The 143737-nt window shown below is 43.8% G+C and overlaps 6 protein-coding genes across 8 annotated transcripts in view; all 6 read left to right on the top strand.

Moving 5' to 3' along the window:
* The window catches only part of xpc (xeroderma pigmentosum, complementation group C), a 7078-nt gene extending 6573 nt beyond the window's left edge, over positions 1-505 (top strand). Inside the window, exon 14 of the mRNA XM_068748356.1 lies at positions 1-505. This exon is cut by the window's left edge and continues 69 nt beyond it. Within this exon, the coding sequence (XP_068604457.1) occupies positions 1-261 (261 nt within the window). The 3' untranslated portion in view covers positions 262-505.
* A 796-nt stretch (positions 506-1301) lies between these two features.
* Positions 1302-11890, top strand: arih2 (ariadne homolog 2 (Drosophila)). Of its 2 annotated transcripts, none has more exons than XM_068744668.1 (15): positions 1302-1404; positions 2901-3421; positions 4437-4504; positions 4654-4726; positions 5359-5500; positions 6188-6309; positions 7012-7121; positions 8258-8375; positions 8463-8513; positions 9193-9214; positions 9572-9723; positions 9836-9979; positions 10501-10569; positions 10679-10807; positions 11104-11890. In XM_068744668.1, the coding sequence occupies exons 2-15, from the start codon at positions 3161-3163 to the stop codon at positions 11173-11175; spliced, it is 1533 nt and encodes a 510-aa protein (XP_068600769.1). In that variant the 5' UTR covers positions 1302-1404; positions 2901-3160; the 3' UTR covers positions 11176-11890. The 2 variants fall into 2 exon arrangements, with proteins under 2 accessions (XP_068600769.1, XP_068600761.1); XM_068744660.1 differs by having other exon boundaries at positions 9833-9979.
* Positions 11891-14196: 2306 nt separating this feature from the next.
* Positions 14197-22075, top strand: impdh2 (IMP (inosine 5'-monophosphate) dehydrogenase 2). 2 transcript variants are annotated; one of them, XM_068743490.1, is made up of 16 exons: positions 14197-14251; positions 14331-14447; positions 15472-15520; positions 15705-15806; positions 15895-15969; positions 16388-16594; positions 16766-16853; positions 17388-17587; positions 18172-18262; positions 18403-18498; positions 19359-19430; positions 20397-20540; positions 20640-20784; positions 20935-21078; positions 21527-21610; positions 21722-22075. In XM_068743490.1, exons 2-16 carry the CDS (start codon positions 14350-14352, stop codon positions 21741-21743), a joined length of 1617 nt encoding a protein of 538 aa, XP_068599591.1. In that variant the 5' UTR covers positions 14197-14251; positions 14331-14349; the 3' UTR covers positions 21744-22075. The 2 variants fall into 2 exon arrangements, with proteins under 2 accessions (XP_068599591.1, XP_068599597.1); XM_068743496.1 differs by lacking the exon at positions 19359-19430.
* Positions 22076-31313: 9238 nt separating this feature from the next.
* On the top strand, positions 31314-37170 carry dalrd3 (DALR anticodon binding domain containing 3). The gene is made up of 13 exons (XM_068751000.1): positions 31314-31547; positions 32726-33033; positions 33846-34156; positions 34375-34433; positions 34562-34663; positions 34785-34849; positions 35133-35191; positions 35563-35645; positions 35856-35982; positions 36472-36530; positions 36648-36764; positions 36882-36950; positions 37051-37170. Exons 1-13 carry the CDS (start codon positions 31314-31316, stop codon positions 37168-37170), a joined length of 1713 nt encoding a protein of 570 aa, XP_068607101.1.
* Positions 37171-62033: 24863 nt separating this feature from the next.
* On the top strand, positions 62034-123875 carry celsr3 (cadherin, EGF LAG seven-pass G-type receptor 3). Its single transcript, XM_068744235.1, has 37 exons — positions 62034-67512; positions 77798-78141; positions 80232-80520; positions 86795-87017; positions 88707-88822; positions 89359-89447; positions 89739-89753; positions 90132-90289; positions 92094-92257; positions 92867-92992; positions 93540-93709; positions 94470-94655; positions 95811-95921; positions 96070-96238; positions 102346-102487; positions 102833-102953; positions 103601-103784; positions 104381-104482; positions 104573-104667; positions 105084-105293; positions 108144-108342; positions 109623-109805; positions 109889-110075; positions 110538-110705; positions 111435-111561; positions 112548-112754; positions 114288-114462; positions 115773-115885; positions 116058-116137; positions 116282-116408; positions 116501-116620; positions 117896-117993; positions 118467-118558; positions 118729-118902; positions 121611-121805; positions 122354-123407; positions 123848-123875. The coding sequence occupies exons 1-37, from the start codon at positions 62034-62036 to the stop codon at positions 123873-123875; spliced, it is 11820 nt and encodes a 3939-aa protein (XP_068600336.1).
* A 6528-nt stretch (positions 123876-130403) lies between these two features.
* On the top strand, positions 130404-136087 carry wdr6 (WD repeat domain 6). Its single transcript, XM_068750690.1, has 7 exons — positions 130404-130505; positions 130701-130781; positions 130867-131031; positions 131568-134349; positions 134512-134589; positions 134762-134878; positions 134980-136087. The coding sequence occupies exons 2-7, from the start codon at positions 130703-130705 to the stop codon at positions 135992-135994; spliced, it is 4236 nt and encodes a 1411-aa protein (XP_068606791.1). The 5' UTR covers positions 130404-130505; positions 130701-130702; the 3' UTR covers positions 135995-136087.
* The last annotated feature ends 7650 nt before the right edge of the window (positions 136088-143737 follow it).

The raw sequence follows: 143737 nt of genomic DNA, 5'->3' as shown, positions 1-143737 counted from the left end.
AAGCAGCGCTACGGCAAGAAGAACCAGGGACTGAGTAGCCTCGCTATGGGACAAGAGGCCGACATGCTTTCTTCTGATGAGGAGGCAGATGAAGGTGGAAGTCATGGAGCTAAGACTGCTTCTGAAACTCTGGCCATGTCCTGGCCCCAGAACCGACAAGCAGAGGAGGAGGATGGGAGAACCGGTGGACTGAGGAAGAAAAGGGCCAAACAAGAAAAGAGAGGACAAGAGAAGAATTTGTTCCCCTTTGAGAAGGTTTGAGGTCTGCGATCTCAAAGTAGACTCACCTGTAGACGCTGTCCTCAGCTGGTAACTCCTGACATTTTCCAGAGGAGATGTTCGTCACTGCTTAAAAGCAGAAGAGTGTAAACGTCTAGCGGGGTCGAGGGAAAGAGGAGAAGAGTGATTCATCGTGAACTGATCTCAGGTTTTATCTGAGTGGTGACTTTAATCATCAGACCAGCTCTCCCCACACACTCCCCACTCTCTCCCCACACTCTCCCCACACACATAATAAACCTGATAATAGTCTAAATAACATTTGCTTTCTGTGTTCTTCAGTATCATGTCATCAAAGTCTGTGTGTGTGTGTGTGTGCACATTTTGTGTTGGATACTGATGCATCTGCTTCAGACATAATCACCAATGCAGCAGATAGTAATGCATAGTTTATAAAGCCTTCGTCCTGTGCTTGACATGCTAAAAAGCACTTTGGGTTTCCTTCTCGTTGCTGTGGCACCTACAGTTGCAGACCAACTTCTACCCCCTGGGCAAACAATGTAACAGCAAGGAATAGTAATAGTTATTGCATTGTGATGATGTATTCAACCAATAAAGCTTAGGCGAGATTATCTGGTGTGTGAGAAGGTCAAACTATTCACAATCTAAATATTGACATAAATATAGTTAGTTTAAATTCTCATTCATAATCCTTGAAGGCTGAATCTGAGGCAACTAGAATTCTGCAACCGGTGCATCTCTTTCAGTTTAACAACATAGCAACCCTCAAAATGGGGCATTAAAATCTAATATTTTTGTCTGTCCTCTGGATCAAATCCAGAAGACATTTTTCATGATGGTGCATATCGGGCCCCTTTATGACTGTGATTTTTTGAGTGAATTGAATCCATATATTTACAAGATATGATTTTTTGAAAAAACCTCCATTATAAGTTAAATTCGGATCTCGACAAACCCATGAGACACGAGTTCCTGAAGATGCTGCTTCCTTCCCTGAAGAGAGGGAGGAGTCTGAGATGAGAAATACGGACGTGACGTCACAGGTAAGTAGCTTCCGCCTCCCAGCCTAGCGAGTGGAGCGGCGTTAATCGCACTTCGGGTTTCCCCTCATATAAAACTCCCTTCTGGCTTTTAACGTGGGTCGAGCTGACGCTATTCTTACAGGTAATTGTATCCGACTGTAACCAGTGAAAATACGTTTATTGATATTTACTTCTGTGCACCAAACGGCCTTGTTTACATATCAATCCCCGGGCTAAAGTGGATGAGATGAAGGGGCGCAGCGGCGGGTGGGGGGGACGATAAGCGTTTTGGCTATACTGGCTAGCTCTTGTGTTGAAAATTCTTATTATTGCAGAAACACAACTTTTTTTTTTTACTTTTGCAAGTATGCACTTAAAGTGTCCAGCAATTTAACTCGTTAAACTCGTGAGTTTGTCGTGCAGATACTTCCCTACTCAGTTTAACTACCACGATGCTAGCCTGGAAGCTAATCCGGCTAACGGTGAATTAGCAAAACGATCTATAGATTTTAATTAATTGACTTTAGTTTCGTTCACATCGGACGAAAATGTCAGCATCCTCCATCTAGCAAGTCAACATAACGTTGATTGGTGTATTCCAAAACCTTTCACTGCCTGCCCCCCCCCCCCCCCCCAATGTTATCGAACCTGTGCAGATCGCTGTGATACATTAGCCTAGCCAGACGTGTGTCACCCAGTCTGCCTATTTTTAGCCTGGACCAGGCGGAATTCTTACATTTATCTGCTGTCGGGCGGGCACCGGGACTAACTCTGCGATGACGCACTTTGACACGGGGACGGTCTCCTCTTGACCGCAGTCGCATCTCGTCACACGCCGAACAAAGCCGACACAAGGCCGCTGTGGCGTCAACTTGTTGAATCATCATCAGAATATTTAAACCCCGTTATGGAAAACATAAATACAATTGGAACGACAATGGCTCCTCGTGGCGAAGCTAGAAAAGGTTTATTAAATCGAAATGATTGGAATTGTTGGCTGTAAAATGTCAAAACGCAAAACCTTAGGCATGGGAACTTCTGCTCTATGCTGGATTTAATATTTCACAATTTGGGCAAAATTCAAATAATTCCATAAAAAGAGAATCAATATAAAGCTGTTTTCTGTATTTAAAATTCAACACAGTTATGCAAACCATGTTGGGGCAGCTTGCTCCCGTCTCATCCTTGTGTGATAGTCTTTCACTGTCTGTTATCTGCAGCTGTGAGTATCTTCTTCAGTTAATCCTCTAAACCGTGACGTTAAGCTTTAATACATGTCTCGTGTTCTGCACACGTTTAACAGATTTGCATTTCAAAAGGCTGCTTACAGCGTAGGACCGTAGCAAAGATAATGATGAGTAAAAATGTGTGCAGCTGATTGTAGGATGGGAGGAAGGACGCTTTGTCATAATCAATAATTGAGCCCCACGGCTTTTCAGTCGTAGGTCGGTCAGTTCGTCGACAAGTTGCACTGGTTGGTACAGAAACCAGATTCAAGAGACACTCGGGTGAAACTCTGGGCAAGGTGGATGCCTTCCAGTCGAAATAATAGAATTGAAATGTAATAGTTATTTGTAACGGTGATTTTCTTTTTCTCCGTATTCATTCCTCCTCATTGGTCTTGTTCCCTCTCCCCAGATCGGCTTGTAATCAGCTTCCCAAATGAGTGACGGGGAGTGTGACTTCTTCTGCTTCTTCCGCTGCTGCTGAGTGCAGACTCTATGCGCCTCAGACAGACTGGAAGGGAGGGCGTCTCTGAACGGTGTCACGGGCGGGAGGACGGGGGGCGTGGGGAGACTGCTCCAGCTGCAAACGAGCTATTTCAGCCAATCGAAGCGCTCGGATCCGACGGGTAGGCCGACTGTCTACCTGTCCGGGTTATTGATTCAGTCGACTGGATGTCCGTGGACATGAACAGCCAGGCGTCAGACAGCAACGAGGAAGACTTTGGGGCGAACTCTGAAGAGGAGGATGATGATGGAGGAGAAGAGGAGGATCAGGGTGATATCGCCGGTTACTACGAAGGCGTGGCCAGCGATGTCGAGCAGCAAGGCGCCGACTCCTTTGACCCGGAGGAGTACCAGTTCACCTGTCTGACCTACAAAGAGAGTCAGCGGGTGCTGACGGAGGAGGTGAACACTGTGGCTGCTGCGCTGAAGGTGAGCTCCAGCCTGCGTCCAGCTTCCGTTTGTGATGCTGTGTTACCCTGGAAACTAATCAAAGCGTTCCTGTCCAGGACCTGTTTTTGCTGGTTTGTGTATTTACAGACCGATACAGTAGACATCGCTTTCTCTCCTGCTGTATTTTACTCCGCTGCGCCACAAAGGCGTAAACCTAGAAAAGCTTAGAATGACGACTGTTGGACTTACTGATTTGAGACGGGCAGCAAAGGCAGTAGACTCAGGTATTAACCAAATATTCAGGTAGTGACTGTCCTGACTGAATGATTACATTTGTAAAAAAAAAAAAGTGAAGCAGTCTCAGAAAACGTTTTAAATCTGAACCACTCTCCTCTCTAAACGCATAAAAAGTTGGAAGTAAGGTGAAAGAGTACACTGAATGTTTTATTCTAAACCTCCTTGAAAAGATAATGCTTATGACCATTGTTTCTTCCTCTACTACTTCTCGCTTTCACTTTCTCTTCCACTCTCTTTGTTGCAAATACAGTTTAAGTAGATGCTCTTGTTAAATGTGGTTTATATTATTGCCTCTATTATCTTGCAAGTAGCCCGTCAAGAATCTTCATGTTGCTCAATAATAATATGAACTATATGACGTGAGGTTTTAAAAATGGATTATTGCATTGTCAGCCTTAATAAACCAATTAGGAATACAGTGGGGAGCTGCATTTAGGGCTTGATACAAATGTATTATATAATTTCCATTGCTGGAATAATAATTTTTCAGTGCTTTTGGCTTTCCAGTGCTCTCCATTTGTGAGTGTGTACCATTTCTAAGATGGTTCTGCAGCTACAATGGGAATCTTCCATTCATGAAGCATTCCACTTGTTATCCATTAAGACAGACCGACTGGGTTCTGAGTGCTTTGTGTCATTCCAGATTAGCTGACATTCAAGTCTCATCAGGGAAGCCTTTTGCTGCTTTGAGTGGAATGCCATCGATGTAACTTTTTACTCCCTCTCTGTTCTCTCTCTCTCTCTCTCTCTCTCTCAGGTTTTACCAGCAGTGGCAAAACTAATCCTGGTGCATTTTTACTGGCAGGTTACACAGATATTGGACAGGTATTGTGTCCCCTGCTTTTTCATTTTCATTCTTGGACTCTCATTATTTCTTTCTCGGCTCGTTCTTAATTTGGATCCATTTTACACCGCTGCACTGCAGCTTTAACGTTTTCCTGCCTCATCCTCATTCATCTCTTGCTTCCATCTAGGTATAAATCGAACTCCTCTCTCCTGTTGTCAGATGCTCTGGTCCAGCCCAGCACCATCTGCAGATCAGTCACTGTAAGTAACAAACCATATGCAGTAATTGAAGCATTACTTGTGCAGTACAGTTTTTATTAAAGATTCCGGATTATACTCTTTTTTTCCACAAGTTAAAGCAGTTCCCAGACACTTATATGGAATATACGCGACAGCCTTTGGTCAAAATAGCGAACGGATGCTGCAGGACAGCGTCCGTCATTTCTGTATCAAACAGCTCTGCCAGAAAAGCCTCTGAGAATGAAAACAAAGCTAAACGTGCGTGCACGCAATGAATGTGCATGCATGTGCGCACGCATCTTGTGCACGTTTTTGAACTGTGACGCCACAGTAAGAAAGATTTCTTCCCGAAGCGTTTCTGTACTTGATTGCAAACTACGCGGGATTGACTGGCTGGTTTATTTCGCTGTTTTTGGGTTGATAATGACCCAAAGCCACCATGATAGTAGTGTAGAATCATGGGAAAAGTTTTTCATAATATGGGACCTTTAATTCTTCAGTTCACATTTCACAGATTTAATGTCAAGCGTATCCGAGGTAGAAGGAGAAAGATAAGTGCTGTTAGAGCCGGGTCCTCGATTCCGGTCTGACAGTGCTTGGCAGGTCGTTTCCCCATTGGGGAGGGCATGTTCATGTTTGTGTGTCCGTTTCAGGCCATTCAGTCCCTCCAGTGTGGAGTGTGTCTTCAGGTTGTCCGGAGAGACTCCCTGCTGTCGCTGCCCTGCCAGCACTCCTTCTGCAAAGCGTGCTGGGAGCAGCACTGCACTGTACTAGTCAAAGATGGCACGGGAGTGGGTGAGTAGAGGCGCTGTGCGAAGCGTCAGTGCTGCTATGGACGATGCCGGCTCCCGCGTCCTTCCTTATATCTGTCTGTTCAGGCTTTCGTCTCAGTCTTTAGTCTGTGTTCCTGTTAGACCAGCAGGGTCTGTAGACCCCGAGTGAACACGGTGACCGAAACCTGAGATGTCGTTTTGTTTTTGTTCTGTCATCGACACTGAAGCCAAAATGTGTCAAAATGAAATCATTAAAGGTGCAGGCTCCTTGTTTCCAATATTTTCATCAGTCAGAGTGTTGCTAATGAGGGAGGCATATCAGATCAGGTTTATCCACTGAGGCGAGGACTTCTGTTTTATACAGCTCTAAATACGTTTTGTAAAAGAGCCGATTAACTGCCGACTGAGCGCCGGCCATGAAGTCATTTAAATAGCGCCTGGCTCCTTTGTCTGGTGGTTCAGTAGAAGATTCTAATGCACAAACGCAAACCAAGAAATACAAGAAGCAAGTAAAGAATTGAGTAACAAACCAAACACCTCTGCCTCCTCCGCCTTGGATTCCGTCACAATGATGTGATTTTTTTTTTTTCCGTGAACAAAGACGACACTAAACGTACCTGCAGCGTCAGTGACCGGGGACTCCTGACATTCTGTGTGTGGGTCTGTCTGTGTGTGTGTGTGTGTGTGTGTGTGTGTGTGTGTGTTTCAGGAATCTCGTGTATGGCTCAGGACTGTTCCTTGCAGATGCCTGAAGACTTTGTCCTGCCGCTGCTGCCAACAGAGGAGCTAAAGGACAAATATAGACGCTACCTCTTCAGAGACTACGTTGAGGTGTGTGTGTGTGTGTGTGTGTTGTGTGTGTGTGTGTGTGTGTGTGTGTGTGTGTTGAGTCTGTGGAGGTTTGCATCTGTTACGAGTGAGACTTCAGAGGCATTCGATAAGAAGAGAAAATCATGAACATGTTTTAACTCATTAAAGTCCTTCAAACCTCCATGAAATTTGCGTTTCATCACATTTATCCCTCTTTTGGGACGTCAAAATAAGATGGCAACTATTTAAAGATTTTACCTCATTAATTTATCATCAATACTCGATGCTTATTTTATTCCACCCAAATGAAAGCTACGACTCTTCTTCTAGGATCTCCCTACCAACTCTACCATCAAAGCAATGCACTAGCAATGGTGATTGTGTGTGAATGGCTGCTGTATTAGTCCTTGATGTTGTTGTCCATTGAGCCAGTCCTCCCTCACTGTTTTCAATTGGACTAGCTCTATTGACATATCACAGGGCAGCTACTTCAGCTGCTACACTGAACGTGTCTTCTGTGATGTTCAAATGAAATAAAGCAACAGTGAATGCCGTGTTACAGTTCAATAATTTGTTCTTCTGCAATAAGGGTATCTTTTAAAATCATTTTAAAGGTATTAGAAAGGTCATGAAAGTCATTTCAAGTGTGCTCATTGTGCAGATACTGCTGCTCTTTGACGTTGCCCGTGTGTAATTTCTAATCCTTGTGTCTTGCTGCCTCAGAGTCATTTCCAGTTGCAGTTGTGTCCCGGCGCAGACTGTCCCATTGTTATTAAGGTGCAGGAGCCGCGGGCGCGCAGGGTGCAGTGTAGCCGCTGCAGCGAAGTCTTCTGGTAAAAATCACACTAGACACAAGTGTCGCTACTGTTTAACTGTGTTGTAAGATTCAATTGAATCATCTTGCTGATCTCTTAATATACATATACCGTAATTCCCGGTGTACAAGCCGCTACTTTTTTCCAATATTTTGAACCTTGCGGTTTATGCAACGACGCGGCAGATTTACGTATATTTTCCCACTTTCGTTACGAGCCGTGTTTCGTTAAAGCCTATTTATTTTCGTTACGAAATTAACGCCCGCCCGCCCGGAGGGAAAGCCCCGCTTGCGCGTAGCTGGGGAGATCCGCGAGAAGGGCCCGGCGCGCGTCCAGAGTCGCCACCGCCGTACCCGGTCCCCGCCGCCTGCCCGCCATCCGCTACGCGGCGTTGGACGCGCCGCCCCGCGGGGAAGGAACCCGCCCCTCGACCTCCCGGGCGTCCCCACCCCAGCCGCACCACGCTCCCGCGGACGGAGGATGAGGGGCACGGGGGCAAGGGGGACGGGGACACCCCGCCAGGTGGGCGCGCGCGCCGCGCAGCCTCCGACGGGCGAAGAGGGGAGGGCGACGGGGCGACTGCTCCCCCAGCCGCGGCTCGAGCCCAGCCCGACCGACCCAGCCCTTAGAGCCAATCCTTATCCCGAAGTTACGGATCTGATTTGCCGACTTCCCTTGATCTAACATGCCAGAGGCTGTTCACCTTGGAGACCTGCTGCGGATATCGTTACGAGCCGTGTTCCGTTAAATATCATTTGTTTCAATGTACCGGTAGACACCTGCAGTTTACGAATATGTGCGGCTTATTTTTGTACAAAATAAATATTTTTTTAAAATTCAGTGGGTGCGGCTTTTTCACAGGTGCGCATAATAGTTCAGCAATTACGGTAGTAACTTTATTGAGCTCTTTAGTGTATTTAAGCTTGATGTCAGGCGAACAAATCTCCAGCTAGTTGTAGACATTTCATACGGGTGTAAATGTTTAGCTCTTTTATATTGACAATGAATGTTGTCTTGCTGGAAAAAAGAATTTTCACGTCGGACAAATAAGAATGAACTGAGTTACTAAACCCTGATAACGAAGCTCAATGATATGTATTTGTAAAATGTGTGATCTCCTTACTCCTCGCTCGCTCTTTCTTTCTTTCTCTCAGTTTTAAATGCCGTCAGATGTACCACGCGCCCACGGACTGTGCAACAATCCGGAAGTGGCTGATCAAATGTGCAGACGACTCTGAGACGGCTAACTACATTAGTGCACACACTAAAGATGTACGGCCAAATGTGTATACGTAAGGTTGCAGATATGTTATGTGCTCTATCATTTAGCCAAACCTAATTATGCTCATCCTCCACTAGTGTCCGAAGTGCAATATCTGCATTGAGAAGAATGGAGGGTGCAATCACATGGTAAGTCACTGCGTCAGCTCCCTGGCCACCGCAAATGCTGACGAAACATTCCAACTCTAAACATGACATTAGGTAAAATGTCTGCAAAAACAGAATGCAGTGATTTGCAAACATATTTTTAAACCTAAATGTTATCACATACAGGTCAAACTGATGGAATTTACTTTATGCCGTCTGTGTCCTGCTGGGATGTCTGCTCCCAAGTCCCTGTTAACAACTTGAATGGTTGTTTTTCTGTTAGCTCAGAACAACATATTCAAAAGCTAATTGAAATGTGGACTCATCTGACCAAAGGAGGCTTCTACGTTAACTCAGCTGAGTCCATGCCCAGTGACGTCAGCAGCATGTCTGACTCTTCAGATTTATGGCCTCTGCTTGTCTTTGTAGTCTGGACTCGAATTTGTAGATTACACTGTGTGTGTTCAAGCTGTCCATTATCCATATATTGCATTCTGTGTTAGATGTATCAAAGAGTCACAGCTTCTTTAAGATCAGGGTTACGATTTAAGTCCTCAAATCTCTATTGATTAAATGCATCAATGGGGAGCATCTTCATATTTTTCAGCATTTGCCTTGCCCTTCGTGACACAAAGTCCAGTAAATGTTGCCGTTCTGATTTACAGAGATACTTGTTGCGGTTCTAGTTCATGAATTTGACTTTCTCTTGTCTTTGTTTCAGCAATGCTCCAAGTGTAAACACGGTAAGTGCGTTGTCTCCCACCGGCATGAAGCCACTGGGAACTTTGCATCCATCTAGTGGCCTGATCATCCATAACTACAACACGCTATCAAATGAGTGACTGACAGTTTTTTGTGTGTGTTAAAATAACAAAGTAATAATAATAAAGTAAATATAGTTGAGTATGGGACAAAACCTAGAAAACTCTGGATGCTACAATTTGAGAATTGGTTCTCACTTCCGTTAGAATTCCAATGTGTCTGCACGGATGTAAATAAACCACAAAGCTGATCTGAAGGCACAGTTACGCGTTTTGTTGCTGTGTGTGCTGTGTAGGTATGTTGTGGAGTTCATTAATGTGTTTTGCCCTTCTTGAAAGACTTCTGTTGGATGTGTCTTGGTGACTGGAAGACCCACGGCAGTGAATACTACGAGTGCAGTCGCTACAAAGAAAACCCGGATATTGTCAACCAGAGCCAGCAGGCTCAGGCCAGAGAGGCTCTCAAGAAGTACCTCTTCTACTTCGAGAGGGTGAGTGTGTTTTCTTTCTTTTCTTTTTTTTACTGTGGATAAAATTCCACACGTCGACGTTGTGGTTTGTTTAAGCAAAGGCCAAATGAAAAACCGAACATTCTCTAAGCAGTGGGAGAATCACAACAAGTCTCTGCAATTGGAGGCTCAGACTTACCAGAGGATCCAAGAGAAGATCCAGGAGAGAGTGATGAACAACTTGGGAACCTGGATCGACTGGCAGTACCTGCATAATGCTGCGAAGCTGCTGGCTAAGGTACGGATCCAAATTGAACTGCATCTGTGTGTAAGGTCCAGATGTAGATGAGGAAAGGGTTTGATTTTTATTAAATATTCAAATTGATATTAAAAAAAATTATACACTACTATTGTTTTGTCTGAAAAGGGTTTTTGAGAGCCTGGAAGCAATGAACTATTATTGTACAAATATGATGCACTTTAAGAGTCAAGTGGTGGTGTGATGTCCCAGATTAAATGCTACATGCTCAACTTGTTAGCAGCCAGAAAAGACACCAGTCAAGCTCTTCTTATTCGCCAGTGTCAACAAGAGCGTCATGTAGCTATATGCAGTGTCACAGTACACATGTAAGCCATGTTTTAGGTGTTATAAACTGCTGGATCAGCACTTATTCAAGAATAACAATGTTTAGCAGCTTTGTCATGCCTCTGTCTTGTTCTGTAAAAACAGACGTTACCAAACGTCCGTCTCGAGACCTAAGATAAGACCTTTGACTTTCCAGTTAGCACCTCATGAATATGTCGCCTTTGTTTTTACAGTGTCGCTACACACTGCAGTACACGTATCCTTATGCCTATTTCATGGAATCCGGCCCACGCAAGAAACTGGTGAGTCGGGAGTACGTTTGTGGGCCTTGATCGCAGAATACACATTATAAAATGTGTTATAACTGCACCAGGGCTGACCTTCCACCTTTTCATCCCCTGCGCCACGTAGTTTGAGTACCAACAGGCCCAGCTGGAAGCGGAGATAGAAAACCTGTCGTGGAAGGTGGAGCGGGCCGACAGCTACGAGAGAGGAGTGGTGGTGGGAGGGGAGGGGGAGCTGAGCGCCAGCGACAGAGGGGTAAGGACGTTTCATCTGTGCCGTCAAAAGGTCGCTTTTTATATTATTGGTAGGTAGTGGTAAAATATATAATAATATTAATAAATTATTTCAACATGATTTTCTGAAAAAAACAACAAAGGATTAACCTTGTTTGTTGTTGTTTTTAAGAGTTTTAGTTGGTGGTGTGTGAGAGAGAGAGAGAGCTATGAGGTTTATTCTTCTTGAATTGAATTAGAATACAAACAAATGCATGTTTGGTTGTTCATAAAGTGCCTTTAACAGCAGTAACGGATTTTCTTTTTGTCTGTTCTCAGGATCTTGAGAATCAGATGCACATTGCTGAGCAGAAGCGACGCACGCTGCTGAAGGATTTCCACGACACCTGAAGCTCCATCGCGACTGCGAAGCGCCAGCGCCACTCTCCTTCCTTCCTCTTCTTCTTCCTCTTCCTCCTGCTCTTGCTTCCTTCCATGATCGTCCCTCCGTGCTGTCACACTGACCCCTCTCCTTTCCGCTTCTCTACACTTGCTCATGTACATTTCCCTTTGTCTTTCCCCACTTACTGTTTTAATGCTGCAGGTGCACAGAATGGCACGATTGTATCTCCTCTCCCTCCTCTGTGTCATCCTCACCTCATGCTGCAGGGTTTCCGCTTCATAGCATCCTTTTTAAATTTTGGTTACGCCTGTTTCAGTTTCAATCATGAAGGTGGAGCTTTGAGATTCTTGTTAGAAAAGAAAAAATACAGTATCATTTAGACACTGACGGAAGCAGCTAAAAGCAACATGTAGCCTCTGAGAAGCGTGTTAGCGTCTGAGCTGTGATTCTCCAAACATTATCGCTGTGCTGCTGGATTAAACATCAGCAGAAGAATGGAAACGCATTCATCAACAGCCGAGGATGATGTGGAGGAGGAATCGGATTCATTTGGTAGTTTCACACAGACCGGAATGAGTAGCGGGTTCTTGTTGGTGCCTGTACCTGTAGCAATACTCGGGTAAAGATAAGGGATACTTTTCCTACATTGAAATTTCAGTTAAAATCCTGTTAAGAAATGAGCAACAAATAAACGACGGCACAGGTGAGAGAAATGTCTGGTAACGTTTGTGGATTCAGTTTATTTCCAGTAGTCATTACAGAACCTGGGAGTGTTCTGCCCTGGTTCTGTCTGGAACGAGCTTTATCAACCGGAACATGCAAATGGATGAACGGTGGAAAAACTCTCAGCGGCGTTTTATGGAGACCTTTCATTCGGGTTTTTACATAAACATGTATATGGTGTGTTTACTGTGGACGATGTCGACCACGCAGTCCCTCATACTCCTCGAAATACTTTACACAATGCACTATTGTATTACACACTGTGTGATGCATGTTCACGAACACAAAAGACTATAAAACATGTGTCTAGATAATATTTTTAAATTCTGTCACCCCAATAAACACAACCACCTCTGTTTGTTCCTGCCAGCGAGTTGCTATAATCATTACGGTCCCAACTAAAACTGCAGAGTAGCTTAATCCCAGTTTCGTCTCTTTAGATCGTCACGCCAGCATCGTTGCTTGGTTACGTTCAGCTGATTTGGATTTGGACTACGAGCCGGACCTCTTCCATTGGTCAGTTTAGATTGTTTTGAGGCTGCAAGTTTAAGCTCGGCTATTCATGCACACTACAGAAACATGCGTTTACATGGCATTTGCACGCACACATCAAAACACACACAAGCGCAAACACTCCTTCCGAAAATAAGTGTTAATCATTAATTTTCTTCCTCCCCCTATGTTGTGCTCTTCTTTCTTTGCATTCATCCCCTCGCTTTATTTTGGTCTTTATTTCCTCTTAGATCGCTGCTCTCATTGTTCACTATTTGTTTTTGTTTTTTGGCTGGAAAATGGCTGTTGATAGTTCATTTGACGAAAAGGAAAGAAAAGAAAAATGTAATTTTCAACAGTTGTACATTAATACAGAAATAGAGTTGCTGAGTTTTTAAAACCCAGACCGTGTCTCTTGTGTGTTCATTACACAAACCCTGGTGTGGAGGAGGCTGAATATTGAATTGGCCTTTTTATTTTTGGCAAAAGGTTGGGACATACAAAGTGAGGTGAGGACGTGAGGCCAGATCAATACTGCTGTAGCCCTACCCTTGGTACACAGATGTGTATTCTGTTAGGCTGTATTCACACGTCAAATAAGCGATTACATTTAAATATACTTTCTCCATTCTCTCCTCTTTTTGATAGTGTACGGTAGTTATTTTAGGTTTGTACATGTTTCATTCAGTTTTTCATTTGTTCCTCACCATTCGTTCTCATCAGTGACGAGGATACTAAATACTAATGTGATCCAGTTATATCTGACATCTCAAGCTACTTGAGTTAGTTAGTCTAGAACCGACCTTTGCGGCACCACTTTATTTTTTAATTGCCATAATGTAAGTGGGGTGTTGGACCTAAATTACTGCCTTGCATTCAATTCAAGCTTTATACCGGGGACCATGTACAAATACATAAATTATAGCACAACTGCGTTCCTTTGAAACCTTAAAGGAAAAGCACCCAAGAAATGATCATGATGCATCTTGTCGTGCCACAGCCTAATAATGTTCCAAAATAGTCTCGACTCCTCCACTGCTCTGCTGAACCTTATCTGTCATCCTTGGAGCTCTGCAGTAACACGAGTACGGGAAGAATCACACTCGGGTGTTTATTTCAAACTCGACGGATTCATCCTGTTTTGAAACGCGTCTGGTAAAAGGTCTGAGTAGATAATTCTCTATTCACTGTTAGTTAATGTAAGTTGGTTTAAAAGTAATTTACCAGAAGAGCTGGTTATGGAGGGTTGGTACTGGAAAGGCAGAATGACAAAGCTGAGTACATAATAATACACATCAACAGTTTTCTCTAATTAAATCAATCCTCATCCAAAAACGAACTTGTAGCCCTCCCACCATGACTAAAGGAGGTTAATCGGATTGTAATTATAGCAACCAAATGTTTAAGCCTGGGGTATCTGGATTTTATATCATATTGCACACAGAAACAAACCCTGAAAGATGATAGATAGTAAAAGTTAAACATGAAATGGGTCTAAAGGTGAAGTTGCTGTTCAGTCGGTTTTGTGTCACGCAAGCTTTCCATCTGCACCAACATGGACCCAAAAAAATGGGGGTGGCGGGTCGACCGGATGTGACGTCATTTCGGAAACGCCGTCAGATGAGAGTGTCATGCGCGTGTCGGAAGAACAAGCAAGCCTGACAGGCGAAGGGCCTGCAGAAGCAGCGATAAACGTCCACGGCGGCGTTCTGTCGGGGTCGATTCCCTCGTTTTCGGTTTCGGACAGACAGGAAGTCCTCCCGGCTCCTTCTCTGCGCGTGCGTCGCGAAGAAGACGGTCGGAACGTGGAGTGCCGCGCGCACACGCACACGCACACACACACGGCACAGGACGAAAGTTCCCAGGCCTGTGCGTTGGCGGAATCTTGCCTTTTCTTAGTTGGCGTTTTCTTTTGTCGATTTTTAATTTATTTGTTACCCCCTTTCAGGCCGATCGACTGCTTCGTCATGGCGGATTACCTGATCAGCGGTCAGACCGGTTATGTACCGGAGGACGGGCTGACGGGACAGCAGCTGTTCACCGCGGGAGACGGCTTCACCTACAAGTAAGAGACGCGCACGTTCCTTCTTGAGCTCACTGGTCCCACGTTTAGGTGGAGCTACCCGGTCCGGTTGTGTCGGGACTATATTTAGAGCTGCTGCTCGCTGGTTCTCCACACAGCAGAGTACACAGGGTCGTTAACGCCGTAAGAACCACCGGATCTGTCTTTGATCACATCATGACGTCAGTGCTTTTCTGTGTGGTATCAAACAAAGTGACTGGAAAAGGAGTCAGAATCAGAAGGTGTTTGTTGCCATTCTCAGTGAGGGTTCACAGACTAGGATATTTTCTCTGAAGTCGTGCTACATGTAACAGTAATGAGAAAATACAAAAAACATAAAGTACAGAACACATCACAAAACAGCAGCGGGAGTGGATACACAGACGTGTATTAGCAGTAGTAATACTAGTGTAATCACGCAGTGCAAAGAGAACAGAGCAAGTTACCAGTAGTAACGTGTTCATGAGTCCGATTCAGAACGAAAGTGTTCGTGAGTCTTCCAGCCGAGGGGGAGAAGCTGTTCTTGTGGCGGGAGGTTCTGCTCCGGATGGACCGTAGCCTCCGGGTACTGAAGCGTGTCGACATTTAATGGCTGAGACCTCGCCGTGTTCCATCCAGAACGCTGCCCTGCCTTACCTGCCTTAGAGCAGATGACATGGACCGGCATTGAAAGCGTTCTCTGCAGGAATATTTAGCAGCATCAGTCCCGGCAGTGATTTCCTCGCTCAGGAAGTCTCCGTTTTTCCTTCTTCCAAGCTTCCCGTCGCGCTCTGTTAACAGCCACGTGAACTTTTTTCCGGTTCGCGTATGCTCATGCCCGTTTCTCTGTCGACTGGGCCCCGTCGATCAAACGGTTTGTAATGGCGTAACAGGGATCAATCAGTTATCAGAGCGCCATTTGTGGAATGCGATGCTGTGAATGGAAACCTTTTGAGTGTCCGTGCTTGATTGGCTGATGCTGATTCACACCTGTTGGGGATTGATCCGGCCGTTTCACCGCCCTGGACCTAATTGTTCTTTCTTTCAGTGACTTCCTGATCCTGCCGGGCTACATCGACTTCACATCAGAACAAGTGGTGAGAGCCGGCGGACGAATATTAGCAAAGGAATGAAGTCCAAGTGAAACTACTGTAGTTGTAGTTTTAAACGTGGGCAGATCAGATCTTAAAGTTGTCTCCGGTGTTTTCATTTTAAAGTAAGGCTTTGTCTCTCCAGCTGGACGGTGCTTTTTGAAATGTCTTCCTGTTGTCTTTTGTCCAGGACCTGACCTCAGCGCTCACCAAGCAGATCACTATGAAGACCCCCTTCGTCTCCTCTCCCATGGACACCGTCTCAGAGGCCAACATGGCCATCGCTATGGCAGTAAGGACGATGTAGAACACGGTTGTTGTCGATTGTTAGCGGACTATGCTGCTCACTCGCTCACACACACACTGATCTCTCGCCCCAGCTGATGGGAGGCATCGGCTTTATCCACCACAACTGCACGCCGGAGTTCCAGGCCAACGAAGTCCGCAAAGTCAAGGTAGGGATTGTGATGATCTGCACGGATCTCCATCCCTTCTTCTTTTTTCTACTTTTTTAAGATTTATATTCACCCTCTCCGTTATCCAAGTCTTTCATCACCTTTCTGTTTCCCTTGTCTTTCTCATCTTTTTGTTTTCTCCTTCCTGTTGGTTTGGAAGATGAAGCACTGAAACAGCCGGAACACGATATTTATATTTATTAACATTGAAAATTGAACCTTTTCTCATCTTAAAAGATCAAATTCTTCCAGCCCAATTCATCCGCTTCCTTCTCCCGCACACGCACACTTAAACCTGCTTTCACTTTCGCGTCCTCCCGTTTGCTCCCCTGCTACCCTTTATATATCCTTGTCGCTCCTTCCCTTTCCTCCAATATAGTTTATTTTTCTCACCCCTTGACCCCCCCCCCCCCTCCAGCGCTATGAGCAAGGCTTTATCACAGACCCGGTCGTGATGAGTCCCAACGAGCGGGTGCGTGACGTATTCCAGGCCAAGGCACGCCACGGATTTTGTGGCATCCCCATCACAGACAACGGCAAAATGGGCGGGAAGCTGGTGGGAATCATCTCGTCCAGAGACATTGACTTCCTGAAGCCGGAGGACCATGACCTGCCGCTGAGTGAGGTGGGTCGATGTTAAACCGGTAGCCAGAGGTAACTAAAACCCGGTTTTAGTATGACGAAAGCCACCAACACGAGCGATTAAGTCAAGTCGTGCTCTACATCCTACGGACCGGAATCCGTTGCGTTGTCTTTAGATACTCGCTTCACGTCGATCCCGTTTGCATCTTCCCAGGTGATGACAAAGCGAGAGGATCTCGTAGTCGCTCCTGCTGGAGTGACACTAAAAGAGGCCAATGAAATCCTCCAGAGGAGTAAGAAAGGTGAGGACGTTAATTTCCCCTGAATTTCACGACTCTCACCGGATCAACCCCCACCCCCTTTTGTCCACCTACGTTGTACATACTAAGTGTCTTTGTAATTTATTGTAATTTATGTAATCTATTGCCATTCGTTGTCATTTTGCATCAGTGGTGTAATTTATTTTAGATTTATTGTTAGTTTGCATCGGTGGTGTAAAATCATTTTATTTTTCTAATGTTACTTTGCATCAATTGAGTTATTGAATATTGGTTTTATTTTTATTTGTATTGTTACATTTGTACTGTTAATTTTGGATGATTTATGTACTAAGGACTTTCAACGGAAACAAGACCGCAAAGGCTTTTTTGAAATGCTCCTCTTAGACAGGATGTTTGACTTTATTCGTACTGTAATACATACTACTGCTTAACTGTACTTGTACTCTAACATTCTATTTAATAAATATATTCATCATTCATTCACGCGCTCGGTCGGACATGACTCGTCCTGTCTTGTCCTGTATCTGTAAGCTTTTAACCCTTTTCTTTCTGCAGGTAAACTGCCCATAGTGAACGAAGAGGGCTTCCTGGTGTCCATCATCGCCCGCACGGACCTGAAGAAGAACAGAGACTTTCCTCTGGCTTCCAAAGACTCGCGCAAACAGCTGCTGTGCGGAGCCGCCATAGGAACCCACAATGATGACAAGTACCGGCTGGACCTGCTGGTGCAGAGCGGCGTGGATGCGGTTGTGCTGGTAAGAACGCGTGAGGACCATGTGAATGGATGAACTCACCGTTGCAAGTATTTTCAGGTTATTTGGTGGCGATCGGGTTCTGAAGTTGACGACGGAGCTCTTTCAGAGTTTTGTGACGTTTAACTCGGGTGGCGCTGAGGCGGTCGGCGACGGCCTGGCTCAAATCAAACGTTAAAGTTAAAGTTGGGCCTGTCTTAAAACACACACCTATCGTGTTGTCAGAATGCAAAAAGGTACAAGGATCCCAAGTTTCCTTTATTTGAGGGTGTTTTATGGCGCAAAAGTAAAATGGAATAAATGGTGTTTGAGCTAATTTTCTGATTTCACAATCTGGTCGACAACCTGATCCGTTGGCCTGTGGGTCAAAGTTCAACAGTGCTGGTCTCGGTCCCAAAATCAATGAAGCATGGGCTGCACTCTGCTGACTCTCTGTTTCTGCTCTGTGTCCGTGAAAGAGCTTTTAGTGGACGATGACTTCTTCCAGCCGAACGCAATGATCGCCATGCTTTCGTCGGCGGAGCCGAAAACGTGCGCATTCAGACTGACAATCGCTAAATAATGTCGTGCTTCTTCTATACTTCCAGGATTCTTCTCAGGGAAACTCAATCTTCCAGATCAACATGATCCGATATGTCAAAGAAAAGTATCCGAACCTGCAGGTGATCGGCGGCAACGGTAAACTCCGCTTGTCCTCGCTGTCGCATCTAACGCGTGCATTAATGACCGTTTACCCTTTGTCCACCTGCTTCGGTGAAAGTTGTACGCAGAGAACTGAGACGTTGATTTCAGCGTCTCTGTTTCCGTCTCTGCTGCAGTGGTGACGGCAGCTCAGGCCAAGAACCTGATCGACGCCGGAGTGGACGGGCTCAGGGTCGGGATGGGCAGCGGCTCCATCTGCATCACGCAGGAAGGTGAGGGAAGGGGGGCGACGTTCCGTTCAAGGATTCAGACACCGCTTCTCTTCTGATCTGGCGACCGTGGCTCGCTCTGTGCCTCAGGCATGTTGACTCTGTGGTGACTCGTGGCTGATCGTTACATGTTGACGCTCCAGGGTTCAGGGTTCCATCAGACGCTGCAGGAAGCTACAATTGAGCGCCTGACCTGACATTGTGGCCACGTGCTGCTGGTTCGATTCCTCTTTTTTGGGGGGGGGAGTTTTGAGATGCATCTGCCCGTTAAACGAGCTCCGCCTTGACTTCAGAGCTGCGCTTGATCTCCAGATGTGATTCTTCCTCCACCACTGGCGCTAACGTGTTTGAGTCACACACATTTTTTTCGGTAAAGATCCTTTCCCTTTTTTCTTTTCACACTGATCTGCAGATTTCCTAAACAACCCTTCACCTTATGGCTGCTAATGACTCCTCAGGAGTACTAATACACAGACATTTCCTAAATACTTCATCTATTTGAAAGTGAGATAAATACGTGTTCATGGTTTAAACATGTCCTCCGTCTCTGCGCCGCTGTGATGGGAACAGTGGGAATAATGAAAGGTGCGGTGACGCATCCGGCCCAGCGCTCTGCTTTCACTGGATGTTATCTGTCTCTCCTTCTTGTCTCTGACTCTTCATCTCTTCATCTTGTTTAATGATTCTGTGTTCTGGTTACGTTCTTCTGCCTACAGTCTTCTCTCTCTCATCAGAATCAGAATACTTTTATTGGTCCCAGAGGGACATTTTCTATATATTCTGACTTCCTCCTCACCCCATCTTTCTCTTTTTCATTTAAACCCTTCCCCCTGCTGTGTGTGTGTGCGTGTGTGTGTGTCCAGCCCCCCTCACTATACCGCCAGCATTAAAGCTCCACAGCCCCAAAACCCCAACCACTGTTACAGGATACTGCAGTAAGTTTCCCCGCTCCCTCTGGCCTCCAGGAGGCCCCGCCTTCAGGGTGCTTGCCCCTCCTCCTTACTTGACATCCTGCTGCACTGATTGGTTAACAGCCTGGCATCGGTAGACGTAGCAGAGGAGGTTTGTTTGAAAAGCTTTTGGGGCTTTGGGGTTTCGCTCGTCACTGTGTTCTCACTAATCTGCCGGTACTCCTGAGCAAGTGTCGGAACACGCGCGCACACACACACTCGCACACACACACACACACACACACACACACACACACACACAAGGCATTGGAACGAGTAGAGAATGGCTCAGTAGTAGCGGGCGGTCACTCTTTAGCAGGGGGCGGTGACCCCGGTGACCTCAGCAGGACCCGGCAGGTCGTGTCGCGTTTGCTTGTATTCACTGTTTCATGATGTTGTTTGCACGTCTCACTTTTCCACGGTCAGCGTGCAGCTGCAGGCTTGGAGGCTGACTTTGCGTTTCACCTTTTAAGTGACGTGGTTTTTGATGTCTATCCTAAAACAACAAACACAATGGTGTGCTTGAAAACGGCGTTCTGACAGCAGCGTGAAATACGGAGGGTTGGGGGGGGGTGCGTCGACTTACGACGAACTGCTCTGTTTATTTGTTTGTTTACGATGCGTTGATACGAGTTGAGCGAGCGAATCGAGTGTATGACAGTTTCTGCGGTTTCACCCGCGAAGTCTACCGAGAGGAAATTGTCTCTTTCTACTCCTCATTTACAGAATCATGACGCAGCATAATATACTCGCGGTAATTTAACACGGGGCGACTTACGACCGAGTCGGTTTACGACAAAACCCTCGGAACCAATTGTGATCGTAAGTCGGCGACCTGCCCCGCCCCGTCCAACCGCCTCGTCTTCAGACGCCCGGTTCAGTGACGAGACCCCGTCGGGCCTTCATGGTGGTTCTACAGGACGGTTGAAGGTCTCTTCTTCCTCCCTGCAGTGCTGGCGTGCGGCCGGCCCCAGGCCACCGCCGTCTACAAGGTGTCGGAGTACGCCCGCCGCTTCGGGGTTCCAGTCATCGCTGATGGAGGCATCCAGAATGTTGGACACATTGCCAAAGCTCTGGCTCTGGGAGCGTCCACGGGTATGGCAGGAATATCGATGCGTCAAATACAGGAAATAAAAGCGTGCGAGTTACCGACACTGTCTTCCACTGCCCCGCCTCCTGCCTCTGCCTGTCCAGTGATGATGGGCTCTCTGCTGGCTGCCACCACCGAAGCTCCCGGGGAGTATTTCTTCTCTGACGGCATCCGGCTAAAGAAATACCGGGGCATGGGCTCCCTAGACGCCATGGATAAAAACCTGGGCTCCCAGACCAGATACTTCAGGTAAAGGAACCCGGAGAACGACCGTCAGAACGTACTCTCTCACCTGGAACCTCAACAGGATGAGAAGGCGGAGCTGTTCCCCTTCCCGGACGACGACTGGCGTTCACTGGCCTCCTCTCTCTCTCTCTCCCTCTCTCTCTCTCCTCACAGCGAAAGCGACCAGATCAAGGTTGCTCAGGGTGTTTCTGGAGCGGTGCAGGACAAAGGCTCCATCCACAAGTTCATTCCCTACCTGCTGGCTGGCATTCAGCACTCCTGTCAGGATATCGGAGGCAAGAGTCTCACGCAGATCAGGTAGGAACCCGACAACGATGCGCTTCAGGATTCAGTCGGGCCACACGGAACCAGTGTGGTAGAAACATGGAAGTCACACACACACACACACACCTGCAGGGTTTTCACGCCACCTTTTAGTTCCAATTCAACCTTTTTTAGAACCTCAATTGAGGTACTGCCAAAAGGTATCAGGTACTTTAACGTAATGGACTTGAGGCAGTACTACACAGTTGAAATATAACCCTCAAAACTCTATTAAATGTCCTGTCCAGGCTGTGTGTGTGCGTGTGTGTGTGCTCCTCTCAACGTGATTGCTCCATGTTGTTCTTTCTTGGTTAATATAAAGCAGGGAAATAAACCGAATCCTTTTCGTTCCAAGCATTAAAGCACATCTTTAATATCATTCTGGGTGTTCAGCCTGTTGCTTTGAACCTCGCTCCCAACATCATTGCTTTTGTTCCTGCAGAGCCATGATGTACTCTGGAGATCTGAAATTTGAAAGGAGAACGGTGTCCGCTCAAACGGAGGGCGGCGTCCACGGCATGCACAGGTACACACATTCCGATGCATGAACTTCGCCTTCCCGTTGGGTGGCGGCCATTGGATGTTTTTTAATGGTGTTTTCTTTTCCACGCTGACTGGCTTCTTTTTCCTCCCACAGTTATGAGAAGCGTCTTTTTTAAGAAGAATCGCACCGATCAACCGGCAGATGGAGAATCCTACCGACAGGAACATTATGCAAACACCCTTTTTATTTTAAACATTAAACACATGCACAAGTTCTCGTACAGACTAAAAGATAAGTGCACATACACACATGCAGTCCGCTTCCAAGGATCCATCAGTCTTCCTGCCAGTGTCATCTATGCATTGCCTGTTTGTGTGTGGAGGAAAACGAGCTCTGATCAATCAGAGCTCTTGTGATTGAATCCTCCGATGCCTTCACGGATTCAAAAAGAGCCGTCCATTTTAATACAATAAATGTAGTCCAATAATAAAAAGTGTTTTTCCACAAGCTGCTGCTTTCTGCTCTGTTTAGTTTTAGACAACGTCTGGTTCCTAGTAAACAGATGCGTCAGTGGTTTACATTTTTACATGACTCCATTTATTTCTACAACAGCGGATATTGGATCTTTCTTTGCAGCAGCTCTGGATGGGAAAGAAAAAGAGCTTCTGATCATTCAGAACTTAAACTCCTAAAAAAAAGAACGTAAATGCTAATACCAACACTAATGTTATCATCAGTCGATGGATAAATCTGGGTCTTTGATAGGGAAACGCCCGGCATAAACGCAAGACCCTGTCTATAAGCAACATGAACAGCGGCTTAGAGCCCCCTGACTATGAGGGGGCCCCCGACCTGGCAACCCTGTTTCTCATTATGCAAGGAGTGATGTAAAAACTGCACCGCCTTACGGTAATCGTGGCAGTTATCCTGTTTGGGTGATTATTGTTATTGTTTTAAACAATGATGCGTGACACAAACAGCGGTCTGCGTCCATCACTCATCGTCATGTCTCAGAGGATTTATCTCTCCGGTGCCGAAAAACGGAAGAAGAAAAGCAACAACAGATGCAAGGTAAATATTTAATGTTGCTTTGTTGCTGTGACGAGGCTGATGGACGGTTATTCGTGCGCATGCACTGAGACCGAGTTGGTTTTTCTGTTTTCTGTTAACCGGACAGCTCTAGTGTAAATCCTTATTGAAGAAAAGCTTCAATAAGAGCTGCATCAACTGACTTCACTGGGTTGTGCAGTGCACTGTCATCCAATGCAACTTTACTTTGTGCGCCCCAGTGCAATTTCAATTGTAACCGGATGGTTATTTATGTTGCACGTGTTTTCTTTGTTTGTGTTTGTTTTGTTGGGTGATTGGAGCAGGTGTGGTCAGCACCTGGGGGGCGTTGACCGCTGATGGGGCGGGTTTCTACACTCTTCCTCTGTCTCTCTCTCTTTCCGGCTGGGCTGGAGTGTAGGAAAAAGAATCGATCTTAAAGATCAAGCAGAGCAGAGGCCCAACCCACGAGCTTTGATCGAACAGACCAAGTCATTCTGCTGAAAAACGACATGAAATAAAAATTGACTTTGTCAAAACGTTTTTTTTATGTTATAGAATCTTGGAAAATAAATAAAGTCATTATTTTGAAAGGTATGACATTGTTAAAATAATCATGACTCCTGCCCTCAAAACATTGCACCTCTTTGGCCTCATTCAAAGCAGCCCTGAAAATTAACCTGTCAGGCAGGCAGAAACGGAGATAGTTATCACGACTCTCTCAAGGTCAACCCCCCTTTTCCCCGCAGAAGTTACATTGTGTCTTTTTAATTTATTGTTATTTGGCATCAATTGAGTAATTTATTTTTATTTTTATTGGTATAGTTACATGTCGGTGAATTATGTATAAAGGATTTTCCATTTAGTGTAATTTGCATAATATATTTATACAAGAGAGGTCCACACGTTAAGAATAATGTGGGGGCCGTAACATAAAGAATAATAAAAATATATTTCATAATAATATTGCCTTATTTTACAATTTAATGGCCATATTATATATTTGTCTGTCACTTATCAAAATTGTGTTTTTATTTATTTAATTTTAAATCTTTTGGGCTTCCATAGATAAGTGGGCAAACATTTTCTCCAGAAAATTCTATTCTGCATTATTGAGGCATTTTTTTTATGTCATCCAGGAAATCTGTCACAAAGATATTCTTCCTCATAGCTTCCATTCACTGAGAAGATATATTTAAAAAAAAAGGCTTCCTGTCCATGTTAAGCAGAATGCCACCAAACCACATCCCAAACATCCATTTTGCAATTCAAGATTGCAAGATTGTGTCTTTTTTTTTTTAAGCATGCTCCCAATACTGTATCATAAAAAACACGTGCTGCCATTTTTTCTGCACCACCGTTCCTGTGTATTTGTGTATAGTTGAGTCGCTTAGCCTGATTTCCATGTCCGAGGTAAATAAATCAATAGACAATTACATTTTATATATATATATTTTAATCTCTCTTATTTATGTACACCTGCTTAAAAGCTCTGCACAGTACGAGAGGGGGTGATATATATTAATCACAGCATCGGACAGGAGACGCGACTCCAATACGTAGCTGAGATAATCCAGATTCAATCGTTTGATACGTATGAGAGGTTATATCTGGATTAAAAACAGATCTGAATCTGATATAGTTTTGTTGATCAACCCTAGCGAATGATGATGAAAACATTAGCAGATTTTCAGGGTGAGTGGGTTCTATGACATCACTTATTTTGACATAGCAAGGTCATCATGATGACATCATTCTGCGTCCACAAGCGTGGACGACCTGCTGATGTATTTGATCGCACCATGAGTACTTTTGCTTTGACATAGTCAGGGAGACGATTTTCTGATTGTCAGGATTTACTGACAGTTGTTGGTGGAGGGAAAGATATCGTTAAGATGGTATGTAAATTATGTACGGTTTACTCTAGATTAAAAATAATTATGGACAGAAACATCCCGACAACTATATCTCCTGTTATATTTATGCCAGAGGAATAAAGCTTGAAGCTCAAGACAGAAAGTGGAGCAATTTACTCATGTAGTGAAGTTTTCCATGGCTGGACCCTCATGTTACCTGCGGAAGTGTGTTCCGACGGAACGTGCTGCAGCATGCAGTGTTTAATGCAAAACGGGCCCATTAGCAACCAGAGGTTCTGGTTTCTCTTCATCTGATGAAGGGCAGCAAATCCTCAGATTTAACTTCCATCTTGATGATATGATATGATTATATCCATGTCATTAATTATTATTCAACAATAATTTCATTAAATCAAATATATACCTTTGAAGCCAAACAACAAATTACACACAGGCTTAATTCCAGAATAACTAACAAAATCCAAAGTACAAATATTACTTTATAGGCCATTAAGAGGAAAATATGTTAAATATTTGCCAAATAACTGCAAAGTGCGCTTTCCTTTAATCCTGAATCAAAGCTAAATTCATAATATTAATGCAGATTTTATTCTTCAGATTTGTAAATAGTTTGACTTTCGATTTTATTACGTTTTGTCTTTGACGTGATCGTTTGATCCACAGCGCCTCAGATTCTCTGTTACACCAGTAATTTCTTCTTGATGAAACCGTTCAAAGGGGGGCTCCTTCAAAATAAAATAAAAACACTTTATGATTTGTTAACAGTTTGTTTCCCACAGAAAATAAATGTATTTGTAGCAGAACTAAAAATCTGCAATGAGGAAATGAATCTAGTATTCAGCACCTCACCCTCCTTCTGGCCGCTGCAGGCCTCCAGGGAGGATCGGGTACTGGGCTAAATCCACCGGACTTTCCAGACTGGAATACTGATGGGACTTTTCCTCACGCTCCGTTGGTCACACCTGTCTCATGGCACAGGTGTGATGAACATGAGAGAAAGGTCCGTTACAGGCCTCGATCAGCACCTCCAAGTCGACTTAACATCCAGATTGTCCGTACCTCGTTAATGTAATCGTTTTACTTCAACTTTAAGCCTCAACCAACCACGGAAATATCAAATGTAAAAGCAGTTAAAGAGAGAGAGAGCGCAGACCTCTGCCAAGCAGCTCATTCCCATCCTAATTAGATTTACACCGTCCACATGGTGATCTGGATCATCTTCAAAAGGTTGTTCTTGGTATCTTTATACACCAACCATGAAAAGTAAAAGTATTTTTAACAGATTTTTGAATTTGTAAATGGGGTTTTTAATGTTAACATTTTATATTTGTTCCTGACCCCATTCTGGATCAGATCTGGAAGAAATTCAGTGGTGAGATAGAGGCCCCAACCCTAAATGTGTGTGTCAAATTCTGTACACATCAGTCAATAATCAACCGAGAAATTGAGGAACACATTTTGAAGGTCCATTGACTGCAATGTTAATGAACATTTCAAAGTGATCCAGAATCCAGAATCTCTTCTTGATCATCAGCGAAATGTAATCATCTGTTTCTGGTAACATCCCCAAACTTTCTCGAATATTTCATCCAGATCCATCAGTAACTTTCTGAGATATGTTGCTAACGGACGGGCACCAACGCCGGTGAAAACATAACGCACCCACACACGCACGTTCTTGTTATTTCTTACCTGTTTTATATTTTTTGGAATTGTTGGAGGGACCCAGAGAACTTTCATTCCCAGTGACGGCTTCATTCTAAATATCATGTTTCAGCTAAATAAAGGACTTTCACCAAAAAAAAATCTATTTCCAAACTGAGACAGTGAAGACGGGTACCAAGTAAATTTAGAGCCCTAAATACTCGAGACACACCGATTTGTTAAAAAGATTAAGTGTAATAAAGTCGGGAAACTTTGACATATTGAGGACGCAACAACATGCATTCTTGAGGCATCGCCTCTGCTGTCGCTCGCCGCATCCATCGTGACATAAAGTTACAAACCTCTGTCTGTTTCCAGAAGAGGCGTCCGAGCCGGTCGGGACGATTCAGTGATGTTCCGTTAAAGAGCACACAGCCTGCAGCACGTGATGCATAAAATAACTAATAATAGTCCCACAACCACTGAAACACACATTTGTCAGCCAGTGTCTGAACACTCAGACATCAGAGTGAATTGGTCGAGATGTCTGTAGCAGAACAAAGGAAATCCAACCCACCTGTCGTGGGTCAGACATGATGATCCTGCACGTCTGCATCTTTTACTAAATAAAACAATAATACTGTACAAGTGTCTGATTATGAAAACCTTAAAACAATCCTTTAAACTGCTGTCAAAAGATTGATTCTGATCCAAAAAATAAAATAAAAACCAAGCAGGCAGCTTGAGTCTTTCTGGCAGGGAGAGGAGGGACTGGAGGAAAGGAGGCGTTATTCTGCACTGGAGAAGTGAAAGTGAAATTAATTCATTCACTATTTAAAGAGGAAGTTTGGATTCTGGATCTGTAGGCAAGCGGGGGACATGAGACCGGGGGACTCATGCTGCTCAGGGATGTCGGTGAGAACTTTTAATATTTCTCTCCAAACTTTCTAATAACTGAACACACTCCGGTCGTTTTAGATCTGTTTCCGTTCCACTGACTGCCTGACCTCAGCCGACCTTTGCTTTCCTCCTTGTGTGGCTCCTTCTTTTTGAACTGCCGTTCTTTCCATACAGTCATCGTGAATGAGCTCCATCATTCATCATCAGGCAGCCTTCTGTGTAGATTAAAAGCACCTTCTGTTATTCGATCCACGTAGTTTCTCTATTTGTGACTGCTGCCTTTCTTTCGGGGGATTAGTTCCTATATTTTCCAGCTGCTCTGAAGCATTTGAAGAGAATTGAAGGCAGCTTTAAAAAATAAAATCAGCACAATGTTAGTTCGTCAGTGAAGATAAATATAAAGCGTCTCTTTTATTTGTTCATTCCGCCTTGTCAGGCCGTTTCTGTTTTTTTTCTTTCAGTCGATACACAAGTTTTTCTAGACTCCGAACGTGATTGGACGGCGCCACCTTGAGACCGTCTGAATTGACTTGACGCACATTTTTTTTTAAATGCTAATTTTTACCTTCCGATATAATGTAATACGTGACTTAAGTTTGCTGCATCTCATTCTCATCCATAGTATCGCTGCAGAATATGCTGTTAAACAGCGCTAAAATATATTCAAGTTGAATCTAACCTGTATTTGATTGGTTGATTAGATTATGCCTGTGACCTGCAAACAAAAAGAATGCACATACCTGCCTCCGTTCAAGGTGCACTTCCTACAGGAATTAGACTTTTTATTTGTGACTAATTTGCTTCTATTCCTGCTGTAAAGTCTCAAATATCAAATAGAAAGTAAAACAAAATGCACCGGACTATAAAATGAATCACACTTTTGTATTTTAAAATGTGCTTAGATTCAAAACAAACCCGAATGACACATTGTCCTTCGTCTTATCTCTGGCAAGGAAAAGATCTCTCGGACTAAACGTCTCGTTGCCGTCTGCCTAGGATGGACTTTGAGTTGAGCGGGTGGACGAGTTTTAATGGTGACGATAAATTTTCAGAAAAGGTAATGCAAATGAATCCTAAACTTCTGAAAACCAAAATACATTAAGTAACTCAAAGCCTCATCCTTAGCCAATTTGTTTTGCAGACATCTTACATATAACTGAAGGGCGGATTGTCCGTGTAATTTAAATAAAGGTTTAGCTTTCAGAGCCAGTGTCTCATTTCTCTGTATATCATTAACGTTAAAGAGGACATCAACACGTCTTCTCTCCTAGCCGTCAACCAAACATGGTTTCCTTTTCAACTGTTATCGCTTGTTTATTTCTTATAAAAGCTTAAAGTTTTGATCAGTTCCACTGGTGTGAAGGGAACACACCTCCTCCCTTTGTTTAATAACTGCTTCTCAACCTGACCCGACCCGAGTCCCAATCCCGACGCTTGTTTGGGCGGGTGGGATTGTAACGGAACCCATAATGCAGCTGTGAACCTGAGCTTCAGCTGGTTACGGGGTCCGTTTCCATCCCATGACGCAGAGGACATCCCGACAGGCAGCGGTTCCTCGAGCGTACGGTCGTATAAATCACTTTCAGATTCAGATCACGTTTAGAAATGATGTAATCTGAAAAAGAACAATATCTTTCAAACCGTAAAACGCGTTTAACAGTATAAAAGGAATCGCTGACTGGACCACACGGGCTGCCGGGCCTCGGCCCGCCCGCCGGCGTCAACGCTTTAAGGTAGGACGACACGTTTGTTTTCTCAGAACAGCAGGGAAAGTGAAAAATGGCTGCAGCTCGACACACGAGGTTTTTTTTCCTCAATGACACGTTTTCTCCCGGATTGCTGGCGACATGTAAACGCAACCGGGAATATCGTGTCAGCCAGGAAAGACTCCGAGAACGGCGACTCGAGCGCTGGCTGTTGGGTTTTCAGCAACGCGTGTCTGAATAAATCTCTGAACGATAAACCTTTACGGTCACCGTGTGCTTTTCACCATGCCTCCGTGAGTCAGACTCGATGTTCTCGTTGGTAAATTTAGTGATTTCAAATGTGTTTTTACATTGGGACAGTGTTAAACAGTATTTTCTAAAAAAGAAAAAAGAAGAAGAAATCCTCTTTTTGGATACGCTCAACACAGTAGCCTAAACAAAGGAAGCGCTGCAGCCGAGCTGTCCGTTTCAAATTAACTTTATCCTTTGGCTCACACGTTAAAAAAAACACATTTAAGACAGTGAACAACAACATTATAAAATGCATTAAAGTACTTCTTTTTAGAAAAGGAAGGACGGCGTCTCATTTTGACATCCTAGTGTAGATCAAGTGTTTTTTTTTCCACACAAAGAGTTAACTGAGATGAACCCAGCGGCTCCTCTTCATCACGGAGAATCAAGAGGGAAGGCAGCAGGAATGCCGGTTTCAGGCACGAATCGGCTGGCGAGAGACCGACCGGAGAGTCGTCTACGTCTGGGTGACCCTGATGATGTCACTCGCACAGGAAGCGTCAATCAGGAACCCGACGATGAAGCGGGCGAAGGCAAACCGGAGAGCATCCTGTCCACGACTTCGAGGTGCCTCTCGTGATTTCTCTGGCTGATGCGCTCGTGCATGGCGACCAGCTGATTCATGAGGCTGTTCTGCATCTCCCTCTCGTGCTCCATCAGCCTCTGCAGGCGCGCGTCCTCCTGCGCCTGCACGGAAGCGTCCATCTCTTTGAGCTGGGACACCGTCGCCGACACCAACGCGGACACCTGCTCCATCACCGTCGATTTCCGTCTCTTCTTCTCTGGGGCAGCGAACGCTGGGGAACACGGAGCACACGGCGCGTCAAGGGTCAGCGATGATGCTACCGGGATCTACTGCTAAAGGGGGAGGAGACGAGTGGACAGCGGAGGAGGTGATCACCCATCCATGGGGGGGGGGGTTGTAAAAAATAGACCTGCTGTTTACAGTTTAATAAACACGTTTGATTAAAGCGCATCGTCCTCCTCCTCTGTTCAGACACCGATCCGCCTCGCATGGCGTACTGGTTTTGATGGGATGTAAAGGTTCCGGCGGGCCGTACTGCTCGTCCTCGTCGTCCACGTGCACGTGCACGTCCACGTCCACGGGACCCAGGTGCGCGTTGATCTCCTTGTCGTCCACTACTTCGTCCCAGAGGCTGACGACGACCTCCTGATGCTTCTCGCTGACGGCAGGCGGAGGAGGAGGCGGGGGTGTCGGTGCCGGTTCCGGACTCCGTGTCCGTTTCATCGGCACCATGGGGGGTGAGTTACCGAAAGCCACGTGACACTGCTCATAAAACGGCCAGTCGATGCAGGCGGCCCCGAAGCGGACCTTCTGCTGGTGATACTTGGCGTACTGCTTCCTCAGCGCCTTCAGCTTGCCGATCACCTGCATGTGAGTCCTGAACACCCCCCGCTCCGCCAGCAGGCTGCTCAGCCGGTCGTACACCGCGGAGTCCTTCACCGTGCCCGTGATCTGGTGGCGGATCGACTCCGAGCAGCGGACGCTCAGAAGCTCTTTGATTTCGTTCTCCTGCCAGTTGTGCATCTTCTGCTGCTGCTGGGACCGTCTAAAGTCTAAACCGAATACAAACAGCTAGCTTCTATCAATAGTATGCGCCTCGCGTTCGTTACGTCATATCTCCGCACCGGAAATAACATAACCTTAGGTCTCGCGATATTTGGTGGGTTAGTCTGAGACGGGAACAGAATTTATTAATAGAATTTAGTATTAATTATTGACCATGAAAACCCACCCCTATCTTGAAATATTATAACAACAACAATAATATTATAATAATGATAATTATTCATTCATTAATTTTCTTGTAGACGAGACAATCGTAATATAGTAAAAATAATTGTTATATTTATATATCAATAAGAATAATACAAGTTTTCATTTCCATTCCTGCCTTTCCACCGTAAAGAATTATTAAACATCGTAAACACACGTCAGCGTTTGCCGAACGTTGTAGTTTATCTTCCATACACTGGATGGCGCTGTTTGAATTGATGTGTCGGACCAGGTCCGACACATAAATTCAACTCGGAAGAAACACGACCGCACTTTATTCGTTCCGCCAACATAACCCTTTACGAACCGTTTCGTGTCAGTATCTGGCATCGACCGGTGAATAATCAATCAATAATCAATTCAGGAGTGTTGGTAAACCGTTTACCCAAACGCCACACGGCGTTTTACCCGGAGACATGAGCAGGGTGTGTTTGTATCGATAGTCTGACACCGAGCACGCCTCTCTCGTGTTGTGCTTGGTGATGGAGAATATCGAGGAGCCTTCGCCCCTTCGGATCACCGCTACGGTTCGGGCGCTGAGCTCCGCACTGCGGGGACAGCGCGAGAATGCCCCAGATTCCAGACAGCAGGACGGCAGCAGGATATTCCCGGAACCGGAGAAGCTCTGGTTTAAGGAGAGTAGCACTAAAAATCTGCGTAGCAGGGATTTCTTGTCGCCGACCACGATGCTGAACACGCTGTTTGCGGACGGACAGGTTGGTGTGTCTGTCTGTGACGGCTTTAACTGCCATTTCGTGGCGTTTTATATATTGAATGGAGAAATAGTTCTTGTTTAAACACCCGCCTGAGAACCACGAATCATCGCCGGTCACCCACACTTAACACGTAGAACACACACACCTGTATTTAAAACTTCTTGTGGCAGCAGAATCTGTATTTTATTCTGTACACTGTCGTTTCTGCGCACCTCCAAAAGGTGTATCCTGAGAGACAAATGTTGTTATTCTTGTTTGTTTGTGCGCAGTAATACTGTATTTAAAATGACGGAAGTGTTTACACGGTCATTCGGCCAATCGGAATCGAGGACTCGCTTGCAGCGTAAACAACGTTGCAGCTCCGTCTCTATTTCAGCTGTTTCTATTTTCCTCCGACTGTCATATATATATATACAGTAGTCCCTCATTTTCCGCGGGGGTTACGTTCTAAAAATAACCCGCAATAAGTGAAATCCGCAATGTAGTCATCTTTATTTATTTTTAATTATTATACATGTACATAAATGTTTTAAGGCTGTAAAACCCCTCATACTGTTTCATTACAGTATTATAGAATGAAACCAAAGATCAAAACCTGTTTTCAGAACTAAACATTTGTTTGAGAAATAAAAATACATAGTACGTACAGTAAACGTTTTCCTATTAATAATGTTAAGGAAAGAGCCGCTTGTAGTGCAGAAGAACAAATACTGTATTCTACTCATGCTTACAGTGCGCATAGTGGAACAGCAGCGCGGCTACATATCAACAGGAAGATAAAAGCCAACAGGAGAATAAGAGCGCTATAAAACAAACGCTTAACAAATAAATATGATAGCTTTTAGAAATAACTAATTTAATTTTAATGATCGACCTACGGGGTTGAACACATGAGAAATGATTAATAGCGACTCACGCGTATTTCAGAGTTTCTCCGGCCGTGCCTCTTCGTCAATGCGCGTTCAAGTGCAAAAAAGAAAATCTGAAAAATTGCATTAAAAAACTCCGCGAAGCAGCGAGGTCGCGGAAGATGAACCGCATTATATCGAGGGACTACTGTATATTATTTAGCACAAATCTGTGTTTATGATCTGAAAGTTTTTTACTGTTTCTTTTTAATTTTTAATTGGGAGTGCTCAATGGCATTAGAAGTAGAATGCTATTCTGTCTGATCCCAGGTCCCCCCAGCAGTGATGTCCGGGCTCCGGTCCCTCCGTGGCAGTGGGGTCCTGCCTGTGGCCGGTGGCGAGGTCACGTGTGAGGGGCTGAGGGTGAGGGTGGACCGCGCTGCGGCCTTCCGGGCTGTTCTGGCAGGTGGAAGCGCGGCGTACCTGAAGCCTTCGGGTCAGAAGCAAGGCTTTGCAGTGCTCAACTGCCCGGCGTTGCACTCCAGACCCCGCACGCCCACGCGTGACACGCTGACCCTGGGCCAGCTGAGGACTGTTCTGTTGGCTGACCATATGGGGGCGCTGTTGAGAAGGCAAGGGTGAGTCAGTGAATACTTTTAGAATATGATTGAATGGATTGCTCTGTGGGGCTGATGCAGATGCAGCGTGTTTATAATCAAAGCACATTTAAATCTACATCTACTTAACGTTACTCTCAACCTTAACACGCTTCTTGTGATTTTCCTTTATCTTTTTTTGTTTTTGAATAATGTGGTGCTAAAAGCCAACAAATTTCAGTCGTGTAATTAATTTATAAATTATGCTTGTTGCATTTGTAAAATCCTGTTTTTTTTAAAATATTTTAAATTGAATAGCTACCTCATCTGAGTCGTTGTTAAGCCCTTGTGCAGTGGACCGCTATGAAAAGCCTTCTCTGTGACACTTTTTTAGGTTATTTACCCTGAACAAGACGAGGGCGTTGCAACATCACTCCAGTGTGCGATTGTAAAATCAAACCAGCACACAAAGCACGGCCCGCAACAGCAGCAACAGCGTTTAGTGTGACATGCTAGTTAAGCACCGAGTAATGCTTTGTAAACAATGAATACAGATAAGCGACTTTGAGTGTCTAGAAAAGCGCTATATAAATAAAATGTATTATTATTATTATTATTATTATTATTTACCTTTACTGATACAAGGCTGATCTCGTCCTCTGCTCGGAATGAAAGCACAAAGTGAAGAAAAGATTTCACGTTGGGCTCTGTGAGACTTGAACTGGCATTTTTCAATATTCTCCTAAGTATGAAGGGTAATACATAAATAAACAAATTACTGACAGATAATTAATCTAAAAATGTTTATGAATAGCAATAGCTGTGACTCCCACTAATCTCCTGGCCTGTCTCAGATTTGCAGTGTCCTATTGCCCTTTGCTTCCCGAAGACGGTGACATCGTAACCCTTCTCCAAGATCTTGGTATTAATTGGCCAACTGCACCAGCCGAATGGACCAATGAGGAACGAGAGGAGAAGATTAAGGAGGCCCTGATGACCTCCTCATACAGAGAGAGGGAAACGCAGGGAGGCACGGGGGTCAGCGGAGCAGGACAAAGGAAGGTGGAGGAGACAGATAATGAGGAGACACTCAGGGTCAACTTGAAAAGAGTATTCCAGGAGGAAGGTCTGCTGGGATACGACCCGAGTCTCGGTACCTGCACAGGTGAGACTGCAAAGGGGGCAGGGATAGATTCAGATGCATATTTTGAGTTTGGGCAGCATGTTGGCGCTGCAGGTTGTCTCACAGTGAGAAGGTCCTCGGTTCAATTCCACCTGGGACCTTTCTGTGTGGTTTGTATGTTCTCCAAGTGAGCCGAGGATGAGAGCATTATGCGCTGTAGGTTGGTCCCTGACCGGACGCTGCTGGTGTCTCTGTTTCAGTGCGCGGAGACGGCGTGTCCCAGCTGGCCCAGCTGGACCTCGCTACAGCTGCCTGCGCAGTGAGACACACACACACACACACACACACACACACAGATGTGTGGTATACAAACATGCTGACATACAAACGTTTCATTGTTCTCATTTCAAAGTGCCAGAAAAACAATGTATTTATTTTGGGCAATAGGTAGCCATGGCAACAGTGTTACATGTGACGTCCTGTCAGGACGAGTTCCGCCAGCAGCAGATAGCGGTGCTGTGGAGAGCCAGCGGAACCAAACACACACAGGTAGCAGCACACACGCACGCACACACACGCACACACACGCACACGCACGCACACACACACACACACACACACACACGCACCGTGTCGCTGTTCTCACCTTTCGGGCTGCCTGTGTCTTCAGAGACATCTGGTGTGTGGACCTGTGAAGACTCCTGGTCCTCACCTCTCCGCTGCTCAGTACCTGCAGTAAGACGCTTCCCTTCCTCTCACCATTAGCGCTCTGTCTCAAGCCCCACCCCCCACCCCCCTCTTTCTCCCCACACGTCTTCCCCCCTCTTCTCACCATCTCCACCCAGTTCTTTCCCTCACTAGGATCTTGTCAACACTGTCAAATTGCAGTTCTAATTAAACTACTTGTGAAGAACAGCGGTGGGCGTGGACGCCATTTTACTTCACATTGCATGTTTTGAGAGCAGCTGTCTGTTCAACTAAGGCTTCCGTTGCTTTCTGTCCGTCTCCTCCGCTCCAGTCTGAGAAGAGGTCAGATGAAGGAGGCCTCAGAGATGAAGTACGGAGACCAAGTAGAAGGTGTGTGCACTTATATCGATGCTCATTGCAGTTCACGCTCCTTATTTTGAAAACTGACTGATACTAAATTTATCATCATACATACATTTATTGTTATTTTGCATCATTTGAGTAATTCATTTTTATTTTTTATTGGTATTGTTACATGTTGGTGAATTACGTACGAAGGACTTTCAACGGACACAAGACCGCAAAGGCTTTTTTGAAATGTTCCTCTTAGACCGGGTGTTTGACTGTACTTGTACTGTAATACATACTACTGTTTGACTGTACTTGTACTGCTCTAACATTCTATCTAATAAATATATTCATCATCATCAGCTGCGTGTGAACTGAATCATCTGGATGAAACGTCTTTTATCTTCTTGTAGGTCAGACGTGGGATGACATCATCAGGGCCATGACCTCTGCGACTGTTAGGTTCGAGCTGCTGTCAACGGGCCACACAAGTCCAGTAAGTGTGGCTGCAAAAGAATCGCCTGTTTAAATAACACTTTTTTTTTTATGCCTCTCGGTTTCCTGAATTTGCTTAATTTGACATTTTGAAGCCTATTTCCACTAAGTCTATTTTCTCAGTTTGCTCATTCAATGTTTTCAGAAATGGATGACTCTGTGCTCCTTGAAGTATAAATGAAATCAGAATGATGGATGGGTGTCTATTCAGGTGACACTGGACGTCCTGAGGGAAGCCGGCGTGCCCACCAAAGCGCCGAGAGGAGGAGCGTTTGTGATGTACAACTGTGCCCGGCTGCACACTCTGTTCGACAGCTATGAGAGAGGAGCGGAGCAGGGTGAGGGTTGTTTTATTACTCCAATGACAAAAAAAAGCAATTACTCAGACCACCGCGATCTGCCAGCACTCCCCCCATCTCTGAATGGAAGATGCCGACAAACCTAAAAGACAGAAAATCCATCGTTCCACCCAAAAGTAGGGGCTGCAAATATTGGAGAGAGTCTTTAAAATCCTGCTGCGGGATGTTCCTGTGATCCGTCGACGTACCGTCTCAGATCGGTTACACGTTGACTTCCTTGTGTTCATGTAAACATGTCCCGTTGAGCTCTTTTTAGAGCTCGTAAATATACTTGAATGAGATGGTCTTGTTCAGAAATCACAGTTAATGTCTACAATATCAGCCGGATGGAAGCTTGTTAAATATGTTTGAGGGCCTGCTTTGAGCCCTAGACTGAGGATTAAGGGATAAACCCTGTCTGACTAGAGTATTGATTTGTAATAATAATAGGTTCTGTGATGCACACGGTCACGTTCTGTTTACCTGCAGGCCTCTATCCTGAGATCCCGGAAGGCTCCCAGCTCGACTTCTCTGCCCTGAAAGAAGAGGTACTTCTTCACTATCTCGCGTCGCTCCTTTCATTTCTTGCCTTTGCTGTCATCTTCTTGACTTTCACCGCATTTCCGTGTCCACCCTGTCCCTCTGTCTTTGTTTTTAACCGACAGGGCGAGTGGCTTCTCCTGTTCAACTACCTCATTCCGTTCTCTGAGCTCCTGGACCAATCAGGACAAGTATTGGACTGTGAGGAGAGAGCGGCCAGAGTCAGTATCAAGACCGAACAGGTCAGTGGGGCGGCCTGGCCACTCAATAGTGTGTGTGTAGTACAATATGTACAATATGTTGTGTGTAGATGTGTATAAATCTGCCGACTGACTGCCGATTCGTGTTTGTGTCCTCAGATCTGTAAGTTTCTGGTGTCTCTCAGTAAAGACTTCAGCTCGTACTACAACAGAGTCCACGTTCTCGGGGTGAGGAAGTCATTGCTATGGATGCTCGTATATGAAGCGTGTCATGTACGTTTCTACATGTATGAACTTATTCAGCTGTCTCCTCTCTTGCCTCTTTCAGGAGCCGCTGCCTCATCTCTTCAACCAGATGTTTTGTCGTCTGTACTTGTTAAGAGCTTTGAGGGAGCTCTACCACAACGCTCTGGACATCCTCAACCTCCCTCCCATCAGGCAGCTATAGCGCCACTTAGCGCCTCCACCTTGTGATCTCTACCTCCCCACCCGTCTCGCACTAAAACGCACGTTATCCCCCCCCGTGTGGTCGAATCACGTAGACGTTTGGAAGTTAAAACCTGCCCAGCCTAGATCACCGTTCCCTTGTAATGGCTGCCCACTGTAATAAATCTTATGTATATTGTTAAATACAATTTTACATTTTGAGAAATATGGTTGTTATTTTCAGCGTTGAAGTCTGTTAGCTTAACATTGAGTGTGAGAAGCAGGAGGAAATGTGCCAGCGAGCAAATCGGCCTACCGTCCCCTCAGAGGTTCCCTCATCAACACATTACACATTGATTTGATGAGAAATAGTCCGCCTCCTTAAAAAACACAGCATTATCATAACGGACGGTAAACATGAAGAATCGATGTGGTTGCTGCTGAACTTTGGAGGCGCTCCTGAGAAGATTGTTACATTTGGACTGAACCGGGTCGAGCTTTTCCCGCCTGCTTCCCGTCTTAAAGCTAAGCTAAGCTAATCAGCTGTTACATATATGCACCTGAGACCCCCCAAGCCCACCAGCAGCAGTGGTACCCTAATAACATTAAACTTTTTAAATTAGGTCATTTGACCCCCCCCCACCTCCCCATGTCAGATTGCCAATGGTCTCAGTGCTCTTGAACACATTGGTGTCTTTGTCTCAGCCTGAAGACAATTGTCTTCACTCTCGAAGGCACATTTCATGCATGTTACCATCTGTGTAGTCATCAATGCCACGCAAATGGTTTATTGTGAAAGAGATCACCTGTATAGAATATCTATTCTACATAAGAGTCTTATTTGCTGTGATTAGTCACAATTATGCTGCTTGAAAAATTGCAAACTTTCAGTAGCGAGCAGCCATCAGATGTAACGACTCGAGTGTTACTGAACAAAAAAATGCAGTCGCAGCAGTTCGGGAATTGTGACGCAACTTTAGAAAATGCATGACATGCTGTGAAAATAATAATGTATGAATTTTGTTTTTGCCAGATATGTAATTTATAAATTTAAGCATGTGACTATAACGACCTAAAATGTGTCTTTTACTATCTCTGAAATATGAAATGTGCTGTCAATCCAGTAAAACGCCTGAAAACGTGCCATAGCTGGTTTTATCCTGCTGCTTATGTTCTGTATGTTGATGGTGTATATCTCGTATTCCTAAAAAACCGTGTCAAATATCCTGCAAAGTCACTTCTCACGGCACGACGTACAAATGTTGCTTGTCCCGGAATGGTTCTAAGGATTTTGTTTTGTTTTATTATCACTTTATTTTGTGTAGAAAATGGAATAGAATGTCTGAGATGTTGATTTATTACTGCTGTATTTATCAGAGTATTAAAGCAGGACAGATGCAGAATGTGGGACTTCTCATTTTCACTCATTGTAAAAAAGATGTGCTTCACGGTATCAGTTAAATAAAGGGCATTCACCGACCTGAGCGAACAGAATGCTGTCAAACACTCGATGCGCCGCTTTACGCACGCCGTTTCACGCACGCCGTTTCTGTGTTTCCCTTGTCTGCAGAATGAAAACAATCATGCCGACTGTAGCCGTGTGTTTATCTCTGGCTTCAAGAAGTACTATATTCTGTTACTCTTATTCTAGATAAATCCCCTCAAAGCTCACCACGGTTCACTGTCTTTAGGCTGCATATCCAATAATAACTACAAATAATCTAAAGCATGCCTCCTCTGTAATGCTTTACAATTGTTATTCTCATTTCCTAAAACAAAACTGCCAATATGAGGAAATAAAAATGTGATATTATTTTCAATAAAGTATTACCTGAAGAAATGTCCGGTTATTAACTTTACTGTAGGGCTGTGTCTTCTCCCTCGGAGTCACGAGGGTCGACTTGGTTCAGGACCATGGGCAGAGCCTGCTGAGCGCAGGAGATATTCGGCATCTTCGCTTCTCAGTTGATTGAGTCATTGCACAGTTATGTGCCTTGAGCGAGCTGCTATTTGAAATTTTCACCAGTTTTTTGGTGGAAAAAATGGAACAGTATTTTAAAAATTCAGCTTGTTAAACCTACAATAGTGTGAAATATGTAGAAATAACAAGAAAACATAACTCATTATAAAAGGAGACCAAAAAAACAGTCTGCCCATTGCACTTCAACCAGAGGGTCACCGGTTCAAGTCCTAGCCCAGATAAAAATACGGAGTGTGGACTGGTGGCTGGAGAGGAAACAGTCTACCTCCAGGGCACTGCCGAGGTTCCCTTGAGCAAGGGCCCCTTGTCCTCATTTTGCTTAGGGTCTTCCAAATAGCCTGTCTGCAGATTTATTCACTCTTTCCAGCTGCCTTGTCTCCTGTTCTGGATGTCAGCTTCTGCTTTTTCAAGACTTTCCTGCCAAATAGATATACAGATGAAGATCATTAGTAACATGCCGATCAGTCTGGACGACCCACAGAACCGCCGTGCTGCAGTTTTGACCAGAAAAGTCTTGAAGGCATCATTTTAATGGTCAAACTTCATTAAATCAGGCCATGAATAGCAAATTTTGACATAGTAACTTAAATCCACTTCTTGGACTTGTTTCAAGTCATTTAGAAACACTTCAGATGATGAAAGGCAGCGAGACCACATTTACACTTACGGTAGTAACTTCATGTGGACTGGATAATGAATTATACAGCATGAAGACCCCAAGGATGCTCAGTTTTCCCATTATGTCACTGCACCATGAAAGCGACAGACCCTTTATGACACTCACAATAGCACTCTTTTTTACCATGAAAACCACCGTTAGAATTAGGAATTACACTTGTTTCATTATAATATACTATTTCAAATGGTGAAATGATCCAAGTCATTAATGTTTGCCAGATTTGAGCCTGACTGGTGTTTAAATGTATTAAATCTATTAAAACCATGTAGATAAAAACCTGTGGATTGACACCCAGAGATGACGGCGATGTGTCTGATTTTCTCGGACAAACAAAAATCTAACAGGAGTGCATGCAGAATGAGGATGTGACCAAGTGCACCACGTGCACCACGTTCACCACATGGTGGAGATGTTCACACAGGTTTCACAAACCAAGCTCTGAACACTACAAAAAAAGTCAATTTCAAACCATAATCTATGGCAGCCTTTACAACGTCTGCACAATTCAATCGCCCGGGTTCCATCGGCGTGACCAGATTATGTTTTAAATGCATTTGAAATGGTGTAAACACACACACACAAACACATCCATTCTTTTATTAACAGCCCATTATTAGCATGATAGAGACACAACGAAGAAGCTGCACAGGAACATCAGTAAAATGTTTTCTCGCTCAGTTTTCTGACCGTTCGCCATATTTAACAACAACAATCTCGGATGACGTCACGTTTCTTTATTATGGTGGCAGTTTTCTCCATATTGTGAGTTACGCCACATTTAAGTACACCATAAGAATAAAGGATGAAGCCTCTCAACCACCACTGTGTTTCTACAGTAGCTCTTAATGGACAAACTGTTTCAACATCATGTGTCAAACTACTTTCATAATAATATCATCGTTTTATTATTACTTTCATTACTAAGGTGAAGCACATTTCTTCCAATTCATGTGGTTATATATACTAATAGTATATATATCCATACTTGTATTACTTTTAAGTATTATTATGATGTGCATTAGAAAGCTTAATATTATGTACGCAGGTGTAGTATTACTCTTTGTTACTTTTCCACATCACCTCCAATATCACTCTCAATGTCATTGTCAATCTTTCTCTGTTATCTTTATCAAGGAGGTCAGTGTTTTTACAGGCATTTGGCCGTCTGTCTCTCTGTTCATTTCTGTTCCTGGTATTTCTGTACATTCATTCTTCTCTCTCTCGGCAGTGGGCGTGGCAGAGGACGGATCGGCAGAGCGGAGCAGACACACCGGATATCCATCTTCCCATTATCCAACTGCTTAAAATCATTTGTTCACCTGTAACATGTGCTGAGGGTGAGCTACAATCACCAGATTGCCCAAAATTTTGTCTCCCGTGCCTGCTTCATGTTGTGCTATCGTGTCCTGCTTTTTTGATGCCGTTCCTTTCTCGGGTTATACTTGTTAGTTTTTCCGGTTGGCTGAGTATCTTGAGTTTTTTTTGGACTATTGTATTATTATGTCCAGCCTGTTATTCTTGAACTAACTTTTGGCTGTGATTTTGTGTTTTCTTACTGGACGTCCCAGTCTGTCTCTCCTTACTGCACCTTTTTGACTGAGTGTTTTTTATTTGAGCGTTATTAAAGACTCGTTATCTATTCCCTGTCTCCGTCTCCGCATTCTGGGGTCCCTACGGGACGCAACAATAATGGAGGATTAAAATAAATAAATGATAATATCTTGTAAAATATGTATTCAATTCACTCATCAAATATCCCAGTCATAAAGGGGTCCGATGTGAACTATCATGCAAATTGTCTTCTGGATCCAGAATGAGGTCAGGAAACAATATTACACATTAAGATTGAAAACTCCATTTTCGAGTCTATGAACTTTTCTAGTTCATCCTGTATTGTTGCTGTAATTTGATGCAGTCCCTATCTGAAATATTTCCTTTGGGATGAACAAAGTTCCATCTCATCTAGTACTGGTTTTAGAGAGCTTGCCACAGGGAGGTTCAGATGTTTGCTGTCTGCAGCTACACTGCAAAATTCCACTAGTTTTAGGTTACACTGGAGAGAACCCACACAGACACGGGAAGAACATACAAACTCTGCACAGAAAGGCTCCAAGATGGTTTCGTGTCTGCAACCTCCTTGCTGTGAGGCAACAGCGCCACCGCTGCGCCACTGTGCTGCCCTCAGGAATCTGAAACTGTAGTTCGCAAAATAAAGGAATGGGGGGAATTCATCAAAGGGAAAATTGGAATTGACACTTCTTTATTGATACATCACAAACACAAAACAGCGAGCACAAGCTTTGCTCGTAAAAGATTCTGAGGGACACCTTCTCCTACTTTAATCTGTAATCTGTGAACTGCAGGAAGTGAGAGTGCTGACTTGACAGAGGACATTTCACACATGGTTTGAGGTAAACGTATCTTCAGATGCTGTTTTGCAACGCAGTCAGAGCAGGTCCAGGAGGCTTTATCACTTTCATCTCCCTCACCACCAATCAGGATCTCCTCTTTACAAGACCCCGCTTGGTTGTCAATCACTCCCCTCAGGCCTGTGTTTGGAGAGAGACACAAAAGAGGGAGGAGAGGGCGAGAGGATAAAACAGGAAAGGGGGATGTGGGAGTGGTTAGAAGACACAAAGATGGGATGTTAAAGAGAGTGGATCCGCTGTCTTGAAGCTGGATGAATGAATGGGGTCAGGGACGACATGAGAATAAAGAGACAGACAGAAAAGGAGGTTTGATGGAGAAAAATAAATAACTGAATGGATGGAGTAAGTGCACGGGGTGGAAATATACTGAGGGCAATAGCAGCAAGAAATGGCGAGGAAATGCAGATGACCAAAGAAAGTCTGCAAGTCAGAGCGGAAGACAAGAGTTTGCAGGATAGAAGCAAAAATAATGATAAATGGCAAGAGATGACTGGTACCTGAGAAATTAAAAAAGGTGAGTAGTTAGTCAGGAAAAGCAGGACGAGTTTAGTGAGATACAGAGACAAGGTAGATAACGAAAAACCTTAGATATTACGGAGGAGAGAAATTAATCTGGAACTAGGAAGAGCACTGAGAGAGCGTGCACCTCAGTCCCCCTATATTGTGATTTACACCAAAAATAATGGCCCTACATTTATTTTATCTATATTAACCATGAAAACAGACCTTTAACAATTGGATTCACATTGATATCATTATTAATTTAGAAGTTATTGACTAAAAGCACACTTTCAGTAATGGCGGATTCTTCTGGATCCAGATCCGTATATAGCTTTTGAAGAGACAACAAATCCGTTTGTCCACTACTAATTCCACAGTGTCTTGGTAAAGGCCAGCAGAAACAGAACCTCCTTTGTGGAGAGGAAATGCAGAGAGATATTATTGAACGGGTCCAAAAATAAAATAGTTTTTATTTGTGAAAATGTTCCCCAATTTCCACTGGATCTGTTTCCTCGGGTATTAAAGATAGAACTAGGGAATACAGGACGACACATAGAACGGGAGACCCTGAAATCACTGAGGAAACAGAGAGGATGTTCTGGCAGAGAACTGTCCAGAGAGGCAGGAGCTGATTGGGTGAGATGTATAACAGGTGCGTCTCGTTCAGTTCAACGACAGTTCAGCAGAAATCAACCTGCAGCAAAGTAAGAGAGGAGCAACCCTCACAAACGGGTTTAATGGTAACATTTAATATGGTTTCCTGACCTCATTTTGGATCAGATCCAGAAGACATTTTGCATGATATATTTGTGACTGTGAGTGAATTGAATGCACATTTTACAAGATCTGATTGGTGTTTTTTTTTCTTTTGAATAATCAACTGAGGTATTGAGGAACACATTTTGAAGCTCCATTGACTGCAAATGTTTCTGAAAATGTCAAATGATGGCCAACAAACCCTTAGGAATGATGCAACTGCCGGTCAGCGAGTCAAATGGGTTTCCTCTGTGTATGTGTGTGAGGCAGATAGATCGAGTGTTTGAACCCTCGGAGCTCCCGTTGGGACGAGCATCTGGTGCGGCAGACAGACTCGACAAACGCATCGCTGCCTGACCTGAAATACTAGCGGGATGAAATGGAGTTTGATGCTGGTTTATTCCCTAGGTTACTGAGGTTTGTGAACATGTGTGATTATTTACATGTATTCTTTGTGTGTTTATGAGCCGAAGATGGTGCAACAAGAGATAAAGGAAATAATGTCGGTACAGTACAGCAGGCGAGAGTCATTCTGCAGCAGCAGATTTACCTCCCCTCGCCACACAAGGACAGACAGTGATGTTGGCGTCTGTTTGGTTTGGGCCGCTGATGCTCTCGCAGCAACACATTTAACAACCTGCTTGCTCGCAGCTTGGAAGCTCTGTTTTCATCCTCCACAAGTCAAATAGTTCCTTATCGTCTCAGCGGGAACGCTACGAAAGCCACAGAGAAAGATGGTGAAAAGGCAGGCGGAGGCCTCCACCGTGGTCGGCTGATTTACACCTTTATTCATCCTTTTTTGCAATAATTGACTCTCAAAATATATATGAAGAAGAAAAATGAAAACCAGATTCAGAAAGTCAAACAGTTTCTTTTTTTTACAACTGTCAAAATTCATTATAAATGAAGCTTGAAATCTTTATTTAGTCTAGTGTCACAATACTCAGTGACTTTTAAGAAAGGGAAAATTAATGCAGAAAGCAGTAATCACCCAATAAAAAGTAGTGGAACAGTTATGGACATCACACAACCACGTATTAACTCGTACCGCTGCAGGACCAGAGAGTGTCCAAACCCATCCTGTGGGCTTTCATGTTTATGGACACATGTTTCCTTGTTTCCGTGATTTTCAGCACAACTGTATTTCTGCTGGCGCATCGTGACGCGAGAGGTGTTTGGGGTGTTTGATGAGATCACGAGATCCAGGATTGCGATTTAGGGTTTGATTCCTGACTTGTACGGTTTTAGCAACCTGTTCCAGATCAAACAATCCAGAACTTGGAAATATATCAGAGGTTTTAGCTGAATTCAAAAACCCAATTCCACTCCCAGTGTCTGCCACCTGAGGGGAGTCACATCGCACTTTGTGTAAATTGAATAATCACGCTTTGAAAGTTCTTCTGATGTCATGAAGCATTTTTTATTATATATTGCTGTAATACTGCATCATCAACGTGCCATATAAAACCACTGTACAGTGTTGATGGTTACAGTTTTCCACTTTCCTGCAGGCATTCTCGGCTCGTGGGATCTTCATCTTCTCAAACACACTTGCAGCAACGGCTAACATTTCTACGAAACGAGAATCTGTAGAAAACAAGCCGCTGCACTTGAATTGATTCAGAGCGAGGATGAGTTAGACTGAGGGCGCGCTGTAGACGTCGGCTTGTGTGGCATAATCAGTCTGCAGCAGAGGCTCAGCATTCTGCTGGACTCAACATGTGGTCTTTTTTTTTTTTTTTATTGTACCACTAAAACAGTTGTGGATGAACCTGTCGAGTGCAGCAAGGGTGTAAATGACAGGCAGAAGATTGGTGGGGGGGGGGGGGGTTTGCTCATGACAAGGGTGGAAGAGGGGAGGTGATCCGGTAGACTCGGGGTCTGTGGTAAACAATAACTGAATGTATTGAGAATCGAATTGCATGAATTAAGATTCTGGCTATACCTAATTGCTGTTAGCTGAGGTTGCTAGCCCAAGGCTATGGCTCGTGGTAGATGTGGGGGCTGGGTAGGACTAGGGAGAGGCGGAGGCAGTGATGCGAGACCCTTGGGGAAAATGATTCTGCCATATTCTTTTTATTTTATAGACTTCAAACGGTGAAAAGAACCGCCTGTCATCCATTATTTATGTCCTTAATGAGGGTTAAAGAAAAAGAGACCCACCTCGTCTTCCTGCGTGCATAAAAGATCTCAGCAGTGTGAAATAAATGACACTCTGGAATCAAGGGCGAAGCGCTGCTGTTTAACAGTGATGCTAAACGGTTTACTCTATGCATCAATGTTAACGCTATTTAAACCAGAATTGGCTGCACACACAAGGACAAGGAGGCATCCTGAGTGCAGGTAGAACCTGACTCACGAGTCACGCCCTTCATTAACCCTCATTAATAGAGCGCCATTACAACCTCCTGCGTGATGCATGAACAAAAGCCTAATCTCAATGTTGACCGGCAGACCGTTTAACTGCAGATGAAAAAGCTATTTAGCACTTTAAAGGAAGAGAAAACGCACGTTGAAGCAGAGTTACTGAATATTTGTGTCTGAAAAGCATAAAACTACACGATAATAACAGCCCAACCCAGCCCAGCTGTGCCAGAATCTTTACTGGTGGGGTTTTTGAGATTCCTGGAATCTTCTCAGCAGCTAACCGGGGCTTTGGGAAGCATACGGCCATAATTCTGATCTGATTCCATTCACTGCTGCCGTCGCCAAGATAAAATGCCTCATCTGAAGATCAGCGGTTTGATCCCCAGCCGCTGCCGTCTGCACTGTCACTGGTGTAGATCTGAATGTGTGACTGGTTAGTCGAGCTTCTAATGTACAGGCAATACAGAGCGTGGAATGTTTGAGTGAATGAGTGAATGCTGGTTCGTGTTGTAGACACGAGAGAGGTTGTATATGTGGACGGTACATCTGTCAGAACCTATGCTGAAATTCAGACAGAAGGATATCACTTAATGTCTTGTAACGCGTAACAGTCGATGATCAAAGTCCTGTTTCTGTGGCGCTAATATCAGACACTGATGTGATGCAAAGCTGATCAGCTTGTGGTGTCTGGATGACAATCACTTAATCATTGGATCTGCAGGGACTTCATTCAGTCAGAGGGACTTTGTTCTCTTTTACAACGTGCCTCCTGATTCACTCCATTTAAGTCGATGTGAAATTTGAAAGGAGCTTTCTAAATTCTGTGTGTGTGTGTGTGTGTGTGTGAGAGAGAGAGAGTGAATCTTTGGGGCATCAGTTAACTGGAGCTCTCCCTCCCACGTCGGTGATGGTCAGATTTAATCAGATAAACTCTTGATATAACATCTGTCAACCCAGACCGGCCTCCTCATGACCCAACGCGCATACACACACAGACACACAGACACACACAGCTGAGCTTAGACCGCCATTAGACAGGTTAGTTTTACTCTACTGGTGATGTGTTGTGTACAATGACCTTTGAGTGAACCTTTGACCTTTATATTGCGATATGGAGCATCACTGGGTCGACCTGCCTCTCCATTCTCCCAGTAAGCTTAACGTGTCTCTGCTGTTGGATTATACTAGCATTAAGTCATCCTGGATCGTTATAAGATGTGGAGACTTCTGAACTACGCAATTAATACGTTGCACGTATTAATTGCTTTAGTAATTTATTGTAATTTATGTAAGTTATTTATTGTCATTTTGCATCAGTGGTGTAATTTATTTTAGATTAATTGTTAGTTTGCACTGGCGGTGTAAAATCATTTTATTTTTGTTTTTCTAATGTTACGTTGCATCAATTGTGTAATTTAATATTGGTTTTATTTTTATTTGTATTGTTAATTGTGGATGATTTATGTACAAAGGACTTTCAACGGAAACAAGCCCGCAAGGGCTTTTTTGAAATGCTCCTCTTAGACAGGATGTTTGACGTTATTTGTACTGTAATACATGCTACTGTGTGACTGTACTTGTACTCTAACATTCTATCTAATAAATATATTCATCATCATCATCAACTGTCTGCACCATCAGGACACACAAACCTACAATATGAGCTTTTACTGCGATTTGATATGGGGTGTTTGTCTCTGTACTTTTCTGACAAGCTCTCCATAATTTGAGAAAACTGTTACCTTGAACTGATGACACTGCCGGTGTTGGGTTGCATGCTGAGCCTCAGGTTTCCAGCCCTACACGGGTAATAAATCAGATTGTTTGACATAAAGGTCCACACACAGTGTGTGTGTCCCCAAGATCAAACACAAATCTCCGTGCTCCAGGACCAAGTAACACACTCGGAGGATTTCATGAAATACACTGTATGTTGTCCCCTTGTTTATTAGTCTCAACTTGCTGCTCACATCCAGATGTTGAAACTCAACATTAAACCCCATTCATATCAAAGCTTAAACTTCAGGTCTGATTCCTGGAAATGATAAATAAAAAAAAACATTTAGGAGAACAATGGATATATTGATTAAAAAAGGAAAAAATCTACATCTGAGCCAAATTCTACCAGACAATTAGAAAGAAGAACTGAGAGCAAAACAAATTGCACTAAATAACAGGAGAACTTATTTATTTTCCAAAAGCACTCTAGCCTGAAGTCTACGTCATTAATCTTTGACAAACCATTAAGCTTAATTTTGTTCAGTTTTACTGGCATATTGGAAAATCAGAGAAACCAGCCCATCTTCAAAGTCCTTATGATGCTGTGTTTCCAAATGCACAAGGATGTGTGTGTGTGTGTGTGTGTGTGTGTGTGCATGTGCAAGTCTATGGACAATGCATATCATACTCTAGTAATGAGGAAGGAGCAGCAGGGAGTGGAGGAGTGTCTTGGGGAGTGTAATGAACCCCCACTGAGCTGAAAGACGTCCTCAGTTGGCGTGTGAGAGACTCTCGGGCTGCCGATGCTGGACCAGTCGGGTACAGCGCAGCTCACAGCAAGCTGATGCGCATTCTAAACTCTTACTTTCGGTTGAAGTCATGTCTGTTTCTTTCATGCTGAGGCCAGAAGAACAGACAAAACGGAGCTCTGGTGTCACGAGAGGAAACGGCTCCGCTGTATAAAGCCTGTTGTTCAGGTGGGAATTCTACTGCGAACAAGACGGAGACAAAACAAAAACGGAACAGATTATGAGCAAAGATGTTGCATTAAAGACATTTATTTGGTCTTTAATATGTAATCAAACAGCATATGGCTATCAACAGTTGTGCCATCCCATGTGCTGAGACATCTAAAAACAGGTGCTGGGACACATGGACTCAGAAATGGCTGGAGAGATGAGGGCAGTATGGTTTATTGATTGCAGACAGGTATTGTTTATTGTACCTGTCACAACAAACAATACCTGATAAAGATGCATTTCTGAATGTTAACACTGTACGGTGTATGCTACAGGCAACTTTACAATCTTTTTGGGGTTGATCTAATAGACTTAAATTTAATATTGCCATCCTTTTAAAATAAGAATTATAATGAACAATTATTGCAGCTAGTGTCCATAATGTGTGCAGCTGTAATTTGGTGTTGCACTATATTTGCGTCCTCCGTTGGTGGAGCTCATCTCCTATTTCTTTCTCTGTTCTGTTCAGTTTCTTCGGGTCTTGTTAATTCTGTTTCCATCGATGTACAAGACAGGGTTTGAAGTTGCTACTTCTCTCTTTCTCTCTCTCTCTCTCTCTCTCTCTCTCTATATATATATATATATATATATATATATATATATATATATATATATATAGATAGTAAATAATCTCATTGACTACTTTGTCTATGAGATTTGAGGATAGAGAGTGAGAGGAGAGCGTTCAGGATGGAGGTGAGCTGTACGTAGAGCGCGATGAGTCGCACACTCTTTAATGTACGGGGATGGTACACAGGTTGTGTACATCCGCCTAGTTTCTGTTGTTATTTATAGGCTAGCTGACTGCTGGCTACATGTGTGTGTCCTACATAAAAGCTCCACACATTCAGCAGCCACTGCGGTTAGATTGATTTAATACCAGATACGCTTATCTTAAATGGTTTATTGAAAGTCTCAATGATGGTTTTTCATTTATTGTAAACGCTGAGTGACTGGCATTTCTTTATCCTTAAATTGCCTGCAGCCAAGTGTTTTGAATTTTCAGTCAGGGAAAGCTGCCATTTATTGATTTCTGGACTCACTACTATTCCACATTCTCTTTTCAACGTGTTGCCTTTCTGACACGGCGAGACACAAGAAAAGCACTCGGAGAGCACAGACCTCCGCCAAGCAGCTCGTTCCCCTCCTAATTGGATTTACACCATCCACATGGTGATCTGGATCATCATCACGCCACTATAAATCCATTTAAAACAATCTTTCTGCCTCCCAGCTCCTTCTGAATGCACTTATGGTAAGTGGTTGTGCGGTGTAAATTGTGGAAATGCAAATGCACTCTAACGCCTCAGTCTAGAGATACTTATAAAAGAAGAGGAGATGATCTGTCTGTCTGCTGCTCTGAACGTTCCTTTACTTTAATGCACATCTCAAGGCCTTGACATGTTCACTGGGTAAGAGGTCATGTTGTAAGATAAGTCTATTCCTGCTACAACCCTATAGACTATAGAAGACTGGTTTCAATTTCAATGATTGACGTATGTCAGCAACGAATCTCCTACAATACATATGAACACAGAAAAGTCCAGGTCCAGTGTGTCTACATGTTCAATAATCAGAGAAGCTACATTCACATCTTCTTTCGCCTCTACTGAAGTCTAACTTTTACCAACACAGTTAAGTCATCTGAACTCTTGATTTGGCTTCACCTTTACTAAACAGCCGCCTTAGTATTAAATTAATTATGAAGATCTTTCCTTTCTGTATACTTAATGGTGGCTTGCTTTCATGGCTGTGGACTATAATTCATCCTAAAAATGTATTATAGTATTTTTATTTTTTTTGTAAACAGATTTCCAGTAATCTCATTACACATAATGAGTGACTTCCTATTTCTCCACAGTTCTAAGCAGCATTCATCCTGTTGGATAATCCAAGACGGTGTGATTACCGCCTATGCTCTTTGTGAAGAGATGCATATAAAATAAGAATGTTAAAGTGTGGTTATTTTCTTTCTGCGTTTGTGTAATCCTATCTGGAGCCTAGCCTTCCAGTGCTAGTCTGGAATAAGACACAGCTCGCTCTCCCTCTCTGTCTCCAGGATTCAATATTGATCCAACTTGGCTTGGCTTCCCTCGGAGCTCTGGCTGTGTGCTGACTCGCCTGGTGCCAACACACCCTCCATGACGCCAGAGCAGCACAAAGCCACGCTGATCTGAATATGTATTTAAATCCAGATTACGATCATGATTACGATCATGTTTTAAGAGTCCGTCACCAGTTCGGTCATCTGAGATGTGTTTTTGTTCTAATTGTGTGCTGCAGTGGGCGGGATGTGGAGCAATATTGAATGACATCCAGATTGAGTGATGGAGCAGGAAATGATGCTCTCATTTAAAGCTGGTGTGCAGAGGAAAAGAGAGAGAGCGAGATATTTGCTGCTAATAGAAAAGATGGAGAGAAAACAGTTCGTCTGTAAACACAGTACAAGTATGGCTGCCCGCAATGCATTGTGGGAGATTTAGAAAACGATGCCAGATTACCTCCAAACCCACAGATCATGGGGTGGATTCTTGCTGAGGGGTTCGTCCTTTTCGTAACCGTATCCCACAATGCAACGCCGCCAGCCGTATTGGTCGGCAGCGTTTTGAGAGAAGTACACGATCGGTAATCTTAACGCGTAATATTTCCCCAAGTATTCACTGGACATTAACATTTCGTTGGATTTTGTAACATGAAGAAGTATTATGAGTCACTGAGTATTACGAGCACACTAATATGGAATGTGGGCTTCATTTATTACGATATTACATCAATACCTAACAAATGATGCTTATTATAACTTGCCTGAAATGATCAGCGCAAGCGTGAAGCATTTTGATAGCATTTTATGCAGCTGAATGATTTTTGTTGCTCTCTGTATATTTCGTCTTTTATTACGAGAGCTGTGTGTTTCTGTCTCTCCGCTCTCACCGTTTCTGGAGAGTCGCATGTAAAGGAATGTTCACTACCATTGCAGCAATCCATGCTCTCCTTTGCCGTTCACTCTTCTGTTCTGCCGCTTTCCCTTGCCAAGAAATAACTTTAGGAACGCGATAAAAGCTCTTTTTTTTTCCACACAGTCGGCATTTTGACTGAATGAACAATCAACAGCACTGAGTGTGTATTCTGTTTGTCACAAACATGGATACTGATTGTTGTTGACTATGCACCTAGAAATAAAATGAGCTAAAAGGGAAAATCTAAACTCTTTACTGTTAAACTCTTTGTAAAGTGAAGAGGGGGTTGTATAGAAACAAAAACAGTTAGCCATTTGGGGCACATCAGTGGTAATCAAGGAAACCAAAGCAATTTTATTTATAGAGTGGCTTCCATTTACATCAGACAAAATTCTGCATTTTGTTCTACCTTCAAGCATATGATTATGTACACATGTTGCTGCATGACGTCCGGCATGCCTTAGAATATATTCCTCATTTCCAAAGTCATCCAGTATCAAAGTGCATCACTGTCATCAGCATAATTGTAGTAAAGATTTCCTTGTTGCTGCTCTGTCTAATGATTAAACCTACACCATCAATTACATTTATTAGAAAGATTACAGCAACATAATATACGAGTCAGCTGAGCTCCATATTCATCTGGTGCTGTATTTATTTCCCTTTATTGACTTCATGGGTTTAGCAAGTGTGAACACAAATTATGTGTTTGCAGAATAATCCAATTATTCCTCCAGATTCAATGAATAATTTCCTTGGATATTGCCGTTCTTTGAGTGGATATTTCCTGTAACTCTTTCTGGATATGTTTTGTCCTCCACCAGCTGTCTGTCTGAGACAATCCAGACCCTAAAAAGGACCTGGATTAGGATTGCTGCTGTTGTCCTTGAGCCAGTCAGGATAAAAACATCCTACTGTAACTCCTCTTACAGGTCAAATTTTAAAGTCCATTTCCAACAGGTGATCAAGAACATGTTACCGTAACAGAAACTAATGACATGCAAACAAACAGACATAAAAAGCTCATTAGGATTACCAGCCATTGTTGTGACCTTGAAAACCTTTGGAAGAGAGCTGACATTTATTGAAACTTCGAGGAGGTCTCAGAGATGCAGGAAAAGCTTTCGCTGATCAAGCGTGATTTACTTATTTTTTTTATTTTGTTTTGCAGCCTCTTATCGCTATACAAACACATTTACATCTACCCATTTCCAGCGACCCATACCGTGGAGCAGTCGCTGCACCTTTCCAAACCATTTGAAGTACTAATGAGAGAACCAGCCTGACTTTCTGCTACATCGTCATTTCTCTATTCCAAGATGACTCTACACGTCAGTGGATTTATCTACGACCTGAACTGATAATTGATCAAAAAACAATAATGCAATGTTGTCCTGTGAAAGTCACACAGGAAGTGAAAGGATAAAGGAAGATCTACAAGTGCTGGGTTGCTACCAAAATCAATCCCAGGATTTGCATTTTCTTTTCACAGCCGGCAGGGAGGCAAGCAGATGTGAAGCTTAGAAGCAATGCTAATGGACGATGCCCTTCGTTTCTGATCCCTCTTAACGTTTCCACACTCTGAGTCACATATCCGAATATCTGAGCATGATAACATTAGAAATATGGAACAGACTGTCTTTGTAACTTTTAAATGTTGTTACTGGTACACGTGTCAAATTCACAACAAAACAGCAACAACGATATTTGTCCTTGCATTATGCCAACAGTGTGATACTATATTTAGTGCCCAGACACAGGAGAGAAAAAGGAGGCTGCAAAATGAGGTAGAATATATATATATATATATATATCTTTGCTCTGGAATTGCAAAGCAGGCAAAAAATGAATAACTAGCCCAGATATTTATATCTTCACAAAGTCAGCCTCAAGCATATACATACCAGACACCTTTCACTCAACTCTGCTCTGCTTCCCTGTCAACGCCCCTTTTCTCCTTTACTTTCATCTCTGAAAATGTTTTCCTTTTCCTCGCTGGGTCGTCCACTCATTCGTTCTTATCCTCTTATTTCTTTCCACACACTGCTCTATACTCTAATTTAGGTCACTGACCGAGTAAAAGCACACACAGCTGGTCTTTAAGCCACTCCCCCTCTGCACACACGCATCTGACTGTAGCAATAACACACATACACATACACATACACACACACAAACACGTTTATTTACTCCATCTTGTGCTGGACTTCTCTCATTTTCTCTCCACTTGGTTAATTGTTTCATCTTTGGTCTTCTCAGAAACGAGTGTTAATTCTAATTTCTGATTTATTTGATTGTTTCTTTGTTTGTTATTCTTGGTTCTGTTAGTGGCGGTCACGCCCGTGCATTGAAGTCTCTCCACTCTGGTTTGAATCTAGTAATGTGGCTCTCCTCAGATACAACACGCAATCATAAGGTATGCACACACACTCACTGAGGCATTCACATGCACACAATAGCGCGCTCAGAAAGACCCTTAATCATATAATCTCTCCCCAAATAATTAATGACTTCACAGTTGCAGCGACTCTGCAACACAGCCCAGGAGGCCAGAGGTTACATCGAGGTAGAGAGAGAGAGAGAGACAGCAAACGAACAGCAACAAAGCAAGCATATGAAAAAAGAAGAGGGTTGATGAAAGGTCGCATCTGTTGGGGGGGATGAAAGAAAAAGATGCAGCTTCAAACAGTCTGGTATCGTTCCGATGCATAGCAAAGCTGAAGAATCGGCTGTAACAGAATTCATGCAAGCTTGGTTTGGCTGTGTTGGATTGGACTGTCTTTGTTACCTCCGCCGAGGAGGTAATGTTGTCGCCGGCGTTGGTTTGTTTGTCTCTCTGTCTTTTAGCAACATAACTCAAAAGGTCAAGGACAGATCTTAATAACGTTGTGAATTTGTTGTGACTTTTATCAGGAACATCTGATTTAATTTTGGTGATGATCCAGAAGAGATCCTGAATTCTGTATCACTTTGAAATCTTCATTACCTCTGCCGAGGCAGGGCGGTGAGAACCGTCCTCGGTGGGGGGGGGGGGGGGGGGGGCTGAATCTCTGCTGATGCTGAGGCCCCAGCCATAGACTGGATAGGAGAGAGAGGGGTTCCTATAATTTTCTCCGCTGCCCTCACCACCCTCTGCAGAGACTTCCAGTCAGAAGCACTGCAGGCTCCTGCCCAGACAGAGATGCAGCTGGTCAGGATGCTCTTGATGGTGCCCCTGTAGAAGGTGGTGAGGATGGGAGGGGGGGGGATGTGCTCTCCTCATCCGGCACAGGAAGTGCATGCTCTGGTGCGATGTCCCCAGGACAGAGTGTTGGTTACGTGCACCCCCCAGGAACTTGGTGCTGGTGCTTCCTGAAATCGGCAATGACCTCCTTGGTAAAGAAATGAATGGCCAATTTTTGAATCAACAGTTTTGGAGCACAGAAGAATAAGCAGCTCTCCAGGAGGCTGTCGTCATGTGAAGCACGTCCTGGTGAGAGGTTCATTATTCATGAGCGCACCGCTGCGTCTAAGTCACGCAATCACGACACGCCGAGTGGTTACCACCATATGTCGTCCTGTGTGTGTGTGTGTGTGTGTGTCTAGAGAGCGGCCTTTTACTGAAATGGACTTTTGAATGCCTGTTTGAGTAGCAGAATATACCCCCCTCTCTCGATCTCTGAATCACACACACACACACACACACCTTGGCCCACTTCCGTCACCTATGCCCTGTGTTGAATATGCATTATTGCTACGGCGTGACTTTCACACTGGACAGATGAGCAGCAGACTAAAGACCACCTGCTGGTTTCCTGCTCAGGATTGCTTTTTTTGAGAGGCGTGGCAGCTGGTCCGTTGACTGCCTGCAGCTAGTCCCTCTGCATCCGCACTCTCCTCTACACCCCCCCCCCCCCCCCACCACCACCACCCCCACTCTCTTTTGGACAGATCGTCATAGAGACAGCCGGCAATTAGAGGGGAGTGTTCTGTGAGACAGGGCGAGGCACAAAATGAATTTATCTATAGAGATGTTCTCTCTTTGTGCTTTCTTTGTTTGCCTGTCTCTGTTTGTGTTTGTAAGTGTGTGTGAGTCTGCATGTGTGTTTGTGCGTGTGTGATAATCACACACGTGTTCCCATTATTTTAGCTTTCCCGTAACCTCTGTGTTCACCTCTTCTTATGTTTGTCTCCCTCTCTCTCTCTTGCATGCGTGACCCCCCCCCCCCCCCTCCTCAACCTTAGATGCACATATGCACACAATTTCAGTGACTGTTCCCATGGAAACTCACACCAGCAGAAAGCACCGGGGCCCCAGCCTGGAGGCTCAGAGCAGCGTGGAGACTTCCCATGAGGAGTCAGCCGGTTATTGATTTCAGCACACAGAGGCTGGCCCACTGACCAAGTAAACACTCACACACACACACACACCCACACACACTGCTTCCTCCATAAACAGGAAGACACTAGTCTCTAAGAATCATGATTGTGACGTTGGTGTCATTCATTCATGGTAAAATCCTACCATCAACAGATGTCTCACTTCATTTCTAAAATCTGATGTCAAGTTTTATCACTCACGAATGATTGGGGGGGAAAGCCAAAGCCCTCATCAGGATGATATACAAGTGGTGACATTCTCATGAAATTGAACATGGAAAAAAAAATGGGAATGTTCTTCGGATAAAAATCACGGCTGAGTAATGGAATAAATAATCCCCAGAGGGTTCATACAAAACTAATTCAAAGCACTTCAGATAAACCCAAGATGGAATTACTACAAATATTCCTCCAAGATGAGCAGTTTTAGAAATAATAGATAAAATAGTGTATCTCCTGTGACTTAATGTGACAATAGTCCACACACTGTCAAGTCTGTCTGGTCACATGATCTGGTCAGCGACTCTTTGACTTTCATCATCTCAAGAAAGTCGCTGAAAAAAACCTATTAAATAAATACTAATTTAGATGATTTCAGATATCTTTATTTAAACTGTAGTCGGTAAACCATTGTCATTAAAAACATTTTTATTTCATGGCGACCAATCTGTCAGTAGCAGCTGTATGGAGGTATTCCTGCTTTTCCTGCTCAGAGAACATGATTAGGTTTTCTGTTCGTGTGTGGATAAACACGGCTATTAATGGATTGCAGAGCAGACGGCAGCAGAGTGGATCAGCAGCAGGATCCAGCTGTTCCTGACCCACATTACCTCAGCTAAACGGGGAGGAGGATTCTCTCCTCGATTCTGACTGCACTGCGAGTGGAGTTACAAGCTCCACACAGAGCCCTGACATTATACATCGTCCCAAGTGGGCACGTCTGCTGTCAACATGACTCGCATCCAGCCAGGAGCTGATGTCATGTCTAAGTTTTGAGCGGAGAGCTCTTTCTGCTGTTCTCGTTTAAATATAAATGACTGCTAAATTAAAGTTGAAGTTAAGTTAGTTAAGTCAAGCTAAAGGTACAATATCTTTTACTTTTTCATCTTTTCAAAAGCCACCTCTCAGACGTCTTCGCAGCAGGGAGCTGTCCATGGTACTGGAAGCATCAAACCTGGTTCAGACAACAAAGCAGCCTCTATATACTTTGTTCAGTAGCGGATTTCATTCTTTATTAGGGTTTAGACCGGTTAAATGCAAGTCTATCACCCGCTCTCTGTTTTTGTCCATCTTATCTATCCTTTGTGCTCGCTCTCTTTTTCAACTCGGCCGGTGCAGACAGATGGCCGTCCATTATGAGTCTTAGGTTCTGTTCAAGGTTTCTGCCTGTTACGGGACGTTTTTTCTTGCCTCCATCGCCAAAATGCTTTGGCTTGCTCGCCAAACCTTGAACTACCCTACCCCTATTTAATGAAACAATTAAATACATCAAACAAAATGAACAAACCAGTCAAGAGATAAAGCCAATGAATATATTTCCATTTATAGCTTGGTTCAAAGTAAGAATTGATGTATGGAGCATTCAGTACACAGAAATACTGTCGTGATTTTGCACTTCATAATAATTGGCTTTTCTTTTCTTTTTGTTTCTTTTCTGTGTTCTTTGATAAAGGAGGAAACATTTGCTGCAGCCAGAAAAACAGCAACTTCTTTTTCTAGTTCTATCCTTTGTTTTCACTCCTTCCCCATTTCTCCGTCCTAGTTGCTCTTCACTTTTTTCCTATCCTCTCTCCTCCGTCCTCTAACACTTTCCCCTCTTGCCTCCCCTTCTTCGGCATCAGAGCCCCACTGGGTGCTGCAGTAACTCCCTGCCAGTCAGTTTCAGTTAGTGTTTGCAGTCACCCAGCCTCTCGGATCCATTCTAAATAGCTTTAAGTGGCACAGCTCTTGCTCCACCGCGTCACTCAGCACTCCATCCATTAGACTTCAGTCAGACTAATTAACCTGACCAGTTACTTGGAATAAAAGTGAAGGCGGGCTTGAAACTGTTCCTGGCATTATTGCATGAAAAAAGTTATGATCTTATCTGAAGCAAAATGCTGAATTATTGTCTTTAATTCAGTAACAGACAAATGGTGATCAGATTTTAAAGGCTATTTGTAACCTATTTATAATTCCAAAGTTTTCAAGGATGCATTTGGAATTCTTTGTGGTCTTCAGATCACTCAGGATAAATCTATGCTCACCTTCTTGTCTCTATAGATACATTTGTGCTTTTGTAATTACTGGACATTTCTATTTACTAAATGCACTGTGTATAGCTTTACGTTGTTTTTGCCAGGACATTTATTGTTATTGTCTCCTAACTATTAATAATTAAGTATACAGATTTTCTGGAGCATTAGCATGTTCTCTTTGCTTAAACAATATGACTCTTTTTACATCTTAGCAACTTTCACAGAGATTCTTCTCGCATTTTTATACTATTAAAATTCCCATTCAGCGTAATTGCCTGACATTTTCCACACTTCTGGCTATTAAAATCTCAAAGACTTTCAAGGGCACATGAGGATTAAAGAAGTTTTCATTTTCTGTAATGCGGCATATAAATGTGAAATATGCTGAATAATCCCTCTGTCGCCTGTAAAGTTCTCTGTTGTGTCCGATATTTTTTAACATTAAAGAGGCATTCAATTATAAAAAAAATATTGCAATACTGTATTATAATGTTTTTTTAAAGGTGGAATTTGTCAGCTACCTCATCAGAAAACAACTTTTTAATAACCATAAAATAATAAACAAAAATACATCTAATTAAATAATAACAATAAGGCTGAATAGATGAAACGTGGTCATTTTGGACTGAATTTTATTTCCGACTGAGCGAACAATTGAATTAAATCAGCAATAACAACTATTTTTAATTCAGTTCAGCAGAGAAGAACGATGAAAAATAAAGACTGACCTGGTTGGATTTGTATTATTACACCTAAACCATCACTGCTTGATGAATACACTGAGTAATAACTGTCACTCTGTTTCACACACTGCTGAGTCACATCTTGTCTAGACGTTCTCATCTTCCTCCGACTCGCAACTCGTTCCAAATCCTGTTAAGGCCATCGGCCCGCGCCACGATAACCTACATTCCACAGTAATCGGTGACGGAAGCATCACAGCAAACATAGAAGAACAGCAGCAATTCATGGCAGCAGAGCAGGAGGCTGCAGGGAGGCTGCCAACACACACACACACACACATACATGGGAGGAACAGCCTTTTCTGTACATTCAAATCTTTTTGAAAAAAAGAGCACAAGCACAATATTGCTGTGGCTGCAATCCAAGCATCCACCAGCTGTGAGAATAAATAAATAAAAAAGAGGGATCCAAACAGATTGGGTGTCTCTCTCTCTCTCTCTCTCTCACACACACACATATGGTTATACAGCTGCAGTGTAGAGCAAGACATTACATTCATAGCATTTAGTTTTCAGTTATTTTGATTACAAAGTTTTACTTTCACATCATTTTGTAGTTGGCATGGACAGCTCAGGGAAATCTGCCGTTGCTTTTTGTAGTTTGAGCAACATAAATGTCAGGAGAATATTAGCAAGCTATAAACAACCTTAAACAGTGAAAAGAAGAATGCGAGGTGGCTGTGGAGAAGCTGTGAGATTTGCTAATGCAGCCGAGTGACCCTGAAAGCCGATGAAGGGCGTCCCGGAATGACGAAGTTAGAGTAACTCCTCTGCCCAACACTGCGCCCATCAGAGGCCGACAAGGACAGAGAGAGACTTTTCCCACAAGCTGGACTGTTTGACACTGAATTATCATTTTATGGGTGATTAAATTAATTACTGATTCATGTGTGTTCCAAAAAATGAAACTATAATTAGAAATGATCTTTAATGATAATAGTGTCGATGGGTAATAATGATTATTATAAGTAAACCTGTTAACAAGCTTTAACCCATGATTTAATAATAATAATAATAATACATTTTATTTAAAGGCGCCCTTCTCGGCACTCAAGGACACCGTACAAATACATACCAAAATAACATATATAGAATAAGAATTTAACTGAATAGAAATGAGTAAAACCAAAATAAATTTAACGTAAATAAATTAAATAAAATAATAAAAATAAAATAAAAATAAAAACTACATTTATGTTACTGGTAGTGTTTGTAATGGAAAAATAGTATGTAAGAAATGAAGTCATTATTTTTCTTATTTTCCTTATTTGCACAAAACATATTTTTCATACATCTAACATCACTTTTGCATTGGGATAATTCAGACATATTTTAATCATGGACAATCACCCAACTGTTTGGAATCATATGTTCGTGAATTTCATAATAAATAAATGAAGCAAATGAAACGGAGATGAAGTTGTGGACATTAAAGTGACAGCAAGCTGAATCCATCTGCTGCTGACAATAATTTAGAGGGTTCTGGTTCATTCCAGCCCATTTTAAAATTAAAAGGCCCTTAGTGCTCGCTGTCCGGGCCTTAAAACTCAGAGTCAGGATCATTTCGACGCGGTATCTGGTTCAGGGGTGCTGCATCAGAGGTAGCAGGGAGGACACCTGGGTGGCAGATATAGGCTGCTTGGTGTCTCCGTCCACATTGGGTAATACTCCAGTGATGGGAGTCGACCGGACTCGAGGGATGGCGAGCTGAACCAGAACCTTCTTAACAGAGGTGGTTCCGGCGAAATATAACACCCCCATCAGCCACAGAAAGGAAATGCATTAAATTCCCACCGCGTCGGTACATAAACCATAAACCGCCCTGCCGGCGGTTCAAATTGGTGTTGAATGCGAGGATGATGAACGAATGCTGGAGGAAATCTGTTGATTACATATTTGCATAATGTGATTTGTTTTTTTCAACACGTATCAGGAAATGGATCAACCCATTTTTCCATGAGCAAATTAGTGTTAAATTGGCACGATTTCTGGATTGTGCGCATGCGCCCCAATTAAATGAATCACAGTAATCCTATAATGAATCCGGCTGCTGGCGAATATATGAAGGGATTATTACTTTGGATGAATTCACTCACTTTCACTGAAATTTCAATGGCATGTGTGTGCGTGCGTGTGTGTGTGTGTGTGCGTGTGTTAGTCATCGGTGAGCGGGAGATGACGCCAGGTTTCCGAGAGCTACACTGGCGAGTTTACATCATCACAGTATACAGGAATATAGAATATACAGAGGAGGAATGATAACACAAAATAAAAACAGATCTGGTCCTGAAAGACAAAAGTATTGTTATTATTATTTATTAGAAAATATTTTATTGTTTGTCACAATATATTTATAAATCTAAACACCACGCCTTCACACACGCAGAAACGAGTTGCCTTTCCTCCATTCATACGATCATTACGTCATTGTAAATGTTAGAATACAACTTTAATGGGAGATTTTAAGACTCAGCAACTTTGCTGGGTGTGCGTGTGTTACCCAGTGAACGGTGGCTTCGGATGAAACAGCCGGGACCGTGAGAGTGCGTAAAATAAGTGATATTCTCCATTCTATTCTAGTTGTGGATATGGCTGCCGCCGCGGGCACTCTGTAATAGCCCTGCGCACTGGAACCACCACAATACATGCGTGTGTGTGTGAAAGAGAGAGGGAAAGCGAGAGAGAGGGAGAGGCGGTGAAGATGCGATAGGGGGAGGGGCGTAGAACCTGCCTCTGTGCGTGGATGGATGGATGGACAGCCTGCGATCTGGCTGTGCTGCTACAAGAGCGTACAGACGCGCGCACCACACTGAGAGGGGAAGCGTGTGAGCCAGCCAGCCGGTCCGTGTGAGTGTGTGAGCCATGTTGGATGTGAATGAACGGGAGGAGAGATGCTGCCGCGCCGCTTCTAACGCTCAGACCTCCAGCGCATCGGTCCACAGCGGGTAGATGCCAACTCTCCAGGCGGACGGAGAGACGGGGGAGCCAGGCGAAAGGTGTCGGGCGGTGCCGGCAATCCTGGAACTGGCCACATAGCGAAGACGAGGAGAGGGAAGGCGCGCTCGACAGAGGAGGAGAGGATAGGCAGAGGTGGAAGAGGGAGAAAGGAGGGGAGAGACAGAGAAAGGGAGAGACTAAATGGCTGCACTGCTACCGGGCTTCACCCCGCTCCTGCAGCTCTCGTCTCTGGCACTCCACCTGCTTCTCCTTGGCCCTTTGTTTGCCCTCACCCCGGGGACGCCGAATACAGGAGGGGCTTCTAACCGGTGGACTCTGGGCCGAGACGCCGGTAAAGTGAACCGGCAGCAACAGCAGCGGCAGTCGGGGGAGACGGGAGAGTCTCCAAGCGGCAGCTGGGATCTGCGTCCAAGCAGGTGGACCGTCGAGCTGATTCAGCCTCAGGGATGCTCCGGAGCGCAGCGCGCTGGTGGGACGCCGGGAGGATATTACCACGATGGGGCGAGAGGGGCAGGCAAGGAAAGAGTGAAAGGAGTCTCCACGTTATGGAGGGGTGGAACCCCCCCGCCAGCACCTCCACCGCCTCCTCCTCCTCCTCCTCTCCTCCTCCAAGGCATCAGGAGCGGGTCGAGCTCCGATGGCGTCGGTGAGGGCGAGGATGCAGGGAGGATGAGGAGGAAGGGCGTTGTTTCTTTTCCTGCATCACTTACTTTTACCTCATTGTCAGTTCAAAACGACAAAAAGCGGGCAGTACAAAGGACTAGAGCGCGCGTGCAACAGTGGCCGGCGTCGAGGCCACACCTCTCCAAACGCGGCGCCGCCAGAACCTTCGTGCATGCCTCTGGCCTGTGGTGGGCACCCGGAAGTGCAAGGAGATCCGGGGGGGAGACCTGTGAGAGGGCTTATGAGGTGAGGCGTCTCCCCTCGCCAAGCCTCAACAAGCATGCCCCCTCCCTCATCAACAGCCCTTTGCCAACCGGCTGCTCTCGCTGGATTAATTTCCTTTCTGGATACAATTCTCCAAACTACACCCTCAGATTTCATCCATGTTTCACCCACGATTCAGACTGGATCCAGGGTTCAAAACTCATTTGTCACTTTTCTACTTGTTCCCAGACTGGTTACACAGAAACTACTCCGCATCATCCAGTTTACAGGAGCAGCAGCCAGGCGCTGGTTGCTGGTGGGGGCTCTGCCGGCGCGGACAGCAGGGCTGGTAATTGTTCTCATTTGGGCCGGCACAATGTTATCGATTCCTGCAGCATCAGGGTGGGGGGTGATGAGAGCTGTTTGACTGACTGCGTTGGAAGAAGGGAGAGCAGTGGGGGATATGACGCGGAAGGAAAGGAGGCGGGTAGATGTAGTGGACAGGCAGCAATCAACCCCGCAACCGAGGCGCGCCCCCATCGTCCTGGACCGCCTGTCCACGACGCCAAAAGCATGAGACATTATTGCCACACTACAATTACAAATAAGGGAGGGGTGGAAGCTGAGAGGAGAGAGGAGGGGCATTTTAGAAAAGGGGGGATGAACAACCAACACAATAAATCGTCTAATTATCCGGATAATGATTTGGCTCTACTTTTGCCGAAGCTTCGTTGCAGGGCTGATAATGAGCTTCAGCGGGGGGAGTCAGCAGCCGCGCAGAGCGGCGCAGCCCACAGAGAAGGCGCGGACGTTCCCGGTGGTTGCCTTCGCTGTGTAGGCAGCGGGAAAGTGGGGGAGGGATATTTAGCAGCGTTTACGGTCCCGGGGGGGAGCATAACTCAGAGAAATCTCCCCATTCAATGTAACAGCAGCGTCACAAAAACGACCGGCCAACGTTTTCTATCCGGAAAAAGAGAAATTCCCGAAATCCCATTAAAAAATCCGGACCCGGCGCTCCTTGTGCCCCCTAAAACACAAACAGGCAATTATTCAAGAAGCGGAAAACTGTCCAAACCGCTTCCTTTATCTGATCAAGTGATGCTCGCAACTTTGGAGACCGAGTCTGGCGGTGATTCGGGCTTTATTTCGTCTGCTAAGTTTCCGCTAAAATCTTCCGTGGTTGTCTCGGCAACCACGGAAATGAACCTGACCACATGGCAGGATGATCGTGCGCGACGGTTTCCGCTGCGTTCTCGGAACGATGTGATTTCAGCACGACGGAGAGCTCCCGTTCCGTCTGGCCGCGCGTTCAACACAAACAGTAATAACAACAACGAAGAGAAGGGGAGAAATGAGGAAAAGGGACATAGTGAATCTGAATCAGAAACATCTGCGTGGCGTGGGCCGGCTCGGCAACAAGGCCCGGGGGAGATGCTTCGCGCAGGGTGCGCTGACGGCATTTCCGTGGATTGTTCAGTCACGGAGAGAAAGGACGATGAACACGCGCAATTAAAATCTGGCGAGAAGGCAGCGTTAGAGCCTGCAGGTGTCAGGTTTTTAGATGCGCGGCAGATGGGGGCCGGAGCAGAAATCGAGGGAGGGGGCTCGGAGGGGTCTGCCTCTGTTGGGGGAGGGAAATTACAGGTGGGCGTGGACGGGAGAGAGGCGAGGCTGGTGGGATCAGGGGGAGAGGAGGGAGAGAAGGGGGAGAGGGAGAGGGAAAAGGGAATAACAAAGGCGAGCCAGGCGGAGGGGAGCGAAGCAAGGAGGGGTCAGGATAAGGGCAGAAACACCACCATTACACAGCCGGAAAGCAGAGAGAAGAAAGAGAGCCAGGTGGATGGAAGCCAAGAGGCAGGAGAGGGCAGTGAGAGCGAGGCGGGGGGCAGGCATGCTACGAGGGGTGAGAGGAGTCTGCAACGATTGATAATAGTAGATGATGAAACTTCACAGAGAGGAAGGGGAAGGAAGATTTTGATGCCGTGGCCTCGGTTTCGACGCGCAGCCAACAGACACCCCCATTTCTCCCAGTATAACTACCAAGTGCAAGTAGCGGAGAACCAACCCCCCGGGACGTCAGTCATTGTTATGTCTGCTTCAGACCCAGATGCAGGGGATGCAGGCAGGGTGAGCTACTCGATAGCCCCACTGATGAACAGTCGATCATCTGACTACTTCCACATCCACCCAGACACGGGGCTCATCACTACCACTCAGATTCTAGACAGAGAGCACATGGATTTGCATTATTTCCGGGTTACAGCAGCAGATCATGGGTCTTCTCGCCTTTCCGGCACCACAATGGTGGCCATTACAATTTCAGATCGAAATGACCATTCTCCTGTGTTTGAGCAGACAGAGTACAGGGAGACAATCAGAGAAAATGTGGAGGAGGGTTACCCTATTTTACAGCTAAGAGCCACAGACTTAGATTCCCCATCCAATGCCAATATCCGTTACCGGTTTGTTGGCGACACTGCTCTATTGGCTCGAGCGGCCTTCGAGATTGACCCACGCTCTGGTCTCATTACCACTCGTGGCGTGGTAGACCGAGAAACAAACGAGCACTACACTCTCCAAGTGGAGGCCAGTGACCAGGGGAAGGAACCGGCGCCAAGGTCGGCCACTGTTCAAGTTTTTATCACCGTCCTGGATGAAAATGACAATGTGCCGCAGTTTAGTGAAAAGCGCTACGTGGTAGCGGTGAAAGAGGATTTAAGGCCTCATTCTGACATCCTCCGAGTGAGCGCCACAGACCAGGACAAGGACAGCAACGCCGCAGTTCACTATAATATCATCAGTGGCAACAGCCGTGGACAGTTCTCTATTGACAGCGTCACCGGTGAGATCCAGGTTGTGGCATCGTTAGACTATGAATCCGAACGGGAGTACACGCTCCGTGTTCGTGCACAGGACAATGGCCGGCCCCCTCTCTCCAACAACACCGGCATTGTCAGTGTACAGGTGACGGATGTCAATGACAACCCACCGATCTTTGTCTCCACGCCATTTCAGGCCTCTGTGCTTGAGAGTGCCCCCGTTGGTAGCTCTATCCTCCACATTCAGGCCATCGATACAGATTCCAGCGATAATGCCCGCCTGGAGTACAGATTAACCGGCACCGGCTCCGACACGCCATTCATTATCAACCCTGCTACAGGATGGGTCACCGTCAGGTCCATTCTTGATCGAGAATCTGTGGAGCACTATTTCTTCGGAGTGGAGGCCAGGGATTATGGCATGCCACCTCTCTCTGCAACAGCAAGTGTTACAATTACAGTGATGGACGTAAATGACAACCATCCTGAGTTCTTGCAAAAGGAGTACTATGCTCGCCTGAATGAGGACGCGTCAGTCGGTACAAGTGTAGTGATTGTAACAGCCGTGGACCGCGATGTCAACAGTGCTGTGACCTATCAGATAACAGGAGGAAACACCAGAAACCGCTTTGCCATCAGCACATCAGGAGGGGCTGGACTTCTCTCGTTAGCCCTCCCATTGGACTACAAGCAAGAGCGACGTTATGTTCTAACAGTCACTGCCTCGGATCGCACACTCCACGACACCTGCCAAGTGCACATAAACATCACTGATGCCAACACGCATCGGCCCGTGTTCCAGAGTGCCCACTACTCTGTTAGCGTGAATGAGGACCGACCACCTGGAAGCACCGTAGTTGTGATCGGTGCCACAGATGACGATGTGGGGGAAAATGCTCGAATTACATATTTCCTTGAGGACAATATCCCACAGTTCCGTATCGATTCCTCCACAGGGGCTATAACACTGCAGGCAGAGCTCGACTATGAGGACCAGATGACTTACACTTTGGCCATAACTGCAAAAGACAATGGCATACCACAGAAAGCAGACACTACGTACGTGGAGGTAAATGTGAATGATGTGAATGACAACGCACCTCAGTTCCTCAGCCCCAGATATCAGGGAGCAGTAAGCGAAGATGCCCCTCCCTTCACCAGTGTCCTACAAATCTCTGCCACCGACCGTGACGCACATGCTAATGGGCGTGTCCAATACACCTTCCAAAACGGCGAGGACGGGGATGGGGACTTTACCATAGAGCCTACGTCTGGCATTGTCCGAACAGTTCGCCGTTTGGACCGTGAGAGTGTACCATTCTACGAGCTCACGGCCTACGCTGTAGATCGTGGCGTGCCCCCGCAGCGAACCCCTGTCCACATACAGGTGACCGTCCTAGATGTGAATGACAATGCACCTGTCTTCCCTGCAGATGACTTTGAGGTTCTGGTTAAAGAAAACAGTGCTGTGGGTTCTGTTGTAGCCCAGATCACAGCCACCGACCCAGACGAAGGTGCCAACGCTCAGATCATGTACCAAATTGTGGAGGGGAACATCCCAGAGATCTTCCAGATGGACATCTTTTCAGGAGAGCTCACGTCACTCATTGATCTTGACTATGAAGCCCTTAATGAGTATGTGATAGTAGTTCAGGCCACCTCAGCACCACTAGTCAGTCGGGCCACTGTCCGGATCCGACTGGTGGACCAGAATGACAACCGGCCCACTCTGAAGGACTTCCAAATCATTTTCAACAACTTTGTGTCCAATCGCTCCAACAGTTTCCCCAGCGGGGTAATCGGGAGAGTACCAGCACATGACCCGGATGTGTCAGACAGGCTGTATTACACCATCGACAGAGGGAATGAGCTCCACCTGCTGCTCCTGAATCACACCAGTGGTGAGATCCGGCTGAGCCGAAAACTGGATAACAACAGGCCATTGGTCGCTCCCATGCTGATCACAGTCACAGGTAAGAGACCTTCAGGAAATGGGTGGAAAGGATGTGACGTGTCTGAGAGTCACGTTAGATCCCCCTGTAGCTTAATTCACTGCATCACATACCGTGAAACCGGTGACTCCGTAGGTTAGAGAGAGAATGAGTGTTTGCTTTAAGTTTGGACATTAGTTGAACAGTTCGGACTCTTTCCGTCCCGGTGGGACAGTTAAATGTGCTTTCTGTGTCTTATACATCTGCTGCATGGCTCTTGGTTTGGATTGTGTGAAAAAATATAGACAGTGATGGAGCTCGTGTTAAATCAGAAAGTATCTGATGTGAGCAATTTGGAGCTTGATGCTGATTGGTTTAGCATGGTTTCAAAGTGTGGGAGAGATGCGAATGAGAAGAGGTTGAGATGAAAAGCTATTATTCAATGATTACATTTGTTTAATATATAATATGGAGATTTAGGCCTCTATGTAGATGCGCTGTCTCTAGCTGCTGGTGCAACGTTGTTATATTGGTGGAAAAACATGCGTGTTATTATGAGCAATGGCTGACATCACACTGCCACCCACGCTGTTTGGACTGACAGGTGATCTGAGCAATTCAAGCTGCCATAGTGATTAAAAAAAAGAAATATATCACAAAAATTCCTCTTTCTTTTCATTCATTGTTATGAAAATATAAAAAATAATAAGTATGAGTAGAAAAGCAATGAGAGAGCGTGCCTCCCTGTTAAACATTTATTTATTTCCGGTGTTCATGTCTTTTGGTCTCACTGTCAACACTTCCTTTGATCTCTTCTGTCTTTTTCACTTCATACTTTCTGTCTCTGTCTCTCTGTCTCTGTCTACTGCTCTCTCTCTTCTTTCTTTTACTCTCTCTGCCATCGCTCCAGGATACGACAGTTATGAGATTATAATGAAGCAACAATCAGACAGTCAGACTCGTAGAAAGACTGTTGCTTTCATTGTGCTCGCCGTCTTTTCTGATGACTCGCCTCTCCTCTTCCCAACTCTTTCTCTTCCTCTCCTTTATTTCTCTGTCTTGTTTGTCATCATCTTTCTTTTTCTTTCTTTTCTGGCTATTCCCTTTCTCTCTATTTCTTTTCCTTCTATGCATTTCCTCAGTCTTATTTATAATTTCCATACTCTTCTTTCCTTCAACCCTTCCCCTCATGTAATCCTCTTATACATCTCACAGGCTGTTTCTCTTCCATTGTATATTCTTTCCATCTCTGCTGCTCCTTCTCCTTTAAAATGCTTTCATTCATTATTCCCGCTCCTTGCGTGTATCTCTGTGTGTACTCAAGCACTTGTGTCTGTTCTGACTGCATGTTTAAACACAGTTTCCTTAAAAAAAAAAAGAAGAAGAAGACTGCAGCACTTCTCTTGTGTATGTGTGTGAATTATGTTTGCACAGAGTGTACTGTTTGTGTGTGTGTGTGTGTGTGCATGCTCTCTGGTGATGTATGCATTGTATTTGAGGTTGCATTGATGTCTTTTCGATTAATAATATCTGTGCAGGCAGAAAGTGCTGGGGCGACACCACCATCTTTTTCTGCACGCCTGAGTTTCCTATTTCCCTAATCATTCACACTTTCTTCTCATTCATTCTCATTTCCCTCCATCTCCTTTACTCTTTTTCTTGTCTATCGCTCCCATTCTGCATTTTGAAGTTGGCTCCATACTATTGACCATGAGGATAATTAACTTCTTGTATTTATGGTGTATAGAGATTAAATACTGCATCCATGTTTGCCTTATCACCAGTTTGAGCACATTGAGATCCTCATTGTTCAGCAGGAAGGAAAAGAAAATGCTTTCACACATTTGAGCTTTTCCTGCTATTCCAGTTCAAACATAGTGAGAACTTGTCTTAATGATATGATTACCCGAGTAGTGCTTGTTTGTTTTTTCTTTGGAAATATATATATTCTTTACTTCAAATTAACATTAGCAGCAGCAAGATCATCAATTTGTCTAAATGCTCAGGTTGAGTAGGTTGTGGGTTGGAAACAGTTTCCTCTCCTCAGAGGAGTGCATCTCAACGGTTTCTCTACAAGATATGGAGTCTGCAACCATTCACTGGTGCAGGAACAACATCTTTGAACATAGCTCGTGGTTTAAGCTTAATATAAAATGTACCTGTATCGTAACAGCAAATATTTAAATAAGGATCCAGTATATGGATCCAGTATTATAACGCTGATCTGATCTCCTGTAGAGGGTTTTAGCTCAATGGAGGCTGGCGATATTAGGTGGTTGATAAAGTGGGGGGCGGGGTTACCATCACAATGTTGAGAGCTCGACAAGCTATGCTGAAAGAGAATTGGGCTATCAAACCCAGTTTAAGTAAATGGCTTCTGTCATTTTGTGCAAAGTCTTCTCAGTGTTTTTATCTCTGAGACTTACAGTGGGGATTCAGGGAGATCCCTGTTCCTCATCTGTTCCTCAGCTGTCATTCAGCCAGGATGTACTCATTATTATTCTAAATTACTTCTACTGTTAACTTACATTACTTTCATGCAGCTGGGCACAACCTTCCCTGTTCCCTGTATAGAAACTCAGTCCTGTTTGTCCCTTTATTGGGGATATCCATGGGCTTTAACTGACGTGTGATAGATAAGGGAACATTTGCACAGAGGAATGCCACGGCAGTCAGAATTCAACACCGTAGGCTGCCAGGGGTAAATATTTTGACAGGAGAATTCAAGGAATGTAGAGTAAAGAAAATTCCCATTTCCAGCTGGGAGATTTGGAACTGATACGCAAAAGCGCTTTTCTGACGTGCTAATGAGCTTTCTGGACCTTTCCTTCTCACCTTCCTTCTTTTGGGGTAGAGCCAAAAAAACAAACAAAATAATCTAGGATTGTTTAGATATTATCTTAATTTAGTGTGTTTAACAGAATGTTATGTGAGTTATTCCTTTTCTTTTTTTTTTAACTTTATTGTTTTATAACACAAAAAACAGACAATTCACATTACAACAAACAAAATACAAAGATTGACACACATTCAAAATGACTGGTTACACACAAGGAAGAGTTATAAGCACAGTAAAGAAATAATTATACATAGACATCAAATACATTTTTTTTGACACATGTGACCATCTTCTGGAGAAAATTTCCATTTTAAATTGTAGCAGTCAGGCATTCCATCAAATAAACATATTTTAATTTTTGTGTCCATTGGGCTACAGTGGCTGGGCGGGGCTTAAGCCAATTTAGTGTGATTGTTTTCCTTGCCACCATCAAAAAAATGTAGCATTGATCAGCAGTAAATGTATCACTGGGATAAATGTCAAGAACAAACACAAGGATAGATCTATTCTGAAAATGGCTTCAATCATCTTCTTTATGTTTTCCCAAAATATTTTAATTTTAGGGCAGTCCCAAAAAATATGTGTATGACCACCGACCATGCCACACTTCCTCCAACATTTATCTGTGGTCGAACATTTAAATGTATGAATCTTTGACGGAGTCTGGAAAAATCATATATTTTTGTTTTCCAATCAAATTCTCTCCAATTTTGGCTATTTAACCCCTTTACGACAATGAAAACACACTTTAATGATTCGTCTGCTATATTTACGTTCATCTCAAGTGTGTTGGTGTTTAATATGACCAGAATCCTCTTACTTATTTATTCTTTTTAACTAAAATGTATTCCATTAACATTTGAAGGTGGTGCACTGGACCGTTGTATTTATTTTTAATTTTCAGACTGATGCTGAAATATATATATAACAAGCTAATGATTTTTTGCCGCTGGCTCTGACCAAATGAGTCATCAGCAGAGTCAAAGTTTTAATTCATTCTAGAATTGAACCGCTGACATGGTTACAATAAACCAACAAGATCCCTGTAGGAATTGTAGGACGACTGAGATCCAGCATCTGTGCTGCATTTAAACTGCAATATCTGATTAGTCAGTTGAAGCCTGCCAACCAGACCAGATCCAGCTGTTAGATAATAAATGTTGGTGCATTTGACCAGAAACTGAATACTTTGTGTGGTGGAGAAATGCTAACGGCCTCTATTTGGAGATTTGGAGAGCATATTTCTTTGATCCCTCAGTATCTTTCAGTGGATTCTCACCGGCTGATATGGTGATGTAATCCTTTGTTTAACAATGTTTCCACATTCAAGAGTCATAAACCGGACAAACAAATTGCAGTTGCGAGATGGAGGCTATCGCTGCAAACAGCTGTTGGCACATTGCAGAGGTCACAGCGCGGATGCGTGTTGCACTGAGGATTTGTTTAGAGCACAAAAGGCACAAGTGTGTGTCTGAATGTGATAGGGGCCGAAAGTGAGAGCCCCTACAAGCTAAGGGGCTTTTTTTGTGCCGAGTGTGCGTGCAAGTTAAGTATATCTGGTTCAATGTAAAGGATTAGTGCCTCTGCTGTAAAAGGGTGGTTTAAACCATTATGTCGCTGGGGCTGCTTTGTGTGTGTGTCGCTCTTTTCCTACTCTGGTCTACTTTTCATGAGTATAATGAGAGTTCGGACCTCAGGGGTAGATGGGCTTTAAAGAACAAACAGAGCGCAGAAATCAGCTGCCGGGTTCCTGGGTTGTGTGTTGTGTGTGTCACAGTATTATATTTGTGCATGTGTTATTTTACAGTCATAAATGTAGGGCCTGCCTTTTCTGCTGTTTCCCATTCATTCAGTTATTGACGTGATTATTTGTAACTACATGCTGCTTTTACTTGACGCCAGTCGTTTATGCATCTTTAAACAGGGCTCTGTTTTTCAGGAGCAAACGATCCTGACACAGCTAAAAACACAAACACCACAAGCGTTTTGGGACTACAACCTGCTCGAGTCTTTTATTGGGACTTTTCCAGGAGAGCGAACACAGAGACGGCAGAAGGCCTCAAAATGGGACGAGACAACACATGTGTGAAATGGGATTGAAACCCATGTGACTGTGGGTACATGGACCGTGGGCTAATGGGCTAAGACACCATGACAGAGTTTAGTGTGTTTCAGAGGAGCAGCACATGTTTTTTTTGTTCAGTCCAAATCCAATTGGACTGTTTTTGGATTTTGCATGCTGCTTGTAATATATCTCCCCTTTGGGCTTTTTCCTTTTAATCCCAGCTCCTTACTTTGGGCTATCAAGAGAGATCACAGAATGACTGCAAATCAGAACCATGGCAGAGTCAATGCCGTGTGTGAAAGACCATGAAACATGTTGGGATTTTAATGGACGTCACAAAACGAGCTGCAGAGAATTCAAGCCTCATGATTGAAAAGTCATTTTTAATTGACGTTAAAGGTTTCTTGGTGAGATGCACACTTCGATTTATTCCTATAAGCTTACTTAAAGGATATCCGATTCCTCCCACGCGAGCAGTGGGAGGGATGCGAAGACGGAATATTTGAATGCCGTAATTGAATTAAATACTGATAGCGTAATTAGCTTTTCCATTTATTGCAATTTACAGTCTGATGTCTTGAGATCAGATAAAGCATATCTCAGTGACTCAGACTTATTTTATATCACATACAATTTCACTGATGCCTTGTTAGCAAAACGCTTTACCGTTTGTATAAAAATTAAGATATAAAATCATGGATTCAGTCATGAAGCTCCGTTTGGGCTCAGAAAAAGTGTTTTCTTGCAGCGTTTTGGAATCCCAAACCTCCAGAGCAGTCCTGAAAGGAAAGTTCCAGCCCTCTGCAGTGTGTCTCATCCTCCATCCCTGGAGTTCAGATTTCAGAAACGCTCTGGGGCTGTTCAGCCGCAGCTGTAGATTTCTATTGTGTTCTACTTTCCAGACTATTTCCATTGGCTTTCCAGGAAGCGGGCTTGGGATGTTCTGACATTCAAGAAGCTATGAGTGCGCTATTAGTCAGGCTACCTGGCACAGAGAGATAGCGCCGAACTCGCAAGCCTCTGAAACTCGAGGGACCCCAAACCCGCAACGCATCTTAGAGCTGCAGCACTGATCGGAGCCCGGCCTCACTCTCATGTTGCATCGATGTTCATGCAACCGTGGCACCTTGCTGAAGATTCTATATCAGTGTGTTTATTCTTAGAGGCTTTATACGTGCCAGCCTCCCCTCAGTCTATAAATGCTGGCGCACAGGAGCTGTGAAAGCCCGCAGAAGTGTCTCGGAGCCGTTACTTACAGAATGCTTTGTTTTCCTGTTGTTGTTAGATGTTAAAATACCCCCCCCCCATTTGTGGGTTTTTAAGTTTGGAGTGTATTAATGTTTTATTGTCTCCATACACGCAAAAGCAGAGAGGCAAGGAGAAAGTGTGATGCATTAGTTATGACTTCTGTTTTTACTGGGACGTAAAGATCACCTTTACTGTCCGCTCAACAGGATTCATGCCATTCCACTCCTCCACACCGTTTCTCCTGCGCTGGGATAGACCTGATGTGTTTGGAGTTAGCTGTGGATAGAGTTTCCATACTAAAACTAGATATGATATGTAGTATCATGATGATTTAAGATGAACAACACATCGTGGACCTCCGCCAAGCACCCCAGTCTCCCTATATTGTGATTTATACTACATATATGCATATTTCATGACAATCTTGTGTTTTAACAGCAATGCTTGTCTGGCAAACGTCGAACAAGAGTAATAAAAATCCCACTTTTGTAAATAGTCTAAGTTTCACCAGACCTATATTCATTTAAGGATTTAAAAAGAAGGCATAATAATTTGATTGGGCTGACTTGAAATGGATTCAAAAAGGGAGTGGCAGGCAAGACAACCCCAAAATGCAGAGGCAAAAAACTTTAAAAGTATTTAATAAAGTAAAACACAAAACTCTAAGCAAAATTACTGAGGGGGGGCTGGTCGTCCAGGAATATAACAAAAATTCGCAGCCAACAAAATATTCAGGCGAGCAAGACGGGAAGTACAAAACCAGAAACCAAAAATCACCGTCAGAATAATGACCATCCAAATGTAAATAAGGCAGAGCACAGACTGGAACCACAGAGCGAAAGCAATGGTCATCACAGGCAGGCATGAGAGACCAAGCAACAATCCGGCAAAGGGTGATCAGGTGAGCAGGGATTTGGAAGGCAGGGAAATGCTGGGACAATGGATCACTGGTTTGTCTGCTCCGCTCTGCCAATCCGTCCACCGCCACGCCCACTGCCGAGAGAGAGAGAGGACAGAACGACTAACAGGAAATGCAAGGAACATAAAAATAATCACAAATAAATGAGCCAAAAACCAAACCCTGACAGTCATGTTTCAAAAAGACAGCTGATACCAAAACTCGGTCCAGACCGTGATGAAAGAAAATAAGATTGAGCCTGCGCAGAGGATTGAATTACAAATCACGCACCTGACTGACCTTGTGCTGAAATGAGCAGCCCAAGGTCGCCGGACTGTAGCCACGGAGGAAAGCCCAAAGAAGACACGCTACTGTGGGTGTGTATCTATGTGCCAGTTTGCTGTCAGAATGTAACGACTGCCTGGGGCAAAACTGCTGCGGCAGGCTGATAAAATTACATTAAAGATACAAACTGAACAAATAGTCAATCATTTAGCTGGTCTGTTATTTATCATTTTAGCCTGTCAAGTATTCCTGTTTTTTTGCAAGGATGTAAGGGAGCCCATGAGGAAACAGTTTTGAATGAAAAACGCAATCTGCAGGAGGCAACAAAAAAATAAGCAGTCCCAAGGCAGATATATATATAGTGTGTGTGTGTGTGTGTGTGTGTGTGTGTGTGTTCTTGTATGACTACCTATTGTTTTAGGACTGAAAGACATCAGGTCCTCACTTCCCCTCAGGATTGTTCCAACTTGGATTGAAAGGAATACAGGCCTAAAAGGATAAATATTATTCTTATAGCCATATGCTTTAAATTAAGCTGAAGTCACAAGATTATGAGATTAGCCTAGCACAGAAATAATGAGACATTATTTTACAGTAAAAAAAAAAAGGACACGGCTGTAGCTCCTCGTAATTTCCACAAGGAATCTTTCTTGCGTTGTGAATAAATGGGTCTGAATGTGTTTCCTTTAATTCCAGCCTTATATTAAGCTAAGTTCACAGATAGGACTGATGAAAACTGAAGTTTGGTGCCAGTGTGTCAGTAACCCAACAAGTGTTTTTTTTGTGTGCATGCAGCATGACTGAATATGTCTGTGTGCATATGAGATTCTAGTCCATCAGATTAGCCTGGACCTATTCACAGATCTCTCTCATTTCAATGATAATGAGAGTTTAGTATCAATTACTACTGCGTCTCTCCATCTTGATCCAGAGGACGGATAGCAAAGCCGGCTTTAGCGCTGGAACACGATGTGACATGAGTTGCTCCACCTAGTGCAGTGCCAGTAATGCTCTACATTTGCTCTGCTTCCACAGCATCAATCTTTTCTTTCATCCATTCTTTTCTTTTTCTCTCTTTTTTCATATTGTTTGTTTAAAATGTTCCCTGACGATTTTCTGTTGGAGTTTATCTCCTCTGGCCTTTCATAATGCGGCTCCTTCCTCTGGCTGTTCATTTATTACAAAGAGCTCTGGTTTTTAATGCACGTGTGTGTGTGTGTGTGTGTGTGCGTGCGTGTGTGTGCGTGCGTGCGCGCTGGAGGTCAGTGGGGAGTGAGGCTCCTCATAATCCGGTAATCAAACCAGCTGCCAACTAACCCAACCCCCATCCCTCCACCAGTCTCACGTCCTCTTTTCTCTCCATCTCGCAGTTGTTCTTTCTCCTTTTCTCCAGTTTTGCTCTCTGAATTTTTAGCCTTTATATATTTTTTGGGAGTTTTCTTATTTTTGTTCTCTGATTCAACAGATACCAGTGACTTATTGTCATTTTTCTGTCTGCTTTCTTTATTGTTATCTGTTTTTTCATTCTGTCTTTATTTTGAACAGTAAATCAGTTAGAAATCTAAAGGCGGAATTCAGTTGATTAACTTCTGGTTTTTGTCAACCTGTTTTATTCATTAAATAAATTAATTTTACTATATTTGTAAAGGAAAAGATGTGAGTATCCGCATTGAATCAGTTTAAAACAATACGTAGGTATTTGTAATGTCCTTATTGCCATTTCATGCTCCATTTCTTACCTTTTTTAATTCATCCCTGATACTCGTTCCCTTTCTCTCATTTCTTGTTTTCCTTTCTCATCTTGTTTTTCTTCCTGTGTTTCATAATCCCTTCGTCTCCTTTACCCTCTGGTGCCTCTCCGTTCATCCCTGTGTCCGCCCCTCACCTTCCATTCACTGCTTCCCAAAAGAAAAGCTCTTCTTTACTCACTTTCTTTCTGCAGCCTCTTGCCATGTTATTTTTTCATTAAGTCTAAAAGTAACATGTTGTCACAGTTTTCCTGATCTTTGTCTTTACTGCTCACCCTGCTTCACCTCCTCAGCACCTCAGAGTCACTGCCTTATAATCGCCTCCTCATGCTGTTCTGATCACATGCATTTGTATTCCTTTATGTCTTATTTGCCAGCTTGTCCATACAATTTCGTAGTCTGAATGGATAAATGAAGCCACATAATCCATGGACATGAACCTAAATGCAATCTAAAAGTTGTTTTACAGAATTATTGACATAATATATGACAGATAGAGTCAAACACTGGAAGGTGAAACTCAACAGGATGAAAAACCAAGGAGAGGAAGTATAAAATAAACACAAACGGAAAAATACATTTTAAAATGAATACAAGAAACAGTAAACACGAAATCTAAGTTGGAATATAAAAGTTGGACTTATTGTTACATGTTATAACCAATATGAGATGATTCACGTTGGTATAGCAACATAATTCATCATAATTAATGCCATTCTAATAATAACTCAAAAAGCGATCGGAGAGCGCAGACCTCCGCCAAGCGTCTCATTCCCCTCCTAATTGGATTTACACCGTCCACATGGTGATCTGGATCATCAACAAAAGGTTATAAATTGTTCTTGGTATCTTTATACACCAATCATCAAAAGTCAGAATCAGAGTTGATGTGTATTCTCAACAGATTTCAGAATCCATAAATGGGGGTTTCTATTTTAAAATGTAATATTTTTTCCTGACCTCATTCCGGATCAGATTCAGATGAAATTTGGTTTTTACCTCGACGGAGATAATATTGAATTTGTCTTTTTGGGGATTTATCCGTTTGAATCTGTGATTTCTTTCTTGTCTGCATATCTCATCCTCTTTAGGATCCATCCTCTCTTGCCCTTCTTCATTTACTTCGCCTCCTCCTGTTGAGCCCCGCTGTTCCTCATGCTTCTCCTCTTTAGGATCTTTTGTCCATTAGTTAGCACTAATCTTTTGATATGCCTAACTTGTTCTTCCTCTCGTTACCTTTTCAGATGGCATCTACAGTATTTCAGCCCAGTGCGTTCTCCGTGTCCTCATCATCTCTGAGGACATGCTGGGCAACAGCGTCACTGTCCGCCTCCAGAACATGTCTCAGGAGCACTTCCTGTCGCCGCTGCTGGGTAATTTCCTGGAGGGCGTATCAGCGGTGCTCTCGGTGCCTGCCGAGGATGTTTTCATCTTCAACATCCAGCCGGATCTGGATGCAGCGCCGGGAGGGATCCTGAACGTCAGCTTCTCTGCGGCGTTGCCCGGGGGGCTCTTCTTCCCTTCAGAAGCCCTGGAGGAACAGCTGTACCTGAACAGGCCGAGGCTGACGGCACTGACACAGATGGAGGTTGGTTCACCTTTACATTACTAATATTAGTCATGAATATAAATCAAGAGCAGCTATTTTGAGGCACTCGTCTGCTGCATGATTTATGAACAATACAGATTTGTTTTGCTGTGTCTGCATTCATTTCTGAGTATTGGTTTAGCTGTGATCGCCTGGAAACCTGCCCAGTTGTGCATGTGTCTCTAGCATATTTGTGAAACTTTGTCATCTTTTCTTTAATTTTCAACTTATTTTTTCTTCTTTCCGTGCAGTGAGCGCATCTGTACTTCCACAGTCTCCATGTTTGTTTTCTACAGTGGTTGTAAAAAGTCACTGATCCGGTCCTGGCAGATCCCAGATTTGCATTTCTTTCATGTCAACTCTAACAAACCTATTAGAACCATAAACACATTTTTCCATTCAAACCCAAAATCTCAATGCATTGAGAAAATCACTGTCCACACATTTAGTTTATGAAAATATATGAAGCATTAGGGCAGACTCTTGGCAGAATGCCGCTCGCCAGGTAAACAGCATAAAAATAAAATGTCATTCTGAATCATTAATCATGATAATTCATCACAATTTGTTTCAAATCTTTAAATTTAAATAAAGTCATATCTTTAACTACACTTCAGGAGCAGCCCCCTTGAATGAAGAGTTGGAGCCAGAATGAGGAATGGACTGATCAGATTAAAACATCTTTTATGCAGAAGATGAAGAAAAATGAGACGACTTAAGTATTTAGTTTTGTCCAAAACGATCAACGCCTCTTCTTTGGTAGAACGCCGCGCTGAGTTTTTACGTGTCAGAGTTGTCCTGATCATTGGCCAACAGCTGGACTGGATCAGCCTGATTTAGAAGAAATCCTTTCTTCCTGTTGAACACTCACAAACTCTCTCTCTTCACTTTCCATTTTATACAGCATTTCATTTTAAGATTGCAATAAGACATTAATTTTAATACTTCTCCACTTAATGCATAAAACAGCCAATCAATACATTTCCATTTCTTCCTGTAAACATGACATGAGTGAGAGTCTACAGCAACCTGCCCCCGGACTGGTACCTACACACACTACACTTGATCTTAGCCAAAAGGCACATCCATCAGTGCACAAGGGCGACACTTGTTCATTTGTACTACCTGGGCCAGGTGTTTCTTGTGTGCTTCCATACTGGTGAAGATCATATTTCTTCGTCCTTTATAGAACCGGCAAATTGTGTTTTCCTTCTTTCTTTCTTTTTCTATGACGCTCCCTTTTAGGTCATGTATTTGATAGATGGAAAATGTGTTCTTTCTTTTGTAAATATATTTCATTCAAACACTGATGTATAAGATCAGAGATGATTGAATGTTCATATAAAGTGAACAGTTTATATATATATATATATAATCAGTTGTATGGAGCAGCTGGGAATCAGTGAAACACACATGCATCTCCAGAGAGTCTCCAGAGAACACTGCTGCATGTGATCTGGTAATAAATAACACAATACGGATGCTAGGCCTACATAGCCATATGGTGTTAAACAGCGTCATACTAATATGAAAATGATATGTTCTCATGCACACACACCTGGACACACAATGCACATATGTTACAATCAAGCTTACAGAGCAGTGGAGATTTTGTTGTATAAAAATGAACAACGGTGTCAGAGTCGTACTTAAAGGCTGAATGCGTGTGACCTTCTTTAGCAGCAGCAGATTCTTCGGTATTTAGAGTTAAGCAAGCAGTTTAAAAAAAAAACATGAAACATTTAGCTTCATCTGCATCGCTTGAGATTTCCTCTTTGGCCGTGTTGTGACTCTGTCCATGTGTATGCACTACATGATGAGTCTCAAACTGTATATTTTGCAGCCTAAATTCAACCTGAATCTGTATCCTGTCATCGATTCAGATGACACAATCCTGTCAATCCGTCTGATTGCATCTGACTGAACAAATGATTCCACACGGCACAAAAAAAAGAGTTGTGTTTTTACCGTCACTAAACATTAGACTGTGTGCTGAATTCCCTAGATGCATTCTACAGTAAATTACCGTTCAACACAGACACAAGTCTTCTCCGATGGCGTCTAATCTCTCTCCTCTCCCATCACCCCAGGTTCTCCCCTTTGATGACAACGTCTGTCTGCGCGAGCCGTGCCAGAACTACATGAAGTGCATTTCAGTGCTTCGCTTCAACAGCTCGGCCCCCTTCATCTCTTCGCCTTCCCTCTTGTTCCGGCCCATCCATCCCATCGCGGGCCTACGCTGCCGCTGCCCAGTCGGCTTTACGGGTGACTACTGCGAGAACGAGATCAACCTGTGTTACTCCAGCCCCTGCCTGAACGGAGGCGTGTGTGCCCGCAGAGAAGGAGGCTACACCTGCATCTGCCGGGAGGACTACACCGGTGAGGAGGGAGCGGGGGGGGGCGGGGGGGGGGGGGGGGGGGGGGGTCTGTGCTCCAGTGGTGGAGGAGGGGGGAGATGAAATCTCATCAATTTCAGTGGCTTCTAAGCTGGGAAAAAGCTTCCATGCTGGGTGCAATTTTACTTTCAAATATATGTGTAATAGTGCTGATTATTATTTCCTGACACTGGTGGAGATGAATGACATATGAAAGGAGCGGAGTGGGCTGCGTGTGCTTCTTTGTGTCTTGATGTTGTCTCTGACTCCACCCTGGTAAACTAGAACTGAGCTGCTTCTCTGTTTGTGTCCCACGCGCTTCCCTTTGATCCACCATGTTTTTGCTCTTGTCTTGGGTTAAGCTGAACAACACAGAAAAGGCACTGCCTCTGGGGAGGGGTACTTCTTCTCAGCCCTCTACCCGTTAGTCTTTAATTTGCTCTCTCTCTCTCTCTCTCTCACACACACACACATTTCATTCTTTCTTACCTTCCCCAATACCCTGGACTCATTTTCTCTGGCTCCGTCTGGCTACCTCTCCGTCTCTTCCCTTCATCCCACTGCATTGCTTCAATCTTTTTGCTGCCGAGTGGATGTGTGAGAGGATGGATGCTGCTGTATGAATGTCAGCACGTGTCGGGGGGGGGGGGGGGGGGGGGGCTACTACTCGCCTTTTATTTCAAATCAAAAGAGAGCTGGGGGTAGTGGAGCAACACTTCCCTTTCATGAGAGAGACAGAGTGTTTTACAAACTCTGAGAGAGAGAGATATAGAGCGATAGCAAATGATAAATTTGAGGTAGAGACAGGTGAGAGGGGAGAGAAAGACACAATGATGGAAGAGTTGTAAAAGTATTGAAAATAAAGAGAAAAATGAAAAGTTGGATGAATGGCAGACAGATTTAGAAGAAAAAGACGATAATCAGAAGAGAAATGTGGTGAAATCTCAAGATATGCTGATCCTGTGAGAAACATCCATCGATGGCTAATTTAAAGTACCTGAAATTGAAGACAGAATTCTGACAATGTGACTGAAGCTTCGGTGACAGATGACGAGTCTCTTCTGGCATTTGGTTCTGTCTCCGTCAAGCTGTCACACAAAAATCGTTGTCCTGCAGTCTGGCAAAGATTTTATTTGCACCATCTTGCACAATGTGACTTGTATGATTGCTGTGTTGGTGGAGATAGAAATGAAAATGCTGAATGATAATAATAATTAATAAAAAAAAAAGACAACATGGAGGAACTGACAAGGGAGAAAGAGCGGAGGATGAAACGGGAGATGGAGAAACACAGCTAGAGAAATGAGGAAAAGGACGGAGAGGAGACGTATCTGACAGCAATATGAGGGACAAATGAATTCAGAGAGAATAACGTGGAAGCAGGGCTGCAGGGGGGAAATGGGATGAGAGACATCTGAGAGCAGTGAGAGAGAGAGAGGGGATGGATGGAGGACAAGAGGTGAGGCAGATGGATTCCGGGGTGTCTGTTGTACTTTTCCTGCGTAGGCGTTGGGTGTCTTGTCAAGGCCCAAGGCTAAAGGGAAGAAGGGGAGGAGGAGAAATAAACAGTTACAAATTGATTCTGCTTGGAAATCTCCAGACGTTCAAGCACGTTTACTACTCTGCCTCATTTGTTTGTTTCATATCACACATCAACTCGCGAGCAAAATCTGAGCCCAGGGTGAAGACCCAGACGACAGGATTTATATTTTGTCTGAGTGAGATGTGTTTCATTTCATCCCAGTACGATCACTGACCCGCCTCACCTCTTTGACTGCAAAGACACAAAAAGGATTTTGCTGCAGTCCATGACCTCAGGCTCACCCCTTTCCAGGACACACATTTAGCCTTAGAATGATGCACCCTCTACGTGAGGGTCTTAATGGCTTTCAATCATGAGAGAGTGAATCCTGCTATAGTTCCTCTGTGGAGCCAATCCCTGCGAGGTAACGCTGAGAAAACAGACGGGTTCAGGTACCGTTCAGATTAGGACTCGGGACCCGGCATTATCCCAGACCTGAAATGATAATATGATGCACTGGATGTTAATCTCTGTGTGTTACAGTCGGGATTTAAAGCCCATTTAAACATCATACTGCTTGTCAAATTTGGAAATGTTCCTGTATGTTTTTTTTTGAGAAATTCATTTCCCCTGAAGTTCAACTGCCCACACGACGCAAAAAGTACTGATGTTTTTGCTTGTGCTTCATTTGTGTACTTTGGTTCGGGTTAGACTCTTTGGATTTACAATAATTCAGCGCAAGGATACAAGAAATTAGACTGAGATTGTGCATTAAGGAAAAGTCTAAAAGGTAGAATAATTACCTGAAGAATAATTAGCTTTTGCAAACCCACAAAGACTCTATTTCTTGAGTGCTTAATTTAAAAGCTACTCAGGAAGAACATTGCCGTCCCATTTCCTGCTGCTTCCGGGTTCAGCACAGAGAAAGTTCTGCCTCTCCACTCCTTTACTGACAGCAATTTAAATATTTCTAACCTCCAGTGCTCGCCTTCTCTCAGGAACGTGCAGAGCTTGTAGCGCTCACGGGGTCGGTCATTAATCCTGTGCAACAAGAAAAACATCACAGCGGTGTAAAAAGATGTAAAGGGAAGTTCCCCGTGGAGAGCCAACGTACGAGTCATAAAACAGTATGCATTGAGATTCAGAGATGATAGAGATGATGCGATATAATACGAGGGATATGCCTCTGAGAGCCCAGAGATTCTGCTGTTAACAGGAGAATGGAGACAGAGAGAGATAAAAGGTGAGAAGCAGCAGGAGAGAGAGAGAGCGAGAGAGAGAGAGAGAGACGGCACAAATGTGGTTGGCAAAGGTGAGATTAGTTCTGGATTTGATGAAGCAGATATGCATGATGTTACACAGAAACGTTTAATCCGGCAGATAGCGAGATCACACGCACAGAACAAATACACTCGGAGTAGCCGTTTAGTGTGAGGAATAATTCCGGTCTAAGTCTTGTGAAGAGAGTGTGGATGATATGGAAGATGGAGAGATGAAGGGGAGCTGAGAGCGGAGAGAGGAAAGACATCTAGGAGGTTGGATTTAAGGCTGGCCAGAATGTGGAAAGGAAGTGAAGAATCGTGTGCCGGCAGGCTGGAACAGGTGGAGGAAAGTATCAGGTGTGCTCTGTGATAGGAGAGAGTCAGCGAGGATGCTTCTTTATTCTCCCAAACCAGTTGCTGTTTCTGCACTCTAATTTGCAATTAGCTGATTTTAGTCATATAAAATGTTACGAAAAAATGACAGTTACATAGACATTTTCAGCCAATCCACATCCAAATGAATAAGACCAACTTATTTATTATTTATTTATAGATTGAGCTCACATTTCTTAAACTTTATTTTTTTCATGATTTAAGAGCAGGTAGGGAAACAACATGTGTGATGTGAAAACATGAACTAACACCAAATTAGGTTGTGTCCTTGTTAACTCTAAATGTGTGTGTGTGTGTGTGTGTGTGTGCAAAATAATAATAATTAAAAAAAGCACCACAAACAGAAGCATGACAAGTCAAGAGGAAGGAGAAGACGGAAGTAACTGGGAGTATAATGGCCTCCAGGGATGTACCATGGAGGAGGGAGGCAATGGAGTGGGAGGCAGGGTGGAGCAAACTAAGATGCCGGTGGGGGTTGGTTGAATAGCGCTGACTTTGATGAATAAAACATCCTTATGGATGAAGAGGTGGCATGAATATATTAATCCAAGTATAGAAGAAGAAGAAGTTGTTGAAGGAGAAAAAGAACAAGAGGAAGGAGGAGAAGGAGAAGGGAATGGCAAAATACGGAAACAGATGAAGGGACAGAAAGGTGTGTAGAGTTGAAAGGTGGGAGGGTAGTTTGAAAAGAAGGAAGGAGCAGGAGAGGGGAGGAAGAATAAAGAAGACCATGAATTAAAATGTGTGTAGCTGCCCAGTAGCATGATAAGATAGATATGTGGCAGAAATGAAGTCAAGAAGAGGAGGATGGACAGATGCATAAATGTGTATAGTGATAGATGAAAGGACAGAGACAATGCAGGGAGATGATTGGATAACGGCGACTGAACATAGGAAATGCAACCTTAATTAATGAAGTGAGTAAGGATGAGCGTTGTGGAATGATGGAGGTATGGAAGCACTCAGGAATAGAACAACAGAAAGTGTTTGAACGCGAGTACGGTCAGAATCCGGACTGCAATTACAGTTTCCTTTGTCCACTGCATTCAAAGTCGAGTACTTCACTTGTGTGAACTCGTATCCAAGGAGAGAGAAGGATAGATGGATGAAGGAGAGAGGAGGGCAGACGGATGAGGGGGAGAACAGGGCAGACGAGTGAACGAGAGAGGAAGACAGACAGATAAAGGAGACAGGACAGACGGATGGATGAAGGAGAGATGAAAGCGCAAACAAGCGATAGACAAATCTTTTTACTCTTCCTCCCTACATGTTAAACAGTTTCAACATGTTCCCATTCCTTTAGTTGATTTGGTTATTGATTATTACCTGTCATCAATACTGATTTCATCCTAAACAGAAGGGACAAAAACCAAATGATTCGTACGATGTAATGCAGACAGAACAAGGCGCCACAAGAAGCCCACACACACACACGACTACTACAACTGTTTATAATGATCTATCGGTTCTTTGTCTTAGCAGTAATCGGAGTTGAAACAGAGCTCCCATTTAACTTGGACCAAGAGGTTGGTTTTCAACAGACACGAGAATTATCCTTCAAAGGTTAACTTTTCACTTTTTACCTGAGTGTAGAAAGTGAATAAATATGTCCACCTTCACCAAAGTAATTGTACTTCTACTTGAGTAAAGTAACAAAAGTCTGTACGTTTATCTACTTTGGCATTCAGAAGCAGCAAACGTTGTGAGAACAGAGAGGACGCCATGATAAAACCTGTCCACCTCGAGTGGAGGAGCAGCCACCAGAAAGAGAGACAACGATTATTATTATTATTATATTAAAGTCCACTGAATTTGGTTTCAGGTGCTTTTCCAGGGGATCCTTTTCTATTGTAGGGTAGAACCACCCCCGTTGTAGCAGGTTGTCATAGCGACGTTCGTCGTTTTCCATCTTTGTCTCCACTGGGTAGAAAAATGAATTTTGGATTTGTGCTGTGTAGAAAATTCCATGTGGAGTTCCTCTGCCCAGTCAGAGGTCTGCAGGGTTTATACTTGACCTTTCAGCCGTTCCTGGAACCAGTAAAATATATACCAGGTGCTTTCAGCTAATGGGAAAACCAAAAAGAGCGGAGTGGAGCCCACGCCACGTACTGCATCCATGATTAATGTGTGCGGTTTGTTTATTTATCTTTCTGTGTGTGTGTGTGTGTGTGTGTGTGTGTGTGTTCTAAAGTGGGTCCTTAAGGAGCCGTCTATCTCCAGGCTAGTTTCAAAGCCGGTCTTCTTGGTTTCTTTCAAGGCCACTGGGTGTTATTATTTGCAGCTACAAAATGTCAGAATGTGCGTGTGTCCACGCACGCTCACGGAAAGGTGAATCTCAAAAAGGAAAACATGGTCCCTTGTCGCTTTGTGTACGTGTGTGTGTAGTTGTATTTCTGTGTGTGGGTGTTTCAGACTAGCCTCTGTTTGACTGGCAGCCAAATATGTGCTATTTCCCATCTGCAGTTTTTCTCTGTTGGTTTTTATTGTTTGTTGTGTTTTCCCACTCACTTCTTAAGCAACAGAGTGACAGAGGAGTGTGAGATTCCCCCCCCCCCCCCCTCCCCTCTATAGGACATCAAAATACTGTATACTACTAGCACAGTGTTATTTATACCTGTCAGCTCTAACTTGTTTGATCTATACTGTACACGCTGTGTCTTCCTGCTGCCTCCACCATTCAAGCGCTCAAGGCAATGGCTGAGTAGAAAAACCCAACTGTGTATTCGTTATATTAACTAGTGCAGCGCTCAACTTCCAGCACGCCCTGCTAGCGGAGTGTTAAGATGTAAAATCAAATCAAATGTTTCACCTCAGGAACAATTTAAATTCAACATGTGATGTCATGATGTGGACCAGCTGCAGGGGCCGCTCAGCAGGTGTTTGTTTTAATGGACCGACCAGGTCGGAGCTTAGGAACATGAATTAATTGCTGGACGTCTCCGTGGAGCCAGCGCAGAAAGGGCACAGCTGGAGTATCTGAATGGATGGCTAGTAAACTGTGTCCTATGACTATGCATCCATCCACGAGAACGACTTTGTTAAGGAACCTTTCAATTTGAGATGAATTTACAGTAATGAGTGTTTTCATTTCCGACCCTCAGGCGATCGATGCGAGTCCGACCGTCGGCAGGGCAGGTGTGTGCCTGGTGTGTGCCGTAATGGAGGGACGTGCCGGGAACTTTCCGGCGGGGGCTTCCGCTGCGAGTGTCCCGCTGGAGGCTTTGAGCATCCGTACTGCACCGTCACTGCCCGGTCCTTCCCACCCAAGTCCTTCGCCATGTTCAGAGGCCTCAGGCAGCGATTCCACCTGTCCATCTCCATAACGTGAGTAAATCACATGCTCCAAGTGCTTCGTCACTTAACTTGAACTTAATAATGACATTTGGATATTCAGAGGTTATTTCCTTGCACTGTTTCAGCTTTCTTTTAGCCTCCATCTCTTCCACTTGCACTCAGACAGATCCATAATCACAGCTCTTCCTCTCACGGAGACTCATCCCCTTGGATTTAATCTGTTTATTTCATCTCAGTCTCAGAGATCGATCCTCTTATTCCAGCTTTCTGGTTTCTCTCTCTCTCTCTCTCTCTCTCCTCCGTCCATGATTCATTGGTTTCCGTTTCTGTTTTTTTCCATCTCTCCCACTGTTTCTTCTTATCTTACATCTTATCACTGCTGCCCTCTCCTCTTTCAGTCTCCTCTGTCTCCATCTTGTGACTTTATGTCTTGAACGGGTTTTTTCAGATTCTTTTTTTTACCATATTCAACAAGTTCAGATGCGTGATTTTGACCAAGTTTTTGAATTTTGCTTTAAAAAAAACCTCGGTTTGTACAATTTTGTTGATTGACATCTGGATTTAAATGAAATATATATTTTATATATATTTTAATTCTCTCATTGACAGGCTGTTTTGCCGTTTTGCTTGCACACGTTGGAATAATGCAGCCATGTTTTCCCATCTCCATCCTTTCTTTGTTGCTCCTTTGTGCCTTAACACTCTGTGCTCATCTATAGATCTGAAGTGGCTCTTTAGAGTGGTCAGGCAGGGTTATGGGATGGTTGCCAGGGTTGATGTCATCCAACCATAGTTGCTAAGGTTACCATACCCATGGGACTTTTGCTCGGGTTTTAGCTGATGGTTGCTGTGAGATGTTATGGTCTCGTTACTCTTGCTAAATGAGCGTCTGTGTATTGTTGGCGTGTAAAGACGTCACGTTTGCTTTGCTTCATTGATTTGTTACCTCCGGCCAAGCAATAATGCTCATTTATGAGGTTTTGTGGCAGCTTTTCTGCCTTGGAAGACTGTTAGCAAGGATCCTGCTACTAGATTTTTAAACACTGGGAAAATCTGGGAACGATTTCACACCTCAATTAGTGGCTTGATTTGTGCTGTTGGACCTGTGGCACAGCCATGCAAAGAAGACGTGTGCCTGCTCTCAAATAACTCTTGGATCATTATGGAACACGTTAAGAGTCTCACAAAGTTGTTCCAGGGGAATGGTGAAATCAGGGACACATTTAGTTTGCGAGCCTGAAAACCCCATTTACAGATTCAAAAATCAGTTAAATACCGAATCCAAGACTCTCATTCTGAGTCAGGTGATTGTGTACGTACGGGATATATAGCAAAGGATAAACAAAGCATAGAGAAAGTATTTGCAGACATGTGAGTATTTTATTGCAATTTTCTTTGCAGTGGGGATCCTCTTGTGGTTTGTTACCTGTCATTGTGCTGTGGTATCAAAACATCTATCTAATAAAATCTAACCGTGCTTTTCATCAGGTTTTGTTAACATGGCAGCCTTGAACTTGCCCCCTTGGCCACACTATGGAACAATGACTATTGTTAGCGTTGCTTCTTTCCGCATTCTGCGCCTGCACAAGTTTATTCAGTGTTTTTTCTTTGCATGTGTGAGGAGACATGATTTATAGTTTAATGTATTTGCACTGTATATTATTATTATTAAAATCGAGTTTTATTGTTCTTCATGTTTGTGTTTATGTGCATGTGTAGTTTTGCCACTCTGGAGAAGAGTGGACTTCTCTTCTATAATGGACGCTTCAATGAGAAACATGACTTCATCGCCTTGGAAATCCATGAAGGGCAAGTGGTGCTCAAATATTCCACAGGTACTAAATCTAAATGTATAAATCTGTCTATATGTATATGTGATCCTATGCTTAATACCTGTGAATATATCTATTAAGTAGATATACTAAGGAGAGCTTATAGAACATTAAGCATAAGATTAGCGAGGGGGGGATTGTTCTCCCTCATTGTGATGTCTTTTTAAGTCTGAGCTGTAAACATGGAGGACATCCATTATCAGCCTGCACAAGCTATGGAGCGATTATGATAGATGATGGAAAACACCATCAGATCTCCAGTGCTTCACCTGCACTGTGAGTACTGTGTATTGTGAATGCAGTAATCCAGCTGGAGAGTCATTGGCACTGTGATTGGCTGCTTCTTCACCATGTTGACCATGTTCAATGCCAGATGTACTGACTGAAATGTTAGTGCTGAATGACATTTCAGTCAGTACCTGAATGACACTGACCACATCATTCATAAAAATGTTCAGAACCCTTTTAATATTATCTAAATAGTCTGTTAGGTTTTGCTGCTTTTGTTCTGGCACAAACTTCCTCCACGTGCGTTGCAGGTGAATCGTCCACTCAGGTGAGTCCATTCCTGCCTGGAGGTGTGAGTGATGGCAACTGGCACTCTGTCCACATCCACTACTACAACAAGGTGGGTCGACCTCTCAGCTCAGGCCATTTAGGCTTTTCATTTTAGTTCTGGTCTTAGTGTCTCGATGACTCATCCTGGCACGCTGGACGTGTGAACTCCTGGTGCATCTTCCCATCAGCCAGACATGTGCTAAATTATGCTGCAGGGTGCGTGCGTGTGTGCGTGTGTGCGTGCGTGCGTGCGTGTGTGTGTGTGTGTGTGTGTGCTGTATATTTGTATTTCACTGTTTCATTTGTGCATATTTGCCATACATCTCCTTTAATTTCTTTCATGTTCTTTCATTCTCCTCAGCCAGCTGCACGCTATGTGAGTACGAGTGTGTGTCAGGGTGAACATGCACCTCCTTCTTTGATTCCATCTTCTCCTTCCTCTTCCTCTCCCTGTTTGTCTGTCTTTCTTTCACCTGCAGACAATAAGCGAAGAGTGATTGTTTGTCTATTTTACTCCATTGTTTTCTTACCCACATGCAGTTCCTGTTTGTACCTTACTAACTCTAACTTTCCCCTTTTCTTTCTAACACAATGTGCAGTATCCTCAATATTAGGAATCTTTGCTTTCATGTGTAGCATCCGGCTGCAGTGATGGTGGTTTTGCATGTTTGCAGGTGTCATGGTGTTTTTCGCTTTAGAGTTCTTTCAGGATCTGCATTCAGTCGGTTGAAAGTGTGCGTTTTTGTGTGTTCAGCCGAGGCGCAGTCTGAGCGGTGACTTCCAGGGTCCGTCGGACGAGAAGATTGCCGTGGTGAGTGTCGACGACTGTGATACGGCCTTGTCACTTCGCTTCGGTACGCAGCTTGGAAATTACAGCTGTGCTGCACAGGGCAAGCAGACCAGCAACAAGAAGTGAGTCTTTCTTTCCAACTCCTCATCATTCATTCAGGTTCAGTGTGTTACATTAAATCACCCATTTTACAGGATAACAGGTAAACAATTAGAACAATACTTTCCAGGATATAAAACTTAAATGCACCTCTAAGTTACTAGTAAAGGACATGAGCTTTGCCCATTCGATCGATTTTTTTTAATCTGCTGCTTTTAAGAACTTCACTTTGACAAAGATAAATTCATCAGATGTAAGATTGTAAACTAGTTTGTTGCTTCAAAAAAAAGCCAAGTACTGCACAACATCAGTCAACTAAATCATTGGACAAACCTAAAAGCAGCAAGGGCATCAAAGGCACGTAGTGAAATGACCCCCCAGGGTGTTTCCACGAAAGGAAGGTTGGACCTCAGCTCAAACTTAAACAGCTGACTATCTGGAGGTCTAACTTGAAGGAAGCAGGTTGGTAAGGCGGTTTGTGTTTACGTCTGTGAATGTCTTTTATTGTTTCTGTCTCATCTTCAGTTCAACATTCAAACTGACAACTTCAAATCCACTTTGCTGCTTTCAAATGTTTGACCTTGTCAACATGGAGTATTTCCCTACTTGAGGTTTGTCTGCGCTGCGTCTTCAGAACGGCGCCTGTCGCTCCGTGTCCTCTGCGAGCTGCGATCATGTTAGCCCTGTTCTGTCAGCAGAGCACAAAACAAAGACTGGAGCTTCTCCTCTCCCCTTTTAACAGCTCATCATCCTCCCTCTTCATCTTGACATCCATTTCTAATTCTGCTCTTTGCGGATGTGTGCTGTAACGTAATCTCTTCTCAGCTCAGCGGAGGCTCCGTTTGACTCTCTGCTCCTCCATGTTGTTCTTTTTTGTACAGAACTTTAAAAGCAATGACAGCACTACTGTTTTTGTTACTCTGTTGTTTGTTTGCTCCCAAACCCATTGTTTGTTGTCCCTTCGGTCTTCCTCCTCGCATTCCTCTGCTTTCTTCCCCTCCAATAATCGTCTCCTCCTTTTGTCACCTGCCTGTGCGCTCTCTCTTTCTTGATATTTCCTGGAGCTAACAGGTAATCTCTTGTTTGTTTGTCGCGCTCCCCGCTGACTCATCCACACCTCCATCTTGCTTTTCACCTCTTTACGTCTGTGACTCCATGACATCTTCCTCATTTCATTGCCGCTCTGGTCGTTCCCTCCCTCCCTTGTCCCTTACCTCTACTTCTGATGTTTGCTGTACCTGTAATCTTCTGAAGGTTCATCTCTCATCTTTACCTTCACCGAGACGGGGACAATTAATTACCGGCGTTGGGTTGTTTGTTTGTTTGTCTGTCTGTTAGCAAGATAACTAAAAACGTTACAGACTGATCTTGAGGATTTTTTTGGAAATGTTGAGAATGTTACTCATCTGTGCCTCAATATTTTGGTTGATTATTGAACAGTGTTTATGGAATTTGACACAGTCATGTACGGGGGGGGGGTCTCTATCTCACCACCAAATTTGATCTGGATCTGATTCAGAATGAGGTCAGGAAAAAATATAAAATTATAACATTAAAACTCCATTTGCGGATTAAAAAATCCGTTAAAAATACACATCAACTCAAATTCACTTTTAATTTTCATGGTTGGTCTATAAAGATACCAAGAACAATTTAAAACCTTTTGCTGTGTATCCAGATCACCATGTGGATGGTGTAAATCTAATTATGAGGGGAATGAGCTGCTTGCTGCTTCAAGTTTTAATTTCAATCTTTTTTCAATCTTGATTCGTGTTCTTTCTTATTCTCATTATAATTGCTCCTCATTCTCGTTATCTCTTCTCTCAGGTCTCTAGACCTGACTGGTCCATTGTTTCTGGGTGGAGTTCCCAATGTCCCGGACAACTTTCCTTTTGGTGCCAGAGAGTTTATCGGCTGCATGAAGGAGCTCCACATCGACAACAAGCCGCTGGATTTGGCTGGATTCATCGCTAACAATGGAACGCTCCCTGGTCAGCACTGTAGCCACACACCCAACACATTTATGGCATTCACATAGATTGGCCATAGATTTCTAAATACAATTATACAAATCACTGAAATTAATTACAATATAAAATAAAAATAATCCACAGACATAAAAGTAATCCCTGCCTTTAACCATTAATTCTCAGGGTTGATCTTCTCTGCTGCTCACAGGACTAGTTTGGTTGGTGGTTGAAAAAAAAACTGTAAACCTCTTTAAAACGTCTCCAAATGCCACAAAAGATATTTGAATGTTGACTGAAGATGGAGACTTTATTGTTATGCATGACCATGAAGTGAAAGGATCTCACAGTAGGGATTCCTGAAAGGATAAAATTAAGGCTCACGCTCATCTTTATTTATTGTTATTGTGATATTTATTGTTATTGTGATATTTAAGGAGAACTACAAACCAACAAACTGAAATGCTTATGTGGACAGGATTTGACTATTACAAACTCAGGTACAATTGGGAAATGTTTTCCCCTGAACGTGGACATTGGTAACTTAAAATGTATGTAATTTTATCAGCTAACCAGTCGGTGCAGACATTTTTTAAACTCACTTGATGCGACTTCCTCTGTTGCGTTTTGCAGGCTGCAGCGCCAAGCATCCGTTCTGTAAATCCAATCCGTGCCAGAATGGAGGAACCTGCAGCGTGAGTTGGGAGACGTTCTCCTGCGACTGTCCGCTGGGGTACGGAGGAAAGGACTGCAGCCATGGTGAGAGGCCAGATAGATTATTTTTATCCGAGTGCCGTGTTTAATTCTAACATTTTGAGTGAGATGTGAGCTCATGGCTGAGCTTATAGATTTTTTTTGTCAGCAGTAATTGTCCAGCATCACAGATTCTCTTCAGGCTTTTAGACCGAGCCTTTATTGAGTCTGTAAGTGGAATGCAGGTTGATAAATGGATGGCGCTGAGACTTAATTTGTGCGACGGGACTCTTAGCATAACGCAAACATATCTTTATTGTCCTGATGGAAAACATGGTCAGCGCTATTTCTTGCATCATAGAACAGATTAACTGCTTGAATTGCTTCCTTAAGTAATTATGTGTTGGCCTTCATGTTAGAGATGAGAAAAAAGAGAAGTTTTGAATGGCGTGCAACCGTCACACAAAACCTGATGCCATTAATGCACCCTTAATTATTATAAAATATATTCCTCTTTTTTAAGCGCTCACAAAATGATTCCGCTCCCATGACAACCTCACACTGCTCTGAATGTTGCAGAAGCCCTGACTCTCTCTGTCATCTTTCGATCTAGTGATGACACACCCTCACCGTTTCCTGGGTAACAGTGTCCTGTGGTGGGATCTGAAGAATGACGTGACCATCTCCACACCCTGGTACCTCGGTCTGGTGTTCAGGACCAGAGCGCGGGAAGGGACTTTACTGCAGGCTCAGGCCGGCCAGTACACCAGTCTGCTGTTCCAGGTGTGTTTCTTTACACACACACACACACACAGTTTTACATGCCTTTATTCTATAATTTGATAGGATTGAGCTGGACACTCGGTTAAAATGAGTACACAACAAGGATAATATACCTTAAATGAGCATTACAATCAACTGAATAAATGTGGTAATATCCACACTCATGATGAAGGACAGTCCTCAGGTCACACACTCGCATCATTCACATCCTGCAGCGCCTCTGCTGGCTCGTCTCAGGTCATGTAAAAAAAAGAAAAAGGAAACCCCTCTTTTTCTGTCCCTTCTTGACGCCGACTCGCTAATTATTGTGGAAAATAAATAAATAAATAAAAATAAAATACTTTACATGAAAATGAAATTGATTTTAATTCTTAATACAGCAGTTTCGTGTTTGTTGATGTTGATAACAGATAACTGTTTTGTAATATTTATGTGTCGGTCCTCAGTCATTCAGGTCGAGGTAAATCACAAAGAGCTGGACTTGGAACGTCTTCAACCAAACTTGAACAAGTCCGGTTGATTCTTCTTTTTTGCTCTTCGTGATTTAATTATTAGAGTTTAAAATGTGAGAAAAATCTTTATTTAAAACTCTCAAAGAAAGACGAGATTAAATGAGATAAATAGTTAAATTAAACAAAATCAGGATCCGGTGTCTCCCATGAATAATCTCACACACACGCACACACACACACACACACGCACACTCCACCCAAAAGTGACTGAAATTCCTTCACAGTACTTTTCCCGGGGTTTCCCCCAGGTGGTAAATGGCCAGCTGATGTTCTCGGTGACCCGCGGTTCTACCAGACCGGTGCGTTTGCGGTTGGATCAGGTTCACGTCGCAGACGGCCGATGGCATGACCTTCAGCTGGAACTGCGAGATGTCCGCAGCGGCCGTGAGATGCATTACGTTGCCACCCTACGGCTGGACTTTGGCCTGTATCAGGTAATAATCAAGATACAAATTAATGAATGACTTCCTGCTCCAGCAGTAAAGACATAACTTTAGGTGATACAATAAAACTTCTTTACGTCCTGAAAAGAGTAATTTATTGTGACTTTATTAGGAGTCTCTTTTGCACATATTTAAGACTTAATAGCTTGCTTTACTCAGCGAGGCCTCAACAAGGAGTTTAGATCCATTTGGAAATAATACAAGAGGGTTACCTCCATATTGATTGTCAGTAACAATATGATGCTGTGCTATTATTGGATTGAAGCTTTAAATATCAATTAAAAGGAAATACAATAGCCTTTCAAGTGCCATAATACATTTAAGCTATGGACCTGATGGATTGATTGTTTTTATTTCTTTGCCTTTTTGGCATCTACATTGTGCTTGAACAAGCCATCATTTTAAAAACCTTTCACGTATCACATACTCAAAGCTGTTGAGCCAACTGTAAACATGGAGTGCTAGTTTAAACATGGAGTGCTAGTTTCTCCACTCGCACTTAGTGTGTGCTAGTGTTGAAAACTGAGGCAGGCAAGGGTTACACCAAACAGTCAGCCTAAGACAGGTAAACATCCAGAAGTCAAACTCCTAACCTCGCTGCCATTGAAACAATAATATCTCGAAAACGTTTGGTATGTGTGCAGTAATTATCAGCCAGATCTCCCCCTCCGCCTCCCCTGCTGGAGCTGAAACAGGGATAAATGGGCCTCACTGATTTCCTTTACATGCATTCTGAAGGCTAAGATGCTTGTTAACATTGCCTCACAATACTGTCATTGTCATCAGTAGGGCAGTGAATTTTATTTTATTGTTTTTTTAATTATTTATTATGTTTATTCAATCTGCAATATTACTCTCCTTTGACTGACATCTGGACCGTCATAAACCGATGAAAGCGATGAAACATGACTTCAAGAGATATTTAGCGAAGTTTAGAATATTATTTCTTACATTTCTTACAGCTTTTAATTTGTAAGTTTAACATTATATAAGATATTTTCATCGATGTATATGACAAAGGTCTTATAGCAGCAGAATGCTGCTATTCAAAGACCCTCCTTGCGTGTGTTTACATGCAGTCATTAATAATGATCATGTTTGCCCTTCCTTTCTCTATTTGTCCTCTCACCCTTTCTCCCCCATTAGGGAACAGTGATAGTGGGAAATGAGATTCATGGCTTGAAGGTGAAGCATCTGCATGTGGGTGGAGTTCTGGGCTCTGGAGAGGTTCAGAACGGCATCAGAGGATGCATACAGGTGAAGACGGATTAGTGGATCTTTTCCTTTTTATTGATGGTTTTTTGGGATTATTGACACAAAGAGGGGGAAAAGTGAGCTAGATATTTCAGATTAAAATAAACCCCTCCCTTGGTTTGTTTGATATAAATCTCTCTTTCTCCCTTAGGGTGTTCGGTTAGGTGTGCGTCCTGATGCCCCTCCCCTGCCGCGCCCATCAAGAACTGTCAAAGTCGAGATTGGCTGTAATACGGGCAAACCCTGTGTCTCATCCCCTTGCCCCGCCCACAGCCGCTGCTTTGACCAATGGGAAAGACACACCTGTGTCTGTGAACCCGGTGAGTCAACAGAGAGCTGATCCTGATCCAGATTATGTTGAAGATGCTGTCATAAGTAGTATTTTTGTGGTTGAATGATTTTTTGTGGGGGTTAGGGTTAGGGTTTATCAGTGATAAACACTGATAATGGATGCGTCCGTTTTCAAATCCCTTTGAAAAACATGCCTGTCTTGAAGCTATAAGACAGAAACATGGAATTTATGTGAGATTGAAAAGTTTTAATTCTCAGCATTAGATATCAATGAAAAGAGATTTGTGCTGCAAGCAGGTGAAGAGAAAGAGAATAATATAACATGTTCATATCCATGTTGGTGCTGAAGCTGAGGCTGAAATGGGTTAAACAGATATTTGGGGAAAACTTAATGTGTTCTCATCCATCCTGCCTGCAGGGCTACTTCCAACTCTTCTTAGTCAGGTGAATGTGTAATTTAATGAAGCAGAATTAATGTGGACTTGAAAAGATAGGAGGGTAAACATATACCATATAGAGAGAAGGGAAAGCTGCAAAGATGTAATTGAAGCAGGAAGAACAGAGAGACTGAAAATGTTAATGATTAATGAGGGGAAAAGGAGGGTGACAGAAATAGTTTAAAATCCACACTGAAAGCTTTGCATCAAGAGGAAGGAAAAGAAGAAAGAGAGTGTGAAAATATCTAATCAAACAGCCTTAAACCACGAGTGACACGTTTGGGAATACAGCAACACACAGCTGGCCTACATGCACACAGACGCACACGCAACAGACGTGAGAGACAATCAGCATACAGATGCACACAACAGAGGATAAAGTGTATTTGGTATTTATTTACAGCTCTATTATCACCCACTGACGCAACAGCTGTGGGTTATTTCTACAGGTATTGTTTTAACATGCAGGATCAATCAGCCAGAGATGATTAAAGGAGATTATTTGTATTTATAATGAAAGGAGAGACGAGCACGAATATTAATTGAATAGAAAAAACAAACGAGAGAAAGCCAAGAGAGAGACAAAACATAAAAAGTCAGCATTTCATCAGTTTCTCAGAGAACCTGAACAAATGCATCAACTATTCCTTCATTACGTCATCGAGGTAATGATTTAGTTTGTTGGTTCACTTAGTAGCTGGATAATGTAAAAGCATCAGGATGGATTTCCATGGAATGTTTTAGAAGAACAGAGCATTTGGAGCCCCCCCCCCCCAAAAAAAACAACAACATGTAGTCGGAGAAATGTTTGTTCGCTTCATTTGACTGAGGCTGTATCTTTTAGTCTGTGCAGGAATTTGAGCTGGAACACACAGCAAAGGAAATATAACCACTTCAACCTCAGTCACATTCAACGACAATGCAAGAAACAGATACAGCATTGTGTTGCGGTGTCGAGGGTTAAACTTGGTGCTATCAAACTCAGAAAAGCAAAAAAAAACACATCACAACTTAGAGTGTTTCTGCTCAGCAAAGAAAACCTGCAACACAGCTTCTTTTTATTCTGGTGAGAATCAGCAGCTTTCATGTGTCCCAGCTGTGTGTGAGGATATACCAAACTGGATCAGCACTAAAGTGCATTCAGTCTCCTCTCTGTGGCCAAACAGGCCAGACAGATAAAGGTGTCAGGCTGCCACTGGCTGGTAACCTGGTATCTATTTCAAGAAGACAGAAGAGAAATCAAAGGAAAGTTTCTCAGGAAAGGAAAGTTTGAAGGCGAGAACACAACAACGGAGGCGGAGGGAGGAAAGAGGAGCAGGAGCGTGCGTTCGATGGAGGATATAATTTGCTGAGGCCTCAGGCCTGGCAGCATGGGAGAGGAAGCCGAGCGGTGCTTCCATCCCTCCAGCATCCTGCACCAGCCTGAAAGCTAATGCTAACACCTTGATTCATTAGCATAAATCACACACACACACACACACACAGTAAATGCGCAAACTTTGTGTGTATAATTATTTACTGTAAACACATGCACACTTTAATTATCATTGTCATTCATCAGCAAAATGAGCATTAAAAATGGAGGCGAGTGCTGCAAATCAAACTTTAATAAAAGAGGAGAGAACAAAAGAAAAGAAAAGAGCGCTCTAAATAATTCCCTTTTATGTGTGTGTGTGTGCGTGTGCGTGTGTGTGTGTAGGTTAGTCAAAATCAGATTATTATTTCTTCAGCTTTCTTGCCCTCAGCCTAGAATGCTGTTAATTCGCTGCTATTTCCGTAGCAATTAACAATTATCAGAGCCACAATTGTTTGATAATGAACTGGAAAATCTTCTGCTGTTTTGGTCCCTCTTTGTTGTTAATGTGGAACAGACGCCCTTGTGTGTCTGTGTGTATTCACTACTAGTCTCTACAAGCTTCACTGAAAAATCAACTTAAATATGATGAATTAAAACGACGTTGATTTGTGCCCGTTTGAGTTCCCTGAGCTGTTTAACAAGCAACTCAAACACATTCCCAGAATCAAAGCGCTGGAATCGCTTTCACCGTGGTAATGACTCAGTCATCAGAGTTTCCTGCATATGGAGCTGTCCAGTGCTGAAGTTCTACTTCAGGTTGGTGGTGGACAAATGACAAATGCCATCTGTGGATGGGGTTTGTTAGAAAAGTGCATCCAATGAAGTTGCGTTTGTGTGCTGTGAAGCTGCAGAGACTCTCAGAGAGAAAGAGGGAGATTTATGAGTCTCAGGCCGGATTGAAGTTGTGACCCACAGCGACGACGGATACCTGGAAGGAGCTGAACCGAGACAAAGTAGTTCCCTGTGACGAATAAAATGACATGAAATGTCACTTATTGATCAGGGGTCATACCAAAACTAGACATTTACAGCTATTTGCCACCGCTGCACTCGTGTGTGAATGTTGTGTTTGATATGGAGTCCTATTTGTCTAAGATGTGATGAAACCCAAAGTAACACAGTTCAGCAGTGAGTAACTACAATAAGGACTAGATGTTACCCGTTGAAGGTATCAGTAAATCCTCTGGGCTGGACTGCACTTATAAAGCTTTACACCAGAAACAGACAGAAAAACCAAGATGTAGCCATGGAAACATAAACTAATTATTACTACATGATCCTAACATTCTTGAGATGTATCCAGACACCCACATCATTCCGTCTCTAGATGTGTCTGACACACACTGACGTTCCACTGCCTGAGAGAAGCTTTGATTCACAGAGGGCGAACGGCCCAGTGAACAGATCGGCCATCTTTCTTTTCCAGATTACAGCCTTGTGCGAAAGTCAAGATGTTACGATCAATTCTCTCTGTGCATGCATCTTCCTGCACACGTGAACAACTCAAGAGGGTAAAGCGAAGCAGAGCCAGACGCACTCATCGACATTTGCTGTACAACTCTTTGTTCTTACAAGGTCACCCTCGCCATCCCGTGTTGTTCTCACAGGGCCAGTTTCACTTCAAGTGTCTGAAAACATCCAAGGCTGTCACCGCCTCGCTCTGTCAGTTGCCATGGTGAAAGTGTAACGATGTTTAGGGCTGATTGTGTGTGTGGTAGAAAGACAGAAAGGAGCAGATGGGAATCTGTGGAAAGAATAGTGATCAATGAATCAATGAATAGTTGAATGATCTGCTGCTTGTATATTTAGCTCCGCAAAGGAGGTTATGTTTTTTCCGGCATTTATTTGTCTGTCTTTCTGTCTTTCGCAACATGTTTACATTTTGGTGATGATGCAAAATAGATCCTGGATTGTGCATCACTTTGAACTTTTGTTAACATTGCAGTAAATGGAGCTTCAAAATGTGCTACACGATATCTCGGTTGATTATTGACCAATGGAATGGAATTATGGAATTTGACAGAGCCACGTGGAGTGGGGAACTCTATCTCACCACCGAATTTCATCCGGATCGGATCCGGATTGCGGATATTATCGCAACACTTGCTTTTCGGCGTGCTGCACATATTAGAGACAAAGATTTCTGACAAGCGTTGTGTTATAATTCCATTCAATTCCACATCGGAGCATGTCGGCGGATTTGTTTTTGACGGTGTTTGTCTGTCTGTTAGCAGGATTACTGAAAAACTGCTGGATGGATCTTGATGAAAAATGAAAAAAAAATCTGAATTTAGATTCCATAAAATTTTGGGAGTATACAGTATCTGCCTGGATATTTAAAAAAATCCGTGTTTTTTTTACTTATATTGGAGACTTAAAAAAATTAAATCATATCTTGTAAAATATGGATTCAATTCACTCAGTCATAAAGGGGTCCGATATTCAATCATATAAAAATGTCCTCTGGATTGGATCCAGAATCAGGTCAGAAAAAAATATATAAAATGTTAATATTGAAAACCCCATTTACAGTTACAAAAATCAGTTTCAAATTTCAAACTTTTACATTTCACGGTTGGTGTATAAAGATACCAAGATCAACAAGCTGAACAATCAGAGATTGCAGACCCCCGCCTCCAAGTGCCCTATCTCGCAATGTTAAAGAATCCATTAAAAAATTCTAGAATCTGGATCCAGATCCGGATCAACGCCATTCTTCAAGTCGAATGGGTTACTAGTTTATGAGTTATGTGTGTGGACAGACAAACAGACAGACAGACAGACAGACAAACAGACCCAATTGCAATACCCTCGCCCCCCCTTCGGCGAGGGTAATTAGAACCTTTTGATCCAGATAACCATGTGGATGGTGTAAATCTAATTATGCTGCTCGGTGGAGGTCTGCGCTCTCTGAGTGCTTTTCTCGATCTTATAAGCAACAGGACAAAAGAGGAATGAAAAAGTAAAGACACCGGAGAAGTGAAGGATGGGCAAAAAGGCAGGACAGCACAGTTTTTCACATTCCTCACAGAATCAAAATAATGCGAGACAAAGAGGGAGATTTAAAGAAAAGGAGTCATTTGAAAGCTTGTGTGAACTTAAAGCTGCAGCCAAGGCCACAGGCTTGAAAATCTGAATGCTTCCATAGAGGAACATGGAGAAGCTGACCAGACATGTTCAAAGACTTCTAAGTTCTTTAGAGCTGTCGCTCTATTCAGTGCTGCTGAACTGAAATGGCAGCCTGATTACAGGGTGTGTGAGCTGCTTTTATCTGAGGCGGAGATTTCTGTTGGTGGGAAGGTCGGAGTGACCAGCAACTCTGCGGGAAAAGTGTAACACATCGCATTGTTCTAACGTGATGTTTAAATGAGAAATACTGACGTGAGTATTTAATCTTTGAGCATTTTAGTGCAGCATCCTGAACATAAAGTATACACTGAATTTATTTTGTCTGCTTAGCTCATATCAACTTATATTAAATTGATGGTGTGTTTTTTATTATATCAAATATGACATGTCCATACATGTGCATTGAATTTACATTGAACTGACCTTATGTTGCAATTAATGCAATGAATAAGATTACAATATAATGTAGTCAATATAAGAAAGTGTTGATCAATATAAATATTGTCGAAAGACAACTAAACATAATGAAGTCTGATAATGAAATCAAAATAGCCATTTCAAAATCTCACATCTTTGTCATGTCATGCCAGGTTAGGTTATGTTTAGTTTTTGTCTTGTGTCTATGTGTTTCTCCCACTTCCTGTTTTATTTTGGCGTTCACCCATCCTTGCTCCTTTCAGACACTGACTTCCTCCCCGCTCCGATTGATTCCACCTGTGTTCCCCTACCCGGTGTATCAATTGTTTGTGTCTCCCTTTGTACTGTGCCAGTTTGTCTTGAGTGTTTTGACCCAGAGAACCAGAACCAGCACCAGCACTAGCACCAGCCCAGCCCACGTCATGCCACGTCAAGTTAAATCAGATTTGGATTCTGATACTTTGGCTGATCTTCTTTGTTACTTTGCCATTGATGATCTGTTACTTTGCTCAGTTTCTGTTGGTGCTTTGTTATTAAAACCTACTGAATTTAACTTTCCTTTGGGTTCAGATCCTAGTTCGGGTTCTGAGACTCTTGAAATGGAATTGAAATGAATTGTGTCTTTTATCTTGAAATTCTTTTTTTTCGGCTTGTCCCGTGAGGGCTTGCCGCAGCTAATCAATCCTTCTCCACTTCACCCTGTCCTCTGCATTGTCCTTCCCGACACAGATCAACTACTGGTAGCAGGGCGTCATAAAGCCGCCTCTAAACATCCTTTACGCTCTCTCTGTCCCAGGATACTATGGGAGAGGCTGCACGGACGCGTGTCATCTGAATCCGTGTGAAAACGAGGCCCACTGCCACAGGAAGCCCAGCTCTTCCCACGGATACACCTGTGACTGTGGAGACAACCACTACGGACAATACTGCCAACACAGGTATACACCCGCACACACACACACACGCACACACACACACACACACACACACAACACTCCGGAACTGTAGTGTTAGCTGGATGCATATCCTGGTAAGTCATGTCAGACACTACTCATCAAACCCTTCATTCTTTTTCTACCTCCATCTTTAGCACCAGATTCTCTCCTAGTTTTATTTCCCTCTTTGCTTCCTTCATGAAATTATTCATTAGTTTATCTGTTATAAATCAAATGAAGGACAGATTAAGTAAAGACCGGGAAAAGGATCTGTCCTGTAGCTTTGCTGCTTTTTGTTTCCAGCCTGATTCTACTAGTGTGTGTGTGTGTGTGTGTGTGTGTTTGCAGAATTGACCACCAGTGCCCCAGGGGTTGGTGGGGGTCTCCCACCTGTGGACCATGTCACTGTGACAGCGAGAAAGGCTTTGACCCGAGCTGTAACAAGACAAACGGACAGTGTCGCTGCAAGGTACTACACACAAACATACACACACGCACACACACACACATCGCTGCTTTAACCCGTGTTTAACCCTAATCCAACCTCAATCTGATCTTTTGACTTTCATCTTCCGTTATTGTCACTAAGCAAAGATGAACTTCATGTTGTCCCGAGCTCTCTGAGTTCTTGTTCTTCATGTTCTTCTTGAACTATTCTTTTCTGTTTGGCGTCTTCACGAGGAAACAATGTTTGGGTTTGATTTGCTCCAATACCGTTCAGGTCAACGTTTACACACTAAACTCCATTAAAATAAGATGGCTTTTGCTGCAGAGAAATAAATCATAATTAAATCTACTAGGCTGTAGGACAGCTTGTTCTTTGTTTTAGGACCAAGAAGCAACAGCACAGCAGAACAGAATGTATTACAAGTACCTGTAGCTTGAAAATGCTGTGAAGAGTCAATGCCAAACAAACTATAAGATACACTTTTCCATCATGAGTTTATTTAAATGGTTATCTAATGAGTTTAGCAATAACCGATGACATCGTCAAGTGTGGCCCGGTCACGAGGCAGATGATGAAAAAAATACCCTTGACCTCTAAGGTCAGTATAATTAGTAATAGGAATAGAACATAATATTTTTCCAATTTAAACATCCCATCTGTACAAACAGGAATTCCACTACCATCCTCGGGGCTCGGACGCTTGCCTGCCATGTGACTGCTACCCAGTGGGTTCTTTCTCACGGTCATGTGACCCAGAGACGGGCCAATGCCAGTGCAGGCCTGGCGTGATTGGCCGTCAGTGCAACGCGTGTGACAACCCCTTTGCTGAGGTGACAAATTCAGGCTGTGAAGGTAAGAATACTAATATTGTTTGCGTTAGAGATTTTGGAAGTTAATCCTCTCTGCGTGACAAAATAGTCCTGGTCTCCCAAACAGGGAGGAGCATGTTTTCAGGCAGTAACAACAGGCTCAGCATCATCACGGAAAAATGTTTTAAATTGTATTTTTTTAATCTCTCGGTGTTGCTTAAACTAAATCAACTTGGTTCATTGTTTTAAATTTGACATACAAATGTCGTTTTTTTATAAATAGTTCTGCTACAGCCATTACACCATATTTAATCTGTCAACTGTGAATCTGTGTATTTCAGTGTCTTCTCTTGTTTTGTCCAACATTGTCAAATTTATCAGATTTCTGTGTGTCAATGATATTCATCTTCTATTTAATGTCCTCTCCTGGCATTGATTTTTTTTTTCTTAATCCATTTGAATTGGAAGCTTTTCTTTATTTCTCTCACTCCCATTGTCATTTTCTTTTCAGCAGATCAGGACAAAAACATTTCCACATCATTAGTGACGATACATGATTTCAAGATTTATTAATAAAAATAAAAATATAAACTTTAAATTGGAAACAAAGACTTTAGATTATGTTCTCTTTCTCTGCAGTTATTTATGATGGCTGTCCAAAGACCATCACCCAGGGGATTTGGTGGCCACGGACCAAGTTCAACCTTCCTGCCGCTGTTCCTTGTCCTAAAGGCTCCGTGGGTCCGTAGACACTCGCATGAAACTCTAACATGGAGCTCCGAGCTTCAGTTTCAGTTAAATCTTTGCATGCCTGTGCTCTCCTCCTCACAGGGGCAGCAATCAGACACTGTGATGCAGAGAGAGGATGGCTGGAGCCAGACCTCTACAACTGCACCTCGCCTCCATTTGTGGAGCTCAATGCTGCAGTATGTAGAGCGACACCACTAAAAACCATCACACAGCTGAATCATTCCCTGCCCTCGCTTGTGAATAGCAAGCAAATAAATACATTCTGTTTTATTTTTGTACCATGGAGGACCAATTGGGGTTTTTTAAATCAAGGATTCCATGATATGTGCATCAATTAATTAAAAGACAATGAACCGAATGAAACCATTAGAGTCCAGAAAAAGCCAATGAGACTTCTTGTTGTAACCTTTGCAGTTCTTGATTAGAATTCAGCTTGTTTGCAGGCAGATACTTTATGTGAAGAGCAAATATTTCCCGAGGCTGAGGCACAATAAAATAAAATAACGAGCAATTTAAGTGGTGCTTCTGTGTGTAATGAAAGGATCATCTAGTAATTCCTTCATATGTGAAACATCGGTATCTGTGTGTTCAGCTTGATGCTCTGGAGCGCAATGAGACAGAGCTGAACACCATCATGGAGAAGAAACTTGCCCACCAGCTCCGTGACGTCACCGAAGCTACCGCCTGTCTCTACGGCAACGACCTGCAGATAGCCGAACGACTGCTGTCCCGTCTCTTGACCTTTGAGACCCAACAAAGCGGGTTTGGACTCACCGCTACTCAGGATGCGCATTTTAATGAGGTAAAGAGAATGTTGTTTCTGCTCTGCAGAAGCTACTGAAGTCATTTTACCAGACGCCACACAGCATCTTCCTGAGACAGAAAATAGCTGCTGTCATTTAAATCAATGGGTGAGATTCAGATACGCTTTATCATCAGAAGCTAGATAGTAAAACGAGATGCCCGAAATACAAGGTGACGTTGCTATGGCGATGCAGAGATGGCAGCACGTAAAATATTTCATATTATTTAATCTGATATGACTATGAGGTGACAGAATGATTTTAGCATGTAGACACTAGTCGATGTTCCTGAAGCGGTTTTTTTATGTTTAGTTTGTAAATCAAATTTAGCAGAAATTAGTTCTCTATTGATTACATCACAGGTGGCTTTATTAGCTGATTTTACAACATTAATTTGATGTTGGAACAGGGAAATAAAACTGTACATATATTGCATATTAAGGATATTAGTATAGTGCTTTACCTGCCATACATGCATTGGTATAATACACGGATTTGTATTTTTTAACCAGTAATGCCGGTAGTATTAGTAATAGTAGTCTACTCCCACTGACCTTGGCTCCTGGGTCGACCTCTAGCCCTGTTTCCTGACAGTTCCATCCTCTACAGATATAGTCCCCGTCTCTCCTCTGGACATGTCCAAACCATCAAAGTCTGGTCTCTTCACTCTAACCTTCACTGTCCCTCTTATTGTCTCATTTCTAATCCTGTCCAACCTGGTCACTCCCAAAGAGAACCTCAGCATCTTCATCTCCTTCCACTTCTAGCTCCGCCTCCTGTCTTTTCCTCAGAGCCCCTGTCTCTAAGCCGTCCATCATGGCTGGCCTCACCACTGTCTTGTAGACCTTTCAGTATTAGTATTAGTAATAGTAGTAATAGTATTAGTCGTAGTAGCATAGTATTTTAGGAGTTTCAGCTTGTTGTTGGAGACGGGAGGTGATTTATTCATCTTTAATGGTGTGCTTTTAAAAAGCTTTGCTTTTTCTCTTGTCATGTTTCGGCATGTATTCATTATTAATGTAGCAGTGAGGCTGGAGCCACCTGATGACAACTGTAGCAGGAATACCACGCCTTGCAGCGCGGAAACAGACTCTGCCATTGATAATGTCAGTTGCTATAGAAACTGAGTGGTTGTAGAAGAGTACCATCGGCACTAATCAGCAGGAGAATGCCATTTCTGTGTTTTTTGAAATTCATTTTCATTAATACTTATTTACATTTCATTTGAAAAGTCCCAGAAATGAAGGTGGCCTTTCATTTGCTTCCTCCTCCTGATGAAGACAAAGGACTCTTTTCATTGTACGGCATTAGATTTGGTTGCATTCTGTTTTCTGTGCTGTAAATTCAATGAGCAAAAGGTAGGAGAACCCCCCCCCCCCCCCCCCATGAGGACAGCGGCAAATTAAAAGCAGTGGCATTTATCGTATTTAATGGGCACACTGAATTCCCAGAATCACTGCAGCCCCAATTATGACTCTGTGAACAGACGCGTAACTATAGCAGCACCCTGGAGCATGTGATGGTTGTCAGTTTCTCATCCTGGTACTCCAATTCTCCCTGTTAAAAGGTTCTAACCAATCCAATAAGAGCACCGACATTTCGTTGGTTCTCCCTCCAAATGCCGTGTTGTCTTATCATGTGATCGGTGTGACAGTTTCTATAGCAACACAGCAGCGGCATTGATAACATCATAGCAGGTGAAATGAAAACCTTTTCCTACCTACTGACAGTAAACCAGAACCACGATGAAGAGTTCTGATTTACTGTCGGTTGTCGTGTGACATTGTTCATTAGAACTTTTCTCCGTGCCAGGAAGCCCTACTGTAGCTAGCGATGGCCTCTCTCGCCCGTCTCATGATTTTTTTTAATACATTCCGGACCCGCCTCTCATGTCCTCCTCTTTAGCAATCCTGCTGACTACGTCTCATCATTTCAATTTAATGGTGTGTCACCCGGATTATGTATGACGGAGCGCAGGGAGGCCACTGGTCACGAAAAAAAACAAATAAAATGGCGTACTCACCTGATAATTCTTGATGCCCGACTTGAAACGGAGGCGCTAATGCGGAAATCAGTCACTATAGTAACCCAGCAGTTGGGAAAAAAGAGAGCTGAGGCTGCAGGAGACACAAAGGAGGGCTGGGAGGAAAGTGTTTCCACCTGAGTTATATGAACAGGCAATGATGAAAAACAATGCTGCACGTCTGCAGAGGAATCACTGTTTATTTGAAAGAGGGACAGAACTGTGACGATGACTAACATATTATGAATCCCTAATGGGCTCCGGGGTGTTGCTGTTTCTCCCAGAGGGAGATCCCTCTTTACTAAACGATGTGATCAGAAGCTCCAGATATTTTGCTGTTTGAGTTTAATGAAGTTGCTTTACGTCGCAGCCTCTGTGTAAGCTGCGCCTCCTCCATCTGTAATCTCCTGATCTGTCGCCTCCATCCATTAAGTCTCTTCTTTTTTTTTTTGCCTTTATAAAAGATAAGATAAACACAGACCGTACGAGCTTTTGTAGATGACCCGTTCAGGTTTTAAAGAAATCCGTCTTGAAAATTCTTCATTTGGGGAAAAACAATCATTTCAATGGCATGTTACCGTTCTGTTAATCAGCACAGAGTTCATGATGCGTTCCCTTCCTGCGCCGTTCAGTTTGTTCTTCTCATAATGCATGTTTTTCTTTATTTGTTCCAATGTTTTCTTGTATAATAATGTTTGTATGATGCGTTTTAGCTGGCTGACTAATGTCTCAATCTGTTTTCTTTATCCTCGTCTGAAATACAAAAAGCTCTAACTCCTCAGAAATATTCACTCGCGCTAATTGCTGGTCTTGCGTTTGCCTCCAGAACATTCTGCGGGGCTGCAGTGTGCTGCTGGGTCCTGGTACCTCTGAGCTTTGGCGGGCCCTCATTCAGAGTCAGAACCACGTCGCGGCCGGTGGCCCGGCGGAACTGACGGAGCTGCTGGAGCAGTATGCCCAGAAGCTGGCCCAAAACATGAAGCTCACCTACCTCAACCCTGTGGCGCTGGTCGCGCCGAACCTAGGTGAAGTCAGAGCCGCTACGAACACTATGACACACTGAGGGGGGGACACAATAGATAATCACCAGTCAGACTCCACAGAAAGGATGAAGACAGCAATAAATTATTCGTCTCTGCAGACGATTAGATGCAGTTTTCACATAATACTGTAAATCGCTGCTGTGAAATCAGCTAGAATAACTGGAGATGAACCGCAGCAATGCACATGAGGATGGCACAGCCAGAGCACTGGCGGCAGCACAGATATGAATTCCACAGACACACACACACACACCTTCATCACATATTTAGCTTTTTGGCATTTTCCTGCCAACTGCACATTTTGCTCTTTTCTAAAGTTTCCTGTTACTTTTTTTAAGGAACAGAAAATACCAACCTAATAATCTCTTCCACACACAGAGGCGAGAGGCGTTGAAATGGCTACAGCAGCTGCTCCGGCAGGGATGCAGCCAGACAATGAATTCCACGCTCAGTTGATGCGCTTAGCCACACACACAGATCCTACAACTTGCCAAAAACTCAAAACACAATGAAATAGTAACTAACTGCTGACTCTGCTATAGATTGTAAGTAGAAACTAATCCCAGTCCTGGTTATACTGTAAGAATACCATGAATTAGCTGATTTTATATCCTGTCTGTCTGAGTCTCATCTCCCTCCCTCGTTCCCAAACACAGAAATAGCCTTAAACAGACGAGAAGGAACATGACGCGCATCCAATGTTAAATTTCACACTCCCACACACAAGCGCAGATGCTTAATTCTCTCGGCCAAATACCCAGGATATGTACGGATCCGACATTCACCCATCTACCCATCTGGGATTGTTGGGACTTGTAGTTCATACACTCTGTTGTGAAATGACAAGCCTTCATTTTACTAATAGACTGTCTGCGTCTCCAAACAAGACGGACTTTAAAGCAGACATGAACAGCTGCACACACACACACACACACACACACACACTAGATATGCAGTACTCTGCCTTGAGTGCTGTCCACCTCTGCTGGTTCAAGTGTTTGCTCATCATCTAAAACTCCACTCAGAGCATTGTCTCTTCACATCATCTCCACGGAGAGTAAATGGTTTGTTGACGCAGGCTTCATGATGAAATGTGTGTGCAAGGAAAGATGAGTTCACGTTGTGCGTTGCATTATTATCACAATCCCCCGCTGTCAGAGACTGACTGAGTAGTGGGTTTTGTTTCGGAGATATGTAATGGAGAGAATGACATATTCTAAGTCACCTTTTGTTTTTTTAAATGCTGTCTTTGTGTTTACCAGTGATGAATCTAGACCGCGTGGAGACCCACGTACGTCGGCGCTTCCCTCGTTACCACAATACTTTGTTTCGCGGCCAGGCTTTGTGGGATCCCTACACTCATGTGATGCTGCCCCCTGCTGCCCTGGTGCCACAACGCCAGCAGCAGCACAACTGGAGGGAGAAGGAGCAGGCACAGAAAGAAGGTGAGAGCAGGTGCACAGCGGGAGCTTCAGGATGAGGAGCCCCAGTCTAAGTGAATGAACTCACATTGGTGTTTCTATTGTAGCCTCCACCCCTCAGAACACTTCTCCCGCCCCCGTCAGCATCTCAGCCAATCACACGGGAGAATACTCCGCTGCCAGACACACAGTTTTGATGCCTGAGCAACCGATCGCCATCGTCATCTTGCTGATTTATCGCAGTCTGGGTGCCGCCCTTCCTCCCAAGTACAACGCAGACCGACGAGGAGTGAGGTAGGAACCAATCAGAACAATGACAGCCTGGCGGCGGCTCAGCCTGTAGGATGGGAAGCATGCTGCTTTTAACATAGTCACATCATTAGAAAAGTATTAGTCTCTGAAATATCATCATTTAGCTTGCCAATAACCTGGTGGAGATGTTTCAATCATGACATATGAAAATTGATTATTTGAAACCTCTCTTTTTAATTGACTGATGATAACATTTTCTCATTCAGCTCTTATTCAATCTCATTATTGACCTCTTTTCTCTCCTGCCTCCTGCTTCTCTTCCTCACCTTACCTCTGGGCCTAATTGCAGAGTAACAAACCGTCCACGTTTCAGTAGCTGTCGATTGAGCGCCAGTCTGGTTCCTCTGTATTCACTTTATCTTTACCTCTTCCAGCCTCCTAACTAGGACTTCATAGTCTACTCGGTAACTCCGGAATCTCTCCCCCCCCCCCTCCCCCCCTCAGGCTCCCCAGACACCCGGTGATGAACTCCCCGGTGGTCAGCGTCTCTGTCTACAACAACCACACGTTTGTCGGCGGACACTTGGACCAGCCCATCCTGCTGGAGTTCAAGCTGCTGGAGACGGCCAATCGCAGCAAGCCGCTGTGCGTGCAGTGGAACCACAGCAGCCCGTGAGTGCAGATCACCGTCAGGCCAAGAGTCGTTTTACCTCACACTCTACGGACAATTTAGAAATCCCTCCCACTCTGCGTATAATTTGAAAGCGTTATGTAGACGTGTGTGTTTAAGGTCCTCTCAATCACGCAAATGTGTGTTTAGGAATCCTCACCTCTGTGCTGTGATCTGACCTTATGTTGCTCTTTAATGATTTAACAAACAGCTGATCACAAATGCTTCCAACTGAATGATATATTGATGAGTTTAATTCTGATATTATATATAATTATTTTCTGACTTTCCGGCACTCGTCGCAGCCGCCCTTCTCTTCCCTCTGTGAACCTGTTGCATTAGGATAGCCAGAGTTGTAATCGCTTATATGATCACTGTTCTCTCTCCATTAAGCATTCAGAATAGACAGTATTCACAACGTCATGTCCCCAACAACAGCTCAACAGCATCATTAATTAATGCTGTTCTAATTGTTAAATATCGGGGGGATTTTAATCATGCTGTCAGCGATGCTATGAAGTTCATCACTGATAAACTTATGTAAATTATGCACATTTAGATTAACAGAGGTGGCTCCATTGTTCATTTAACATATTAAATAATGATACATAAATATTTTGACTGATAATTGCCCCACAAAAATACACGCACTCACACATCAGCATTCCCCACAGCATGTTTTCGCATATGCACCTTCGTGCGTAATGATTTATGTCACTGCCCTCCTGCAGGTCTGAGATCGGCGGCTGCTGGACTGTCAGGGACTGCATGGTGGTCTACAGAAACACGTCTCATGTCCGCTGCCAGTGCCAGAGACTGGGCACCTTCGGCGTGCTGATGGACAGTTCACACAGAGAGGTTAGAGATCTGAACTGCACCCAGATACCTGAACCACATACACATCGAGCTAAACGGCTCGGAATGCAGCGACATAACTGTGTTATGTCTGATCAGTGACGGTGAAGAAAACACACACATGCCTGATTATTCCCAGATTATTCCCGGGTTTAGTCAGATGGACCGTTAGAATTCCTGCAGTTAAAATCCTGACTGTCATTCTGAAATCAGAGAATTCTCTGCAGGAGCTTTTGAAGAGGTTCACTGTTTAATGCAAACTCCCAGCACATTGAATAGCAGCATCCGGAGATGCAGATAGAGGCACGAAGAATCAGGTGGAATCAGGAACCCCGCTTGAGATGCAGTAGAAGCAGCCAAACTAAATGTTGTGTGTCTGCTTACTGGCAGCTATTGTACATGCAATGATTCTATCCCATGCCTTTGACACTGACAGATTAGAAATACCTCCCAGTTTGCCTCGTATGGTTTTGTCTGGATAATTTGTCATCTTTCTATGTAATGTTTTCATGCATTTAGATTCATCCTTGTTTATTTTGCCTTCAAATTAAATGCCATCCCATTCATTTAGGAAGTATTCCCTATTAAGCATGACAAACCCATCCAGCAGTCTGTGCAGGGAGATGACATGAAATCTCCGGATTTGTGGATTGTGCGGATTTACTTCCCCTCCAGTTAATTTAAGATCCCAGATATGGCGCGTTTGCAGTCGGTGAAGCCCAGCAGGCGGGCCGACAGTGACCCTGACTGAAGCAGCAGGATTTGCAACAGCTTAAAATCATTTGACTTTATCTCTTTGCTTCCTTTCACTGCAGGACTTTGCATAATTTGCTCAATGTCTTCTGTCTGACCAGTCTGCCACTCAAGTCTCTCGTTTTTTTCTTCACATTGTTCTGTCTATTATTACTACCTCACCTGTTCCTACTCAAATCTTTTTGCCCCCCCCCCATTAATGCCCTCTCTTTCGTCTCGCACCTCTCTACGAGCAGCAGTTGGAGGGCGATCTGGAGACACTGGCTCTGGTCACTTACTCCTCTTTGTGCGTCTCCATGCTGGCGCTCCTCCTCACCGTCCTCGTGCTCTCCTGCCTCCGAGGCCTCAAATCCAATACCAGGAGCATCCATTCAAACACAGCAGCAGCCATGTTTTTGTCGGAGCTGGTGTTTCTGCTGGGCGTCAATCAGACCGAACAACAGGTGGGCTGTGCTTTGTGTTGCTGATGTGTGTTTGTGGACCTTTGGTCTTATTTGCTCTCCTCTTATCAGGTTTACCAGCATCAATACTCGACACTCCCCACTCCACATTTCTTATTTCCTTATTTATGTATGTTTTGTACCGTGTGTGTGTGTGTGTGCGCGCGTGTATGAAGAGGCTACTCGAAATATGTGTTCACTCGGAATGAAATCCAATTAATTAAGCCGTATCCCCGCGCCTCTCAGTGTCCCGAGTTACTCGTGGCTGAACATTAGGTTCTCTAAAGCATCACGCTCAGAAGAGCATGTCAGCGCTCTAAGTGCTCCTGTGTGTTCGTGCGCTGACTGCTTCGCACGCTCTCGTGTCTTTTTGTGTGTCTTGTTTGTATTCCGATGCGTGTGGGTGTGTGAATTTCAGCGTCTGGCTGTGTTTCTGCCAAGTCTGCTGCTATTTGTGATCCGACTCCGGCCATGCTGTCAGGAATCTGTTCAAACCGCGCTTAGGATTCTACTTTCCTAAACTTAAAGGCATAGAACGCTCAGTATTTCAGAGTACTTACTAGTAGTAGTACTTCTTAAGAGTCATTAAAGGTGAGAGACATGGTTTTTTTTTATCACAGCATCTCAATGATTCAGTCACACTTGCAGGTTGTTTTCTGATCTTTCCTGTGCTCGGAATGTTGCGTTTCCTTTTGGCAAACAGCTCCACTGTTGTTTGAGAAGACCGTGAGTTTCAGATGTGCAAGTGCTTTAATTTCACACCACTTGAGTTTGAGTGGCATTACTCCCTATCTGGTGCAAGAAAGAAAACCGAGCACGAGCTCCAAAGTTCAGAGACACCACATGAGAAATACACAAAAGCTGCCGGAGGGTAATTCCTCAGAAAGCTTAATGCAAATACTTGGCATGCGCTATTCTCAGATCCCAAACCTGATAGCAGCGCCTGAGTAACTAAAGGGAAATGGAGGTCAATCATTTGCCTTGCCTTGAACAGCACTTGGATTTAATCCTCACTGAATGTAACCTAAACCTACCGAACTATCTGTCAGAGCAGAGCGTCTCATTTCACGCCTCAGGGTTCATGCAGCATCAAATCAATATCGATCCAGACAGTCCAATCGGGTTGTTTTTATATTCACGCAACATATATATGTGTGTGTCTCTACTGATGGTCCTCGGTGTCAGCTGTAGTCGTACTAAGGTCCACACTCTCCTCACACACTTGTTATAATTCAGCACACTAACAGTCATGGTGATGTCAGCTGTTTGGTGCGTTTCCCGGGGACGTCTGCAACACGCTGCCATAAACTGTTCATTAGTGACGTTTGTAATCAAATCATTGACGCCTGTTACTTCACCCCACTGAGACGTTCTGCTCCAATCGCAAAGTCAATGCAAACGATTCAATCTTTTAACTTCTTTGCATTTATTCCAATATTTCCCTCTGCTCTTATTAATGTTTTTGTTTTTTATTCTTTCCTGTGTTTCTCAATTGATCATTTCTTCATATTTCTCTTCCTCTTTCTCCACGTCCAGTTCCTGTGTACGGTCGTTGCCATCCTTCTGCATTACTTCTTCATGTCCACATTTGCCTGGATGTTCGTGGAAGGCCTTCACATCTACCGCATGCAGACGGAGCAACGCAACATCAACTATGGTGCCATGAGGTTCTACTACGCCATCGGCTGGGGAGTTCCTGCTATTATCACAGGTCACACACGCACACGCACTCGCACACACACACACACACACACACACACACACACAGTCTGGCTGTACAGATAAGGTGTCCTAGTGACACTTTTATTAAACGGGTTTCAGTATTTCAATGTAGAGATACGCACACAGACACACAGAGAAATAATTTCTTCCTTGATGTAAATTCAAAAAAGGTTTTCTCTTAACCTTTTACACACACACACACACACACACACTTTTTCTACCTGGACTGACAAAAGCAGTCAAATCTTTATTTGCTTGTCTCTCTCTCTCACACACGCACACACATCTCTGGCTTAGAGGTGTATTAGTTGTCTCTTTCTATAGATTCTTCCTGTCTCTTAATTTTTCAGTTAATTTTAAAATTATTTTTCCACATAGCACGACCTTGATGGTGTGTTTCAAACAAAGATGCAAAAGAATGTCTGGCACCCTCACGGAGAAACCGTGGCTGGGGGGGGAAATTGCCACACAGAAAGCAATCCCTGAATCTTGTTTGTGTAGATGTAGGCTTGCTGATAAATTCACTTGTTAATTTTTTGCTGGTCATGGGGGTTGCTGGAGCCGATCCCAGCTCACTATGGGCGAGAGGCGGGGTACACCTCGGATGCGTCGCCAGCACATCGTGGGGCCACACAGAGAAAGACAATTATTTATTATACGGACAAATTGGTGAAACCAATTCACCTAAAATTGCATGTTTTTGGAGGCGGCAGGAAACCGGTGAAAACCCATGCGGACATGGGGAGAACATACAAACTCCACACAGATGGGGTTTAAACCCAGCACCTTCTTGCTGTGAGGCGACAGCGCTAACCACTCCGCCACCGTGCCGCCCACTTACATTACTTAGAAATGTTTTCTGTAAATACTGTTTTACAAAAACATTTTCAAACAATTGTATAGATTTTATCTTTGTTTTGGACTCACTTGTATGGAGTTAAATTACCATCATCACAAAATGATTTGTTCACTAGGTAAATAACTCCTAACCCCAACAACCGAGCACGTCTGTGGTGTCAGTGCAGGACGGCACAGCGGCCCACATTGAACTCTCTCTCTGAGCCAGAAGGATCTGTGACTGATGCATTATTCGTCTTAGTATCATTATGCTGCAAGTAATATTCCTACTTCTTTGAATAAGTGAGAGTTTTGTGCGATGGGATCGATTTTCTGTTCCACATAAGGGCCTGGACTTTTACTTGAAGCTTTACGTGCATCACATCCTGTATTTCCTGTCTCCTCCTCTGTGTTGACCATCGGGAGATCTACGTGTCTGACCCGTCTGTCTCTGTGCTGCAGGCCTGGCCGTGGGCTTGGACCCAGAGGGTTATGGAAACCCGGATTTTTGTTGGATCTCCATCTATGACAAACTCATCTGGAGCTTTGCTGGTCCAATAGCCATTGTCATCCTGGTAACTTTCTCCCTGTCCGCCTGACATGCGCCAATTAATGCTGCACAAACTTGAATATATGTGTAATGTGAATACTAATATGGGGGGGAAAGGGGGAATGAATCGATGATAATTCGATGAGCTGAAATGTATGAAATGATCTCACTGTTTGTACTGATACCCTTCTACCCAGATGAATGGAGGGATTTTCATGTTTGTAGCCAAGATATCCTGCAATCCATCCCAGAAGGAGACCAAGAAGCTTCCCGTCACGTGAGTACCCACTGTTAATCAGAAGCAAGAGCGACCAAGAGCGATCTTCTTGGCAGCGCTTACCACGTTACGATCTCATCTAGCTTCGTCTTGGTGAATCCCGATCTCGCTCTCTTTCTCCTACACCTACTCGTTTCCATCCAGCGCCACTATTCGTAGCGCCTTCGTGCTGCTGCTGGTGGCCACCTCCACCTGGCTGTGCGGTCTGATGGCCGTGAACAACAGCATCCTGGCCTTTTACTACATATTCAACGTCCTCTGTCTCATGCAGGTATGAGAAAAGCAAATTAATTTGTAGCTGCTGCTGAGGACACTTAAGTTACACAAAGAGGTGTTGATTCTCTCTCGCTCTCGCTCTCTCAGGGTCTGTCGGTGATGCTGGTCTTCACTGTGTTCAACTCAGAGGTTAAGGAGGCTTGGAGTGTCTCCTGCTTGGGTAAGAAGAGCCCTGGAGAAGACCCACCGAGACCACCTCAGAACTCTGTGAGTTGCACACACGGCCTCTGACCGGGTATTAATACAATGGTTTAAAGTTAAATGCCCTCTTGGTCTGAGCTGGCATTATGAAATAATTCACAGCAAGCACAGTATCAGCGGCGTGAAATTATAGAGAGAGAGAACACTATAATCTGCATGTAAACATTTAAATTATTTGTATCCTAACTTGGAATGGGTGAGATGTATATAAATTACATCAGCATCATTATTGCAGCTTTTATTCTTCCCACTTCATGGAACCAAGGAATTGTGTTATCCCATCCGACAGTATTCTAGTTTCACATCCTCACTGAGTCCATTAATCGGGAAGCAGGAAAGACCTCCTGGCCTCCATTCCTCTTGCCCTCCATCCATCCATCAATTCATTCACCTCCTCTGACCTCATCACCCCTCTCTCCTCTCCTTCTGCCTTACGGGTTTCTTGCTGACCCAGATAAAACAATATAGCTGTGTGTGTGTGTGTGTGTGTGTGCGCGCTCTTCAATGCGCTCTCTTTTAAAATCACTCCCCTTCGTGCTGGTACTTGTGTATGGCTTAGATGGTAGAGTGGGTCATCCGATAACCTCAAGGTTGGCGCTCCAAATCCCCTTACACCCCAGTCATTCTCCATTGTGTCTTTTGGCAATACACTTCACAGCTTCCGGGATGTATGAGAGGTGCTTTCTGTTTCTGAATTATCACAGTCACAAGCGTATAAAGTGCAATAGTTACCTCTGCCAAGGATGGGACATTTTCCAGGAGAGATACCGTTAAATTTACCATAGTTCCTAAAGTAAGGGCTTGGATCCAAAACATGCACACTCAGATTCCATGAAGCTGAAAATATGTGTGGACTTGTTTGGTCAGAGATGCACTCGCTGGACAAACCACTGCTCTTTGCACTTCTTATGGCCACCTATTTGCATCCATTAGCCTGTCTGCTACTTTCATTTTGTGACCTCCCTGTCCTAAAACAGGATGGAAAGCTGAAAATGCCACCTATTTGCAGGTGAGCTCTCCTTATGCTTGAATCTCACTCAGCATTGAGAAGCTGCACCCTGGAGCCTCTGGAAGCTGCAGTATAAATATCACTGAGGTTGTCAGATTTAACAGCTAGAACATAAAATCATGTCTCAGGCGAAATGAAAACGTGGACACATTAACCGGCAATTACTAACCACCAGTTAATCCAAAGCAACATCAGAGGGGGTATCCGTTTTATTCATGGTTAAAGCGCTGTGTTGAATCGGAGTCATTTCTCTGAACTGTGTGTGCATTCAGGCCCAGAACCCTTATCACAATGCGTCTCTACTGGAGCAGAGCGGGCTGCACCGCATCACCTTGGGAACCTCCACCGTCTCCTCCGTCAGCTCCGCCAGGTAAATAATCACACAGACATGCGGCAGGCGTTCTCAATGGACACACTGGAAGAGCAGCGCAAGGCTGGTAGGCTAGGTTAGGACTAGCGTCATTCAACGCTGCGTTTCAAGAGCAGATTATACATAAGATTACTGATATCACCGTTTAAAAATGGAGGATAATCAGTCAAATAACCTGTCAGAGTTGATTCCTTGATTTAGGACACTGCTCCTTCAGGGAGGAAACTCTCCCTCTGATGATCTGATGAAAACCCTGTTGTGTCTTTTTTTGGGTCAGTGGGGTAGGCATGAAGAAGATGGGACAGAGCTTTGCTGTTGTGTATGTAGAGCAACACTAATATCCTGAGAGTCGCTGTTGGCGTCTTTCTGCCTCAGTGATTGTTCATCCTTTGTGTCTTTCTGCCTGTTTGTACAGTATAGTGCGTGTGTGTGTGTGTGTGTGTGTTTTAACTCCTCCGTTCTATCCCTATTAGAGAAAATCTCTTGGCTCGTCAGACTCTGGAACAAAACATCGTCCACACCGGAGCAACGGACCTGGACGTGGCCATGTTCCACAGAGACGGAGGTAAACAGATACGGAAAGCAGATACAAACATTTCCTTTGATTTCTCATCCCTCTCTCTCTCTCCAAGTAGAATAACTGCCCCAACTCTCGGTGTACTTTGCTTCCGCTCTGCCTTTTTCTTTCTTTCTATCCTTCCCTCTCTCTCTTTCTTTTCAATACATTCCTCCCAGGCGAAGACTCAGATTCGGACTCGGACCTGTCCATGGAGGAGGAGCGCAGTCTCTCCATCCCTTCCTCTGAGAGCGAGGATAACGTCAGACTCCGTGGACGCATCCAGCGACGGTTCAAACGCTCCAATCACGGCGAGCGTCTCCTAACAGAGCCCGCCCACAATGACACCAAAGGTAGACGAACACGTTCTCGTACTCCTCGACACGGCTGACTGGAGCGTATTGATGACCGGTACTGAGCCTGTAGCCTCTGAGTTATGGGATGCCGTCATTAAAAGGTCAGATGAGGACTTTTGCTCAAATCATTTCAAAGAACGAATCGAGAGTTGCCAGTTAACCTGCAGCCTCCACCAGAAAGTACCCAGCCATCAGCTGGAGGTTAAAAGTACACCTTTTATATGAAACATAAAACACTGCAAGCTGGAAACACGCATATATACAGAAAGAGAACATGCCAGTACCTTCAATCAATACCTTCTTTCCTCTGATGCACCAACAGATATGCCTAAAATGAGCATTCAAGCTTGTTCTATAAATGTGAAACGTGTCACGATGAGAAAAGGCCAGACATTCAAATCTATAAATGAATGTCTGTAATTACTTCTTAGCTTAATAAACCATTTGGATCACAAGAACTATTCGGGGTAAAACGCGAACTGGAACTTGTCAGTCAAACGGAGGCCAATCAATTCATCAATACAGCCAGAGTGACGCGCTAACGGTTGAGGGTTGCGACTGAAAGGTCGCGTTTTGAAGACGGCGGACCTTTTCATTGAGCAGGAGCGCCAGCTCATTAATTCAGGAGCGCTGTCAACCTGAAAAAACGGGAATGTCTAAATGTTAAGTGGAAGCCGGCCATTGCCAGCAGCAATACAACGATAACATTTCGATGATTTTCTGGAGTGATGCCTTTACTGAATAAAATATTGTCAGTTAGCAGTAACTGTGTTCGCTATAAGCATGTGCACTTAAAATCTAATATCGACTGTACTTCATGCTTGCGTATTTGAATAACAGTGTGCAATTTGTGTCTATATAATTGAACGTTGTTTGTAGATGTCCAGAGTATTTGAGAAATACTTGAAGAGGCAGTAGTAATAATCACACGCAGAAAAGAAATCCACCCCATCGGCCTCTATTTGATGGACTGATTGTAATAGTTTGTTTTTCCTGAAGACCTTGAACATAGCATGGAAGAAAGTCCGTGATTCTGTCTAAAGAAAGATCATCGTGATTAAACAAAAAGCAAAACCCACATACATGAAGAACCGTTGTGTTGACAGTAATGAACTCAGCTCAATGCAAACGATTCAATCACATGTCAAACAGTGTTTTGGTTCTTGTCTCAGCCTGCTGTGTCTTTACATGCCAGTTCGTAGGCAGGACGCTTAATTTGCTCTGCATGTTATTTCATAATGAACATATGTTTCTGTTGACAAAGGCAAATTGACGCAGAGGTTATGAGATTGTTAGCACAGCAATTGATATGCAGTAAAAAAAATAACGGGGCCTTAGACTTACAGCATCAGTGGCTTTTCCTACCTGGCGTTTACTTGTTTTTATAATATAAGACTTTATTTGATGTAAGAAATAACCAGACGGCACAAACCTCTGCCAAGGCAGCTCGCTCGCTGGCTCGCTCCTGCAGCTCAGTTTGTCCATTACAGTATATCACTGGACCAAAGAAATACTCCTCGCCTGATCCTCATAATGTGACTCCTTGCACATGAAAACGACGCCTGGAATTTGGAGTCATATTGGCTTCATTATCAGTTACTCAAGAAAATTATATTTTACTAATGTTGTTTTGGTTCTTGAGGTGTACCTGGCTAAAACAAAGTTAATGCCATAACTTGCGTTGGATGATATTTTCCTTTATTTATTATTTAATATTATTTACTTGAATGAGTTTGATTATCGATCGATGGAGTCGTGTGGTTTTCTTAACCTGATCAATTGAAATTATTTATGTTATAATAACTGCAATAATCTATCCATATATTTTTACAACTATACAATTGAATATTCAATGTTTGTAACTTAAGTAGTGAACTGATCAAACGGAAAAATTCAGCAACATGTCAATAACAATAGCAACATGCTGCAGTCAGGAAATGAATAATCTGCTGGAGGTGACTATTGAATTATTTGAACTTTTTAGTTTAGCATGTGCTGAAATGTTGACCCCGGCGACATATGGCGCTCAGGATCAGCACTGGACAGCTCCATAGGTAGTATATATATGGAGCTGTCCAGTGCTGATCCTGAATGTGACATATTTTCCGCCGCATTGACTCGGGGAATGTTCTTTATCTTGCCCACTTCGGTTGGTTTTTTTGGTTTGTGCATGTCCATGACAAGACAAGGTCGTGGCTTTTTGGTTTTGCTTTGATTTTGTATCGATTATCTTTGTTCCTGCATGATGATTACATTTGAATGGAACTTTTCACATTATTAGATGTGTTAATTTATTCCCATCACAAACTTTGGTTCATACTTATGATTTTTCTCATTTACAGTTTGGCTTTATCTCTAACAATATTTAAGTTATAACCTTTTCAAAAAGTGATATCAAAACTTAATATTTTATTGTAATTACTGAGTTAAATAAAAAAATAAATAGTTATTTAACAGCATGTTAAGGAGTAGTTACATTTATTTGACATTAAATTACATTACATTTAGTTAAATGTTTTACTGTGTTACGGTTTACATTTGGCCTTTGGAGGGCAAACATAATGCTAATGTGGCCCTCAGAGAAAATGAGTTTGACACCCCTGCCGTAGATGGATGGATAGACCTTTTTCTGTAATGATCCATAATTTCTTCCGACTGAAGCGTTTGTGTGACCACTGAAAGCGTTTGCTCTCTCTGTGTGACAGATCTGGATGGCAATGACCTTCTGTCCTACTGGCCAGCTTTGGAGGAGTGTGAGACCCACACCATGCAGAAGTGGGGCTCAGAGCGGCCCCTGGGGGCAGATTACAGCAAGGATGCTGCCAACAACAACCAGCCGGACGCAGCGCTGACCAGTGGGGATGAGAACGGTCTCACCCAGCCACACAGGCACCGAAAAGGTGAGAGGAAATGGCAACCTAATATCTACAATCTCTCAGTCCAGCCCAGCCTGTTTTGTTTTTTTCCTTATATGGACTATGAAACATCAGGTCACATGTTTGGTAGATGGACCTGCATCTTTTGATGCATATGAACCGGGGGGGTTGTTCCATGCATAAGAATCAGTTGAACAGAGTCTGACCTCTAAAGGCTCTGGTGACTTTCACATGTACAGAGGAGATACCAAGAAGACATGCATGCAAAACTGACCCAAAGTAATAAATGCAAACATCAGAAATAACCTCCGTCGCCTGGAAGCAGAAGTGACCTTTGAAGGAAAGCATTTAAACACACGTACACACACACACATCCAGATATAAATGGCTGTGAAAGAGTTAGCATGGAGCGCTTTAATTGTCAGCTGTTACCTCTCTTCATCCTTTGACGTCTTACTCTTCTTCTCCTCTCGGTGCTTCTCCACTTTATACCCTCCTTTGATCGCCACTAATGGGATCCCATTCTTTTCCTGCCTTTCTCCCTCCTCCTTACTGTGGTACTCTCCATGCAGGTATCCTGAAGAATCGTCTTGGCTGCCCCCCTCTTTCCACCACCATGGGCCGGGTCCCTAGTGAGCTTAATTGGTACCGAACCTCTACTTTGGGTCACCGAGGTGTCCCTGCAGCGTCCTACGGTCGCATGTACTCTGCCACGGCTGGTGCTGGGGGAGGCTCCGGCTCCCTTTCCCAGCCGACATCCCGCTACTCCTCCAGGGAACACCTAGACTCGCTGGCCCGTAGGCAGATGTCCAAGGATCCTCTCGGGAGACAGACGATTGGGGGGTCAAGGGACCGACTCGACTCCCGTGGGTCTAGAGACAATCTGGATCTCTTGCCCAGGAGGAGAGAGCTGGGGCTGGGGCAGGGGGCAGGGCTAGGGAGCCTGGGGCTGGATCATCAGCGAGTCTCATCATCCAGGGAGAACTTGGCTGGATCCAGGGACAGGCTTGACAACCATCACACAGGCAGCGTCCATGCATCCAGAGAGGACTTGAGTGGGAATGGAGGATCAGAAATGGAGTTATACCTCAGCGGTTCGAGGTCGCAGTTGAACACACTAACTCGACGGCAGGCCTCATCTCGGGAGCACCTTGAGGGGGCGCTAATGAGCAGCAGGTCGAGAGAGCAGCTGGAGACAAATGGAGCTGGAGCCCAAGCTCAGCCATGTCGGGAATGGCTTCGTACTTTGCCTCCCCGCCAGCCCTCACACCCCGACCAGCCCCCTTCCTCTTCCCCTCCTCCCCCAATCTCCGAGGAGCCCCAGCAAGAACAGCTCACTACTTCATCTCAAGTCCGAGGACGACTGGACTCTGCACCTCAATGTCGGTACCCCGGTCAGACACTCCCCCAAGCGGCGGGCTCAAGTCCAAACGCTCTAGGTCGACAGCCATCCAGTGAACACCTGGATATCCTGTCCTCTATCCTGGCATCCTTTAGTTCCACTGTCCTCACTCCACCTCCCACTGCCTCCAACCTTGGGCCTAATGGCTCTGCCCATGGACCTTCCCCCTCCCCCCCTCAGTCCACCGCCTCCCACAGCATATCTGAAGTCTCCCCCGATTCTGAGTAAGTCCTTTGTGAATAAATCTGTCTTCATTAACCGTCTCTGTTTCACGTCTTTAAGTTCTCATTGTCTTGGACTTCCTTCCTAAACAGATACTTAGAATGTTGACTGTCTTGAATGCTCTTCCTCAACATGTCCACAGGGACCGTATTAACTCTAGTTCCTCATCTCTCTAATTGTACCATTTCTTCCTTCTCAAACTATTCATTTTTCATTCCACGTCCTACTTTTGTGGACTTTTTTTCTTCTCATCCAATGCGAGTGTGTTTTGTCTTTTGCCAGCTGCATCTCCATCTCCGGATCTAATCCCAACCTTAACCCTAATTTCTGAGAGCTCATTTATTCTGCAGTTATATTGTATTGTTATTATACTGTTATTATATTGTCATGTTAAAAGTACAACAACAAAGATGTTGAATCATTTCCCTTTCTTTCAACACAGAGCCAACAGAAGTGAAGGACAGTCTTGATGACAACCTGAGAATCCCTTTGTGCATCGTGACAGTGCTTGGAATGTAACGGATTATCCGGAATGCTGGAGAGACATAGAGTTAGAAGACAGAGAGAGAGCGCAACTGCTGTCGATGGAAGAGGATGTTGGTGGGCAGTTTTTAACTGTATAAATTGTGTTTAACAAGTTGCACCGCCCGCCAAATAAGGATTTGTGATGGGGGGGGGTTTTTGGACAATGAATGAACCACTTCGACTACCTAAAAATCAAAAGTGCAAATGACATGAGCTCCTCAGTTTAAAAAAACAAAACAAAACAATAATCCTGGAACCATCTAAGAAAAACTAAACTGTAAATAACTTTTTTATACATTTTGTATCTTTTTCAATGAAGAAGAAGAAGAAATCTCTTGTTTGTTTTCTTTTTTTTAAATTGATCGTCTCTGTGTAAGGTTGCTTTGAGTGAGTTTGGTACGAGTGCACTCTTGTTTGTTGCCGATGGAGAGATTTCTCCTACAACGAAAACTGAATCACCTTGAAAACAGATTTTTGTCTGAAACATTCCTTCACACCCGTAAACTCTGTGTAAGATCACAACAGTAACTGAAGAGATCATCAATGGGGAAATAACAACGTAGTGGGAGCTTTAATTATTATTATTATTAGAAGGGATTATTATAAGAGTGTAGATTTGATGAAACGAGACGATTGTACAGAGAGAGAGATGGCTGAGTTTAAACCCCACCTGAAGGCTCGACTCTTCAGAGAGTCGGAGCATCGTCTCTTTTTTGAGACGGTGCTGGTTAGTGATGGGGTGTGAATGAGGGTGGCCTTGTCATCTGTCTGTATCTCTGTGCCTGGTGGCACAGAGTAGATGCAAATTTAAAAGACCATATTGTTGGTGTTCGGGAGTCTCGGTAAGTAAAGGTTTATGGGCTGTCTGCCTCTCAGCAGGAGGCCACATTGTCTGACAACAATTTAAAATGCCTCAAGGCCTCTTGCACTTTGATGCATCACGACTCAACCTGCCTCAAGAGGCGCCATAGGAGCAGCCGAGTCTCTCCGGCAGCCTGCTGGAGACTCCTTTAACAAAGGCCTCTCGTGTAAATCCAAGGCTGCTTTGACTAAGTATGATAAATAGGTGTCTTCCCGCTGTGTGAAATTGAAATTGATGCTATAATAAAAATAAAGTGCCGTGAAATCTGAGGACAAACTGTAGTTTTTGTATTGTCAAAATGTCTTTTTCTGCTCAAGCAGAGAGCATTGAGATGGTCAAAAAAAAAAGGCAAAAAATACGACCACAAAACCAGAGGCAGGAAGGAGAACGCGTGGAAATAAAAACGCCACGTTACTAATCCTGACCCTTCCCCCATCGCTCGGCGGTGACATGCGAACCTACTCGGCTCCAGCAAAGGGACCCGTTAGCCTGTAAAAGGACTAGTGAACCGAAAACATGTTCCATCCTGTTGCATCAAATGTCTGTCTTCATGGATTTGTATTCTAACATCATGTTGCACAGACGTAGGATGCGTTTTACTTCATGGTAATTTCCTAAAATGTTATTGATTATGTATGTTGTCATTCTGTTTGTTGTCCGATTGCTTCCCTATTTCCACAGGATTACATATGAGGTTGGAGGAGAGGAAAAGAGGAGGTATGCTATTTAAATATAGGGTGACAATCTGGTGCATAACATTTCAGCTTTTCAAGTGGTTTCATTAACGGTGGAGATAAAAATGTGGGCAAGTGTGACGAGACAAAAACTGAGGTTTGAGCCCGATGCATCTGAATCGATCCTTTCCTGGAATCTAAACACAACTAAACTACAAGTTGCATGCAAAAAGTGCAGATATGTCCAAAATCGCTGTTCACAGCCTCACAAGCATCGAATCAAACCATTAACTGATTGTGTGTCGGGTTTTTCTCACAAGAGGCAGGTTGAGGCTAAAATGTGATGTGTTCTACAAAAGTGACAGGAGTCAGACGAGGCGGGAAAGGACATCGTCTGTAAGATTTGTGTGTGTTCATTATGGGATGTCTTTCTCCAGCCGCCGGTAAGGGGACGGCGGCGTGGAAACAGCTGCTCCCCTGTTACTGCAGAAATAAGACAAGTGTTGGACATTAAAAAATGACTTATTCCTAACTGGCTGTGTCTACATTGATTGTGTGTGTGTGGGTGTGTCCAGTGCTGATCCTGAGCGCCATATTTAGCCGGCTACATATGGAGCTATCCAGTGCTGATCCTGAGCGCCATATGTAGCCGGCTACATATGGAGCTGTTCAGTGCTGAAGTTCACATTCAGGATCAGCACTGGACGGCTCCATATTTGGCTGTCTCCTTGCCCGTATTTGGCCAATATGACTCCGGAAGACATTCTATGGATGTCTGACTTGAAGTTCGCTGGCGCCCCTGGCGTTTGGTTTTAGATACTTTATTAAATCAGTGGGGGATGCTGACTGTGCATGTTTTCATCCCTGCGGAGCGGAGGCTGTCAGTCCAGCATGCTGCTGAGGACAGAACTCAGACAGCATAGCGAGAGAAAGCTGGCCAGTTGCTAAACGCTGGGACGTTTACGTAAGATGATGCGTTCATGCACAATCACGGCCACTGTAAAATGACAACTTGTGAAGAATGCAGTAAATTCAGTTTGGCTAAAAATGTGAAATGTTAATAACACTAACTTTCAAAATGGAACTTTAAAGAATGAATAGGAATCATTCCTGTAAATGTAATCCTGTGAGATGTCTGACAAGTGTCAAATGTTGCTTTTTACAAACTGTACAGTTGCGTGTTGAACCTGGTTTCAATCAGCTGACCATGAATTCCACCATTAACGTGGTCTCCATTTATACTACCACATGAATATACTGCATGAATAGACACAGGACATGTGTTGCTTTTTTTCCCACCTTTTTACCAAATTGAAATGTATTTACAATGAAAATTACAGTGAAAATTTCACAATCATAAACACCCAAGTTAAAAAGTATGAGCAGCTATTCAAGTCAAACCAGGTTAAAAGCTTGCCCAGATGTAGACCTTTACAGAAATCACGTCAGACAGATTATTTGAGATGATGATGATAAAGCAGGAAAATTATTTTGTCTTTCACAGCATCTCATGACTTCTGTTGGCAGAACATCGTTCACTTGTGATTTTAAATGAAATATTGCGCCAGCTTAGTTGACATCAAATACATTTGAGAAATCTTGCTGGAACAGAAGCGCTTGTTCATTTTCATCAGCCAAGTTAATGGTACTTGTGTCCATAATTGAAAGTACTACTTGTGTGTGTGTGTTTTTTAGTAACCTGACTGGTGCTGTGGTGTATCAGAACTTCTAAATGAGTGTGATATTGTCACGCTGTCATGCTCCCTAAAATAGGCCTCAACCCTCCAGCAGAAATAGTAAAAAAAGGCAATAAATGTATAAAAGTCTTGACATTTCCCCAACATTTACATAAACAAGTACGTGAATGAAACAAGCGCTCCTAAAAATACAAATACTAAAACCTTTCATTCCATCAGATTGGACGTGTTCTCCTCTTCCTCCCCGCTGGAGGAGGATGGCGGCACGTCCCCGCCGATCCGCTTTAGCTTGGCTTTGTAGTAAGCCTTCTTCATCCTGAAGGCCTTCTCCTTCTGTTGGATCGCTCTTCTCCTCTCCTTCACCAGCTCTTGCTCCCATGCCAGCACCTTCATCCTGTGCTCCCACTCCAGGATTTTCATCTGCTGCTCGAGAGCCTCCGTCCTCTGCTGGTGCTCCGCCCTCGACAGGTCCACGGAGTCGTGCAGAGCCAAGCGGTGGCAGGCTTCCTCTGTGTCGCCGCCCGACGGGCGGAGGTGCTGGCCGGTCAGCCTGGGGGCGCCTGGGAGGTCAGAGTTTAGTTTGGATTGTGGGGTGAGGTGATTAAAATGTTCATGCTAAGGTCCAGACTGACCATTTGCCCAACTCAGTGAGTGTCTCTAGGAAGCAAACACTGGGTACCTGGCGGTGTGAAGAAGCTAGCAGGATATGCCACATCCTGTAGCTCGGCATTGTGGGAGCTGGAGTTTGTGGTGGGGCTGTGGTGCAGATTTGACCAGCCGCTGCCTTGTATTCTATCCATGACTTCCCCCCGGAGGCAGGCGGGCGCTTCCTCCTTCTTGCCGTCCTGCGTCTTGGACAACAAAATGGGGTTTACATTATTGTCAGTGGAGCATTTGCCATTTTTACCTGTCAGTTCTGACAGGTAAATGTGGCTTTTTGGTATTTCTGTGCCTCTAAAATACATTGAAAATGCAAAATCAATCAATTTTAAATATGCACCTGACTCACGCTGCCATTCATCAGTTCAGTGGAATTCAACAGCATCAAATGACCTGCTAATGAAAAAAAAACAAAAACAGGACAAGGTCAGTCAGGGAGGGGCAGGCAGGAACGTTAAAGAAGTGCGCCTCCTTCTGGTAGAAGAAGGTACAACATGCCAGACATACTAAAACAAGTTAGTAGACAGAAACTTGTGCTTTAAAGCAAATAAAATAAAGAGAAGAGGAAAACAATCTGTGATAAATAAGCAATGATAAAAAACATCAGGCCCAAACTGCCAAAATAACAATAATATTCATAATAAATCTATAATTAGATTAAATTAACAGTGTCAGCTCGCCTCACCGAGCTCTGAACACAAAACACTACATTTAAATCACCTTGACTCTTTGAGAGGAGCAGAAATCTGAGCCAGATATTTTTAAAACCAGCTCACACAAAAGGAGAACCTGTCTGATTAGAAAGCACTGAAGGAAAGTGAGGATTGCATTTTCGTAACTCGTAATAAATAACAATAAAGTTGCAACCCATCAAGTTTACTGCTCAGCATTAAGCTCTCACGCTAGTTAAGAAATTATTAGGTAGGTCTGATGAAAGTGCAACAGATGACGCCTCGGTCTTAAAACAGAAATGTATAAAAAATTATGAACGATTAAATTTACATTCGCTGTGGAGAAAAGCATCTCCTTTCGCATGATATGTTATGTTATTGTAATTTATTGTTATTTTGCATCTGTGGTGTAATTGTTTTTTATTTTGTTGTTATATTGCATCAATTGAGTTATTGAATATTGGTTTTATTTTTATTTGTATTGTTAAATTTGTATTGTTAAATGTCGATGATTTATGTACGAAGGACTTTCAACGGAAACAAGACCACAAAGGCTTTTTTGAAATGCTCCTCTTAGACAGGATGTTTGACTGTACTTGTACTGTAATACATGTTACTGTTTGACTGTATTTGTACTGTAATACATGCTACTGTTTGACTGTACTTGTACTGTAATACATGCTACTGTGTGACTGTATTTGTACTGTAATACATGCTACTGTGTGACTGTATTTATACTGTAATACATGCTACTGTGTGACTGTATTTGTACTGTAATACATGCTACTGTTCGACTGTATTTGTACTGTAATACATGCTACTGTTTGACCGTACTTGTACTGTAATACATGCTACTGTGTGACTGTACTTGTACTGTAATACATGCTACTGTGTGACTGTATTTGTACTGTAATACATGCTACTGTTTGACTGTACTTGTACTGTAATACATGCTGCTGTGTGACTGTACTTGTACTGTAACACGAACTACTGTGTGACTGTACTTGTACTGTAATACATGCTACTGTGTGACTGTACTTGTACTCTAACATTCTATCATCATCATATGTATGTAATAAGACATGAATACTATTACCTTCCAGTAGCTTGCGCACCGCTGCTTTGTGGCCAGCTCCCCCCGAGTGGCTGGTGAGCGCAGCCTCGCCCATGGTCTGAAGTTTTATTGATTTGCAACAAGCCCTGCATCGGGCGAAGTGAATGTCATGGACGTCCTTCACCAGCCAGTCCTTATAAATGGCTTTGGAAAGCCACGCATCCTGGAATTTACATTTTCCGGGCATAGCTAGCTGTAAAGTCAGCTACACCGCTAGCTGCTAGGCCCCGCCTCCCTCTAATGCTTCATGATGCGTTCAAAGAAGCTCTGAAACTGGGCTTTAAGTTAAGTTGTGCTCGGTGGGGTTAATTTATTTATGCATTTTTGACATTTAGTTCGAAAGACAACATTGAAGCGTTGATAAATTTCATATGAATTACAATGAAATTCGTTAAACAATTGCATCCTGTCCTTACGAGATTAAAGTTGTAATATTACGACTTTAATCTCGTAACATTAATACTTTTTTCTTGTAATATTACGACTGTATTCTGATAATATTACGACTTTATTCTCGTAATGTGTAAAAGAAAATCGTAGTGTGGCCCTAATACTCCGTGGTAAATGAAAGACTATCTAGCCTACTATCTCTCTAGACTACGGTACCTGTCATTTTAATTCAATGATCTATATTAAAGCTCTCTAAACGTCCCGATAACACTGAAAGGCACCACAGTCACGGACACTTGGTCACATGTGTTATTTCATCCAATACATGTACAGCTCACATTTTTCTAACCAATCACTGTTTAGGACAACAAGAGTGTAATCTGATTGGTTAAGCATACGGAAGCAATAACAACAACACATGGGCACTATATTTCGGACCGTGGATGTAGATAAAATGTTGTAAAATGGATTAATTTAAAACGCATCCGTGCGACGTTTAATGATTTCGTAAGTAAAACACAAAATGATAACATGGAACTAGTAAAGATATTGTTCTTGATTTGTACCTCACAAACAACGCGATAGATCCTTCTCAACATCTTCTTAGACCACACATGCAAAGACCATCTTACACTGTGTTTATATCTCTGACGTATGTCGTGAAACGTTCAGGTACAGCTAATTATGTGTCTTCCATCAAAGGAATGAAACTGATGGAGACGGCAGCCCTGGTAGCTCCAGTCACAGCTCTGGAGTTCCTTGGAGACACATTTCTGCTGACAGGTCGGCCTCAGCTCGTTTGAAAGTGGACTGAACGCTGTTCCTGCTCACACAACAGACACGGTGACAGTTTCTGCTTTTCTGGCAGGTGAGGGTCCAGTGTTGACGGCGTATAGTCTCCTGCCTCATCCTAGAGCCCGTGCCTCCCACTCTGTGCTCCAGCACTACAGGATCCATGGGATAAGACCTCGACCCCCCGTGGCTGACCCAGCACAGAGCCCCGCCGCGGGTCCCTGTAGGCTGGAGAAAGATGGTCGGCCCTGCTTTCATTGATATGCTGTTTGTTTTGTTGTGTTCATGGAGGTTATTTTATGTTACCGCTCCTTTCAAGTTCAAGTGGATGATGGGCAGTCTTGGTCCAAGAGATAGATTATGTTTTATTATAAACATAATAACATAATTTTGACTCTGTATATTGCATTTGTAGTGTTAATTGTCCATAATAATTGTTCATAAAATTATGAAAGAAAGAAAGTTTTTTTTTATTTTCATTGTTACAGAATGCTGGACACGACTGAATTATGTTTTCACCCTTGTATGAGGGGCCCCTCTAAACACACACGTGCATTATATATATATATATACATATAGGGGCCCTGAATCATGGGGTGTCATTGTCAGTCCCCTGGAGGTAGACTTTAATCGTATGTCATGATTCTTCATTCTTATTCTGAAACTCCTTTATAGGAGTAAAAGGAAAGGATGTACCTTCCTGACAAAGAGAGTTTGAGTAGTTTTTTTTTAAACAAATGTTTTTTGATATTTCTTTTGCGCCTCTCTCTTCCACAGAACTGCGGTCCACCTCGGAGCCTAACTCCTGTGTCCTAGCGGTGTTTGGCGGGAAGGCGTTGCGGCTGGTGCGGTTCTGTGTGGATCTGCAGGACGGAGCACATCTGCACTGGGAGATTCTGGGTGCCCTCGCTGAGCTGCAGGATTGGGTCCTGGATGTCCGCTGGCTTTTAGGAGACAAACACTGGGTTCTTTGTGTGGCTGTAGCCCACAATAAAGTTCTGCTTTTGGATGCCATAACAGGAAATGCCCTGGTTCAACGCTCATGTCTGGAGGGGTGTCTGCTGTACTCGGCCCTTCTTCTGGTACATACATCCTGGGCAGATACTGTTTTAGTAGGGGGTACTGTCTTCAACCAGATGGTTCTTTGGAGGCCTGGAGGGACTGGCAAAAGTCGTGATTCCGGGGACAAAGCTCCAGTTGAGAGACGGTTACTTGGCCACACTGGGGTGATCTTCAGCGTCTCTTATCTCCGTGAGAACGGATGGCTGGCTTCAGCCTCTGATGACCGCAGTGTAAGACTGTGGGACGTTGGTGATTTAGGGGGCCCTGGAGGGAGTTGTGGGGACCTTAACCCGACTTGTTTAATGGTCCTATATGGACATCAGGCGAGGGTGTTCTCTGTGCGCCTCTCACCAGGGAAAGCGTTCAGTGCTGGGGAGGATGGGGTCTGTTTGGTGTGGGACTTGGTCGGTAGTGGCAAAGTGGTTTCTAAGCTGAAGGGGCACCGAGCAGGGGGCGTTCGTGGGCTTGCAGTAAGTGAGGGAAGGGGGGTTGAGGGTAGATGGGTGGCTACTGGTGGGGCAGATGGAGGAGTGAGGTTATGGAGGATGGAAGGAAGTGAGGACAGAAAGGAGGGAACGGCGACAGAGAAGCTAAGTGACCTCAAATTTCCTGGCCCAGGCTTGCCTAAAGTAGTTCGTATAACAAGGAACGACGATGGAAGTTGGAGTCAGAGTCGGTTTGTTGTTTGTACTGACCAAGGAATAGTTCACCAATACAGTGGTGGTCAGTGGGAGGCGGTCTGGACAGGGACCCCTGAGTTTCAGTCCTATTGTGTAATGGAAACAATAACTGTCAGTGTGAAAAACTCACCCACAAAAGCACATTTGTGCGCTGTGGGAAATCTCAGCGGGTCCATTTATGTCTTTCCCATCTCTCAACCCGAGTGTGGGATTCTTCTCTCAGGTGGATCAGGGAAGATCCACAGTCTCATCTGGCAAGAGGCTAAAGAAATCGTATATTTGCTGGCATCGGGTGCTGGAGGTGTCGTTTGTCGCTGGGTTGTAAAAGTGAACCTAAACCAAAACTGTTCCTTGTCTCTCAATGTGTCTCCTCTTCCTCCTTTCCTCCTCCGTTCATGTGCCAAATGCTGGCTGACCGCCGCAGTGTGCCTCGGCTCCACTTCACTCGGACTGCTTTGGGTGTGTGGGGACAGGAGAGGGTCCCTGCTTTTGTTTCGGGAAGACGGGAAACCGGACGAAAGGAACCTGGGTGTCCAGAGAGTGCGCCGAGACATTCCGTTGGTCCACAAAAAAAACGACGGCAAAGGCCTTGGATGTGAAAAAACTGGAAGCGGAGCTATGGCGGAGAGAAATCGGGAAGAAGCGAGTGACTTACTGCTGCACCCACTGAGCTGCCTGTTTGGAGTGCATGGAAAGCAGGGTGTCAGTTCAGTGTGTGAATACCAAGGCCTGCTATACAGCTGCGGTAGGGACGGCTGTGTGAGGATCTTCAAAGTGTGTCCAACAGCACCGGACGAAGTAGAAGAAGACAGTCGAGGGAACACAGGAGGGCTTCAACTGGAGGTTCTTAGAGTCCAGCGGGCCTGCAAAGGTATGGAGTGGGTGGAGGGGGTTCTGATCCTCGAACCGCACACTCCAGAGGATGAGGGGGGAGGCCTTGGAGAGGATACCGACAGAGGCGGCAAATCAAGCCGAGACGGCTTGTTAGAAAAGCTGGAGGTTACGGAGAAGGTAAACGAGAAGCGACGCTTCGGAAGAGGAGAAGAAGAAAGAGAAAGAGAAGCCAGATTTGCCATTGTTGGCTTTCATGCCGTTCACTTTGTGGTTTGGGACCCGGTGAGGCAGGAGACGCTGCTTGCAGTGCCTTGTGGTGGGGGCCATCGCTCCTGGAGTCTCTGGCTGCCCCACAAAGGGTTTTGGCCCGGATATGGAGCGCTGGTCTTCATCAAGCAGGGGGATGTTTGGACCTCTCAGCTCCCCGGAGAGACACCGAGCTGGGCTGGAAGGGCAGAGCGGACCGAAGGATGGGGCCTGAGGGAGGGCATTCATGGACGAGGGATTGGGTGTGTGTGCAGACTGGGAAGGATAAGGGGAATCGCGAAGGAGAGTCAGACCAGCTCTGCAAATGTGTGTGAAAATGAGGGATGGGAAGAAGCAAAGGATGTGGAGAAAGAGGACGGTTACTGGGAGATAGTGGTGACTGGAGGAGAGGACACTAGCCTCACCATCCTTGCCATCCATCCCAACTCGGGCAGCGTCAAAGTCCTCTCAGTCATTACCGATCACATCTCTAGCATCCGGACGGTTGCTGCGGTAACGCGTCCGGAGGAAGGCAGTGACGGCCAGTTTTTCGCTGCTCTGCTGGTGTCGGCTGGCGGGCGTGCTCAAATGCAGTGTTACCGGCTGTTGATCAGCTGGGACCGGCAGAGGCGCGTTCCTGCTTGTCAGGTGATCCAGGTGGCCAATCACCGATTGGACGAGCAGTGGGAGAGGAGGCGGAACCGACACAAGACGGTCAAAATGGACCCAGAAACAAGGCAAGATAATGTATACAAGTTAATACAACCGCGACTGTCTGGTTTTTTTTTTTTTTACAAATACCTAATGTTGAACTACTCTGAAGTCCCTTCCTTCCTAGTTTTCGTCCTCTTCTGTTCCTTTTTCTTGATCCTCCCATCAAGATGTTCCTGTGCTTTCAGATACATGGCTGCAGTGACGGTGGATGGAAACACAGACTGCGTTGTTCTGGCTCTGGCCTGCAGCGATGGAGCTCTCAGGTTGGTGCAAAAAAATAATTCTATACGGTATTTATGAACAGAAGATAAAAGCAGATTGTTTTCTGTTTAAACTCGTGATGCTCTCCTTTTACAACGTGCTGCTTGTCTAATAACGGTTTCCCAGCATTCTGCTTGTTGCTTGTGTTCTCAGCCGCCTAACTGTGTTTTCCAGATTATTCTCAGTCAGTGAAGTTAGACGTCAAATAGATTTGTTCTGGGAGACGTTTTATCACCAGCGCTGTGTGCTCAGCCTTGCTGCCTGCACCCTAGAGGATGGAAGAGGCAATAGGTAATGAGACATTTAGTTAACTCGCTCACTCTCCGTCTCTTCCGAATTAAAATTCGGGGAAAACACGAGGAAAGTCTCACGTGTCGTTCGCATTGTCTCAGGTACGCGTTGCTGTTCAGTGCTGCGACAGATGGCAAGATCGCCGCGTGGGACTTGACTGACGCGTCTCTCTCATCTGCTGGCACTTCAAGCAAAGCTCCAACCCCACAAATCCCCTGCTTCAACATTGCTGTCCATCAGAGCGGTGTCAACTCATTGGCTGTTTGGGTAGAGGAACTGGGACGAGAAGAGAGCAGTTGCTTGGTAACTGTTGCTAGCGGAGGGGATGATGGGCAGCTGACAGTGTCCACGATTAGGGTGCAATACCCAGAAGGTGGAAGTGCTGGGGGCAGCAGAGAGTTGCCCCTTCAAACGCAGTTCCAAAGTCATAATCGGCTTCGCCTTCATCTTCACAGCCAGTCCCACGTCCCTCAGTCTCATGCTGCCCCTCTGACCGCCCTGAAGGTTTTGAGCCCAGGCCTCCTGGTCTCCACCTCCTCCGATCAGAGAGTTTGCATGTGGGAGGTCGGCAGTGCCGGTATCAGCCACAGCGGGGTGCTGTGCTCCCATGTTGCAGATGCTTCTGGGCTTGCAGTGTGGGAGGGGAAGATGATCATCGGGGAGGAAGGCGATAAAAAGAGGAGAGGAAGGGTTGAGTGCGAGCAGGAGATTGCCACATGGAAAGGGAAGGAAAGTCAAACGGGGTTTAAAACAACGTGTGGGACCTCAGAGGGGTGCACGGGCGGGACAAACAGTAAGGATAAGGAAGCAGGTGGGGAACCTGTGAACGCCTTGAGCGAGGCGGGTGACCCGGTCTGTCCGACCCGGGATGCGAGGGTAGGCGACGCAGCTGCTGAGCCCAATAAACAAGTGTGGAAGACGGAGACTGAGGCAAACAGTGGGAGCCGCTCCTGGGAGAGGATGGAGAGGATGGAGCAGGTGGGATGGGTGCTGGTCTGCGGCCAGGGCCTCCAGCTGCTGCGAGTCAAAGAGGAGCAGGATTCAGAGGCTGCAAGGAGACAAAGAGCGGAGCCACAGCGATGGCGTGAAGTCAAAAGACGTGGGTCCAAACGATAACTCTCCCAATGAACACGTTTTGACATTATTTCTGAATTATCTGTAAAAATATTTTACTGCAGCTGCATGAGTAGATAAGAAATCAGATTTACTTTGCCAATTTTAAAAGAAAATTATAAATCTTTCTACCGGTAATTTATTGTCTTGATTTATTTGATCATGTTGGGGTGCATTGAGGTATAAAGAATTTTTTTTTTTTTTTAAGGAAATCTAAATCTTAGATTGAAATCATGATACGAGTTTGAATAAGAGTGCCACTAAAACATTAACAAGGAGTTATTTCTCTGGGGCCAGTGCCTCCCATTCAGTTCTCCTTCCTTGAAGAAAACCTAAATACAAATGTTTGTAAAATTATAAAAATGTTTTTCATCAGTTGCACCTCAGATTGCGCAATCCCACAAACACTTTATTGAGCGCCAGTCACTGTGTGTCACCAATATAATATTTATTTTATTTGGACTTTAAAAAAGAAACACACAGCATACATAAACTCACAAAAAAAAAGAATTTAGTTCATGACCAAATAAGTGGATAATCTACTACGATTCCAACTCACAATTTGAATTAATCTGTCCGAAAAGTAGTGGGAAGAAGTGAATACTTATTTATTTCCACCCCTTTGCAATTTTTATATTAATAAAGTTTAAATTAAGTGTCAGACAAATTTGTAGGCACTTTAATTATATGCTCTTATTTTTAATAGTCTTAGTAATGTATTTAACATATTTTGACATAAAACAGCAGCGAAACATCACAAGGTGAGGCAGACAGTACCTCTTCCTCAAGACAGAGGCGCGCATGAGCCCGTGTTTATTTGTTCTATCCACGAAATACGCCAGTTACAAAGAAGACGAAGAAGAAGAAATACCGGGTTCAAAACTAGGAAATCTTTTCACCGCAACAAAGGAAGATGCAGATGCTACAGCAACGCTAAAACATGTCTCAAAACTGGACGTCACAATATTCTCCAATACTTGGTGGCTTTTTTGTTAAATACTGAAGAGCCTGTAGTTTCAGGCCTGTGCAGTTATTCTCAGATGGATCAACCTGAGAATAAATCAACAAGACTTTGCGCTAGCGGGAGGTTGAACAGATGGTGCTCTGGTGCAGTCAGATCAACCTGGAGTTAAAGGTGTTCAACGCTGCGTAGATGACGGAAGCCCGCCATCAGGGGAGCCCCCCCATCAGTGCTCCTTCTGCGCCCATTTGAAAGCATAAAGACCCCTCGGTTTTTGGGGCCAGTCACGTCTCCGTCCAGCAGAGGGTGTTCCTGCAGCATCTAAGGAGGTCCGCTCTGTTGTTCCAGTTCTGCAATGAAGTGCAAGTCCATCATATCGAAGTAAATGAGGCCAGAGGCCCCGTTTACCCTCCCCATCTTCACTCCTTGGGAACCAGGAGTCTTTTTGTCTCGTGTTCTTCTTCAAAGTCTGTTTTCATGTTTAGACTTGGTGTACAGATTAAGGACAGGCATGTAAAATGGTCATTATAAATGGGTGTCATGAAAAACATTTAAATCAAATTGCCTTTCAGCAGTTGTATCAAAATAAAAGCTCCAGTTAGACTATTGCCTACGGCGAGGTGAGGTAGCAAGATAATTCAAAGAATTCTGGAGGGATCTGGATGAAATTTTCATAAAATGTTGGGAATCTTACCAACCATAGATGATTAAATTTTCGTGATGATCCAGAAGAGATCCTGGATTATGGCTCACTTTGAAATCTTGGTGTAAATCCAATTAGGAGGGGAATGAGCTGCTTGGCGGAGGTCTGCGCTCTCTGAGTGCTTTTCTAGTCCCATTATGTGCACCAATCCGTCAACATTTCAGCCTAGCTAGGGATATAGAAAGGTTAATTTCCATGGCAATACAGTATCACTGCATGGGATGCATCATTTGTCCTTCTAATACAGTATCTCCAGATGAGTAATCCGATCATACAAATAAAAGTGGGGCGCAGTAAAATAATCCGAGCACTGACTCTCTTCGTCATGCGTTCATTTTATCATCATGCTGCCCACAATGTCATTTATTTCCTTTTCATTTTCACTCTTTAACATTAAAGTAAATTTGCATATTAGAGAATTGGCACGTTCGGATTTTGAATTCAAATTTAACAGTTAATTTAACGTTAATATTTTACACGTATCATTTAATAATGACATTTTATTGCATAAATCTTTCAAGTTTTGTAAATATATCAAAATCTATTGCTATAAATGTTATTAATATTCATTTTTAGATTTCACCACCTTTTGTTTACATTGTTTGGTGCAAAGTGCAGAGAATGCTGCTGTTCTTTTCAGAACGTACTACTTTAGAATCAGCGCACTGTAGTTTGCATTTGTGATAATTAAGGTTCCCATTCTTGCCAAAATAACAAATCCCTCAAAGAAGGTTTGCAAATAAGTCCCAAAAGTCCTCAAATCTGTATTGGTGTCTTTATGTGGATTGCAAGTATTTGCTTTTCTGATTGCACTTTGCATAAATTAGAAGAAGTGAGCTTTTCATTATGACACAGAGAAGACAGCAGAAAGTGTTTTGATGAAAATAATATTTGTATTTGGAGTATTGTGAAGATGATGCAGATAAGTCTGACTGTTTGACCGAAGGAGAGGACTTGTGTGACCGATTTTGTCCTAAACAGCTTATTTAGCAGCGGAATGGAAGATGCTAATTTCCTGCGGCTGAAGGAAAAATTGATTTAGGGCTGTAATTACAATTATTTACATGTTTTTTTGTTTTTTTGTTGCAGCATGTTCAGCACCACAGATGTCACATACTGTGTACCGGAGTACGAGCGTGTGTTCTTTCACAATCTCCTCTCTGGGATGTAAATGTCACATTTTGTACTTGTATCCTTGTGTGAGACGGTAGAACATTTGGATCAGTGAGACCTGTGTACACCTACCCGCTTTCACCTTTTAAAATACGTGTGTGCTTCTTGCCCCTCGTTGGGGGTCATCACCCACGGGGGGGGCTGACTGCAAAGTACCCATGAATATTTTAATAATCTACTCTCGTCTCAAATTGCCTTTTGTCAAGCGTCCATATCACCACCTGCCACTCACAAAGGAGATAAAGAAAGAGGAGGGAAATTAAGAAGGAAATGCTAATGCCCCCCCTGAAATGGGAGATGCAAAACTCATTAACCCTGCCAGTGAAAAAGGTGAAGATTCTCCAGCTGTTGTCTCCAAGAGACAGAAAGAAAAAGTGGGAAGGAAAACGAAGCGGAAGAATCCGTAATCACCGCTGCTATTTAAAAGGTATGAAAGGGGGTGGGAGAAAAGAAAGGGGGGGGGGGGGGGGGGAGTGAGAGCAAGGCGAAGGTGACGCTGATGAGGATGACGAGGATGGAGAAAAAGGGGCAGGCAGCAATGCAGAAGGATCCCGGTGCGGTGAACATCGCTGCTGGCGTTTGTCGAAATGCTTTCCGAGAACAGATCTTTATTATGTTCCTATTTATTCACGTAGTGGAGATTTCATCCACACGTGTCCCCTTCAGGTTCCAACCAATATGTGGAGAGACAAGAAGAGGCTGGTCTCCTGCTGCTGATGTCCAGTGTGACTATCTACACCTGTCAAACAGGTAGATGCATACCCCGTCTCCTCCATGTGCTGTTCTGCTGCTGTCGTGTGTTGGATTGTGCTACAGGAACAGCTGAATAAAGTGTCTTCTTATCGTGTAGATGTGGCATCAACATGTCCTTCATTTTAAAGGCTTTTAAAGTTTATGTCCTTCTTTATCAGCACATTTTGTCAAAGTACAAAATTCTGACATTTCCTCACTCCCTGTGGCTAAAAGCTAGATGCTGCGTTTGATCCCAAATACAGAAACTTTTAAAGCGACAGCATTCTATAGTATAGATTATATGATATCGGTCACTAAAGAACAGTCCACAATGTTGTAGATCTTAAACTGCGTGAATTTGGGACATTATTCATAATGAGAAAAGCACTCAGAGAGCGAGACCTCTTACACCATGGTGATCTGGATTATCAGCAAAAGGTTCTAAATTGTTCTTGGTATCTTTATACACCAACCATGAAAAGTAAAAGTGAATCAGAGTTTATTTGTATTTTTAACTGATTTTTGAATCCGTAAATTGAGTTTTCTATGTTAAAATGTCATATTTCTTTCTGAACTCATAATTCAGATGAAATTCGGTGCTATGATAGACGTCCCCACCCTACATGACTGTGTCAAATTCCAAAAACATTGGTCAATAATCAACCGAGATCCTGAGGAACACATTTTGAAGCTTCGTTGACTGCAACGTTAATGGAAATTTCAAAGTGATACAGAACCCAGGATCTCTTCTGGATCATCACCAAAATGTAATCACCTATTCCCGGTAACATTCCCAACATCTCCTGAAAGTGTCACTAAGATTCATCCAGAACGTTTTGAGTTATCTTACTGACAGACGGACGGACAAACAGACGCCAGCGATTACATAACCTCCGCCAAGGTATAACATTTGTTCCTCTATATCTCGGTTGATTATTGACCAATGGTTATGCAATTTAACACAATTATGTAGGGTGGAGATCTCTATGTTACCACCAAATTTCGGACTGCTGTGCATTTAATATTAGAGATAGATATTTCTAACAAGCGTCGTCATATAGCTGAGTTAATCCCACATCGGAGCAGGTCAACGGATTTCTTACCTCCCCCAAGGAGGTTATGGTTTAGAAGGCGTTCTCCAACCTTCTTGATATGATTACCACAAACACATCCATTGCTTACTCTGTCCAGGGAATATTTCCTGTCATTGTTATCATTACGGTAAAGCTTCTGAGATTTCAGTTGGGCAGGAATTAATGGAGCACGAGATTAGTGGCGAGGCTTGCAACAGCCTTGAGAAACACAATAAAAGGTCTGCAGCCACGTTATCATACAGATACTATGCTCTGTCAGTCATAGTAAATGCATTATCCATGTGGCATATTTCATTACAGGGGAAGTCAACATGCTGCCCATTTAAAATACTGTAAATATACAGAAAGAAAACAAGGAAATTGTTGTTGCTCGAGTCAGGAGTTCACCAGTCCTCATCCTCTGGGGACCATGAACGTCTGGATGAAAGTGGTGGACCGGCATTCCCGTCTATAAATCCATATTTTTGTTGCAGTGTGTCTGACCCATTCCTGCAGGTGATTGTTTGCGTGTCATCAACATGGTTGTCACACGAATGTGTGTGTGTTTCTGCTGACAGGCCCACACACTGGTGATGTCACGCGAACGGCTGCCTGTCATTGGCTCATCGAGGAGTAAACGAACAGGTGATGCACTCACGAGTCAATCACCTCCGTGTTGACGGACGCAGCCGGAGGGTGGTGTCAGCGCAGGCATGTTGTAAAGATGACTGATCATCAGCTGACTGCTTTCATGTTGTAATGGGGAAGTTCCGACGGCACGGTGTTTCGTCGCCATGGTTATCTTGAACCCCTCCTCCCAGATAGTCAATCAGGTTCAATGTTATCCATATATGATCAATATTCTAGTAGTAGTCTGTGAAAATGTGATGCGCAACTAGAAACGCTCGTCGTCTTTGGGGGGGAAATAACCCAAAGTCAAACCATTCATTGCAAAATGTATATTCTTCTCTTATTTGAAAATGATTCTCTGATTCAATAATGAATATTGTGTTCATGACAGGAAAATTGTTCTTCATGTATCAATTTTTCCACAGCTGACACTAAAATATTACAAAAATAAACTTCAAGTTGCCTAAAATTCTTTCCCCTTTCTAACCACAGGCAAGCCCCCTCCCTCCTCCCGGGCTCTCCATCAGAAAGGCACCCGAAAGCCATCCTCCTCCTCTTCCTCCTCCTCTCACCCTCATCCGGGGCCTCCCTCCATCTTCCTCTCAGACACCATTTCTCCTTGGGGAGGTCCGCCTCTCTCCGAATCCTCCTTTACCTCAATCTACTCGCCCCCGCCTCCCCCGCCACAAGCCCCTCCTTCAGCCCCACCATCACCTCCACCCCCAGCTGTTCCTCAGCCCACCCCGTCCACTCCTCATCACGTGAGACAGAATGAAGACGAGGACGTTTCCAGTTCCAGTTTTAGCTCCTCTTCTCCTGGTATATCTAAGATGGCATCGATATTTATATTTAACCGAAGCTGGTAGTTTCTTTAATGATGAGGCTAACAATCTAGCTCATTAACCAACAATCTAACCAACCCTAATACTTAATAATAATATAGTCCTAATATAGAATATGTTTTTTATTAATGCAATCATTCCTGTCTTTGAGGTCTGTATTAACTTGCATGCCTGTTCCTCTTTGTCTCTGCAGTTGGAGCGGGGACAAAGTTGCAGGCGAGGCAGAAGGATTTGCCCCAGCGCAGGGTACCTCATCCTCCCCGTCTCCCCCCACTGCGTCCCATCACCAACCTCAGCTTCTCTCGGAGCTTCACCTTCTCTTTCTTTGAGCTGCCTGTGCACCATACGCCTCGTTGCCGTGCCGACCGGATCAGAAACCTCACGCTGCTTTTGAGGCAGATACAGTACTGAAGGACTGGACCTGCCGGGCTGGTACCTCCACCGGGGAAGGTCTATGATTTTATGGATTCAAAAATCTGTTACAAACACACATCAACTCTGATTGATGATGATGATGAATATATTTATTAGATAGAATGTTAGGGTACAAGTACAGTCACACAGTAGCATGTATTACAGTACAAGTACAGTCAAACATCCTGTCTAAGAGGAGCATTTCAAAAAAGCCCTTGCGGTCTTGTTTCCGTTGAAAGTCCTTAGTACATAAATCATCGACATTTAACAATACAGGGACAATACCAATTTAACATGGTTGGTGTATAAAAATACCAAGAACAGTTTAGAACCTTTTTGATGATGATCCAGATCACCATGTGGGCGGTGTAAATCCAATTAGGAGGGGAATGAGCTGCTTGGCGGAGGTCTGTCCTCCCTGAGTGCTTTTCTAATTTAATATGCTATTTTCACACACACACAGACAGACACACACACACACCGACATACACACACAGACACACACACACACCGACATACACACACAGACACACAGACACACACACACACACCTACATACACACACACACACTTAAATTCCCCTCTCTTAAATTCTCCTCTCTTAAATTCCCCTCTCTTAAATTCTCCTCTCTTAAATTCTCCTCTCTCACAAACATTATTTGTGACACATTAATAGCTGAACTTCACACATCACTAACTGTGACAGACATTGTTCAGAATGTCATTCCAGTGTTTTCTCCACTCCTTTCTTCTATTTACTTTTGTTTAAAGCCCCCCCCCCCCCCCCCCTCCTCTTCCTTCCTCTTTGCCTGTCATGCATCTTAAAGGCAAACGGGAAGACAGATTGATGGAGCCTTGAGAAAAGATGACAAAAGATGGAAAGAGGGAGAGAGGCAAACTTTGAATGAGGGAGGGAGCTAATGGAGCATCTCATTCATTAAACTGTCAGAATGTCAGCGCCTCTGGGTTGCTCTTTTCTTTCTAATCGTTGATGCAGAAATATGCTTTGTCAGAGCTCGTTATGACTGGCTGAGGCCTCTGGTCTGTTTACATAATGAGAAATCGCTACCAGATGAATTCGGATCACCTTTGGATCTGCTGAATGTTTCTGCCCGTCACTGTGACAGGAAGACCGGGGGAACCTGGGGCCCGGCGTGCAGCAGTGAGCGGTGGTGCTGGGGCTGGAATGGTCTGTTGCACCTGGTAATGCCGTACAGC

Source organism: Brachionichthys hirsutus, chromosome 2 (genome assembly GCF_040956055.1).
Source record: "Brachionichthys hirsutus isolate HB-005 chromosome 2, CSIRO-AGI_Bhir_v1, whole genome shotgun sequence".
Classification (NCBI taxonomy): domain Eukaryota; kingdom Metazoa; phylum Chordata; class Actinopteri; order Lophiiformes; family Brachionichthyidae; genus Brachionichthys; species Brachionichthys hirsutus.
The sequence above is the reverse complement of the archived record's forward strand: the minus strand, read 5'-3'. Positions and strand labels throughout refer to the sequence as shown.

Excerpts from the sequence above, each read along its gene's own strand:
- arih2 (XM_068744660.1), top strand. The coding sequence starts at position 3,161 with ATGTCCGTGGACATGAACAGCCAGGCGTCAGACAGCAACGAGGAAGAC. Across the intron at positions 4,505-4,653 it reads GTTACACAGATATTGGACAG|GTATAAATCGAACTCCTCTC; the intron begins GTATTGTGTCCC and ends GCTTCCATCTAG. Across the intron at positions 10,570-10,678 it reads CCGGCCCACGCAAGAAACTG|TTTGAGTACCAACAGGCCCA; the intron begins GTGAGTCGGGAG and ends TGCGCCACGTAG.
- impdh2 (XM_068743490.1), top strand. The coding sequence starts at position 14,350 with ATGGCGGATTACCTGATCAGCGGTCAGACCGGTTATGTACCGGAGGAC. Across the intron at positions 18,499-19,358 it reads CATCTGCATCACGCAGGAAG|CCCCCCTCACTATACCGCCA; the intron begins GTGAGGGAAGGG and ends GTGTGTGTCCAG. Across the intron at positions 21,611-21,721 it reads GGCGTCCACGGCATGCACAG|TTATGAGAAGCGTCTTTTTT; the intron begins GTACACACATTC and ends TTCCTCCCACAG.
- dalrd3 (XM_068751000.1), top strand. The coding sequence starts at position 31,314 with ATGGAGAATATCGAGGAGCCTTCGCCCCTTCGGATCACCGCTACGGTT. Across the intron at positions 34,157-34,374 it reads GAGTCTCGGTACCTGCACAG|TGCGCGGAGACGGCGTGTCC; the intron begins GTGAGACTGCAA and ends TCTCTGTTTCAG. Across the intron at positions 35,983-36,471 it reads TGAGAGAGGAGCGGAGCAGG|GCCTCTATCCTGAGATCCCG; the intron begins GTGAGGGTTGTT and ends GTTTACCTGCAG.
- celsr3 (XM_068744235.1), top strand. The coding sequence starts at position 62,034 with ATGGCTGCACTGCTACCGGGCTTCACCCCGCTCCTGCAGCTCTCGTCT. Across the intron at positions 78,142-80,231 it reads CGGCACTGACACAGATGGAG|GTTCTCCCCTTTGATGACAA; the intron begins GTTGGTTCACCT and ends CCATCACCCCAG. Across the intron at positions 103,785-104,380 it reads GACAAATTCAGGCTGTGAAG|TTATTTATGATGGCTGTCCA; the intron begins GTAAGAATACTA and ends CTTTCTCTGCAG.
- wdr6 (XM_068750690.1), top strand. The coding sequence starts at position 130,703 with ATGAAACTGATGGAGACGGCAGCCCTGGTAGCTCCAGTCACAGCTCTG. Across the intron at positions 130,782-130,866 it reads AGACACATTTCTGCTGACAG|GTGAGGGTCCAGTGTTGACG; the intron begins GTCGGCCTCAGC and ends CTTTTCTGGCAG. Across the intron at positions 134,879-134,979 it reads GAGGATGGAAGAGGCAATAG|GTACGCGTTGCTGTTCAGTG; the intron begins GTAATGAGACAT and ends GCATTGTCTCAG.